The sequence below is a fragment of the Phaethon aethereus genome (assembly GCF_964289735.1).
Source record: "Phaethon aethereus genome assembly, chromosome: Z".
NCBI lineage: Eukaryota > Metazoa > Chordata > Aves > Phaethontiformes > Phaethontidae > Phaethon > Phaethon aethereus.
Genome location: NC_138577.1, coordinates 58534950 through 58678160, shown reverse-complemented (window position 1 = coordinate 58678160; position 143211 = coordinate 58534950). Strand labels below are relative to the sequence as shown.

Genomic DNA, 143211 nt, shown 5'->3' with positions numbered 1-143211 from the left:
CTCAGTGATGTAAAAGCTGGGAGAAAATGGTATCTGCTTTTCAATTTTATACATGTAATAGAACATAATTTCAAATGACTGACTTCATTATATATTGTTGCACAGTATTTCACAAAAGAATAAGTGTATTTAATTATTTGATCGACCTACACCTTTCCCATTTGGAGTGCTTCCCCTTTAGCAACAGAATCCAAAAGCAGCTGTCCCAGTTTCAGCTCTGGATATGCTTTCTCTAATGCATCTCATTACCTCTTGAACCAAGACACAATATGAAGTATCAGCAATTTAGGCAGGTCAATTCTCTCGAGATATGCTCAAAATAATTGTGTGCTACTGAACATGTCACAGAGGTACAGAAATTAATTTTTTATATATTTTTCTTTACTTTACTTTTATTTTTATTCCCAAGTGAAGAATCACATCAAACTAGAATTAAAGCAGAAAACAGCACAAGTAGTTAATGATATATCATTATCAGGTATTGTTACTTACTAAAAAATGAACAAATATAAACACAAGTTTGGAAAACTTAAGAAGCTTTGAGCTGTGGAAAAATGGGTAAGGAAATCAAACAAACTAAAGCTTAGCAACCCACAGTTATCACACCCTTTGATTTGCAATATAAGCTGCATTCTGCCCAATAGCAACATCATACAACAGAGATGTCCAGCTTTCCTGTCCTTGTGAGCAGCATACCAAAATCTTCACAACAAACACAACAGACTCCAGCTGCAGGGCAGTTTCAGTGGCAAGTCATAGAATCATAGAATGCTTTGGGTTCAAAGAGACATTTAAAGATCATCTAGTCAAACCCCCCTGCAGTGAGAAGGGACTTCTTCAACTAGATCAGGTTGCTCAGAGCCCCATCCAACCTGACCTGGAATGTTTCCAAGGATGCGGCATCCACCACCTCTCCGGGCAACCTGTGTCAATGTTGCACCACCCTCATTCTGAAAAATGTCTTCCTTATAGCTCATCTAAATCAAATCTATCCTCTTTTAGTTTAAAATCATTACCCCTTGTCCTATGGCAACTAGCCCTGCTAAAACGTCTGTCCCCATCTTTCTTCTAAGCCCCTCTTAAGTACTGAAAGGCTGCAATAAGGTCTCCACAGAGCCTTCTCTTCTGCAGGCTCAACAACCTCAACTCTCTCAGCCTGTCCTCACAGGAGTGGTGTTCATCCCCCTCATAATTTTTGTGGTCCTTCTCTGGACCTGTTCCAACAGATCCATGTCTTTCCTGGATGAGCTGATGGCTCCAGAGCTGGATGCAGTACTCCAGGTGGGGTCTCGCCAGAGCAGAGTAGAGGGGAAGAATCACCTCCCTTGACCTGCTGGCCATGCTGCTTTTGATACAGCCCAGGAAATGGTTGGCCTTCTGGGCTGCAAGTGCACATTGCCTGCTCATGTCCAGCTTTTTGTCCACCAGTACTCCCAAGTCCTTCTCAGTAGGGCTGCTCTCAAGCCCTTCACTTCCCAGCCTTTATTGATACTGGGGGTTGCCCCGGCCCAGGTGCAGGACCCTGCGCTTGGCCTTTCTGAGCCTCATGAGGTTCACACAGGCCCATTCCAGGAGCTTGTCCAGGTCCCTCTGGATGGCATCCCATCCCTCAGGTGTGTGAACTGCACCTTTCAGTTTGGTGTCATCTGCAAGCTTGCTGAGGATGCACTTGATCCCCCTATCTCATTGATGAAGATATTAAACAGTACTGGTCCCAATATGGACCCCTGATGGACACCACTTATCACCAGTCTCCATCTGGATGCTGACCACTGCTCTCTGGATGTGACCATTCAACCAATTTCTCATCCACTGAACAGTCCACCTATCAAATCCATTCCCCTCTGATTTAGAGACAAGGATGTTGTGGGGAACCATGTCAAAGGCCTTACAGAAGTCCATATACATGACATCCAGTCATTTTTCTATACAGGCTTGGACTTGTATTACCTCACAACCACTCAGCACTGGCACCGGATTAATGTGAAAACTCTTCAGCAACTTCAGGTAGCTGGAGAATCTGAGTCCATGTGCAGGCAGAAAAACTTCAGAAATACACTTCCTGTGTAGTTAGAAACAGAAACACAAGGCTATAGAAATCACCAAACTAAAACATACTCTGAAGAAAGCTGAGAAAAGCTAGACCTTCAGAACAGACATTTGTCTAATATATTATTGTTGTTATTAATTGGTGTTATTCATAACAATGACAACACTTATTCATTTTTGTTAATATCATTAATAATTAAGATCAATAACAGCAACAAAAATAACAAAAAATTTAGAGGAAGGAAAATTCCACACTTTTCTGGGTGGAATTTCATTACCCTCTCCATAAAGAAGACTTTTTTCTTAGTCTTCTAACATTTCTTTTTTGCTAATTAAGCTGATTACTTCCTGTATTTTCCTTAACAATGCAAAGCATTGTCTCTTAGCATCCTCTCAATATGGGAAAGCTGATAGAAGCAATGGGTGTTAGCCTGTGTAGTCTTGAAGATTATATTGATATTTACAGGAAAAGAAAAAAAAAGGTTCTTCTCTCTTTCTTTTCCTTCACAATGGCATTATTGCAGTGGGCCTTTTTCTCCCCAGAAGAAAGAGGCATAGCATGGTACTGCATGACTCACCATCAAAAACATCCTTTTGTGATAATGCATTAGGATGGTGAGGATAGGAGAGCAAAGAGTTCAAGAGGATGAACTCTTTCCTTAGCATGAGGAAAGCTTAGCTCAGTTACAATTTTTGTAGGTTTTTTTTTTAATTAAAAGATGTTTATATAATAAATGTGGGTGAAATGTCAGGTTGCACTTTTATTCTTTGTAGTACAACACTGGTATTCAGTTTGGCAAAAGTAATTTTGTGCTCCTTGCAGTGTTAACGATTCACTTAGCCTGGTATTCCCTTGCAGCATGCAAACAAGAAAGCACACCAAAAAAGATCATCTCAGCTCTCAAATTCTGCACAAGCTAAAGCTACATACAGAAAAATAATAATAAAAAAAAAGGAGTTATGGGGTATTCCATCATGTAATTATTAGGTTACTAATGTATTAATTTAATGAAAAAATGTATCCGTTTAATGAGAAAATGTAGCCTATTATGAACAGATCTGCTATGGACCTTCCATATGGGCCTGTTTGGAAGCAGATTTCCCACTGGGTGACTGAAGAGTAGCTACCTAGTGAAATTTTATCATGCAATATAAAATGCATGAAATAAAAAACAACTATATTATGTAGACACAGCTCAAAGCAATTCTGAAGAGAGCAATTCCAGACAATTTGCTTTCATATTGGTTTTATCCTATTAGCATTAGCACATATGAGCTTGTTTTACCATTCCAGATTAGGGACTCATTTATAATACCTTTCTTTCTGCTGCACTGATCTTTACCTCTTATTTGAAAAAAAGAAGAGGAAAGTAACATTGAAAATATACCCTGGAGCAACCTACTCCTAAAGTAAGCTTCAGCATTGCCAAAGGAAATTACTGGGTGGTTGATATCTCAAAGCATGATAGTAGAGCTCTTTCTTGTAAGTATTTTTTTACTGTTATTATGTATTTATGAAATCTAAAAAAATGGAAAATTTTAAGTAAGAAAACCATACTAAAAATGTAGGGACCGAGGTAGTATATTTGTAAAGAACCAGGAGTAATTGTCTACCGACATGATGAATTTAGATGGACAAGTAAACTTTAGACTGGGGATGTGTCAATATCATTGCTTATATAAAGTATCAAAGATAAAGAATTTCTAATAGGTATAAATAAAATCTTTACCAAAAAAAGTAAAACCAGAATGTGTAAAAAAAGTTGTTACTGAAAGTATAAGACCCGCAGTCGAAGAGATTGTTAACATAAGTGGAAATCTCTCACTAAGTCCCCAGTGATGGAATCACTGGAGCTCTTCTGATGTTCTGTCACCGCCTTCCAGCCAGGCGTGCTTACCAGGGGAACACACCTCAGTTGAGCTACAGCGAGCATTACTTCTCCTTGAACAGGGAAAGAGGATAGCTGCCCCAGCAGGCCTCCATGTCCTTCTCAAACTCTGATAACAGGGAAGAGGAGAAGATCATGGGATCTGTTAAGATGATACATCTCAAGGAAGCACATCTACTGATTCGTAAATAACAGCTCATCAACATCGCTTATGGGGATTTCTCTGCTGCTGACTAGGAAGCAGTTGTTCACAGACCCAGAAATGGGAGGTAAAAGTCACACTTGAAAAATGGCTGTAAGATCCAAAAAGGGAAAATATTAAATGATAAATATTTAGTTAATCCTCTAGGAAAATTTACTTTCTATATACAGTTTTGAGCATTTTTTAAGGTGTAAACAGAGGAATAAAAGCCTAGTGCAAGCTAATTGTTGGCGGTACAACCCCACTGAGGTCAGCAGCAAAACTTCCACCTGTTTCTAAGTTTGTTTCTGTGGACAAACTTTATGAGATGTGCATCAGAAGGTGATTACAGAGGAAGAAATAAAAAGTAGCTCCACTGCAGCCAAAAGAATTACATATGTTTACTAGTGTGTTAAATCAATTCAAAATCAGCTCAGGAGAGTCTTCCCATGACACAGCAGCAATTTTGCTATGCTTTGCTGCCATCCAGGGACGTGCTTCTCACAAGTGAGTACTAGCGAGTCTTTTTGCTCCTTGGTACTATACCAAGGGTTGTTCAGAAAAGATTGTGTCAGGGCACAAAGCAAAATGATTAGAAGATAAATTTCCTGGAAAAAATGACATTTCAATCCAGGAACACAGGAAATGTTCCAGCTCTAGGAGCTTAAGCACTTATTTTTTAGCAAATCTCTATTTGGCACATACTACTTTCAGATGTGACGGCAAGATGGGGAGATAAAGTAAGATTTCAAATGTGAATTAAGTCTCAAGGCTTGTACATAGGTTAACCAAACCTGTTCATTTGCTTTCATATCAGCACTTGGGCAAATACTCATGCAAGTGAACAACAGCTCTTAAACGTAGTATTTCAGCAACCAGACTAGCAAAATTTTTCTCTACAAGAATTTTAATCAATACAGCCTATTTCTTAGCAAGTTTCTGGGTTGTAAATTTTCTTAGCAAAGATTAACCTTCATATTAATTTTTTAAAATGGCAGCGTGAGGAGATGAACATGTCCTACCTTGTCTAGAACTAGGTTTGGTGATATGTATACTTCTGGTGAGATTCAACACTTTTGAAAGTCATGATCTCTTTACGATGCCTCATTATAGAACTAGGTGACTCAATTTAAATGCTCATATTTCAAAACCTTGACCTTCAATTTTGCAGAAATTAAACTACCTTTTTCCCCTAAGCATCTATTTTTTATTTAGTGTTCCATGCTACAATGTCAGCAGCTGATAGAAAGCTATAGATTATATTTCTATTGGGGTGAATCTTGAAATACTCATTCAAATCTTTCTACAGCAAAGTGTTGTCCTATACTAAAGGGATTTTAACTTCAGTAGGGACACAGTAAGGATACAGAATCTAAGGATCCTAGAATTAATGGCATCCATAAATGTCATTAAACACATTGTGACCTGTCTTGAAATTTCTTTCACATATATGTCCATTCTTTCCATTCAAAAAGGCTCTATAACCCAAAAAATTATCCTTTGAACATCAAACTCTTCATGTTTTACATTCAGCTTTGGAACACTCCATTTGCTATGTCTTAGTATAAAAAGAAAGAATTACACTGTTTGGTTGAGGCTAAATTAATGTCTACTATGAATTTCTATTTTAGCATCTGTAATTAATCACAATAGCAGTAAACTAATTTTTACCCACCCATGCCTCTGGCTTTGTCTATTTGGTGTCACAGGTCTGTAAGGCTGGCAATGGGGCAGAACAGTTACAAGCAGGACACTCACTCATTTAGGCCCCAGCCTGGATTTACATTGGATTAAGCTATTTGTGAAACTGCATTGAAGAGCTTTGAGCTTTGTCCTATTTTGATCAATAGATTCTCATCCATGCAGGTCCCAACCCTTCAGAGGAAAACCTCTAACTTCAGCTGAGCAGTCATACTCTTGTCTCTTTCCCATTAATAGATGCTTGAACCCCTCCAAATAAAGAAGATATTAAATCTATAATGGACTTCCACTGTCATGCAGTGAAGTTTTCAAGAGTTATTCAAAGACTGGAAGACTTAAAAATGGGACAGATTGTTTCATTTCCCTCTACCCCCTCCCATGGGAGAGGCAATCTCTCAGGCATCCTCTGAAGTGTTCATCCAAATGGGAACTTCTGACAGAAACAGACAGAAAAATACGTAGCCTCTGAAGCCCAGCAGGGACAAGATGAGAGCTAAGTTCTTCATAGCACTATTTGGGATCATACGGTACTGAGCATCTCCGAAAGTAGATACACTGGTTTTGTTCTGAAAAGTAGATGATGGCAGTTTTAATGTATAACATGTGCATAAAGGATGTCCAGAACTGGACTGCTAAATGTGCTTTTGAAGAAAAAGTGTAGGAAGGCAAAGGTCTTCCAAATTTCCCAGAGTTTGAATTTTGCACTAGAGCATAAAAAATTCCCGGGTTGTTCCATTAGACATCATCCAGATGTAAACAGTAAGCATATAAGCAATCCAGTGTTTTTCTAAGGTGAAAGATCCCCTTAGATATTATCTCCAACACTAAGCACTCATGGTACAGAATAAAACTGATGGAAAGTTGTTTTTATTCTTCTGTGATATCCTCCTAGTCCTTTGGACTTCCTGTGCCAAAGACATAGCATCATCATTATATTAAATATTGAATGACTTTCAAAAGATTTTTTATTTAAAATATTACAATAACCTAATTACTATTATTTATAGTGGTAGCTTAAGACCGAGAGCATGTTAGACAACTTGCATAGTCACAAACAGACATAACACCCAATCCTGGCATTGTTGAAAACTGAATGACAGAAAGATTTAGGATTTCAGCAATGCTGAAATAGATAGGATATTACAGGATTATTACAGGATTAATTAAATAAATTACAGGATACACAAAGCAATGGCAAAACCATGACACTGCCCTCACTTGGAGGATTACAAAAATGTCTAAGAAGATAAGGTAGAGAGAAATCCCCAGGCGGGTTTTGAGGATGATAATTAGTCTGACATAACAGAGAACAAAACCAAATGACATGAAAATTAACGAAATTTACTATACACTCTGGGACTAGACATACAAATGAAGAAAAGGAGGAAGCAAAGGAGAAAGTAGGAGAACTCCCAAGATACTCAAGTGCTAGGACTATTTAATTTGGGCACTAGCCTCACATACAGTCAGTCATTGATTTTCCACTGACTATAAATCATTCACGATGGTTCCAGGCTTCAGAAGCACTGGCAATAGAAAATTAGAGAGAAGATTTGAACTGTCGGAATCTCATCTTTGTAGTCTCAGCACTCTCATCAGATAATCATAGAGTAAGATCTTCAGCCTTATTCTGGTACTCCTCTACCACAAGCAAAGGTTCTGAAAGCTTCATCTCCAGGAACAGGAAGATTCTGACCATTGGTACAGGCAGAAGACAGGCATAATGTTACTTCTGAAGGATCTCTGCAATTTGGAGGGTGCACTAAGAGGACTCAGAGCTGTATGGCCATAGATACAAGGAATGCCATAGTCAGTGTCACGGCTCTGCAAAATTTCCAGGCCATGCAGCCTCTCATAGGGCTGCCTACCAAAAATGCTGTCATTTAGATTCCCAATAAAGTTTAACTCATACTATATATGTCTCTATCTCTTAGAGAAGCTCAGAACCAAAGGACCTGGAAGTCCTTGTTAACCCAGACCATGACTGTAAACTTTGTAAGTGAAGAAAGGGATCTCACCATATTTTTCACAAGACCACTTAGAATAGTGCAGTCTTCAGTACAGTTATGCACAAATACATAACCATAGCAATAGTTAGTTTCCTTTTCCAGCTCTAATTGAAACAGAGACTGGAGCAAATTTAATTGCAGAACTCATTTGGACATTCAAAATCCAATATGAATAATAATATAATACACATACAGAATTCTGCAATAAAATGAAGGAATAAAGCAAAAAACATGCCTTTGCAGCTATGAGCTCATCTAACAACAACGTCTACATATTTTAGGATCTTGTTTCTTAACTGAGGGGATCAGAGTGTAGTTTTCTTTCATCTACATCTGGCTTGAAGAATTGGTTAAATGAGAGAACCTTGTTGCTATTTGATAAATCTCAAACACACAGACACTCTGAAGTATTTAATATTCAGTGCTTTCAGAGCCTAAATTGGCACATGGTTTGACCTACTATACAGGTTTTATTTACATAATTAATTAGCTATGAATTTAGAGAATCAGCTCAACAGTTACTGTTGTGCAATTTATAAAAAACATTACGTTTATACTTTAATGGTAATGAAACAATAGAGGAGAAAGCACAAAAATAGCTTTTTCTAAGAAGAGCAGCAAGCACTAACCAGGTTAACTGCCTGCAACAAGATCTTTTGATGCTCTACTCCACATAGATAATTTTTACAACTGATACTTTGCAACGTTTTTTTACACAATTGGGAGCAAGGACATTCAGTTTAGATGATGAAACGTATGAGAATGTTGATGCCTGTTCAATATGGGAAACAAAAGAAGTCTGTTAATAAAAATATTGCAAACAATAAAATACACAGCTGCACCACTCAAATATTTCTGGTTCAGTTAGAAATAAACTGCCATTTTTTGTGATTTATGCAATTTTTGTGATTTATGCAAAACCACAACATTAGAGGACCTTGAAGCACCTACAAGGACTTCTACGGATGTCTTTATTACACAGTTCCCAGCCCTTTATGACTCCTCCAGAGAACAGCAAGGCCTCAGATTGCTTAGACTCTCTGACGAATGTCAAGTGACCCTACAGTGACTACACAGAGTCACAATTTATTTTGGAGACTACCTCTTCTGCCTTTCACAGACAGAATACTTACAAACAAATTTAAAATAGGAGACAATTCAAAACTAGAAAAACATGTCAGGCACAGAATTGTAGTACAGACTTTCAGATAGCATTTGACAATGAGGTCAAGATAGGTCCAATTAAAAAAAAAAAAAGGAATGAACCATTCTTACTTCCTAAATTTAACTGATACACAAGCCAGCAAAAGAACTTTTCCCACTTATCCTGTAGCAGCAGTAATGCAGAACCTCTTTTTTGAAAGAGAAGGGCAAAAGGAGCTTCTTCAACATCTCTTTTCACAACTGCTATTATTCTTTTCTCCAAGAACTTAATATTCTTTGGGAATATTCAGCTAACTGTATTTCTTTACAAAATTATAAAATCACAAGCTGAGTAACTGGAATATTAGACTTTCCAGAGAATGTTGAGATAGCTGTGAAAAAGAAGTGTACTGGAAAGCTGTATCTGAGCAGGAGCCACTTCTACTGTGTTCAGCCTCTTTTTACAACTGTAATCTCTCTTCTACACATGTAATCATCAGGATTGAATATGAATTCAGCCTGAGTGGACTCGTGATCACTTCCAACAACTTTCTTTTGCAAGCTCTCTGAATTCCAATAGCCAGATTGTGACCTGAAAGCAGTAGTGCACTTAAGGAACTGTGACACCAAAAAACTAACAGAACAAACAGAAAACGTCAGAGCTTTGAGCCAGTGACAACAAATTACGGCCTCCAGCTGTCTAAGCTGGGAGCCTCCAAGTTCTTCCAGGCTGCACGTTACCTTTTTCAATATGACTAAGTCCCATGTCACTGATTTGGTGTCACATATTTTGAATGTTAAGCAGTGCTGGTTACAAGGGCTGCCAGTCAGTAAATACAATTTATCAAGATAAAGCTACTTTTTTAGAAATATGTATTTTTTAGAATAGGATGAAGAAGCTTGTGAGTTGAGACAAAGACAGGGAGATTGCTTACCAGTTACCACCAAGGGCAAAACAGACTTGACCTTACAAAAATTATTTTAATTTATTGCCAACTAAAATAGATTTGAGTATTCAGAAACAAAGACAAAAAAAATTAAAGCAACCCACTAGCCTTTACCCAGGCTAAACTTGACACCTTCATTCCCAGCTCCTCTACCTCCTCCCCATGAGCAGCACGAGAATATGGGGAATGAGGGTTGTGATCAGTCTGTAACAGCTCCTCTCTGCCACTCCTTCCACCTCACACTTTTCCCCTTCTCCAGCATGGGGTCCCTCCCATAAGATAAAATTTTTCAAGAACTGCGCTAGTGTCGGTACTCTCCATGGAGTACAGTCCCTCAGGAACAGACTGCTTCAGTGCCAGATCCTCTCCACAGGCTGCAATCCTTCAGGATACACCTGCTCTGGCATGGTGTGTGGGTAGTGTGGGGTGTGGGGTCTGCTGTGGTGTGGGGTCCTCCATGGGTTGCAGCATGGATATCTGCTCCACTGCGGTCTTCCAGGGGCTGCAGGGGAAGCTCTGCTTAGGACCTCAGGCACATCCTCCCCCTCCTCCTGTCCCAACCTTGGTGTTCACACTGCTGCTTCTCACACCTTTGTTTTCCCTTTCTTTCTCCACTTTTGTGACATTTTTGACTCCTCTTAAATATGCTTTCTCCGAGGCACCACCATCTTGGCGGAGGGACTCAGCTGTGCCCTGTGGTGGGTCCACTGGAGCCAGCTGGAACCAGTGGTGTCTGGCACAGGGCAGCCCTGGCCTCTCCTCATGGAGGTCTCCCTGCATCCACCCTCTGAAGACACATTATCCCAATACAACACCACTCATTAATGTGCATGCAATAGAAGTTACATAAGCCATATAAAAAATTATATACATACTATTCTTGTGAAAAAGGAAAAATACCAAATAAGTCTATTTAATATATTTCAAGATTTCAGGCGGGCTTTCCAATCCACTGAGACACCACAAAAATTATGAATCTCCTAGGGACAACATGAGAGAGGAACTGAGGATGCAGTGTCTGTGGATACCACTGGAATAAGCCTGGGCCTGCTAGATGTGGCAATCTGGGTGACAGAATAGCACTAATATTCTCAGATGTTTGTAAACAGTCTACAGAGTTGAGCCTCTGTCTGCATATTAGCACAGATGACTTGAATTATGACTATCCTGTGCTTTACGTTTTCTTGCTTTTGAGTTACTGCAGTGGTGTGCATTTTCAGCCTAACAAATCATAATGCTGGATTCATTCATTCTGATCACCCTTGTCTAAAATTTTTAGCAGCTTCTGTGTGTGCTAGATGGTGATACCTAGCGTGCAATACATAGTGCATGAGAATGATGGAAATGGTGGTACATTTTCGTGTTTGCCAGGTTTCCTTGGCATCTCTGCAAAGAACCAGTAGTTCTACCCTGGCACTGTTCCAACTTCAAAAATCTTGAAATATTATCAAAAAACAAAATGTTTACATATAGGTATCGGTTACCTGTGCAGTTCATGCATTTATTTTATGAAAAGGGCCATATTCTGTAGCTGGACAATTTTTGATAGAATTCTGACTCCAGTGTCTGGTTGAGAGATAACACAAATCTTAGCTGTCAGTATAATAAAAGCAAGTGATATTTTACAGTTATTACTATTGCCTGATTCTTACTAAAATAAGTGCTGTTAAAGATTAAATCTAACTAGTAGAGGTAGTGACTCCAGGTGGAAGTCAGGACCTGTTGTTTAAAAGAATTGTCTAAGAAGAGTACAGGTACTGTTACTATCTGCCCCTCTACTCCACTCTTCTGCCCTTCTACTCTTGCTCTCGTGAGACCCCACCTGGAGCTCTGGAGCCCTCAGCACAGGAAAGACATGGAGCTGTTGGAGCAGGTCCAGAGGAGGGCCACAAAAATGATCAGAGGGATGGAACACCTCTCCTCTGAGGACAGGCTGAGAGAGTTGGGGTTGTTGAGCCTGCAGAAGAGAAGGCTTCAGGAAGACCCTATTGCAGCCTTCCAGTACTTAAAGGAGGCTTATAAGAAAAATGGGGGACAGACTTTTTAGCAGAGGCTCTTGCAATAGGACGAGGGGTAATGGTTTTAAACTAAAAGAGGGTAGATTTAAATGAGCTATAAGGAAGACATTTTTCACAGTGAGGGTGGTGAAACACTGGCACAGGTTACCCAGAAAGGTGGTAGATGGAAACATTCCAGGTCAGGCTGGACGGGGCTCTGAGCAATGTTATCTAGTTGAATATGTCCCTGATCACTGCAGGGGGGTTGGACTAGGTGACTTTTAGAGGTCCCTTCCAACCCAAACTGTTCCATGACCCTATGATGATGATGCTAGTGTCCAGTATCTCAGCTGAGCCTCAGTAATGCCAGGCTTACCCCTGAAGGATGTTTGCTGACTGCAGAACTGATCTCCCAGATCACAAACCTGCAGATAGAGTGTGTGGTTAATTTGCTTTTACTATTCATATAAGGTAGAGGGGAGGGAAAGAAATCTTTTTCACCTGACTTTTGACAAAAAGGGGAAACACATACAAAAAAAGCTCTGAAAGTACATATAAGAGTTGATGTTTCAAAAGTTTCAACACTAACAGTTGAGTTGAAAGGAAACTCATTAATTATACTTTTAAAAACATTAGCCCACCTCTGGAATTTTCTGGAGAAAAGAAGTCTCCATATCAAACAAAAAGTTCAGTGTTCAAATGCATAGCACTAGAGCTTAATGGATGATGTGCAGACCAATAGTTTATCAGTTTGTAGCCAGGTTAATTAAACTACAATTTTATAGGGCCTTCTGTTGCTTAAGTCCTAAAAGAGGTATGCATTGCTTCAAAAAATAACAAACTTTCTGTTATATTGTCTACGAAGACTGCATTTTTGCCTTTCACTTCATATGCTACTATATGTATTTTAAAAAATTATTTCCCACTAAATAGCATTTTCATAATATCACCTACCTTTAAAGAACTAAAATAACATATGAAGAAATCAACTGAGTAGTAAAACATACATAAAGATTTATGTCTTCTTTATCAAGGCAGTTAGCTGCAGGATGAATAGTAATGCTTATAGTTAAGAACTACAAGAGAAAAACACAAGTTGAGATGTATAAGGTGAACATATGTTTTGAAAAATAACTCACTTCAGATTAATGTATTATACTGAACTGACAATTTAGGGAATCAATCAATCATACAAAGAAATACAAGTTTTTCGTTTTCACATGCAACTTGAATAATTTTCAGAGGATCAGTAATATTAGCTTTACTTACATCTTCTGCATCTTCAAATACATAAGCAGAGAGAGGAAAATGACTTACAAACATTTGGCTTTAAAGCAGGAGGAGGTTGTTCAGGAGGTGTTGGAGGTCTTATCCTATTTGTTCTTAGCAGTTGTGCATTAAAAATAAAGCAAAATACATAAACTTGCAGAGAAACAGAAGAAATGGAAAACTGGTTCAATATACAGGAATTCTATGCAGCATTTTAATTAATTCATATTAGTAACAGAAAATAAATATTTGTTTACAAAAACATATGACCAAGGACCTCTTTCTGTGGGCAAGGTGAATCAAAATAGTCAGCAGGTAATGCTTGAGAGTTAAAGAAAGCTGGAGCATCCAAAAACGGGGCCAGGGGGAGTTGCGGATGGTGGTGGGCAGCCTGGCTGCCTAGATATGCAAGGCACAAGAGAAAAAAGCACCAGGGTAATCGTCCGCATCACCTCGACAGTATCCGGCGCCATTCGGCTGAGGATGTCGGCGAGGGTCTCTCACGACAGGAACACGCCATCCTCTTCCCGCAGCGGCCGGGCCCAGAGGCCCGAGGTGCGGTGGGAGTGGGGTGCCGGGGCAGGGGTCCCCACGCCGCTTCGCTCCCGTACTGCGGGGACAGGCGCCCCGGGCGCAACCGAGTCCGTCCGTTGCCAGGCAACGGCGCCCAGCGCTTCCCGACAGCCTTCGCGGAGGATCCGGTATCCTACGGTAACGGTAACTCTTTCCCGTCCCGTTTTCACGCACTTGCCGCCTTCAACCAATCAGAGGCGCGCGTCTCGGGCTGCCTGACAACAAGCCCCGCCCCGCAGGCCCTGCAGACCCCGCGCCCCCTCGCGGCGCAGCGGGTCCTGGAGCCTGAAATGGAGGGTTGCACCAGGCGGCGGCATGGGCAGCACCGGGAAACTACGAGCACGGCGACGCTGGGCTGAGCCGTCCGCCGTCGTCGTCTGACGTAAGGGGCTGCGTGTAAGGGCTGGTGAAGAAGTGCGTGTTGGGTACCCAGAGGGAGCAGAGCAGAACCTGCCCATGCCGGTTGAGGACAGAGATTCTGGAGAGCAGAGAGGGTTCTGCAGGGCCCAGCTCCTCACTCCCTCGCTTGCAGGCTGGCCTGCCTTCCCTTGGCAGGTGAGGCACTGTGTAGCTTTGAGGGTCTAGGACTAAACACAGATCTAGGAACGTGCTTGTGGAGACCGCTTGCCTGGGACAGAATACTACTGTTTACCATGAGAATTAAATGCATATGTTAATCCAACAAAAAACAGTTCCATAAAATTACTTGTGGAGACTATTTTTCAAGAACAGCCATATTTGCAGGTTTCTGAAAACTGAAAAAAGCTTTACCTCTTCTCTTTCATCTTGAACCTCTCAGTGTATCTAATGTGGGCTATCAGAAGTGTGTTGAAGATGGCATTTGTGTGGCCAAATACTGCAGCCTTGCCTTTTGCTTTGAGATGGAGGAAAATGCTTAACCCCACATCTGGAAGGCAGAACCCCCATGGAGCTCTGAAATTCCAAGGACTTGGAAAAGGCGTACCAATCAAGAAAACAGCATTGAACAGAAGGACATGCACTGCATAGATATGTTTTGCCTGTTAATTGCCATCAGTTCAGGCCTTGGGCATTTCTGACAGTGTCCAGACAGGCTGTGTTTCAAATGCTGCATGGCATATAGAATCAAGATGCAGCATATGATTCCACTGGGTGAATAATTGATATAAAAACAGTGATATAAAACGTGAGAAGAAGAGAAGTAAAATCAAAGAAACACAGCTGACACTTTTTGTCAGCACATCAGTAAGAAAGTGAAAGGCAGTAAGGCTGGGAGTGGAATTAGCTTTCTCCCACATGGAGAGAGGTGGAAATAGCCTGAGGTCTCCTAAAAGTAGGGTGATGAGTATACAGCCAGCCTCATGCTTCCTTATGGTCAGGATGGAATTCAGAGCACGTGTGGTTTGATTTTTCTCTGACAGAGTGACGATAAAAGCACTTTGAAGGATTTGCAGATGGATAAGACTTCACTTCAGGGTGTCCCTCGCAAGAAGAAGAGTAGTAGTCTGGCCAGGATTTAGGGGAATTGCTTGCTAAGACTGTGCACTGGCCATTAATTCCCTCAAATACATGACTCTCTGGAGAGCTGAATATTCTGAGGTAGATTTCCCATCTTTAATACAGATGATACTTCTAATGGTTTTAGTCTCTTAAGTGTACTTTTCTCCCACATAATTTTGTCACTCCCATCCTTGGATGGATTAAATACATTTAGGTATGTATTTAAGAATGTAACACCCCCCTGTGGGAGGGAAGCACCCCTAGGTTCCTTCTTAAGACAAGAGACAGAAAGGCACAAATAGAGCAAAGCTACTCATCCAAAACAGTTAAAAGATGTGTTAAAAGATCAAGCAAGGTTCTCAACAAAGTACTTCAACTTCCTGTTTCAGTGCTTTAACCATTTACATTTTCTTGTCCCAGGGAGAACAACATGATGAACAGAACAACAGACATAGCACAAAGATGCTGTGTATGGTATAGAGAATGGGGAGGATATTTTAGAGGCTTAGCAAAAACTTTGGCATATTCACTTAAAATGCGCATATTTCCACCCTGGGTAACACTGCTCCCTAGAGAGGTAATAAAAACCAGAGTGGTTACTTTAAGAAGACAGTGAAGAATTTCCTTCCAAATCACCATTCAGGTAGGACTAGCCAGACCTGAAGAGTGGTGATAAAAATAAGAATAAATAACTGTCACATACAGTGAGGCGGATATATATTTGTACTGCTGACTGAAATAATTCTGGAATGAGATGCCCATAGCTTGTACCCAGGTTAGCTGTTCTAAAGACCTCAAGCAAGCTTTGCTCCTTTTTGCATTGTGAGCATCAGCTTCTAAAGCACATGGGCAACATCTAGTGTTAGCTGAGGGATGCTGCATATTCCAGCACCTTTGTGAGGCTAAACATTTGAATAACTCATAATCGATGACTATAAAACAGTTTCTATGAAAACCAGGTCTTCTTATCTCATGTCAAGATGACATATCCCAGAGGTCAGGCAGGCATTACCACAAGAGGCACACATCATGTATTTGCTTGCTTTTTCTCAATGCCCAAATGCTGTTAGCAGTCACTTCTGTTGGTATCCTGTTTACATTTAGTAATAAATAGTCAGGAGCCTTGGGAAAGAAGGTTAAAGGAACAGCATCAACTCAGAAGTAATGTGTTTTAGATGAACAAGTTTCTTACCCACATGAGTAATGCTATGTTGGGCTAGCTAAAATTAATAGCAAAGGTCCCCCCATCGTTTAACTTTCAAACCCTAGAAAGTCTATACATGAAGGCAAATGGAGTTTCTTTCTTCAGTATCAGTCTGTGGTCATGGCCACAGTCTAAAAAGCCAGAAATATGCTAGTCCTGCCCGAGAGGAGGAGAATTACTGCCCTGCAGAACAAGACTATTACTGAACAGGAGTGGATGGATAGCTTGATTAAGTACAAGGAACATGAGAAAGCAGGGACTGCATAGTGCATGCTCAGAGCTTCAAGGAGGGAATGAAGAGATCATAGGGGATGATGTGCGTGCTTCAGACATGCTCTTTAGAATGATGGAGAATGGGAGGAGGCTGTGTTACAGAGGAGGTCATTCCAAAGTCACCTGACACCGGCATGCAGAGGTCAGCACAACTCAGACCCTCCTACTACTGCAGGTGCCTTTACCCCATTCGGTGAGGTACCAGTCAGCCAATTTTCTCCCCCTTTCCTCCCTCATTGTCTGTGACCCAGCTTCTCTAATGACCACCTTCCACAGTGTGACAGCAAGGTTCTAGGACCAGCAAATGCCTACAAACTTTCTGATGAGGGTTAGCACTGGCCGGATCATAATCAAGCTGTGGCTGAGAGGGTTGTTTATTTCTTTTACTGTGTGGGTCCAGCCTTCCCCTGGTGCTCCCAAACAATCAGTTGTCTAAGCTGGTGAGAATATTTCCCTTGCCCTCTGTGGGGACCAAGTACTAAGACTTGGGGAGATATTTGGGACCCCAAAGCTTTTATCCAGGCCTCAATACTAGAGTAAAATCTCTGCTCTCAGCCACACATTATACTGACAGTGTTCATCTGCTGAACCCCAACAGTCTGGTCAGGCCAAACACCATATTCACTAGTTTTACATCACAGCTCTGTACACAATTAGGAGAATAACATGATCTTTACCCTGCCTGTTTGCTTCCAAGAGAAAAATCGGTGGGGAGGGAGAAGCCAGGATGTGCTTAGCTGGTAGTAGTTCCCCAGGCAATGAAATGTGTTGTTATGGCCTGAGACAAACCGGACCTGAAGGCAAGATACACAGATACCTGCCTCCAACAGGCACATCCCATATGCTGCTCATGTGGTTCCTGGAGACCAAGCCAGCAATTGCTTGCATGGCAAACTATACCTGTATGAGGTACTGGGGAAAATCCCTCAGCTTTTTTGACAGGATCAGAACTCACTCCCTGTCCCTGGAGAGATTTATCCCTGTGTCTGTGGTGGGAGCTAACTAGCAGCCACAATGCCAGCAAGCCATAGATGGTTCGCAAGCTATGAGTAAGCTACAGACAGAGATCCTGCGATGCTGTCATCAGCGTACTGTTTCACACCAGCTTGATGCAGCCCATTTGGCTCAGTGCAAGGTGCTGGTGGCTACACCTGCATCAGGAGGTCAGACAAGCTAATAGCTTCACGTGTCATGCTAGTCATCTTTACAGCATCGCTTTGTGCAATTTGTCTTTATATGTGGGATTTCTAAAGACAGGGATACAGTTTTGTGTCTTGATTTTAGCACAAGGGACTTGGTTTCAGTAAAGGAAACTTTAAAGTGTGTTGTACATATTTTGTGCCCTGGACTGTGCTCTTGCTATGAGACAAATACAGGCTACCAACAAAAAAAAAAATCACTTGTCTTTCTGTCATTCTGCTTAGAGAATGTCCTGTGCAGTAGGTACTGTAAGGGTATATAGATGGTAAGAGCGTCTGCCTCATTAAGGTTGTCTGATCAAGGATGTTTTAGGTGCAAAAAGGATAATAAATAAAGGGAGAAGTGATAAGCAAGAACACATAAAGACACAAACCTGGTAGAAAACAGATAAAAGAGACAATGCCAAGGATTAAAAGTCTCTAGTTAGTAATTGATGGACAATTGAAAGAAACTCCCAGACACAGCTTTGGAGATGGCCACCTGGACTTTGTAACTGATAAGAAAGGTAAAAAAAGAGGAATGTAAGGATTTGAGATATTTGAGGGGGGTCTGAGGGACTATGCAAATTTTACAAAGGGATGTTTAGTGGAAGGAGATTGAGGAGGAACAAAGGCAGATAATAGAGAGAAAGTGGTATAAAAGGGGCCAGTTGCACGTAAAACGTTGCTGGTCTATACGCTTGTCTGATTGCACCCTGTGCCTGATCACTGAAGTTGGTCCTATCTTCTTATTCAATCTTCTCTTAACTACAGTGGGTGAGGGTCTTGGCCACCAGCCACCGGGACTGGAACAGTCCCAAAAAACAGTAGCTGAGGAATTGAGGAGAATGAAGTAGATGAAGCACTCAGCTCCAGTGTCTGGAGTGGGACTCAAGTCACAGGCACATGTGCCTGGCACCAGTTGCTGTGAGGTGGAAGTGTCTGGAGTGGGACTCAAGTCACAGGCACATGTGCCTGGCACCAGTTGCTGTGAGGTGGAAGAGGGTCTGTATCTTCTACAAAGTTGCTGTGTGCAAGGGTACAAACACCAAGCTGTACCAGCCAGCGATTAGGAGGCACTGGGTCTGGGCAGGGCTACCAAGTAGGCAGAGGGTCTGTGCTGGTAACTGAGGGGACCTGTGAGTGTGGGGTACCTGTGAGATGAGCATGTGAGTTCCGGAGTTAGCTGGATGATTTGGTGAGTAGGAGACCCGGTGAAGCATGTAAAAGGGTTCAGGATTTGGGTGAGGGTGGTGGATGGATAGAGAGGTGGGCCATGCCAGTACAAGCCACAACTGTTATGTGTGCCTATGAATTGAGGCGGGGGGTGTAGGGAGTGCACGTGTGTTCAATAACTTCCATCTTTACCAGCTGAAGAGGAGGAGGGGACTTGGTTGTCTGTGCTTATGTTTTATGTCAGTCCTGTGTGTGAGTGCTGTTGAAGGCAGCACTTCGTCTATGGCAGTGCATACGACTGGACGTGTCAGTGTCCTCTGTGTGTGTGTATGTGTGTGTGTGTGTGTCTGTCTGTCTCTGGGATACGTGCTCAGCTTTGCTACTGGTTCAACCTGCAAATGCGAAAGCAGCAGCTGCGTCCATCAGTCTGGGACACAGACTGATGGATTTCTGGGACAGAGGCTGATGGAGCCTCTAACCAGGCTCCAGCTGCCAGGCATGAGGAATCCCCAGGATCTGGAACTGCTAGAGGTAGTGGCCGCTTATAATACCGCTTAACTTGTGTCTGTGCATTTCAAGCCTAAATTCTAACTCACCTCTTGATTTCCCAATTTGAAGGCTGCCTCATCATACCAGAGGATATAAAATTCACTGAAACTTCCTTTATCCTTAATTTGCTAGTCCACCAGTCTGGATTGAACCCTAATTCTTTTGCATACCAGAGGTTATGAAGTAACAGATTCCCCAGAGAAGTCTGGCAGAATGCGTGCAGCAAGACAGAGGTACTACAGAGACTTCTAATGCACTATGTTTTTCCACATAAGAAAAACTGTCTCTAAACACCTCTGGTTTTACAGCATGCCTACTCCGAATTAAAAAAAACAGAACTAATGCAGCAAAAATTTCAGTCCCCAGATTGCAAGCCTGAAGAAATTTCAAAACAAATTTGAGTTTTAATGAAATTCAGGTGCAAGAAATTCCAGGTAAGATCTTGAATACATTACCAGAGGAAGTCACTAAGACTAAACAGATAACAAATTCAGTAAAAAATTGGATATTTGAGCAATATTCAGCTTGTTACTAGCAGCCACCACTGAAATTTTGGAAAGGGTATTTTTGTCATTTTTTAAGCTGTAAACTAATCCCTGTACTGTAGTTCAACATTGACACCTGGTTTCCTGGGCAAATTATTGTGTGTTTGTTCACAGTGGTACACCTAAATGTTTCCTGGATTATCAGTGTCCATTCCTGCTCTCTGGGCACTGAACTGTTGAGACAGAAGTTGTCAGCTCTTCTGTAAACTGCTTTATTTGACTAATTTCCTTTCTGGCTATTGAGTTCTTGGACTAACCACAAGTGACATTTTCATAATTCTCAATACAACTGATTTTCTTCAAATCAGAGTCTTACCACGTAAAACAACTCCAGCATTACAGCTTTACCTCCCAAGCAGATAATGGGCTACTGCACCCACAGTAATCAGTAAATAAAAAATGCTGTGAATCAGCTGAGTGGAGTACTTTTGTTCCATTTAAACTCCCAAACATCCAGGCAATTCAAGCATCAAGCTTGAAAAACCTTAAGCAAGCTTGAAGAGGCTCTCCTGCTAGCCCATGACCCTTCAGCAAAATATGAATGGATCCTAGGCCACGTTTGGTGATCTCTGATGGCAAAGACTTCATCTTTTCATGTATCATTGTGAATATAAGGAAACTTCACCAGACGGACACTGGTCCTAAGCCATTGTCTAGAGAACAAGGTCCTTTGCAAAACACTATTTTCATGATTATATTCTAATGCCATAGGCAGCACAAATCTACTGGTAAGCAATGTCAGCTGCAGAAGAGGTGCACAAACACTGCAGAAAAGAAATAGGGCTGCATGGCATTTAAGAAGCTAACATTTCAGCATAATTCTAATGTGGGGAAAACAGCCAGTGTGCATGCACATCTTACAGGAGCCTGGATATGGGTTGTCTACGTAGTAACAGAAATGTCAAAGTTCTTCTGAATGGGTGGGGTGTTTGCACAGTAGCAAAGTGCTTGAAAACATTAAAGTCCCAAAACAGATGGCTGTTTTATGTGGCCTACTAAGTACAGATGTGTAACTGCTGTACTTACGTATCTTTTTACCTTTCATGACAGCGTAGGAGCCTGATGCTGAAGATTCTTGTGCTTGTAGCATTTCTGCTCCAACTCTTTTAATAGCCTTTGTCTGTTTGAGCCACTTAGGTGTGAGTTTATATCCTTGAAGCTACACTGGCAAATAATTACCTAGTATGTTACAAAAGTCCAGCACAAAACAGTTCCACATGGAACCGAGGCCTGGCACCCACCATCAGAAGGTCTCAGAAAATTGCCCGCCCACAGGCAAAGACTTCATACTTACTTCTAGCATTCCACTATGTTCAAATCAGACGTACAAAATGCATTTCCTCTGATGGTTTCAAAAGCCATGTACCAAATGGACAATCACAATAACATAAGGTCTGAATGCGTGCAGCAGCATATATTGCAATGCAACTTGAAAAGACAGGGGACAATTTGCTTCTATTGCTAATTTGAACACAATCAAAATACCTGATTTCTACCATTTCTTCAGAAGGGGTCACTCCTTCCATTGAACTCTACGCAAATGTTTATAAGATTATAATGAATCCTCACTAAATTAAGGAGGGGCTTTAACAAAATCAAAGTTTTAATTTCTAGAAAGTAGAAGAAAGAGATGGACTCTCTATGGTTTTTTTGATCTGAAGTGTTCAGTGCAGCTTTGTTAAGATGTCCTATTAATTTCCCCATTAATCTCAGGATCAGAGCTGCTTTGTCTCTCTGTCTATCCTACCTGGTGTAACTTACAAAGGGAGCACCAGCTCCCAGTCCTCAAGGACTCTGGCTCCACCAGCAGCTAATCAGACCAGCCTCAACCTGGCCCATTGTGCCGCACGGAGAAGACATACAGTAGGCAAAACCATCATGGACAGGGTTGATATTCCCAGTGTACATTGTGTCATGTGCACTAACCCTGGATGATAACTACTGCGATTATGCAAGGTTTGAATCATTCAGAGGGCTGATCATCAGTATGGTATGCATCTTTTAAGATACTCTGCCACCACTTAATAACCTCAGAAAATTCCCAGGAATGTTTACATGTTGAATCCAGTGACTATCAAATACACAGTACAGAAACGGCTGCAGGAAGGCAGCCTTCCAGCCGCTGACACAGATACCCCTGGCAGATGCTGGTAATCAGTTCTTAAGCTCTCAAGTCATGCTCACCCATTGCTTGAGAAACATTTAGATATATTCTATGTACCCTAAACAGAGACAAACTCTCTCACCCCTGTTAACTTCTCAGTTGGTGCTAGACTGCACCTGGAGGAGCTGTGGCTTCAAATCTCCTCCAGCAGAGAGCAAGCTGAAAATAGGTCTTGCCCAGTATTTTAACCCCAGAGCTACCTGACAGCAAAAAGGCATTAGCTCTGCTCCTTGTTTTGTGGGGATGCCAGAGGCAGTTCCTACACTGTGTGTACATGTAGAAAGCAGGTCCCTTGACCTTCTCCTGGCACTGCCTAAAACCGCACAAATTAATTCAGAGCCAGGGTGAGGGGGTGAAGAGAGGAGGAAGAATTGAGACAATGCAGAAATAATAACATTTGTCATGAAACAAAGGCAAAATACTGTTTCTTGTCTTCAGCTGCATAAACTTATAGTGACTTGAAGGGAGAATGTTAAAATAAACAAAATAGAAGTCATAATGCACAAAGACCTGTAGTCATTTGTCACAAGCATCAGAGAGTGACCTGTGGCATCAAAGTATTTGTCATCCTGGCTATTCAATTATTTATGCATCTACAGACAAATGATATCAAGATATATAAATTACTTTCACATTTTGGACTGTAGAAGGGAATAAACTCCACAGGGGTTTTGTGACCTGCAGGATTAAGTGACTTGAGATACAACTTCTATAATCAGAGGTAGTTTAGCCACAGTCAAACAGACCATTTGTGGTGCGGAGGTTTTCTGAACTGTTTGATGCCCAGTTCCCTGGACACCAATAGGAAATAGCTGGTTGCCTGAGCACTGGAAAGACTAGCTCTTGGATAAGGTATAGATGAACGCTGCTGGAAATACCTATATGGAAAGACACACACCTGAGAAAGATTCAGGGTACCAACAGCAGGACCCTCTGCATAGACCATAGATATCTTCAGAGCAGTCTTCAGAGTATAAATGCCAGATGGCTGTTACTATCCTGAAGCACAGGAAACACCCAGCAACACTGCGTGCTTCTAATTTTATTCCATTTAACACACTCAGTCTAGCTGTAGCCTGTTTGCAAGCAGGAGTGCTAAAATATTGTGATAGAGACTTTTTCCAGCCTTTACTGATATGTATTGTTGTGTCGATAAGGACAAACCTGCAACATAGCAGGACTGTGATCTTGAAAGGTAAATTAATTTCAGCATGAGACCTGACCTGAATAAACCTCATGTGCTCTCATTGGTAGTTACAGGATAGCAGTCTGGATGAAGCAGAGTAGAAGGGTAGAAAATACTGGGACCAGTACTATTATAGTATCTTCATCAATGACATAGACAGTGGGATCGAGTGCAAGTTTGCAGATGACACCAAGCTGAGTGGTGTGGATGACGTGCCTGAGGGATGGGATGACACCCAGAGGAACCTGGACAAGCTTCAGGAATGGGCCCGTGTGAACCTCATGAGGTGCAACAAGGCCAAGTGCAGGGTCCTGCACCTGGGTCAGGGCAACCCCCAGTATGAATACAGGCTGGGGGATGAAGGGGTCGAGAGCAGCCCTGCCATGAAGGACTTGGGGGCACTGATGGATGAAAAGCTGGACATGAGCAGGCAATGTGCGCTTGCAGCCCAGAAGGCCAGCTGTACCCTGGGCTGCATCAAAAGAAGTATGGCCAGCAGGTCAAGGGAGGTGATTCTGCCCCTCTACCCTGCTCTCATGAGACCCCACCTGGAGTACTGCGTCCAGCTCTCAGTTGAGGGCCAAACCCCTCAGCACAGGAAGGACACAGACCTCTATTGGAGAGGGTCCAGAGGAGGGCCACAAAAATGATCAGAGGGATGGAACACCTCTCCTGTGAAGAAAGGCTGAGACAGTTGGGGTTGTTCAGCCTGGAGAAGAGAAGGCTCCAGGAAGACCTTATTGCAGCCTTGCAGTACTTTAAGGGGGCTTCTAAGAAAGATGAGGACAGACTTTTTAGTAGGGCCTGTTGCCATAGTACAACAGGGAATGGTTTTAAACTAAAAGAGGGTAGATTTAGACTAAAGCTAATGAATAATTTTTTCATAATGAGGGTGGTGAAACACTGGAAGAGGTTGCCCAGAGAGGTGGTAGATGCCTCATCCCTGGAAACAGCCTGGTCAGGCTGGACAGGGCTCCAAGCAACCTTATCTAGTTGAAATGTCCCTGCTTATTGCCAGGGGTTGGACTAGATGACCTTAAAAGATCCCTTCCAAACCAAAGGTTCTACGATTCTATGATTCAATGAAAATGGTAATTAGGTTCACCACAGATATAACAAGATCACCTTTTCTTATATTACTTTTCATGGCTTAGATTTTATTTTTTGTGATGAAGGGTAAATGATATGTTTTGTCCACATTTTCTAGACAACAAGCCACTGGAGAAATACATCTTCTAAAGCACATTCCTTGGTTATCTAAGAGATTTCAATCTGATTTCTACACACTGACTGTGTCTCACAGTTTTTTAAATAGCTGATCAAAAGGGGCCATAACAACCCACTGAACTATACCAGCTTGTTATTTTACTTATGGATTAATTGCAGCTTCAAGTCTACTGGGAAAAGAACAGACGAGCTACAAGACCGTCCTGGTGTTTGAAGAGAAATTTGTCTGCTCTTTCAGTGCCTTCTCTTTTTTCCCCAGTGAAAGAGCATTGTATTTTCACCTGAAGCCTTGTTGCAGGGGATACAAAGGAGCACAAAGAAAAAAAGAAACAAAATGCTTAGATTTCTTAATTTCTGTTTATTTACCTGCCTTCTGTAACTCCTGCACTTTTTTGCCTCTGTTTGAGAAGCATAATATTGCTACATGAATGGTTAAAAACAGAAAAAAAACCCCTCTTCCCAAAGTTTCAAAGTGAAAAGAAAGAAATGTGAATCACCGAGCAAGGTTTTTTGCATCACTCTGTGTTCTTTTATGGTACTGTACCTTTAAGATAACAAAACAAGGTCCTTAAGGTGTGTCAGAGGTTACAGTGTGGTCATCCGTACAGTTTATGCATCTGCTTTCACATTGTTATAATTATTGCTTAGGAAGGATGTGTACATTTTTAGACCCTATCTGAAGAACAAGGATTTTTTTTTTTCTTTCAGTAATTTTATTTTTCACATCCTAATCTGAAAGAGTTTGAACGTAAAAGAGCACTGGATCACCAGCTCACTAAGGGGTGTTCACAGTTCACAGAAAAGCTGTGTCAGATAAGAGCACATTATTGTATATGAAAGTACATTACTGTGTACGAAAGCAGACTGAGTGAAGTCATGCCTCCTGCAGCGCTTCACAAGAAATCCCAATTGCTAACCAAATATTGTATCAGAAAATAAAGCTTCAATGCTCTAAAAGTGACCATCAGCAGAAAGGAAAAACTGTGAAATTGCAGGAGGTAGCTGTTGGAAGGTTAATGAAATTCAAAATAAATGGTGTCTAATGCCTGGTCCATTTAATCAGCAAGTAGGAATAAAGTGCAAGTGCTGACTCTTTCAGAAAACAGGAATTTATAGGCAAGCCCTTTTCCCAAGGAGGACGTTTGTCTGCCTTTTTTCCTAGAAATATACATAAATATGAAGTTTTATAATAATTAAAAAGCATATATGTCATAACACAGTAGTCTATTAGCCAAGCTTAGTCAAGCAACAAATACTCACACGAATTCAAATACACTGCTGAACCTCAGTGAAGGTTATAACCTATATTCTCCAACATTATAATTTAATCCAGTGGGTGCGTGGAATGATATTATCAAACCAGTGCATTTTGAAATGGGTAGGTTTTTAACTTCTGCTAATAACTTTGCAAATATCAGCCTCCCAACAGAAAAGGAGAAATCTTGACCACAAGAAACCCATGGCAAGAGTCCCAATCATCTTAAAACAGATCTGTTCTCAGGGAACACTGGGGAGATGATTTATGAAAACAATTTCAACAAGGAGGGGAACAGCAAAGTGCACAGGCAAATTAGTAAGTACAAAGGAAAGAGAATGGAAAAGGGAGACCAGGATGTTCAGGTATAACAAAGAATGCTTTGTTATAGCACTTAGAGGATGTGGGGGCACCTAGCTCAGGAGACAACAGGAGATTTCAACCCCTGCCCTGAAGAAAGTAGTACCTGAACCTTCACGGTGATTTCTGAATCAAGTCTGCTACTCAATCCAAGCCTGACGGAATCTCAATTGCAAGGCAACAAAAGCTACCTCAGCTGCTTGGGAGGGACAGTGAAGTCTTACAGGCACATGATGGGAATGCTTGCTTTGCTGATGCCCTGTGGCCCAGAGGAAGGCAGTACCTGAGCAGACCTTGGCCATTAGGATGGATCCTTGGGCTCTTCCAATTCTGGCAAACATTTCTTGTTCTGGAACTCAGGAAAAAACAACTGGACCCAAACCTAGCGCTCTCCAGTGGTTACTATAAACAGCTGAGTAGCATATGCAGATGGAGTAAGGCTCTGTTCTCCATACCAGTCACAGTTTCAACCCTTTGGTGTCCCATGACCAGCAATGACTGGTCTGGAAGAAAAAGTGAGGGGTAGGAACCAGTAGTTTAGTTCATAGGTTTCAAACCAAGCCCATGAGACTCTCAAAAACACCTTGAAAGAATTTGATTACTCTGCAGAAAGACTCCCATGTTACAGTCTCTGTAAACACACAATACATCACAGTTTAAGGACATCTCTATTTCCCTGACACAGTCAGGCACTTGGAAAAAAAATGAGTTACACCACCAGAACTGAGTTATCCATAGTGCTACTTCAGGTGTCTGTTATTCCTGAGTGTTTTATGATTACTCTTCCCTCATACTAACCTGAGAAAAACGTTGGTGGCTGTTTCTCTTGAATCAGCTCCACTCACAGAGGTGAAGCTCAGGAACAACCATGGAGGAGGGAACAAAGGGAAAACTCAGCCTTGGGGATATTTTACACAGCAGCCTTTGTCTTGTAATGGAGAAAAGAAATGGAAGGTCTGCCTCACCCCTTCTCCCAGTGCTTCCAGAGCCCTTTGGATCTGTGCCACACCTCATCATGCACTTCTGAAGGACAGAGGACTTGGGGTGGAGAAGCAATACCAATACATAGGCTAGCAAGTGGGAGAACACAGTCTGATGTAACATTTTTGATGCACTAGTAAACACACAAGTATGTGCTCAGTTTGTTAGTCTGCAGCGCATCTTTGTAACTAGAGTATCCCCTATCTGATCTGCTCCCCTCAGGTCATATTCAGGCCAAGGGAAATAGCTCCAGACCCACCGGGTCTATGGCAGTTTATACCAGTGAAAGATCAACCAGAGAGACAGGGAAGAGCACACCACCAGCCTGGCTGCTGTGTGGAAGCCAGAATCCATTTGCAACTCTGAGGTCCCTGAGGTCTTGTATTCCCTGTAAGAAGAAATATACAATGACATGGTGCCATCTCCTACCCTGGTGCATACCGTTCCCCACAGAGCACAAATATTGCTGCAAACTGCAATATTTAGGATTTCCTTTCTCAGTTTTCCTCAGTAAACTGAGGCTTTGTTCAGGTTCAGCCATTCTGTAGTGGGAGTGAAATTTGAGACCAAGAAATGAAAATCTTGCTAGGAAAGCTGGAACCGTTTGCTCCTCCCCCTCCAATGTGCAGTAGAAGGATGAGAAAAAGAGGTACCTTTATAGGCAATGAAAAAAGTAGCAACACACATGTACATGCATAGGAAGGGAAACGTGAAGGTTTGTTGTCTCACTGGTGTAGATGACTGCTGCGTTTCCAAGGTACCAGGCTCAGCACATTGGCTCCAAGCCCCCCGAAGGATGAATCTTATGAGACCGCCCCAAGTAATGAAACCCTTCTAAGTGGAGGCAGGGATATGTTGCTTACAAAATGAGTCACTGTAATCACAAGAGGATGTCCTGTACAAACACAGAAAACTATACATCACCATTTCCAAGCTTCCTACATCCAACAGTCAACAGCATGTCCATTTTAAGTAGAGAGCGAAGGACTTACTTAAACCAATTTGGAAAGTCTGAGAATTTCCATTGAAATTGGTAGAAAACTTCCAAGGATTTCCTAGAATGAATTCTAATTGTGCAGAAAAGGAAAAGAAAGCCCTTTCTGCCCAAAAGTGAATGCAGCTGTAAAATAACAATATATTTGTGCTTAGAAAGAGAGGGAAAATCAGCATCTGGGCTTTTCAAACCACCTCTTGAGAACTTCTTATTCTGGAAGCATCCAACAGTATGATGGTGAAGCTCCCCAGGAATTTTTTTTTTCCTTAAATATATATTAGTTTGTGCTTAGGAGACTTGTCTGGCCATTGGAGGTTCAGGTGTACTCATCTTACAACAGGACCAAACAGACAGCAGAAACATTCTGTGCACAAGTCTTTACTGTTTTATTCTATTGTAGAAGGTGTTGTCACGAACCTTTATATGTAATCTGGAGCCCTAACAAGTGAGAATTAAAAGAATTACCAGTAGAGACATAAAATACCAACCTCTCTTTCCCAGCTGTGCTCCTATTACTAAAATATCCTGTTCTAATAAACAAGTTAATGGTGTGTAAATCTTCTTACAAGGCACTGGAGGTGAAAAAAAATGTAGTTAGTTGGGCTCATATAGCTAAACAACAGCTATGTTATAGCAACATTATAATCTCCCCAAAGCATTATGGGATAACATGAAATCATTCTTCTGCAAGAGAAGGATAAGTAACACTTTCATTAAAGTATCTTCTCCTGTATTGGGCAGGTCAAACCAGTTAATAGTGTTAATGATCCAGATTCAGGAAAAGGAGAAAGTTTAGGAACACACCAAAGAACAGGTGTCCCACTCAGTCTTCTATTTTTTCACATAAGTTTCTTTTTTGCTTTTTAAGGCGAGAGCCCTGCAGCTTGGCTCCCCCTGTGTTTCAATGCAGCCTTATCATATGCAAAGTCAAAGTCAGTAGCGAGAGGAAAAGAGAATAGGAGAACTGGTGAGCACTGCTGGTATCTGCGCGAGCATGACTAGACCGTCCATGGCCCCGGGGCTGGGGTTCAACTGTGATGTAGCCGTTAATGATGCGGATCCGGGGAGGAGGGCCAGTAGCACTGCAAGGCAAGAGAAGAGCGTCAGTCCAGACCCAGCCCAGAACTGCCCAGTGCCCACTGAGTAGTAGGTAGTCAGCCTCCGTGCCCCACTGTCAGTCTTAATGGGCTCCTGAGAATGGTCTCTCATACTGGTTCCATGCTCACTAAGGGACTGTGCCTCCTAATGGCAGAGCACTGCCTTGTCCCTTCCTCATACGTGTGGGCACCTCCCATGCCAGCCCACATGGATGAGGGCATTGCTCAGCTGAACTACAAAGCAGTCTTATGGGGGAACAGGGAAGAGATTGAGGAGGGTGGAGACAGCACTGAAACACTTGCCCTGTACTCAGGTCTACCCAGCCAGCCTGCCCATTGCTCCCACAGAGTCAGTCAGCTGTGTAAGACAACCCTATTCCTAGCACCCTCCAGCCAGCCTTTCAGCTAAGCAGAAAATACCTAAGAATAAAACAACCTTTATTGCAGAGAAGTGTCACTGCAATGACATGTGCTAAGCACAGCAAGAGTGAGGCACCTGCTTTCAGCTGAATCCATCTTCCTCAGCCACGTTTCTGTATGTGCATCTTAGTGTGGACCAAACTTGTTCCTATACTGCATGTTCCCTTCCACAGGTCAGGAATTACAAAGGATTTACATGACATGCTTTAAGGAGAGGAAGAGCCACTTCCAGAAATGCAACCTAGAGTCACTGGTAAAAGATCACTGTATCCCAGAGTATCTCCCAGTCGTAGTGAGGACTCTGAGGTGGTGATGAACAAGAACGGAGCCAGAGCCTACATAATGCTGAACTCCCATTATGGCAACAGGTGATGGAGGAGAGGAATTTGTATGCTCCAGGCTGCTAACACCAACTGTCCTGAATTTGGGGAGCTCCCACAGCATAGCAGATCAAGAGTCAGAAGCATCAGATACTACACAGGTGTTGTTCTCTTTGCATGAAAGCCATGCTTGACCCCACAGCTGTAAGGCTGACATACACTCCAGGACCTCATGGCGCTGTGTGGAACCAGAAGACAAATTTGGACACAATCAAAAGCAAATCTACCCGCCCAATACAAAAGCAGAGTAATTTCTCCTGCACCCAGTCCCCAGCTGCTGTGGACCATTCTTGCCTTATTTTGGCCATCTGCATTAAGCAAAAAATGCTTTGGGAAATTGTGGGCAATTAATATTCTTTTTAAAAACACTTACCCTTCCATACCTAAAGGACCCCACAAAACATTTTAACAGTAACTGGAAAGAAGCCAGCTGTCAGGACATCAAAGAAATACAGCTGACAGCTGATGCATACAGGAGCACAAACCAAAGCCAATTCTGCCAAGCCCAGTACAAGACTGCATTAAATCCGTTAAGCCACACCTTTCACATTTCCAGGCTCACAGGAGGAAAGCTGTGAATGGCCCACACATAATAAACCTGACAGCTTTACCTGTGCCTGGGCACTTCGAGGAGTACTTATAGCAAGGGCTGAGACTCCCAGCGAGACATGCCCTGCACACCTGTGAGCTTGAGCTCAAAGGCTGTATTTCCGTGGGGACGCATCGCGGCTGTGCCACGAGGTGGGGCTGTCAGCTCAGCTCACGCCTGCTCAGGCAGCCCACAGCGGCACGGATCACTTGCATACGCGGGTGTCAGGGCAGAGAGGGTGGTGGTTCCTCCTGCTTTACAAAGACTAAACCCAGAGCACGGGGCTATGAGTGAATGACAGCTGCCTTTCTAGCACTCCCGCATTTCCCTCTGCAGTAAGGGCGCAGCAATCTCCCAGGCAGCAATACGCATCACTTGTCTTTCCCAGCACTGTCATGTAACAGCTCCGTCTCCAGACATTCAAGCTCTCGGTTACTAAGGACTGACCCGTAAAAAGATGTCACCTAGCACCTAGGTAAGTTTCTAGCAGAAAGGATGACTTAATTAGTAGCATAAGAAAGGAAACACTACAAAAGAAGAAAAAGAAAGGAGGCATTTGCTGCTCCCATATTTATGCAGTAGTTTCCTAAGCTGTCATCATTAGCTTTGCTTTTACCTCACTGTTGCCTCACTAGGCAGCCTAGTATGTTGCCCTAATATACCTCCAATTTAGTCACAGTAGCATAGCCTCCCATCTTCCCTTTTCTTCTGAAAGCACTGATGCTGCAAGTGCATGTGTATCTCACATCAGGATGCCCACTGACTCCCCTGAGCTTCATGGGAACAACTGCGTGTGAAAAACTGAACGTGCCAGTGTGCAGGCAGGCTTGAGATCATAAAGACTCCAAATCACCCCTCAGCATTTCAACTAGACAGACTGTCAACAGAAGCTCCAAAAACACATTCACAAACAGCTGGTATCAACTACAGTAATAGAAAGTAAATGATACACTAAAAGACAAAATCAAAGGTGATCAATATAAGGATTTGTTGTACTGGTGAATCTTGACTGTGTATAGGTCTGTCAGTGGGTATGCAAACCTCCATGTGTATTTGTCTCCCTTTCTCTCCAAACTACTTACACTTAGGTTGGAAGGAGGAGCAGAAAGAGGGCAGAAAACTACTCTAGTAGAGCAAAAGTCTGACAGTGGCTGAATCCTTGGAACAGAGCAACAGCTGCAGTACCTGCTTGCAGCCAGCTGGAACAATGTATTACTCAAAGCAGTGGTACAGCTGGGACCCAGGGACATGATCAAGAAGCATAGGAGAACCCTGATACACTCAGTACCTTGGGGAGCAGAAAGAAATATTCTTCAGAGGTAAAAAAAAAAGATGTAGAGGCTTCATTTCAAGATCTTCAGGCTTTTCTCCATCATCCTGACCTAAATTTGGTCAAACCTAAATTTGGTTATTTATAGTATTTATAGTATCACAAAAATAAAATGCTTTCAACCTGAGTATGGCAGAGATACAAACAAAGACACAAAGTACAAAAGAGAGCAGACTCAGGTCTGTGTGTTATCTGACAGGAGGGAAACATTAAGGTACACATTCAGCCATAGGGATAAGTATAGCTAGTGAAAGAGAAGTTGTTTTTTGCAGGCTGCTGTAGCTCTTATAGGTGAATAAGCTCTTCTGGATGAAAACTAGGGGATATGTGTGAACCTTTGCCCCACAACACACTCCATTTTTTAATATTAACTCCACCATCCATTAGGTTGTCATCAACCTTTCCAGATCTCCACTAATGCCATGGGTCTCACGTGCTTTTTAAGACTGGAAAAATACAGAAACTGGAAATAGTTCATAAATATTGTCCAAATGCAAGGACCACATCTGCCAGATATGACAGTTTCCACATATGGAGCAGCTCTTGGGTAAAGGTCCAAGGCTCTGACCTGGACTATCTACCACTGGACCCAGCCTTCTGTGATAAAGAGGACTACCATATGCTCAGAATCTCTCAAGCCCAAATGCAAAATGGTCTAGACAAGGCTTCCACTTGTATTATGCCCAATTTTCCACAAATGTAACCATGCGGAAGAAGCAATTTTGTCACTAAAAGCGCAAGCAGCCTTGAGTAAATGTTTCAGCAAGAATCATGGTGGTCAGATCCTGCCCTCAGCATGTATCTAGCCCCTGCAGAAGTTTGGCATACTGGATAAATCAGCCTGAGTTAAAGTCCAGTTTGCATGACAAACCCTCCTCCCTCCCCAGCCATTAGCTACCTTTCTTCAAGGCGAACCCAGAGGTCGTTAAACTGTCGCAGCCTTTGCTTCTTCTGCTGCTTCTTCTTTTTCTTTTTGTACTTCCTGTTTACCTTCTCCAGCACGTCAATGCTGTCGGGGAGCAGCAGGTGAGGCAGGAGCTCTTCTTCCTCCTCATTCCGGGGATGCAATGGCAGTGGGGGCTCCTGGGACGCGACATAGGGGCTATGTGCCGGTGATGATGAAAACATTAACAAGGTTTTGCGGGGTTTTCTGCTGGAAGGAGGGAATACAGATAATATTTGAAAGGGCTTTGAGGCAGAATCCTGGTGCAGATACTATCAAGGCGTATATAAAACAGGTGTTTCTCCTTGACATATTGCCTGGATGCTTATTTCTCTGCCTTATATTCCTGTCCCCTCTTCCTTAAGTCAATATTCTGACCAAAATAGTTCTCCTTAATGAAAAAAGCTTTGGAAAAGAGATAACCTGGAATGGAGGAGAGAATGCAGTCTGGCTCAGGGTGGAATAACTCTGGGGAATGGAATAACTGGGGAATAATTTTGCCTATCTAGAAAGAGACAAAAAAGGAATCGCCCTCAAAGTCAGAGGAGGCCAAACCATACTCCCCTAGTCTGACATACTGCAGAACACAGACCAGATTATTCCTTTCAGAAATGCCTGCCCAGAGCCAAGTAGTTTGGGGGACAAGGAGAAGGGGCAGGGACAGGACAACTAAGACACACTAGCTGAAGAAGCCAGTCAGTCCTAGATCAAAAACTCTCACTGGTGGAGAGGTAAGAAATAAGGTAGTCCACAGACTGTGGCCATGGCTTCAGAAATGCATCTTTCTAATTATCATCTTTGAAGAGAATGGCTCAATATAGGATTAAGTAAACCTTTGGACCATCTAGTTGTAGCAACTGGAAGCAACTAGCTGTCGCAGTACCAAGTTCACCATCATTTCATTTTCTCTTTCATGAAGCCAGATGTTACAGAGCAGTGAATGTATAACCTTTATAAAACATCAGGTCAGGGGACATGTCTGACACATAAGAGACCAGAGCTCAACTCACTGTTGTGGCATTGACTTCTAGTGTAAGCATTTACTGTCTCTATGCTGATCTGCAAAAGGAGATGACACTGTCCTGCCACTCAGATAAGCACACCAAGTGTGGTGGTTTTAAAGGGTTGTATCAGAGAAGCATGAGGGTCCACATGGAGGGGAGGAGGCTGAGCAATCACAGCTCTCCCACAACACAGCAGTGAACTTCGCACATGTTTATAGCAAGTACTGAGGGAGTAAGAAGTCAGGCCTTCATCTTCCTGGCTGCACAGATCCTGTATTAGGCTGGCAGCATTATGTGGAACTTCAAAGCAGCTCTACCAAGTGAGATACTGCAGTGTGACTATGTGCATGCACAAACTCTCTCACAAGGCAAATCGTGGAAGCCCAAAGGACCACTCAGTTGAGGCCCCAGAAAAAGCTAAGCTTACCCAGCTTTGTGAGAAGGTGATATATTAAAGAAGCCAACAGTCAGCTCCACTCTGATTACTCAAGCTCTGTTTCATTATATTTAGAGCAAGCAACATCTCATCTATACTCCAAGGCAGGAAGTCTGCAGTTTCCTGTACACTCATGGCTTTTCTGGCCCACACTTCTCATTGTTTGGAACAACGAAATTCACCCTCTTTACTTATTCATGAGCATCTTAGACAAACTCACAAACTCAATCCATTCTGTGGATACACTGAGCACTGATCTGATTGATCTTTATGACTACTTCATAAAGAGAAGGGATGCTGCAGTCTTCTGTAACAAGACAAAACTGGAGACTGGCTTGGCCTGAAATTCAGAAAGGTAACAAAACCACAGACCACTGTGCAGAAACCTGGCTTCAATCAGCGAAACCTTCCCAGAACTATAGTGTGTTTCCTTTCTGCCTTGCAATGGCATCAAAAGGAGGAGGTCCAGAAGGTGATGTTTCAACGTGGCTGCAGTTTTCAAGCTAGCCCATCACCGTAGGCACATCTCTCTGATGGACAATAAAGAGGGAGAAGGAGAAATGAGGTTGTTGACTGGAAGATGAAGAGAGTAGACGGAAAATTAAAAGAATTTGATCTTCTTATTTCCTGCAAGAAAAATCACAGACAGATCATGTGGTGAACTTTACGTGACAGAGGCTGGCTATCAATCTCTTTCAAAATCCTTGTTTGTCACACTCTCATTTTATTACCTCTGAAGTGTCATGACCGTTTGGCTCCCCTCCACAATATCTTCAATATCACCTACTCTTTGACTCCACCTTACAGAGTGACCCTACCCTAGTTGTGTCCAGTGACCTGATTTGATCTCTTGGAAGATTCTCTGCTTAAGGTTCCCTTTTCCCCAATTTCTCTTCACTGTGTCTGTTCCTTAATTGTGAAAGTCACAGAGTAGGCACCAGCCCTCCCTTGTAGATTAGAGTGCCTTGCTGCCTGCAGCCTCCCCTACCAAACTCACGGCCATACCATGCTGGAGCTTAGCATTGCTACAGGCACAGCCAGGATGACCTCCACTGGCATGGCCAGCCATTTATTCCGATACCTGCAGCCTCAGAACACTGTTAACAACAGACACTCGTATACATAACCTCCTTTGCAACACTTCCAGGGGACTCACTAAGCAACCACAGGAAAAAGCACAGAGATACAAAAGCATGTCCTTCTTCCCCAAGGCCAGCTCCCTCTCCCAGCACAGCAGCTAAGGGGAGGAGTCAGGAAGCACCTTAATTATGGCTGTGATTATGTGATGAATATTGTACAATATATATATGCATTCTAAAATCAGGAACAACAGCTGAAGCCCGAAATAAGACAGCAGGAGCTTGATTGAACTTGTGGTACTATTTATAAACTGTACTTGCACTGCTGCATGGTTGGAGCACCTCTTTTTTTTTTTCTTGCCTTCCTTGTGCTGGTGACACCGTGAAGAAGGAGCCCTCCCTGCAGGTGAAATTGTGTGACTGCACACAGCAGTTTGCCTGTTACAGAAAAACATGCATAATGATCCCGCATCCTTCTGTGTTCCTACAGACAAATATCTACAAGATACCTCAGAAGGCACTTTCTGTTTAGCCAGAGCACAGGAAGCAGCAGACTTTGCTGCCACTGCACAACGTCATGTTGCAGGGAAAGGAGACAATAGCAGACTTCCTCATCCTCTTGTTTTAGGACAGCTCAGCTAATATCCCCTACTGTATCCAACAGCAGAACAGCCATTTGAATGCTCTTTCTCAGTTCAGCCACTTGCCATTTTTTTCCTCCCTCAATTTGGTCCTGTGAAATAGTCCACGGATACTGACTGGACTGTGTGCAGCATTGCTATCTAGGACACTAGCTGGATATGGCTCTACATTTACATGGGCTGGACTGGGTTTATTTACACAGACTGCCCTGGTATTTGCTCCTCGAACAAGCCCATGATAGCAATCAGGTGAAACCCTCCATCCAACCTCCAGGACTCAGACATACTCATGCCACAGGTCTTTGCCTCAAATGCTCTTCTCCTTCAGAACTCACATTTTTCTTGAAACTTGTTTCCAAGTCATCCAGAGATGTCAGCACCTTTTCTCAAAGAAAATACTAAAGTGCCATCATTTTTAGCTTCTTCACTCAGCTTTAAAACCAAGACTCCAGGAAAGATGTTCTGTCCAGTAATCCTAATGAAAGGTTTGAGATGTAACTAATGCCAGACTGAGGGCTTTCAAAGGTACAAGAGTTACTGGCTGGACAATGAACTCTCAGGATGTGGTCAAAGAACTGGATATTCAGCTACCCTGAGTATCATTGATACCTATCTTCCTGATGAGTGAAAAATCTAGCCCTCCTTTCCACAGCTGTCTGCCCTTGATTTCCTTACACCTACACCTTTACAGTGCAATATTCTCAAGTACGTATTAAGCTCTCTTTCTTTAAGCTTTAGGAAGCTGCTATGGCTGTTTTTAGGAATACCTAAGCAAAGAATGTCCTGACAGAAAAAAAACTAACAAAAACATCAGTGCAGGCAGGTTTTTGATTATCCCTGTAAACACTGATACACTGGACTGTCTAGCATGACTTAAGTGTTACAGGATTATTAAGTCTTGTGCATAAGCGCATGGAGCTTCTCCATGTCATATTACCTGCCCATTGGTGGCAAAAGGGCTAGGGAATGTACTCATGGGGATAAGTGTTGGCTCAGTCTGTTTCAGTGCAGTTAATGATGTATGTCCATGTCAAGAATCATAGCAAAAACATGACCTGCCAGAGTTTGAATGTCATGGTCTGAAAAAGGCAGCAAAAGTGGTGCAAAGAGAAACGTGAAACAACCAGAGTATGAGAAAAACATCTGTTATTATTTTGCACCACATCTGTGGAGACCCTGGCGCAGATCAAGACTCTGCGCTGTGCCTCCTGCACAAAAGGTGATAGTCCTGCCCAAGAGTCCCATATCAGAAATGTTGGGGAGGAGGAACAGAGATGTAAGCAGTGAGGGACAGCATACCTAGCACAGAGGATAAAAGGGAAACAGCACCATAATTGGGATCAAATGTTTTTGTCCACTGTGGTCTTTTAGCAGTGACTATAAAGAAGAGTGGGGATATCTGAAAGACACAAGAGCACATGTTTGGCAAGAGTCTGGAGAAGGGGGAGGCAAGGATGGCAGAGCCTAAGCTGGTGGCACGAAGTCCAGAAAGGGGTGAGTCAAGAGCACATGAAAGTCTCGGCAGAGTGTGGAGGAGAAGATTATTTGGCATTTTGTAGTTACTGAAACCATGGAGATGGATAAAGACAACCAGTGAGAGATAAAAAGAGGCAGCAAGGGTATATCCTGAAGGACAGCTGCAAGATGAAGCAGAAAAGCAAGTACTTTGGCTTAAAAATGCAGAAGAGAGCAGGGGACAGGAGAGCAATCAGTCATCATGGGGACAGTTTGTAAAGAGGCTGGGTGGACTCTGGTCAGTCAGATTCCAGGCTGAGAGAGAGTAATCAGAAAGAATCAAAAATAGCAGTGTAAGAGAAGGGTAGTGTTAAAAAGCAGGGCAGTCAAACACTTAAAAGGGAGGAAGGAGGAGTCTGGAAGCCTATGTGGTATGAGACAGCATCCAGATGTGATGAACCAAGCACGCATATTCTGTGGCTGTTAAGAGTTAAAAATTGACATGGGGGGAAATATTTTTATTTTACTAAAAAAACCCAAAACAATTCCCACCCCCAAAAAAAACCCACCAGAAAAACAAACTCAAACCAAATAAAATCCTGTTTCCATACTGGCTTATGGAAGAGAAAAACAATCTGCTGGGGAGGAGAGAGCGAGCAAAGCTCACTGCTAGGTGTAGATCCAGCTGCCACTACCTCTTCATGACTGTTTACAAACCCACCCTCCCAATGGCTGCTCAGCTAGATAAAAGCATGCATTACTTGTTGATGGCTTGTCCAGCTGGAGTGTGTTCTACCTCGTACCCTTCTCTCCTCAAAACATCAATCACTGTGTTGTTGCCCATGAAGTGACCTGCAGTTAAGAGAAAATGACATCAGAACTCAATGAGCACAGAGAAAGAGAGAGAAGAACAACAAAGTCCTTTCTCATCACAGGAGGTGTGCCACACTCAGGGCAGGCAGTGCTTTATCACTCCCCACCAGCATGCACCAGAAACACAGGATCTCTAACGAATGATTGCTGAACTTTCCCAAGGTCACTTCAATTACCATGTTCAGCCTTTCTAAAATGCAGACGAGATTGAAATTACTGTGGTCCCACAGGTTGTTGCATTACCAGGCCACTGTGGATTTCTTGGGACAATAAGAGATGAAGTTGGGAGACACCTGTTCAGGAGCAGCACCGAGTCTACAACTGGTGGTGGTGCAAACCAGGTCAGAATCTGGCCACAATGTGTACATCATTTTAACATTGTCTGGCATCATAAACACACTATCTGAGATGTTGGTCAACATCATTAACAATTTTTAAATTATTAAGAATCATTCAACTGCAGATAATGGAAAATAGCTCTGAAAGCCAATGACTTAGAAAACCCCTTTCATTCCTTCAGTATAAACCACCAGGGACAGAAACTCCACTTCAGTTGTGCTGACAAAAGTTTTGGAAGGACTTGGCTAGCTGTGCTCTAATTCTTTGATTTATGTCTCCACTCCATTTTCAGACAGATGTGGTGGCTGGTCAGCCCATAATTTGGCATCATAGTGAATAAATGACTACTCAAAGGGTGCAGAAATTATTCCTGAAGGACTGTATGTTCTGCATGCTGACTGATTTCCACCATCACTTTAACACGTCATCAGACAAGGCTGCTGAGAAGCAGATGGACAACAGAGGCCTTGCACAGTCCCTCACAGATCTAGCTTTCTTGGAAAGATTTGTTCATTTAACAGCCTACATTAATTAAAATTAGGCTTGAGCAAATGACTTATTAGAGTGCACCGTTGCCTGTCAGTGTAAGCACTGCTAAAACTGATAAATAACTTAAGAAAAATTGTTTTCTGCTAATATTCTTCATAAATACACAGAAATAAAACCCACCAGAATTATTCTAGTAGCCAGGAAAAGCAAGGAGATAGAAAGGGAAGTCCAACAGTAATGAGATTAACCAGGGACTAAACCCAGGGGATTTATAATTTTTCACTCCAAAATGGATTCAATGAATTGGAGCACAAAATTGCAGTTCCTCATATCACAACAGCAAAGGGCTCAAACTACCAGCTTAAGGTGTGACAGTTGGATAGTATCATTTGAGCAGAGACATTTTTCAAGACGAAGTTTCTCCAAGAGCCTAAGAACACAAACAGATCAAGCTCAAATGAAACTTCTCAACCAAACACTGCAATGCACACCCATTGGGTACCATATTTTCTCACCTAATAACAGAATTTTCCCCCAACTTCTCAGCCTAACTTTTGCCTTCAGAAAGAGTAAAGCTTCACCTTTATGTAGACCTAACCTAATACTGTTGGTATCTATTGCTTGCCAATAGTTCAGCAGCAGGTGCAGTTAACTGAGAATTTCCTCATGTCAGCAAAAAGACCTGATGCAGCAGGGAACAGGAATGACTGTAATGAAACATTGTAATTGAGTAAAATTAGCCACTGGAAGGCCAACATTAGGTATAGAAGGTGCCAGACCTAGCTGCTACCTCTCACCTTTAATGCAGAGGAGAGGTGTGTGTGCAAAGGGAGAAGAAGAGGGGATTCACTCTAGTAGAGAAAGGGGCACTTCCAAAGGGTGATCCACCCCTTGTAAGTGTGAGTGAGGTATCATAACTTAGACTTTTATAGAAGCACCTCTCTAAGATAGGGTCAGTGTGTGTAGCAAGTTCAGACTAGGAATCCATCTCATGCAGGCAATGCTAGATGAGCTGAGTCCCATCCTCAGCTGTGAAAAGCAGTGTCGAGGCTCTGAACTCATATTGTCCTAATCCAAGTCCTTCAGGAGGAAAGAGACAAGATATAAAGATAAGCAATCTGTAGGGCCGTCTATAGTGTTAAAATAATTTTCCTTATGTCAGTTTAAGATCTTGCAGTTTCACGCATTTCAAGAGTGAGCTACTGAATAGCTGCTCACATCACACCACCAAACGCACTGCCACCCCCGCCATGGATCTTCAGTTACCCTTGCTCAGAGCAGTGATTTAGACTGGTATGTAGGAAATTACAGTAGCACATGGATGAATCCCATTGCAATTAGTCAACCTCCTTGAATGATTTCCTGAAGCTGGGCCTTAATCTTCTTTTTAATTTGATGGAGAGATAAGAATATCTTTTCTTTCACTGTCAGATGTACAGGCCTTCACAGGGAGCCTTTGCTCATTGTTGCGAATGCAATGAGTTATGTCTGCATGTGAAAGAAAAATGGTGTGTTAATGTTGTGCAAAAGAGAACAGACCAAATAAATAGCTATGTGTAAAACAGATGCATACAAATACAAACAGGCATGTGATATTAGATTGTTCACAACATGTGATCAATCAGGTGCCGCTCAGGCTAGGTACATAAAAGGATTAGAAGATGTCAGCATTTGCTATCCAAAAGGTAGGCCATGCATGCACCATGAGACAGAGGTGGTCTGGGGCCCAGAGAACCTACAGGCTCAACCTGAGCTAGGTTCAAAATGAAAAGAAGACAGATGGGTGAGGTCCCCCCCCAGGAGCCTCTCAGGATTCAGCACTTTTGCCTCTTTTCTGGGAACTGTCACAGAAAGAACTCGGTGGTGTGTGAGAGACCTGATGACCAAAAGCAACAGTAAGAAACATAAGAATGAGTCACTCTCCAATGTTTAAGATCAAGCAGCTATGCTGTAAGGGAGACAGCGCAAAGTCACGTGACAGGAGTAGGCCTCTTTCACCTGTTTTCTATTTTAGGCTAACACACTTGAATGCCCCCAAAAGAAAAGCCCTGGGCCCTGTCCCATCAGAAAGCCTGCTCTTTTCTTTCTGTACACAGCCCTGCATTATCCTCACACCACTAGGTGAAGAGATGCCTCTGAGAGGTCAATTTACTCTGACAGGGGGCGGGAGCCATGAATCTCTATTCTTCTGTGTTCAAGCTCAAAGAGAAACTAAGAAGCTGTTGTGTGCACCAGCTCAGCCATGCACTCTACTGGAGAGTAAATAAGACCCCAGCCTTTAATCTGCACTGAAAGGAGATGGCATGCAGGGACTGCACAGGCAATACGCTCAACCAACTATGCTGTTTGACTAACGTGCACTTGCAGAGCAGTCCACGCATTCGGACATGCATTGAGCACTCCTGACCTTCCTCTGTAGCAACACCCAATCTTGCAGAACACAGGCTACTACTGTTGCCATGAAATCCACATCTCCTGCTTGCAGCTTTTGCTGCCAGTGCACACAGGTGTTTTCATCTAGGTAACTGTGCTAGGGCTGTGGGTTTCAGCAGAGGCTCCTGAATCCAAATTTGCACCTTTGCAAGGCTGAAAATTTTCTGCATCTACTGAAATGAACAAGGAAATACTGCACAACAGAAGTTCTGTTTCTGTTCCTGAATTTTTGTTTTTCATATAAAGCAAGATTGTAAGACTGAAGAAAACTATGTTCGTTCCTGAATTTCAACAAAATCAATGATTCCAAGCTGAAACATGAATTTTCTTGACCTTTTCTGAAAGTCATGTAAAAGGAAACCCCCAAGCCCACCTAATTCTTTATGTTTGCTCTGCTTTCCTTAGTAGAAAGACACCACTTCCATCTGCCCCAGAAACATGCCAGGACCTCATCATCTACAAATATGCCAAGACAATGAATCACTAGACATACATGTAAAGAAACAAAACTGTTAGGAAACATGATCTGCACTGCTGACCTCCAAGAAGTGGTGGGAACACGTATAGCATATGATCATAAGAGCGTAACTACAAAATGGCACAAATAATTCTAGCCACTGGGGACATCATGAAGCAGGTTGTTTATCTCTGACAGGGCTGGGAGTACTCAGGTGGGCTTTTGGTGCCACAGACTGTATGGGTCACTGAAATAAATATTTTCAAGAACGTTTTAGATGTACAGATCTTACAATCATTTAGAAACTTCCTGAAAGTCCCCATGTCAATGATCATCTGCTACCTTTCTTGTTAGACTGCTTCCAAGAATTATATAGATAAATTCATATAACATGCTCCAGAAGGGTGAACAGGACATTTGTAAGTCACTGGAGTAGAGTTACTGGCCTGTAAAATGGCATGACATAAGGCTACTGACTATGCTACCCATAAACAAAAAAAGAAAAAGTTCAGCAAAAATTATCACTTAACTGTGAGGCACAAAGGACAGCTCATCCCTATGTGCCTGCCTCCCATGGCAGGGTTCTTCTCCTATCCTTTCAGTAATCAAAGTATCCTCCAATAGCAGTCTGTGAGCCAATAAACCCATGGAGAAGGGTTCAAAACTGCCAGTAATCCCTCAAAGGATGGAAACACAAGCAAAGGAGAATTCCTGATGGCCTGGAGAGCAGGGACATGCATGGCCCAAGTCAGTCCCACGATATCTGCAGTGAAGAGTTGAAAGTTCAGCATGTGTCAGATCCAGCCAATGACCTAGAGAATGCAGAGTACTGTCTTAAATAATTTCATCGGATGGAAATCAAACTGCAAAACAAATATCCTACTCCTCCTACACATCCAGATCACTTTAGTGTTCAGCAGCCCATGAGGTAGACAAAGTGATCCTTACTGACATCAAGTACCTGACAAAGCTAAAATGAGTTCCTGGAAGACACAGCTCTTAGGACACTATGACTAAGGATGGAGACACAGAAAGTACTCATGTGGTACCCCCACCCACAGTGTCCCCACAGGCAAGAACCCTAGGGGTATTGTAAGTCAACTTAAAGATTCCCTGAATTCACATTAAGTGCAGGAGTATAAGGATGTTGCATTACAATACTCCCGCATGCATGTAGGTCAAATCCCCTGCAAATGGCCCTCCCATGCCCTCCAATCTTTTTGAGACTGCAGACTTCCAAACGTAACCCCTCCTGTGATTACCTGTAAGATGAAATATAAATGAAATATTACTCTATAAACGCTGAACTTGAGGTTTTACTCCACTGAAGCCAGGACAAATGTTTGTCTTCAAAAAAACACGTTATTTCCTTCAAATCTCCTTTTAGTATAAAATCTTACTGGATCATACTGCACCACTCTCAAACCAAAGGCGACGATCTGGTGGGCAGGACTATGGAAGAGTCTATTTTCACTAGACATGGACAGACTTAAAGAAAGTGCCTCAAACCTGCATTCACTCAGGAGGAAACAAAAAATAACTTTCCATTTCTTTAAAAGTGATGTGCTTTGCTAACTCACCTATATGGAATTACTATGATTCATTTTCCACATTTGTTTGTAACAGAATCACGTAAACATAAAATCCTTCTCAAAACAGTTGATGATGATGTCCTTGCACAACCTGGGAAAAATTCCCGAATACCACAGAAAAGAACCATATAAAGTTACAATTTGCATGAGCCAAAATGAAGGAAGGCATTTTTCTTGTGAAAGACAAAAAGACAGTCTTATCTAACAGATTCTGTCAAAAACTGGGTCTCTTAAATGTATGACCTGAGTATTTTTGGTCCCAGGGATTCCCATTTTTACCTTTGGGCCAGGTCAAACCTCCTGATAACTACACAAATTGAAGCTAGAAAAAGGTCTTCCACTGATTATAAGGTCAAATTTATAGCAAAGTTAATGTACAGAAAAAGTTTACAACCCCATATCGCTTATTTTGCAAAAATTAAGTTAAAAGAAACAGCTTCTGTTCAGGTTGCCTTAGCCATCGGGGCTCCATCTGCACTGACATTTACTGAGAGTTTTCCACCGTTGAAACCCTAGGCTCATTAGGCAAGGAGACCCTCATGTAGGTGACTGTGCTAGCAGCTGTTGTTAGGTTACCAGTAAGGGAAGGAAATACCAGTGCTATGTCTGAGCTGCAGTATCCATGGCCATCTCTGCTGCTGGACCTGCTCCCATTCCAAATCACTGCTTCCTTTCCAGAAAAAAGGCATTAAAGGACTTAAAATCCCACTAGCTTAAAACATACATTGCAACATGAAAGTTTTCCTACTGTAGCTACCTGATAAAGGTAGCAATGGGTAAACCCCAGCACTGTTAAGAAGATGATGGCCACCAAACTGAGCAGAAACAGCATGCGGTTGTTTGACCTGGCTGATTTTGACAGTTGCACTAATACGTTAGAACAGAGGTTTCTGCCTCTAATGCAGAAATGCAAAGCTCTTCTCATTTCATGTGTCAGAGATGTCAGGAGGAGTGCCCTTCATGTGAACCCTGGGGCTTTGGATGTGGGTACTGCCCGTACACATTATCTATCCCCTTCGGGGGTTGTTGTTCTAATAAACCCTGTCATTAGCATTCTGCAGACTCAAAGAGGCTTCTAAGGAAAACAGTCTCAAAGCTGCTGGCTTGTATCTGGCATTCTCAGATTACAGAGGTACAGGCACACCTTCAGGGACTCAGCCTTTCCTCCCACCCAAAGAGGCTAAAATGATGCTGCATTCCAGAGACAGAAGCAGCAAGCAAACGATCAGCCAGCCCTTTGTACACAGGGAGAAGTGAGGTGGCCCCAAAAGGCTCATTTAACCTATTTTATCATTATGTTCTCTTCCTGCCTCCTCCTCCCTATTTTTGTCCTCTTCCAGGATCTGCCAAGATTCATCTTCTTGTGGATTTTTCATGAACTTCCTCATTACACATTTCAAACCCTTTATATAAGGCATAGATAAATTTACATTCCCTGTGCACACCCACATCTCCAGTCCCAAATGTGCTTATGGCCAGTTCAAAGTTTGCATGCTGGGTTCTGAATTCCCACTGAATTTCAAGGGCATATTGATATCTCATTTACCTGGGTAACTTTCATATCCCCCTTGCAGGTTTTTGTTTGATTTTGTTTTACAGGTATAAACAGCTACACAAGATGGACAGAGACATCCTGGGCTTAGCACTGTTGGTTATTTTAACAAACACGGGTGACAGGTCCTTTCTCCAATCTTTTTTTTTCCAGAAGGAATAAATCTTATTCCTCTTGCATCATTTCCCATCCAAAAATGCCAGACGAACAGCAAGTTTCAAGAAGTAACAGCGTAACAGCTCTACGTGCAAACACCCCCACCTAACACACCATTCAGGACAAAGACTCATCACAATTCCAGAATTCCAGTTTCCCCTGGAAATATGTGTTTGTGGTTTGTTTTTTTTTTTCTTTTTATGACGTAATGGGCAAAAGAAAAGGCATCTGATATGCCTGTGAATCCAATGCACTTGGCACCTAAGGCTGACAAGTAACTGACCAGTCCTCCACATCCCAAGGACTTCTTCGAAACCTAGAGAAGTCAGAGGGAGCCATTTGGTGGATTATGGCAGATGCTGGGGTAACCATAGGTGGTAGCATGTTCTCCCTTTTCCTTGTCCAGGTGGATAAGACGATAGGTTACACACCCATCTTCCACTCAGACAGGGTCAATTATGCTTCCACAACGATGTCCAAATCCTTCTTCTGCATGTTGTTGGACCACACGTCAACCATCCAAGAGTTAATTTTAGTTTAGTGAGTATCAGTTGACTTAGCTGCCGGGAGGAAGACAACTAAGATCTGGAACTCTTAGCTGGATTGCTAACTCTGATATTCATTTATCAGTCTGCTCATAACAATTCTTCTTTCTGCGAGGTCTTACAGGGGGTGGGGGAGTAAAGACTGGGAAAAAAAAAAGCCAGTCCCTGCAGGTTTGAATCCATACAGTCTGAATAATGCTAAATAAACACATTCATTATTTCCTTTAGTAATTAGAAGAAATGGTAGCTGAAGAAGTTTACACCATCATCCTTCTTTTCTCAGTGTTAGTGGTGGCATGCCAACATCCACTATACTTTAAAGCCTCAGAATGATGCTTTTTTTCAGGAGCAGCAAAGAAAAAAGATCTCTTAGAGAAAAAGGAATTTGCCAGTGTTTACAAGATTAAGAGGACCAACTTCTAAAGTTGTCACATCAGCCAGCATCTCTGAGTGAAGTCAGCCATTTCATCCACAGGAATATAAGGCATCTTAGATCCCTCTGTACTTCCTGTTCATGAACCAGCATTTCTAGAGTTTCTCAGCTGTTCAAAGAGGCAGGAGAGACTGGAGGGAATTTATACTTGGCACCTAGAAACTGGCTTCACCTGAGGACTTGCCTGTAATCATAAAGTCAGGATCTCATGCCACTAAGTACGCTTCCTCCTGCATAAAAAAAAAACCCAAAAACAAACAGACTTTTCTTTTTTCCCCCCCTCTTTCATTCTTTAGCCCCTTCAACAGAAACCATAAGCTAAAGCAAACAAGCCACACTCATCCTGGAATAAAAGTGACCATGCAGAAGGAAAGCCCATCTAGTGTAGAATCTGGTGAGAAACATTGAAGGGAAACAACGAATGCTTCTACTGACAACTCATCAGTAAAGTGTAGACTAGATAAATGTCATCCCAGTGCTAAAGCGGGCAGGAGACCTGATGACAAAGAGTATGGAAAAGGCCAAGGTACTCAGTGTCATTGCCACCTTCTTTACTGGTAAAACCAGCCTTCAGGAATTCAGGTTCCTATGACTAGAGGGAAAGTCCAGGCCAACGAAGGTTCACCCTGAGTGGAGAAGGATCAGGTTAAGGAACATTCAAACAGACCAGACATGTACAAGTTCAGATAGGATACACCCAGAGGAACTGTGGGAGCTTGTCAATGTCACTGCGAGGCCACTATTGATTATCTTTAAAAGGTCATGGCAACTGGGGAACGTCCCTGAGGACTGGAAGAAAGCAAGTATCACTCCCATCTTCAGAAAGGGTGAGAAGGATCCAGGAAACTACAAACTGGTCAGCCACACCTCTATTCCTGGGGAAGGAGATGGAACAAATTATCCTGCAAACCATTTCCAAATGTGTTAGGGACAAGCAGATGATTGGAAGTGATCGGTATGGATTTATGATGAGGGAATCTTGTCTCACAGAGTTCAGCAAACTAAGTCCTGCACCTGGGCAGGAACAGCTCCATGCACCAGGGTAGGCTGGGCACCAACTGGCTGAAAAGCAGCTTGGCAGAAAAGGATGTGGCATGCTGGTTGTCATCAAGTTGACCTTGAGCCAGCAACATGCCCTTGTGGCAAAGAAGGCCAATGACCTCCTGGGCTGTGTTAGGAGAAGTGTTGCCAGCAGATGGAGAGAGGTGATCCTTCCTTTCTCCTCAGCCCTGGTGACATACATCTGGGTCCAGCGTCTAGCTCTGGGCTCCCAGTTCAAAAGTCATGTGGACATACTGGATAGAGTCCAGCAAAGGGCCACAAAGATGATCAACAATTAGAACATGTGTCATACAAAGAGAGGCTAAGAGAGCTGGGACTGTTCAGCCTGGAGAAGAGAAGGCTCATGGTGGTATAATCAATGTATAGATACATGATAGGACATTGTAAAATAGATGTAGCAGAACTTTTCTCAGTGGTGCTCTATAAAAGGACAAGAGGCAATGAACACAAATTGATATACAGGAAATCCCACTTCAACATAAGAAAAAGCTTCTTTACTGAGTGGTTAAACACTAGAATATGTTGCCCAGAGATGTTCTGGAGTCTCCATCCTTGCAGATACTTAGAACTTGACCAGACTCAGTCCTAGGAAAACTGCTCTATATGATCCTGCTCTGAGCAGGGGGGTGGACCAGATGATCTCCAGAGGTGCCTGTCAGCCTCAACTATCCTGTGATTTTCTGAAGGTTTAGCCAGCAGTACCCTTGTAATACCTGTACAAGTGGTAAACTCTCCACAGCACAGTAGGAAAATGCAGCCCTCTCTACGTCAGTGTGCACCTCAGACAAACCAGAAACCTATAGTGTTATCTAGTTGGCGGTCTGTGGAATCACATGCGCTGTAACTTACTTTGGCTTAGCATTCAGATCCTGAACACTCTGCTTACAGAGAAATTAAAAATGCATATAGAAGGAAAACTGCTTGTGAAAGATTATAACTGGCTTTGCTTCACGTGTTCTTCCACTGGCAACGGGAAGTAGATCTGGCTTGTAACTCTAGTGCTGCCATATAAAAAGATCTGTCCACAATTAAGATAAAATCCTTACTGAATCTAGTGGAATGCCACTGGCATGACCATCTCTTTCTGCCCATACCTTCCTCTAATTCACTCAAGCAAAGCTTTTTTGATAGTTTCAGCAAAATCTGGGTTTTTTTTCCTCTCTACTTTTGTGCAAGCTTAAATTACTTCCAAACAAAAATAGTTCCAGAAATGACCTCTGACTGTGAAATGTTTTCAACAGAATATAGGGGGACTTTGTCTGTTCTTTTAAAACGTAGTAAAAGCATAAAATATACCGAATCCAATGATCAAATCTATTACAGTCCAAATTACCATATGGAATTAATTCCTTGTAAGAAATGAACATCTATAGCCATGCAGCTGTATTAAGACCTGGAAAGAGACTGGAGCTTTTTTTGCACAATGTATTTTCTGATTTTCCCCCATTTAAGTAAAAACACAAAATAGTTTAAATAACAAGAGGGAGTGTTTCTAATACTGCAGTCACCCACAAAACATGACCTCGTATCGATATAATTGAGGCTAAAATTGAGGTTTTTTCAGTGTTGTTTGGTTAAAGGAAAAAATGGAAGTTTCCTTACAAAAAGCCTAGCCCTTTTAAAAATAAAAAACACAGGGTGAAAAAATTTGGAAAGAAACAACTAAAAGTCTTCTCCCCCTTCTAACCTGGAGACCGTTTGATATCCTACTACCATTTTAACACAACCTCCTCCTGCAGTTTATCAGCCACTACTGGGAGATACTTTTTTCACTGGCGGCCAGAAGAGGGAAAACCACAATGCAGTGATGATTTAGCCCCATTCCTATAGCCTTTCTTTTCTCCTCTTCTTCTACAGCTCATTCTAACCTGCCTTGTGTGAGCACTTTCCTGGAACCCTTTTCCAGTGATTAACAACAGTACAATACTCAAGTAATGCTCAAAACTGAACACAAGACATTTGCTAATCTTCACTGCTTGCTGGCATTAAAATAAATCTTCCACATAATTATCTGTCACATACAGCAGTCTGGATAAGCAAAAGGCTAAATTAACTTGATGGAAAACAATAAAAAACTGCACTCATAATGCGCACTCAGAAATCCTGAGAACTGTGTGGAAATGGATCTGTTTTCTGCATTATATCCTGTGATGTTACTTCTCGTTTAGACATTTAATGTGAAACAAATTTTAAAAAAAAAAAAGAAACCTCTATGCAGTCAAACCAAGGGGATAATGCGGAATTGTGCTGCTAAAAGTGGGAAACTGACACTGTCCTTTGAGCAAAGCCATTTGAAAGAGCAGATGAGAACAGAGGCTGGACTGGCATCAAAGCCAGAGCGTAGAGACAATTTCAAAGCTGATCTAGAGTCCCTAGAGAAGACAGGGAACCTGTTTGGATTCAAAAGTGTGATGGAAAAGCACAAGAAGAGCATGCCTGGTGCTTGGACATCAAGCCATGTGCACATAGGCCACAGATCCTATATAAGGGTGCTTATATAGGCCTAAGGCTCCAGGCAGTGCTGCAGTGTAGCAGTGCGGGGTAAATCTAACTCTGCTCTATGGGAAAAGGCAACAAGGGGACAAAGAAGGGGGCAAAGAGGAAGGAGGAAAACAAGAATCCAGAAAGCCTGGGAAAGGTTTTAGGACTGTAATAAAGGTTGAGAAAAACAGAGATTGGGAAGAACAGGGATATGTCCTGGTCCTGCAGTGCTTCTGGGCTCTGAGGCAGAGCTGTGCACACTAATGACAATGAAGTCTGGGGAAGAAGAGCAGGAAGAGAAAGAAATTGATGGGAGGGGACACAAATGACACAAAAGCATCTTAAAGACATGTGATTTGTCCAGTGCAGCTGCTGGCATGCAAGGTGTGTGTGCAAGGAGAGAAAGAGGGTCTCTCAAGGGATCCTGCTCCTGGGACAGGACAGACTCAGCATGACACTGGCATCCACATCCATCCGTTGTGCATGGGCTGCTCACCACTCAGTTGTGACCCACTCACTGGAACCCCAACACCTGTGACTAGCCTTGTGGCAGAAGATTAGCTACCTGTAGCTGATGCAACTAGCACTAAGGGCTGACATATGAGCAGGTCAGGAACATCCGTTCAGCAGGGACAACTGTGATCAGAACAACATCAGCAATGGAGTACAGCAAAGCCCTGATCTTAGCCTACAGACAGACATGACCAAAATCTACATAACCTGCATCTGCTTCGCTGTCCTTTGTGACAGTTGCACAGAGCAGTGATACTGCAGGAAGATAGCACATTACAATCTTCATGCATGCCTGAACAGACATTATCAGGCACCTTCCGTTATACCCCCCTGCCCTCACACACAGGACCTTTGCTATAAATTTTTAACCACAACTCCCTGCTGCAGGCGAGGTTCTCACAGACTTCCAATACTAACGCTTTGAGAGTGCTTAAGTAAATATTTTCCTTGCTTTGTCTAGATCTTCCATCCTCAATAAAGCAGTAGACACTGAACCAGAAAACGTCACATGGATCCTGACACCAGTTTCAGTTCTCCCCCTTTGCCAAAGCGATACGGTTCGCAGTGAAGGGGATGCAATACTTCTCTGGGAATTAGCACCTGTCTTTTCAAATGCCAGTCCTCACTTCTTCCCTTCCCTGGAGCTAGACCAAAGGACGGGAGCCATGGCAAACCAATCCTGTTTACACCCTCCAGCCAGCCCTAGGCTGAAGGGTGGGTGTTAACTTCCCGGAGTTCAATGTGCTGCTGGATGTGGCTATAGATTCCTGCTGTCTGCTAAGAGGCAGAAAATGGAGTAGGTTTTCCCCAAATGGGCCCAATGCTCTGCTCCAAAATAGTGGCAGACAAAATTTCCTTGTAGTTGTGGAAATGCAGTGAAAGACCTCCTGCCTTGGTTGGCAAGACCACAGACACATATGTCTAAAAGCTGTCCTTTTTTGTACACACTGTAGTTTGTTCCATATCTTTGGCTATGCATATACCAAATAAGTCTGTAACTAATAAATACTGCAATCAATGCATATACAGTGAATTCTTGTATACTGAAGAAAAACAGTCTCCTACACTGAAGAAGTTTTCCTACTAAGGTGCAACTATCAGGGAAAAGCTCTGTTCTGTGTCCGCCATGGTAAAAGTACTGACCCTTCTTTAAACTGAGGCAAGCATTTGTAAAAATCTTCTAATGGATGTGGAAAGAATGTGTTCAGATTGAAGGGCCCGTCAACCACATACCAGCTCCAAATGCAAAGAAGAAACTCTTGTCTGGGTACTCTTCCAGCAGGTCCTTCACCCTTCTGCCCATTCGCTCATTTCGCTTGTAGATGAGCTCCTGACGGAAGTAGCTGTCTATCTCTTGGGCCGTAATGCGTTCATGCGCCGGAAGTGTAGCATTAATGAAATTTGGGACCTAAGGTAGGAAAAAAAAAAAATTCTTCATGAAAGGGGTATTTATTTCACAGGCAGTCATCATGCACAGGCATTTTGTTCCATCATTAAATGTGGCAATTGCCTTGTCTCTCAAGGCACATCCAGTAGGAAAAAAACAGAGAAAGCTAAGAAATGAATCAGCAAACTTCTAATAATGCATAATGCTTCATTTCTCTTAACATACCATTTCATAAGGCAGCCAGATGAATTTTTCTTGGTGCAAAGTCAACAAATATTCTCAGTTTGACACATTGTAGATCCCAAATACTGATTGCTCAGCTGAAGAAAGTAAATATTTGCCCCTGGCTATCTTTAGCTACATACCTCTTCCTTAAATTGCCATGGGTATGACATAACTATAATGATAATTACACTCTTCTAAAAGAGTTTGACGGGTATCAGAGCCCTCAGGCTGGCAACAAATAACTGTGCGGTTTGAACTAGTTAACAAAAACATCCCCAAACTTTCCAAAAGAAAGAGGGACAGACTTTGTCAGGAAAGTATTACCACCTCCAGTCCCCCTGTCCTCAAAGTATCTTTCAAAATACTGGCTTCCTCCCCTGGGGCCCCAGGCCAGCTATGGCTGCACGCTATCCTGACCCCTTGCTAGTAGAGAGAAACATGGGTCTAAAGTTGCAGCCATCCTGGCTTCTTGACAAGCAGCTTTGAGCATTGCAGCTATGGGGACTGCTAAGGAAAGGCCCTGCAAGCAGTGGGTTCTGGGGAGGAGAGCCACTAAGCCAGGTTGCATTCTTCCATTGCAAGGTTGCAGCAGCTGAAGAGGCTCTGGAGTACTCAGAGACTATTACCGAGTTTCCAAAGGGTTCTTAGCCCACACTGGGTCATCCACTGGGCAAGCATTGGGTCAAATACAATTTACAGAGAAGTTCTGCTTAAAAACATAAGCTGACAGTGTTGCAGGCTATTACTACTCAGCTCCATTGTGAGGGGGAGTGCCCTGCAGTGTAGCCTCTCATCTAAGTAAAGGGCATTTGCTGCCTTGGATACATACATGTCTCGGCAAGACCTGTTCTCTCCAAGGACCTCAAGGCAATGCCAGCTGTCTGCAGTCTGTAACACCTCAGCAGAATAGTGATGCAACACCTGTATGCTCTTACAGTGGCCTCCTTTGAGAAGCCCTTTGAAATCTATGAATGAAGTGCACCGTGTAAGAGCTAAGCGGTGTTAATGACCAGGTTGCCTGCACCTGCAGGCTGAAGGGTGTGCAGGACAGGAAGGTAACAGCACTCGCACAAAGCTCAGTGCTGGAGAAGCAAGGGATGGTATGACAGTAATCCCAGCTCTGCACTATATGTATCAAAAGGCCATAGGAAAATGGTTATTCAGCATGGAAAGCCCAGGTACCGACACCCAGTGGTTCAGCACTGCAAGGCTAGAGCCCATGATTTCATTGACGTGCATGAATTGCCAGGCAGCACCTCACAAACAAGAATAGAGAGGCCTGATGTCCCAGTCTGAGGTTAGCTAATCTAACAGCCCAAACAGGCCAAATTGGTCCCTGCTGGGCATTTTTTTGTGGTTTAAAGTTCAGAGCATTGCATTCCACTGTGCTGCTTAGGAAACCGACTCTATAAACCAAGTCTGTAAGGTGCCAGAAGGTTTTCTTTCCTTAACATTCAGTCTAAATCTATCTTTTCTTTGTTTCACTCCATTTCTCTTCTTCTGGCCTTGGCCACAATACACAATCATACTGATAGAGGACATTAAAAAGCTTGCAACTTGCCCAGCCTTACGCAAGCATCCAAGTCACAAGTGTGTTTTCCCTACTGCTACTTGCACAAAAGAGCCTTCTGCTGCTCTCTGCTGGGTCTAAGTTTGCTCATACCTAAGCTGGTGTAATTCCACAGGATCCTTAAGAAAATAAAGGATTAACTCATAGTGCTTTGATGCTAAAGCAAACACAGCACTTGTCCAAAAGGGAAAGCCAGGTGTGCCTTCGCTGCTTGCGTGCAGCAAGACAGGGTTGAGGTGGTGCAGACTCCTGGGACAGGAGGCGCAGGAAAGCAGACACGCCAGGGAGCCAGCGACGTGCCCTTGGCCCTCGCCTGCAAAGGGCTTGCCTGAGGAGAGATGAGCGTGAGTGAGACAGGGGTTAGCGCTATGGGGACATGTGCATAGTACAAGGGCTGCAGTGGCAAGACTCACTTGAGAAGTGTCATGGTTGAAGATGATGGAGCTGAGGTCCCCACAGTTGTAATGCTTGATAAGGTCTTCTGTCGTATAGGGGATCTGGAAGCTGCCTGCTCGGAGGCTCTCCTGCTGCAAGAGAGTCTGATTCAAAGCAAAGACCACCTGAAGGAGGGGGAGAAGGAGGAAAAGACAGAGTTCCTGGTGAGTTCTTATCTTGGCCCTTGAGAAGGTCACAGACATACAGCCACCTGTCGAGGTGTGTCTGAAAAGCTGCTCCTGCTCCAAGCATGCCAGTCCACTCATCGCCAACCCACGCCTCCTCCAGGTCTGCAGATAGTCAATCCTCAGGTCCCACAGGCCTGCTCATAGGGAACTGACTCACCATCCGTAACTCCAGGATGTTTTGCCCATGACATGTTTAATACAGAAGATACAAAGGGGCAGACTGTAACAGGGGCAATCTTGCTCTCCTAAACAAGAGTTTGCCTGACCACCATAGAGCCCTAGGGCCTGATGGGCTCCTATCGCCACAGCTCCTCAGCCACCTACCTAAATTAAGCATGGCTTCTCCTTGCTTGCCCTTTCTCCCACATCCGCAAGGAATATTAACGCTGTTGTTTCCTGCTTCGCGTCTCCTTCTCCCCCACAACCCATTTATTTTAGGCAGGAATGGCTCTCTGGAGCAGGCTGGGGAAGGATGGCAGCTGCTGGGAGACACAGGTGGTCACCCTCCCCACAGGGGAAGTCTGAGGGCCGCAACCCCACAGCAGCCCAGCATTTTACCCCGACTGACTGCCTCCACAGGCCCGGGGCCGCCACCACACACACTCCTTCCTCCTTCTCCTCCTCAGCGTTCACCTGGGAATACAAACACTCCCATTCACTTCGCCTCAAGCTGAACCAGCGTGGCTGCCACAGCTCCTACCCCCAGGGAGCCTCTCTCTTGACCGGAAAGGGAGAAGATCAGCAGAGGTCTCCTCCAGGTGTTGCTGCTTCCCCACCTCCAGCACAGCATGGGTCTCCCAGGGAGGTGGCCTCAGGGCCTGACCCAGAGAGAACTGCCACTCCAGCTGCCTCCCGCCGGGGGCAATATACACCCCATGAGGATGACTGCCACTTAAAAGGCACAGGAGAGCAGTTTGGAGCAACACTTGACAGGGGCCTCTGGAGCCAAATAGACAATGCAGCACCTCTGTACCTCTGCCTCGCTGCTCCAAGCTGCTGCAGCAGGCAGCCACCGAGCCCTGTAAAGGCAGGGAGCCAAGGAAGAACTTGAGGCAGAAGCTCCTCAAGCTCAGCATGGGATGCCTGTGGGCAGACTGGTGGGGCACGGAACTGGTTACTGACCCGTGCAGACAGCAGCTCTCCATCAGCATGTGGCAAGTAAAACAGCCATCTCTCCTGAACACAGTGCTTACTCAAGCTACCGCTGCTTTGCACACCAAGACTAGAGAACTCTAGCAAGCCTTCCTACTACCTACTGGCTTTTTTTTTTTATTTCTAGAAGAGTAAACTGAGAAATATTGCTGAACACATTTCATTGCTGAAATGCTGAACACATTTCAAAAGTTACTCTCGGGAGGGTTATTTTCTAAGCTCTGGTGCCTCTCTGCAGCCTGATGAGGGCTCTGTGTAATTAACTCCTCCTGGATATTTGCCTCAAACACCATCAAAATGAGCACTCTGGAACTGCAGGTATTCACCAACATCATGAAACCCATACATGAATAAGTGTACTGTTAATGTACTTGAGATTATGTGAACCAAATCTTGGGATTACAGGACAGGGCAGATGTAGGAGCAAACAGGTCCAAATTGCCCTCCCCTGGCACAACAGTCTGTCTCCTACAGAAAGGTGCAGGTCCCACTAAGCTTCAAATCATGCTGTTCCCACTAAGGCTACAGCTGGCCATCTGGGTCCAAACCACTGTTTATTTAACCAAACATGAAAACATATAACTTACCATTAGTTCTGGAAGAGTGTTCATGTATAGCAACATTCACTCCCACCTCATGTTTTTAAAAGGGACAAGAATTCACTTTGTTGGTACAAACTGCACCTGATTAAAAGAATATCTGCAGGTCGATACTCAGGAACATTACATCAAACTAACTAGTGGCCATCTTGCAAAGGACATCTGTTTAATTTGGAAGTAAATTAAACAAAAACAAATTGAAACCATTTTATGTCTGAACAAAAGTTTGCACAGAGGCTGGTGTTTATTGCACTCCAAAGCCACCATTTTCCATTTGTTTGGCTTCACTTTCCATAGAGAAAAGCCCTAATAGATGTTAATGACCAGATGAGATTCACGGAATGACAAGCCAAATCCATGCTGAAAATATGGGGTTTCTACAGCCAGGACTGCTAGGTCATGCCAGGAAAATCTCGTACGTACAATCAGTCCAGCCAAAAGAACTTCCATGGGAATGGCTTATTTTGTAAGTTATTTGACTACCATAGCAGCATAGAATCATAGCACCTTTGCATTGGAAGGGACCTTTTAAGGTCATTTAGTCCAACACACCCACAATGACCAAGAACATCTTCAACTAGATCACGTTGCTCAGAGCCATGTCCAACCTGACCTTCAATGTTTCCAGGGATGGGGTGTCTCCCACCTCTCTGCGCAACCTGTGCCAGTGTTTCACCACCCTCGTTCTGAAAAATTTCTTCCTTATAGCTTGTCTAAATCTATACACTTTTAGTCTAAAACCATTACCCGTTGTCATATTACAAGAGGCTCTGCTAAAAAGTCTGTCCCCATCTTTCTTAGAAGCCACCTTCAAGTACTGGAAGGCTGCAAGAAGGTTTCCCCAGAGTCTTCTCTTCTGCAGGCTGAACAACCACAACTCTCTTGGCCTGTCCCCAGCGAAGAGGTGTTCCAGCCCTCTGATCATTTTTGTGGCCCTCCTCTAGACCCACTCCAACAGGACCATGTCTTTCCTGTCTTGAGGGCTCCAGAGCTGGATGCCGTACTCCAGGTTGTGTTTTACCAGAGCAGAGGGGAAGAATCACCTCCTTCGACCTGCTGGCCATGCTTCTTTTGATGCAGCCCAGGGTACGGTTGGCCTTCTGGGTTGCAAGCGCACGTTGCCTGCTCATGTCCAGTTTTTCATCCACCAGTAGCCCAAGTCCTCCTCAGCAGGGCTCTTGATCCCTTCATCCCCCAGCTTGTAATGATACCAGGGGTTGACCCAACCCAGGTGCAGGACCCTGCACTTGGCCTTTTTGAGCCTCATGATGTTCACACGGGCCCATTCCTCAAGCTTGCATTTTTTCATTCCTTGAGCATCCTCTTGGACAATTTACCATTAAAACAATATGTCCCTTCCTAGACCCTGCAGCCTCTGAAACAATGACCAGGCAGTCCCAGTCCACAGAGCAGCAATAAGACCTGTGATGGTCTCCTGAGCTGTTCAGGTAGCTCTGCCTCAATGTAGAGTAAGCACATCAAAGAGGCTCTGCAATCTTTATTGTTTGATTTTCATCCAAATACAAACCAGTGGAGGGCAACCGGCTTCTGTGGAGAAAACACCAGCTGCTGGGCCAGATGTGAGAACAAAGCAAATCTTCCTTTCTCTGCAGCACTCCTGCTGTCGCTTGCTCTGCATGCTATCCTCTCCTCCATGCACATCTCTTCCCTCCTCCCTTGCAGTGTGCTTCACGTGAAACAGACACAGCCTCTCTTCCAAACAGACCTGGCCTGGACCGTAGCAGCCAGGTTGAGCCACAGGGGCATCTTCCTTGCTCATGTCCACCCACTGGGCATAAGAAGCTAGCACACAGTAAACTGCAAATAGCTAAATAAATCTGTCTCAAGAGCATGGTTTAAAACCACAATGTCTACCTGCAGTTATGGAGGATTACCACACACATTTACACAGCAATAGAGGCAACATAGCCCCTCATCCCTTCATATTTCTAACCAGCAATAAACTGGTATGACACAAAGCTGTCCTGATGAGGCAGCTTTGGCAGCTCTCTGGTCTTTGCTAGGAGTATGTCTTTCTGGTGTGGAGGTGGCAGAGTTGATACTGGACACATGAAGAAATCTCAGGATGACAGCAGCTGAAGGGCTTGGCCCAGCTGGTGAAGCATAAAACACCTTTCACAATGAGGTGGTTCATGTTTCAACTCAAAGAACAAACCAAGTGTCCAAGCTCACTGCCCAAGACTCCTATACCCCATCCTGATCACAACTGCCTGGGGATGGAGCATCCAGCAGGCTGACATTGACCTCACAGCCCAGTCTGCGTGATACTGCATGGGCTGTTCTTCTTTGGCACGGAGAATTACAAAGGGCTGCGCCCTGCCAGGTCAGACTTCCCCATGAGCAATGTTTTTCCCCATTTGGATCTAGACCTGCATGCTGTCACTATGCATAGTACCTGAGAGAGAAGTCACATAAGAACTACCTGAAGCCCACCCAGAGAGGGGACTTTCAACTTGGCATTGTGAGGGACAGAGGTGGTCTCAGCTCATTTGATGACCATAGCAGCAGCCCAAGTCCCTCTACACCATTCTCAACCACAGCCCAAACACTGGGAGCAAGAAAAGTTAAGACAAATGGGTAGAAATCAAAAGAGCATCAATGTCCTTGACAGTTAGCCCTCCCTAATGAGTAACAGTAACCTATGTCACCAGGCTTTGCACAGCTGGAGAGCAGGAGACACTATTGCCAAACATACTCTCCACATCAGCTGATCTGAACAGAATGGTGGCAGCTACTGGAGGGTGATCATGGCACACCTACTGAACAACTACACAGGATTACGATTTGGCGTCAGTGTGTGTGTAGAGCCTCTCAAAGGAATGTGATAGCTTCTCTCATACCTTCTTGGGGTGAGTGTAACTCCCTGGCAGAAAGACAAGATCTGTGGAGTTAAAGAGGGAGATGCTGTTTGCATTACCATGTGTTACTTAAAGCTGTGCCCCAGTGAGAAGGTTATCTTCAGTAAATAGTAATGGATAAACACTGTCAGGATCTTAAGAGAAGGAAGATTCCTGAACCTACTGTTCTTAAAGGATTTAATTTGCTAAGGTGGGTCTTGCTCAGAGGTTGATAACTCTTATCTGTCATTATTTCTCAAAGAAAACATTAGACTAGGTGCAAAGTGATACTCAAGGAAGACCACAGCCTGCAGATTAGGTCCCAGTCTTGTTTACCAGATGTGAAAAGCTGAAGAAAATCAACAGAGCATGAGAAGCAGGGACCAGATCAGCATTTCATCTGCAACTGCTGTATTTTCTTGGCCCAAATACTGCTTCCCTTCCTAGCTCCTCATTCAATCCTGCAGTCCTTTCATTTCTAGTAAGTCCAAGGAGTTAGGAAAACAACAGAAAAGAGGGAAAGACTGAAGAGAAATTACCAGGTTTGCTTAGAAATCAAAACGAAGAATTTCTGCTGAGCTGAGCTCCTCCAACAGGCAATACAAAATATATGCATCTGTCTCCCAGGTATCTCTTGCACTGCACTGTGTTTTACTAATTCCAAAATCTTTCCTGAGATGGAATCCACAGAAATCACTTCACATTCATCCTCCTTGCAAAACTATTCTTCCTTACTTCACACCTCCCCCCTCCAGCAACTCTACTCTACTCTGCTCCATTAAGTGTATTCATACGAGCATCACAGCATCTCCTGAAAAGATTTATCCAGAGAACAAAAGTAACAAGTTTATTAGAAAGGGATTTTTTTCCTCCCATCTCCCATTTCTACTGTGATCTCTGTCTTCCCCCAACCCTCTCCCTTTTTGTACTGTGGAAAAAATCGATTAAGCTCTCTAGTATACATATTGCTGCAAGACTCATTCTCTTCCTGGAGATTTCTTCAGCTGTCAGGAGACACTTGTCCCCTTTGCTAGCATTGTTGGAGTGGCCTGCTAGGCTCAAGGGGTGGGGAAAAGGGGGTTAGAGCCCAGCAGATGCCTTTTTTGTCAAAGACAAAAGACCCCCTGCCATCCTCTCCACTTTTCAGCACTTTCATCCACATTGGATCAAAGTGCTATTCTGCATATGAAAGGAACCTGGCATTATGCGCCTCAAATTAGCCTATCGCCATCCCGCTAGCCTCCAAGTCTTCCCAACAAAAGCGCTCACATCTGTTCCATCATTTGCCTCATCTTCTGGTTTTTTTTCTCTCCGTTCTCACTTTTTGAGGCCATTCAACCCCTTGAATTATAGTCTGGGGGAGCATCTTCCTTGCTCTGGGATCGTTCAGCCGGACAATTTGCTTTTAATTGTTTTAAGGAATCATGGGCTGCTTTTGGGCCCTTCCCAGCGAATAACTGCATCTATTATGGCTTCCATTCAACTTCTTCAGCCAATTCTTTCTCTCTTCCTTCCCCTTCTCAAAACAGTGTTTCTCTCCTTGCTCTTCACCTGGAGACCATTGCTCCTCTGGGCCAGCAAACACTACTGCCTCAAATCAAAGCAAGCCTCAAATCAAAGGCATCATGACTATGAAAGTCAATAATCCTTCTTTGTCATGGTAATGCTCCAGCAGGCCAAGTGCTGAGAAGAAAGCGGGATTCCTTACTCCAATGTGACGCAGCTCCTTAGGTGTCTGTTGACCATGCCTCAGCTGCCTTTGAGGCAGAAAGTTGGGACTGGCCTTCTGAAAACCTGGAAACCTGAACCCACCTGCCATGAGGAGCCCTGCAAACACAAGCATGCACACACAAGCATGCACACACAGGCAGAAGAAGTCTAATTTTGGCAGGAGCTAAGGATACCAATAGGAGATTTAACCCACCATGTGCAACCTTCAGAGGAGCCCAAGTCACTTTCAGGACTGTTGCCCCAGAAGAGATGCTCCATGTGGCCCCTACAAGAAGTTTTTTAAAGAGCAGCAAAAAAGGAAGCAAATTCCCATCCATGGACCACTTTTGTGAGAAAGATTGGATTCAGTTGACTAGAAGAGACAGGTTATCTGAGGGACTCATTCAGAGGGCAAGAGACGAACAGTACAAGTCACTGAAACAAAAGGAAATGGAAACTATTCTAGGTTACCTATGAGCTACAAGTTTGTTATGGGCTTGGGGTTTTTTATGGCTTTTGTTCTCAAAAGTCAGTATGGCAAGCAGAGGGAACACCTCTTCTCTAGCACTATTATCCAAGGTGCTTAGAGACGGCACTCTCTTTGCCTCAAATCAGACACACAGATGCTGGCAGAGGTAATGGCAGTGAAGAATTTGGTCTTTGGTCTGCTGACAACAAACTCACCCTGGCACATCTGGTGCCAGATCCTTGCAGTGTGCCTTTCCAAAAACGAACAAAAAGACACTCTGAAGTTTTTGGGTGTTAACTGAGATTTATATGGGAATACGCAAGCCAACCCTTCTCCAGCTAGGAGCTGTAGAAACAAGGGACTTCCCATAATTTATCAGGCACTTTTGAAGCAGTGAGTCATCTCCTCTTGATGCAGGAGGATGGCAGATAGTGCTGAATCAGAGGAACACTGCTTACAGTACTGCTGGAAGAAGTGCAATTCATTGGCTTGTTAACAGAGTGCATTAATACACTTAATATTAATTAATATTAATTAATACACTCAGCCTTTTGTCTGAGTAATTTACACCAATTTACAGGCTTCTATGTTTCCACTGACATAGGAGAAATAAACATCCCACTATGTGCTGAATGTGGAATAAGGCCAGCAGTGGAATAGATTGTCCCTTTTTCACAGGACACCCCCACGACCTTGCTGGGATTTACTCCCATCTTTCTACAGGGCTAACAGTGTGTCTATGAACCTGCTGCTGCACCTCACCCCTGAGAGTTCTCCACCTAAGTGCTCACTGGGGTTCCTCCTTGTGCTGCAGGAATGCCTCAAGTTTTTGTGAGGTTCATCTTTGTGCTGAAAATCTTCACTCTGTGCTGGAACAATTTCCTGGTGATTCATGTTTGCATGTTACTAGAGAAGGATTACACTTTTTTAATTCCATCTTTGCTAAGGAATTTGTAAACAGTAGCAAAGTTTGGGTTTAAAACCTTCACAAATCAAACATTCATCATGTACATTTTTACCTCATCAAACAGAACTAGGGACTAGTCCTTTGCATAAATTTCAGGTGTCCACGGGCTGACCCAAAGTTCAAAGCAAAAAACCAGACTTTCAACACATTACACTTAGAACACCAGCCTGTCTCCCACTCAGCATTTCTTTATTTAGCAATGTCCAGCTTGTTTTGTATTAGCATTGCCATGTAGGTCCTAAACTCAGGTCAAGATCAGACTTGGCAACAATTAACCAAATGAAAAAGAATTACTAGCAATCCAGATTTCTCTTAGGGTATGCCCACTGTCCAATTTACAGGACTGTTTAACCAGTATGTTAGTAGTCAGGGTTTCTTTCTTTTGCATAATTATTTATTTTACAAGACACTTGACACAAACATCTCAAAATTGTATGAAAAGAATAACACAGTTGCAAAGCAAAAAATCTGGAACTAGGGCTGAGACTGGCTATACTTTTAAAATTCAACACTTGAAATTATTGTTTTGTTTTGTTTTAAAAAAAACCACCTTCTACTAAACTAGGAGTTGCTTTAGTCTACCTTCTCTTTCTTTTTTTCCACTGGATACTCTTAAATTTAGTGGAATCAACTGAAATACTAAGGTTAATAGAGGGCACTTTTTTTTTAAACTTTTAAACAACTTTACAGGAAAACTCCCTTAGAAAGGAAACAATTTGGCTTTCCAAACTGTAGAAATTATGTAAAAATTGTAGAAATTATGAAGACGTCACTGTGTCTGCAACTGTAAGGAGTAAGCTAGTAACACAGCCAAAGCCCAACCTATCTCCACAGCTTCAAGGACAACATTTAGCAGTACTTTTTATCTTCCTAAAACACAATCAATGAAACTAAACAAACTTGGTATTGATGACCTGGGATTTGGCCTCCAGTTTTCTTTCACTCAACCACAGATGCTCTTTGGAGTGCTGCTAGTTGAAAGAAAAAGTCTTACAGGTCCCCTCTTGCCTGCATTGATTTATTTTTTCATTTGTCCCTTCTAGCACAGGCTGTGCATAGTTTAGGACTAAACTTGACAGAGGTTTGGAATATTGCTAGAAGTGGCAGGTCTTAGAAGTGCAGAATACTGAAACAACTCTCACCAGTTCTTGTGCACCTTTTCTGGTGGAATGGCATAATTCAGAAAATAAATTTTTCATTGGCTTAAGTGCTTCCCACTCTTTCAGTAAAATTGATGACCATTACTTGCATAATTCACGTAAGCATGAGCAAATCAAGACTATAAAGTTAACAGAGTAAACAATCTAGCCTTGCAGTGTGACAAACAAGCTCAGAGAGTTTTCATATGCCTTCCGGTAACCATGCAACGAGATACTTTGGATTTTCTTGAAGTTCTGCCAGCTGGGAAAGCATGTTCTGTATAAAACACTCAGCACTGATAAACATTTTTCCACTGAACAGAACGATTAGGCCAGGACTCTGGCTGCTGCTAGAAACAGAACAACAACTTTGAACCAGTGTCTACCTGAAAAGCAACTTGGAGCATCTTTAAGAGAAGCTTCTGGCTTCCAAATGGAGAAGAGCAAAATGACCTTTTCAAGGTAGAGGGGTGAAAGGGAGAGTTTATATTAGTGGTAGACTTGCCAAGAAAAACCTCAAGAAAAACCGCTGAAATGGTCCTAGCTGGTTTCAGGCAGATCAGAGGCTGGAAGTTCTCAGTGCAAGTGCTTTCCAAGAGCAATACCTGACAAAATTTTCACATAGTGAAACACAGGCCTAAAGCTGTGCTCTTCATAGTAACTGTGAACTGAGCCACATAGAAAAAATAGTGTATTCCAAGGTTGGGTGGGAATTTACAAGCCACCAGCTGTGCTATGCAAACCCGCTGAGAGGGTGTTCTTGGAATGAACCAGCTGGTTCCACTGCCAGACGGCACCTCCCCTCACCTCCCTGGCTGTCCACATTAGGACATGACTAGTGGTTCCACTTTAGCCAACACACCAAGCTGCCTTTGTGGAAAAATCTAAAATACTCTGATTTTCAGACCCATGAAAACCCACCTGCTGCCAATGCAATCAGGGAATGGCTGGGCATTTGGCACTTCTGAAAGATAGGCTGTTTATTGTTAAAAAGTATCTGGGTTTTTTGTGTTGGATTGGGGTTTTTTTTCCTCTCAGTTTTGTCCTTGAAAGGGATTGCTGCATGCCAACAAGGACCTCTAAGGAATTTTAAGTGACTGTCTAAATTAAACTGATTTGCAAGAAATCTCACAGATAAGTTAAGCTGTTGCTCTCAAAATATGGAAGATTTTAACCTGTGGACTTCTGTGCCAGTTTCAATGCATCCAGAAGAAAGGATTCTTATTTCCCCTGCTAATCCCAAGACTTATCTGCTGTACAACAGGCCTTTATTATTTTCCTTCTCTTGCTGGCTACATGTCAAAAAAAAGATGTTATATCTCCAAAAAGTAACCACGGTCCATCAAAATATTAAGTCAAAAGGATGTTAGCTCAAATTGGATCCCAGTAGCTTTGTAATAGGCATCTACCAACACTGTCACTTGGAATAGATCAGAACAAAAAGCGTCACAGAAAAATTATCCGAAGATTCTGTCAAGAGAAAGCCCTGGAGTATCCCTGAACTCATACCCTTCAGACCAACTGAACGGAGATTTCTTAATCACCTCAGTGAACAGGGTAGACAGCAGACCCAACAAAGAGCTAACCTAGTCTTCTGTAGCCCTTTTGAGCCCTAGATATTCAAATCACTTTGCTAAAGGCCAGGGCAGGTCACGTTCCCCACAGCAGTTCCAGCACATGGTAACACACACTCACTGTCAGGGTAAGTGTCCTGAATAAACATTTCCTCAAGGACCCCTGAGACAAGCAGAGGTATCTGCCAAGAGCTCATCATTTTCACAAAGTCACCAGGATTACGAAAGTCTGACTGTTAAGATTAAAATAGCCTAAGATAAGTAGGAAGGCTCTGGGGTGTGATGAAATGTAGTAAAATAAGAACAAAGCATGGCAAGATTTATCTCATGGGCATGTTATACTTTAGCCTTGGAAGGGAACACCTGGGTAGTTTTCCTGGGCTAGGGAGGGCAATGCTTTTTCGGAAGTTACATACAAAAGCTGCAGTGCAACTGGTCGCAACTCAACCAGCAACTCCATGTATGGAAAAATGCAAGAATATATTGGCTTAAGCTCTGTAAAACTTTCAACACCAAAGCAAAAAGGACAACAGAGATTTCCTGTTCAAAACATGTCGTACTTATTATGTTGTTAAACACACTTGGTGTTGCAAAGCAAATTCACATCAAAAAATTCACATCATTTCATTAGGGAACCTTACATGGAAAAATCTGTTTATGACAGATAAAACAAGGCCCTCAGAACAGCATTTCAAACTCTCGTATAAATCCAAAAAACTTGAAATGAAGTCAAACGTCCAGAACCTGATGAGCAATTTGGAATTAATGCAAAAAGGAAATTTAAGTTTCCCAAGAGGTTTCAGAAGCCCCTGGGAAGTTTTGCACATCAACCCCACTGTGATCTCTGTGAGCCCAGTGGAAATCTATAAACTACTGTGGGTACACACGTGAATTCCAAGGATAGAGGATATTAAAGACTTTTGTCATGTGCATGCACACTACTGTTCAAAAAATTCAGTCCTAACCAGTTACAGTCTTCCAGCTGAGCCGGGCTGCAAATTAAGTGTAACACTCTCACCAGTATCTCAATTCTTTGTTTCTACTCTCCTTCTTGCACTCAGAAATAGGATTTCACACTATATGAGCACATTGAGCTGGTTCTGATACCGGCTGAAGCCCCTCCTCCTACTGCACAAACCTGAGCTTTACGTCCATTCTCATCCTTTACCCTTCCAGGCACCCTCTTCCAGACTTAGTCTTCCCCTTCTGCTTTTTTGTGTGCGACCTGCTGGCACTCAACTTGATTACGTGACTATCCAAGTAAGCCCCAGCGTCAGTGAATGTGCCCTTGGTGGGCTGGAGACCTGACAAACTCAGCCAGAACTCACTCAATTCAACACTCCCAGTTTTTTGCTTCTTTGAAGGTGGGGAAGAGAAGGGTAAAATCCATTCCTGATGGTCACGTGCTCAGTGCTAGACCTCATATGCTAACTGACATGACATTTGCTTTTTATAATCAGGCTGTTCATACCCCCAAGACTCAACGGCAATAGGTGCCAATGTTTCAAGTATCAAATTCGAGTTGCAATGGTGATGTATCAGATCCTTCTAACGTGACAGTATTGATGCTCTGCCAGGTGACAAGAAGCACTGAGGAAGGAAGTGCATCCACACCCATCCTTAAATGGTGAGAGTGAGATCCAAGGGAGACAACTCACTCCCTTGGTATGTCCTCTGGTCAGCATCAAAGCTTAGTACCAAACCCAGAACACCAAACTTTTGCAGCATCTACTGCACAATCCCTTCCAGGAGACCTTTCAGATGAAGCGGACAGCACTGCTACCTGACAAGTCTAATGCTACCTGCTTGTCTAACATGCACACCAGGAAACTCTGAGTTTACAAACATAAAAACAGCAGCACCACTGGCTAAGAGGTGCAAACCTGAGTCATACAGCAGGCTCACAGCTAGTGTCTCCAATTGCATATACATTCCTAAACATTTCAAATCAAGTAAAATAAAACTTGACGGCTGTACACCCTGGCAAATAACTCCCTTGTTCCTTATCCTTGTCTATGGAAACTGACAAGTCATCCCATCCCTGGGACACAGGACTTCTCACAGGTTCTCTTTTTACAAGAAAGATAATAAAATAAATGTAAATCCAAATCACAATTCCCTTCTGCTCCCTCTGCTAAAGACATCCAGCCTCTGCTGGGAATATAAGACCCCTCTGCAGAGGCCCTTAAAAATATTATTAGCACCTTTATTTTGCATCCAGGAAGGAACATACAGACATTTTTACTTATGCTCCAGTTAATCCAGCCCCACGTTTCCAGTTTACTCAGCGATCACATAATTCTTCTCCAGAGGCCATCAAAGTTTTGTCAGCACAATCTTTTATCTTGAATGGCCTCATGATACTCAAAAGCCACTGGGCCAACCCTCAGTACATTGTGTCAAGGATGTACTTGGTGCAGTGAAGTGTTTATTTGAATTGTGGTCAGACAGACCAGTCATCCAAGGACCTCAGATGATGGCCCATGAAGTGACTGCACATTTTAGAAGCCATCATCAAAAACCAGACCCAATCAATCATGAAATAAAAATAATTAACACTTTAAGCCTAGCATAATTTTTTTCTGCTGATGGAACCGTTGCAACAGCAGCACTGTACAAGACAGCCTGCAATTCTCCACTAACAGAAAAGGCTAATTCAATTTCAGTTTAAAATAGCTAAAAAACACTGTTTGATATAAAAGCTGCCATATTTAACCTTTTGCTACATTTCAAAATGGTTTTAATCAAAACCTTCTGCTTAACAATTTCCAAGGACATGCTTTTATCATGTTAAAGGCTACTACATTTGCCTAGTCCCTTTTTCTTAGATCTCACTTGTTCTCCATGAATGTTCAAAAAAGCTGGCTAGCAGTTTATGGTATCCTGTGATAGTTCCTTTAGAAGCCATGGTCTGTAGCAGCACTAGTTTTTAACTAAGCTTGCTTCAGCCTTTCTGCCATACTCAGATACTCCAAAGCCTTCTTTGATGAGCTTCTCTCTTTATTTTCCCTTCCTACCTCCACAGCTTTTGCTCCCCCTGCTCCAAAATGGTGCAATTAATTTTTCTCCGTCACAAGAGATTTTGCACCAGTGCAGATCTCCTGGTGGAGAGTTCTCAAAAAATATGGCCACCAAAAAAATATATTTTAAAAAAATTCTTGCTTCTACCCACTCCATTTTCTTATCACACTCATTGGACTGCATGGCTTTATCTACCCTAGAAGCAAATTCTTCATTTAAGAAGTCAAGTAAAAAGTGCTGGATTCAAATAAGCATAAATCTGTACAGTCAATTTCCTTCATTTGGAAGGGAACATTAGCAACAAAGCATCAGCTGCAAGAATAACTGTTTTGGTTAAACCCAGAAAGTCCTCTGAAACTTTCCCCTGGTTTTGAGTGGCAGCTAGACATTCACAGGCTACCCAAGGGGGCAGAAGTGGGCAGTAGAAGGGAAGACCCAAGTCTGCTTCTGTAAAGTTTTTTTACAGTCTTTTAAATCCCTAGTTGCTGACACACGTAAATACCTCTGCTTTTGTCAACAGGACCTTCATCCTTAGTCCTGTTCTCTTTAGGAACCCTGTAATGGAGAATGAGGTGTCTTTCAAAGGTGTTGGCCAACACTACAGCTAACACACAGAAGAAGCCTTTGCAGAAAGCACACAGTCTAGAGGGGGAAAAAAAACCCCAAACAGCCCAAATGCTACAGTCAGGTTCCCTTTTCACAAAGAGTGACTGGACAGATGCACCAAGCCTGCTGAAACAGCTCACCAGGAACTACCAGGAACTTAGACCATCAGCTGGCTGCTGGCACCAATGGTTCTCACTGCAAAGGTCCTCCTCCTCCTCTACAAATGTGAAATATCACAACCTCAAACACACTACTACAGCTGTTTAGGATAGACAAAACACTTGCTGCTCTTCTTTCCATACAGCAATGCATGCCAAACACAGAGTTTACTAGAACGCAGGTACCATCCTGTGCTACTAGCCACGGCTGTACCACGGCTTGGGGAGTCCGTAGTCACACACAGCTTTTGATCTGTGCAGCACTGCAGAAAGTCAAATCCTGTGATCCACGATCACTGCACAAACTAGTAGAGCTGAGTGCACTGAAACATGACAACCTTTCCACATCTCGTTTTATTCTTGATCTGTTCTAACACTACTTAATGAGTATTTCCTATCCAGCAAAAGCTTATGGGATTTACTACATTAACAGAATGAATGTGTAATTACAATTCATTTGCAACTTTTCTGACAAATTTCGGTCTCTAGTCTATCACATCTCTTGAGCTTTCAAAAAAAAAAGGCACTGAAATCAAAGGACTTTTCACACTTACAAACAGGCAATATGTTTAAGCAAGTTAATTCATAAGGTCTTCCTAAGACAGAGGCTCTCACTGCAAACTGAATATGTCTTTCTGTAATAGGCTAAGGAGCTCAAAATAACACAATTGATTGTGAACCCCTGGCATCCTATCTCAGTACATGAAGATTTATTATGGCAAATATATTTTTGGCATTTGTTATTGTTTTTAATGCTATGGTCAAAAAAGTCCTCAGAACTTCTTTGGAAGCAGCAATATTTCACAACAATTTCAGTAAAATGAAAGAATAATCTCAGATGGATCAAATGAAAATATGGGACGAAAAAATCAAAATCAATACACAAATAAACATGAGAAATTATTGGGAAGGTAGCCATACTATCACACAGGATCTGTGGGTGGCAGAGATTTATTCTGCTGTGACAGAAACAAATTCAAAGTCCAGAGGAAAAAAAGAAGACTGTTCAGAGGTTTGGAAACCTAAGCTACAAGAAAGGATGAAGAAACTGGCTTTATCAATTTAGAAAAAACAAGCCCGAGGAAGGACACAGGAGTCACCACAGTTCACCCGGCCTACAAAGGTGGTTAACAAAGGAAAAGGCCATCCAGTTGTGGTCCACAGCTTGGGCATGACAAGAAGACATCAGTTCATCTTGCAACAGCAAGTTTTTTAGGTACAGGGGGAAGCCAAGATAGGAAGGAATGAAGCAGGGATGGATTCTCCAGGATACGGTCTCCACCACTGGATTTAAGACACCATTAGCCTCATTTCCCAGGCATCATCCTGGTGTATTTCTCCTGCTTTGGTACAAGATGGTGAATTACGTTTCTGCAGCTTCAGCAAGTCCTTTTAGCTGTCATAAGCAAATGCTCACATGCTACAAGTAACTTCTTCTTCAAGTAAGAAGACAGTAACTGGAGCCAGAGAGACACACTGCTGTTAGGGAAGGCTGAGAGAAAAGCCTGGATGCAGAGCACACTCGGTCCTCCTGCCACCAAGCTCTCACCACACCTGTGGGCCACTCAAATAGTTTTCTTGATAGCCATGAGGTTAAGGCTCCTGGCTGCCTCCTGTCTTTAGGGCCCAATGCACAGGGGATGCCTTGATGTGGACCGCGAATGTTTTCTACTGTACATTTCTGTGTTGCAATGTACGTGTGATAGTTTTTCAGCCTTTGACCTCTAAACCATCATCTGCTTACCATCCTCCTCAGGCTATATTCTTAAGGAAAGGATGCTCAAAAAATGGCTTATTTCAGACAGTAGACTAAGTAAAATACTAGGTATTACCTGTGTCCAGCTAACCAAAGGTAAAAAGGAAGCAAGCTCTATTTTTATAAACTGTATTAGAAAGCACATACAAGAACAAGCAAGGTGCCTTAAATTAGCATTTCCTACTATAGGAGTATCAACTGAATCGTTCAAGTCCGTCTCAGTTTTAAACTGACATAATACTTGTGGATTTTTTCTTTTCAAAATGTTTGCTGCCTTATTTTCCCAGTTATCTCTGCCACATTCCCCATCTTCTAGGCCTAGCTACTTTGCCCAGAACTTTCTTGTTTCAAGTAATACCAGAATACTGGATCTTTCCAGTACTGCAAAACCAAGCACTGAAATGAAGCCAACAGTCATACTAACTGACAGGTTGCTCCAATCTCTAGTCTTTTTTTGTGTATTTGTGTATTTAAAAAGTTCCACATGCTGCTGTAATACGAAACTGAAATTGGCTAAGAACCGAATATTGTATGCATGGTAATTAATTAAGAGCTATCTATTATGGGGGAAATAAATGCAGGCAGGCAGAAAGTCATTGTCCACTTTCCGAGAGGTCAGGCTATGGAAAAAATACCATTTACCATTTCTGTGGTAAATACCTTAAACTTGGTAAACCCACAAGGTCTGAAATGTTTCTGTTTGTTACATAACAGTTTAATCTTGGAGATTGTCTACATAGAGGTGGTTAGCACTTTCTCTGGATCATGACACCTGATCACAATGATATCCACATCATTTGAGTGCAGTACCCACAGAAGCAAGCAATCTGCAAACCAACGCAGTCTGGAATTTTAATAACTGCCAACTGCAGGCAATTAATTGGTCCTTCAATTTCATTAAAATAATGAAATAAATCACTTTATTTATAAACCTACTTAACTATTAAGTGTCATTGTTAAATTAGCTGTTAATTTAGTTACTGAAGAGAAACCATTCATGCATACTCACAGAGCTCACAGGCCACTCAACTTGTTCCTCTAGCACTGACAGATTCACAACGTATTTCTAGCAACCAGAAAAGGTTGCTGAAGCCAAGGGACTGCATAGGTCTCTGCCAAACTTGGATCCCATCCATAAGTCTTTACAGCTGAGGAAAAGAGGTGAAAAATGCAAGTCTCACAAGAAAAGTTAAACCTGCCAAAACAGCAAGCAAACAGGTGCTCTGGAAAATGCTGGGCAGAGGGAATTCAATGCTATTAGAGTTGCAGAACAAACCCAGGAAGTCAGCTCAAGGCATATCCAGCCAGCTCTCTAAAAGTCATCCTGAGGTTTTTCAAAACTGGTTCTCCAAAGTCAACCTATGATTAAGTTTCTGTGTATAAAGAGACTGCATTTCAAAAATCCTGTGCAAGTCAAATCATTGGGAGTCATTACCTATAAAACAAAATTTTACTTTTACAAACATAGTGGGATAACAATTTTAAAATGAGTCATTTTGGAGCTACCAAAAGGATTTTCAGCTAAGTCAAACTCTCCAGTTCTTATAAAATTGAGATTACAGCCATACACTGCAATTCAAAACAGATCTTTCAACAGTCTGGAAAATTCTAATGAAAAAAGAAACCTTTCCCCACACACTTTTACTTGTAACATTAAAAGCTATAGCTGAGAAAATATGATTACTTGGCCTGGGACTATGAACAATCCAGTGAGGAGCAAGAATAAACATCAGCTACCAGAACTGTGCTGAAGGACCATTTAAGCTACAAAACTCAAGGACATGGCTCATCTTCTCCAATTCAGGATCCCTCATGTTTTATTTCCTGTAAGAACATTGCTACATCCTAACAAAAAGTGTGAATTCTATGTGCAAAAGGTTCAAATTTCCCTTGATCTGAGTTACACCAAGCCCACATTTTCAAGAAGCCAAAAAAAGCCCAAACCACCCAGGACCACTGGAAGATGTTTGTTTGCAGCTGTCTTTGTCTATCGTGCTGTCTCTGCTGTAAGCATGATCCATGGAAAAGACACTCGGCAAAGCACCTGGAAAGCAATCCATGACCTTCACCTCTGCTCTAGGCCAAAAAGTGTGCTGATGCTTTTCCTTTGCATCCTTGTAACATAGCAACACATTTGAGCGCGAAGCGAAACCAACAAGAAGCAAAGAGTTTTCTAACCCCAGGAAATATGAGCAGATACATTGCACTTTCCTAACAGCTGGAAAAATCACTTGTTCACAGCTCCATCTGCAGTGACGCTGATGATGTGTCTGTCACAACACAGGCAAAGTAACTGTGAGAAGATTCAGACCTAACATCCTCTTACAAACTGTGTCACTGAAAAGAACAAGGGCACTTTAAGTAGCTCTTTCAAAATCCCATACTATTCAGATTTTGGTCTACCACAGAGAGCCCTAATGAGCAAAGATTCTTAGATGCAGACAGAAGACGTAGGAGTCCAAATCCCATTAAGACTAATAGGACTTGTTCTTCTAAACCACTTAACACTTTCCAAAATCTGCTTCAGCCAACACATATTTGCTTATCTGGCAATCATCACATCCAGGAGGAAAGGGTGTGTTTTGCTTTCACACTGCAAGAAGCCGATAGGAAAATGTACAGGAATTTCAGAAGCACATACTATTTACTTCTCAGGTGACTTCTGCACTGATTTGCCAGCTGGCATTCAGCACACGTTGTCACATGCTCCTCTCTTCAGCTTTGCATCTGCTACAGCATCAGGCATCACTCCCTGCACTAAGCACAAGCCCATCAACATGGCCCATAGGCTGGAACTAAAAGTTACCATGACCCAGTGTCACTCATTTAACCATGGGAGACAAAGCACTTGGGAACATTAAGTTCAAGCCATATAGAAGCACCTGCCAGAACCTCCCCCAACTTTCACAATCTGAAGGGACTTACCCTCCTGCTATTTTTCAACATGCCCATTTGTGACAGAACTGTGAAATACTGTTCCAGTCTCCAAAATAATTCAATTTGCCCTGATCAGAGCCCCAAATATAGAGAAATCCTGAAACATCACCTACCTGCCCCGCCCTAGAAATATGTTAGAGTCACTCTGCTGCAGCACTATGCTCTGAAGTAATTATGTTTTAGAATATAATCTTCTCAAACATGACAATCTAATTTCTGCTAATGGAACAGAGATCTATTAAGAGGCAAAACACAATAAATACATGCTACAGCTGGGTCTCTGCAATGCTAGGCCACTGTCAATCCTAATAAAATCTGTGCTAAAATTAAACCAACATAAATTAACAAAATTCACCTTCACTAAACCATTTATCGGGAAAACATTTTTTAAAACAGAAAAGATCACAAACAAGATCAGCATCACCTGAGGTTAACAGACACATTAACAGAGTAGTGGAGAGAGTAAGAAAAACAACCTTATTCTGGTATTTCCTAGGCAATTATTTGGTTGTTGCTTACAGATTTTTTACCCATCTGCAAAAGCACATCTGTTGTAATCCTGATGCATGTTTTCTACTTTTCGCCATTCCAAAAAGACATTCTTTGCTCCTGAAAGAAAACATTTGAAATCATAGCTTCACTGCATGTGAAAAATCTAGACTTACTGGGAGGGGGGCTAAATCTGCCTTCTTTCAAAGCAGTCAGGCTACCTGACAAGTCTCATCAGCTGGCTTTCCAGTAACAACCCCACTTCCACCTCTCTAAAAGGCTACTGAAATACTCAGGAAACTGGATTCTCAAGCTTGGAAAGGATCAGCTTCTCAGCAGTCCTTAAAAAAATTGAACCTAGAGTGTGACTAAAGCATGTGGACAAGCTATACCTGTTTTGAAAGCCAACAGCAGAAGCAGCATGCTACCACCCCCGCTGTTCCTGTGAACTCTTTTGCTATTGCTATTTCCAAGTACTGGAACAGTGTATTCATTGCAACATCTTCATAACAGCTTTGCACAGTACCATTAATCCTGATGTTATACAAGGAACAGAAGGCACAAGAGAGGCAGGAAGGCAGTGGCAGGACTGGGAGTTAAAGCCAGGTCCTCCTATTACAAGGTTTCAGCCTGGAGATACCAGCTTTTTTCCCCTCACATACCATGCCATTGCATCCTTCAAAGGAAAAGAATGCTTTTGCCAAAAAAACCCTCAAATAATAGTACTAGAAATTGCCTCTTGCAAGCCATCATCAAGGCTACATTTGACAGGTGTTTTTTTTCAAACTGACTCCTTGACATTTTTATAAAAACTGTTGGTAGAAAAGAGTCCAGCTCAAATCCTCAGAGCAAACCTAGTCAAAGCCCTCTGCAGAACTGCCAATGAGGAATTACGGTGCTGCCACAGAGCTGGCCCAGAAAACAGGCACGGGTGAGATGTGGAGGGCACTACACCACACTGATATCCTGAACAAAATATATGGAGGTCCACAGGAGCATGATAGCATCTGCTTCCCCTCTAGCACACAGGACCTCTTGGCAGAAGCTTGCTTCCGGCCACCACTTGCAAATAAGACTCTCCATATCCTTCTCACAATTACCAAAGCCTGCCTCTACTCGAGCCTTTTTCTTGCAAGCTCTGCTTGATGTCCTTGTATACACATCCTCTGGCCTCAGCCTCCTTTCATTTTTATCTGGTGGCAACTCTCTGATATGTGTCAGAACTAATCACTGTGAGGAGACAAACACAGAGAGAGGTAAGGGAGAAAAGACCACACAACCAGGTGTCCTGACACCTACAGTATATGTTTGGAACATCTGATCCCTCCTCTCCCACTCAACATAACCCAGTCATACAAAAGCATAGATGCTCTGTGGTCTTCTCTTTTCAAGGGAAGATGCATTTTGCATAGGTAGGACACTTGCAAAACATGCTACACTGCAGCGTGGGGCCCAGGACAGCCTAGATTGTATGTCAACAATTAAGCTGGATATATCAACATGCTGTTCCTCTGAACCTATTACAGTGAGCTAATTATCCAATAGCATTTGTTACCCTCCAATTCACATGGGACTGCATCTCATTCAAGTTTCCCTCCCATCTAAACCAGCACAAGACACTAGACAGGCCTCACCTGGATGCACCAGCTGTGCTATCAGCTCACCTGCTGATGGGAGTTCAAAGCCTACTTGCTGCTCTTATGCAACCACATTGCATCCCAGCTGCCTAGTGAAATGCTACACTGCTTGCCTGCAGCAGACAAAGTAAAAGCAAGAAAACAGTGACCTTAAAGGATATTAAAATGTCTTCCATGTTTGGTAAGAGGCCAACACTTATTTAATCCAGCTGACCTGATTCACATGCTTTGACCTGTTTGAACAGGTAACACTTTATCAGCAGGTCCAGAACAGCAGCCACAAAAATCACATTACAAGGAAGACAGCTGAATGGAAACTCTTCTCTCGCAGATGCAGTCCCAAACCAGCCCCTTTTCCTGGGCTGGTTTCTCACTTCTAGTGAAGTTTTCCACTTCCAGTTTGAACAAATAATGGAGACAACTGACGAAGGGTTCAGTCTGTTACAAACCTCGTTCTCCTGCAGAAGATGTGATGATCTACTTTAACGGTACAACACTGATCAGAGTATATATGGCTCTTCCTCTCATCCCTTCTTCCTTCCTTGCTCCTGACCACGTTTTCTTGTATGCATTTTCTACCATGCTGTCTCTGTCACCACTGGACCCTTCTCTGGTTTGTAAGCCACTGAAGTGTGTCTCTTTAAGGAGACAAAAGAGCAGCAACAGGCCTGGATGGTTGCAAGGTTTTCTGAGTAATCCAATCCCTAGAGTTGGGAATGGCAAACCAGCAAGAACTCCAAAGCTGTAACTGCTAGACTATCCAGCAACCTAGTGGTACACTGCATGCCACAGTTGCTGGTCTTCTCTCTGTGACCTCCTCTCAGAAGTTCTCCTCTGGCTAAAATATCCAGAACATGTTTTGTACCTCCAAACCCAGAGTGCCTTTAATATGTGGCTCTGGAAACGTTACCAGTTCCTGACTTGCTAATGTAGGCTAGCTTCCTCTAGTTCTCATTAGGCAGTGAAACAAAGCAACTCTTTCATCTCTGTGCCTGCCTGGTCAGCACCTTCTCTGTGCTATCCAAATGCAGCAGATTAGCTGTAACACATTCACTATCCCTCAGCAATAACGTATCTCTAGCTCAGTAAGTCTATGCTTTGTGAAGCATAGTGTGAAAGTGTGAAAGAAAAACTATGCCTCTGATAACCAGAAACTGGGACATCACATAGGGGGAAGTACATTTACTCATGTTGCGTTTTTTTATGCTCATTCCTTAAGTATCCCATGGGTGAAATCTACCTGGAACCATGACTCCTAATTTTTATAGTTAAGCAGTGAATGCAAAGCTGTCATTAAAGAGTCAGGCTGAGCTGGGATAGTGGGAACTGCTATGTTCACTCTTTGTCCAGGAATTTCATGTTTCACCGCTCCCTGGAAAGAACGTAAGTGAATAAAATTTGCCTTGTTGCACAATTTGCAGTTGTAAACACTCCTAGCCCAGGAGAGGGGAACTGATCTGCAAAGCAGAACAGGAGCATCCCCTGCCAATTCCAATTACATGGAGTGCAGAACTGCATGTCAAGTTCAGCAGAGTCCACAGAGTAGCAGGCCACAAATCAGGGACAGCCAGACAGGTTGTTTCAGCAGAAAAGAAGAGAATGAAAAGGTGAGAAAGACTTCCACCAACTACATGGTAAGAGGACTCTCTGCTGTCACAGGCCACACTGCTAATAACTATGATGCAATGCTAGGCAGTCTTTGGTACACTTCTCCAGCCAGCTTGCTGTACAGCATTATAATCTTGCACTCAAATACAAATTATAATGGGCTACCCCTGTTCCGTTTCTGCTGTATGCCCCATCCCTGTCTCTCAACACCACAATCAGACTGCTTCTTCCTAACACAACCCTCTCTTGATGCACTGAATCTACAAAGCCCTGCCTAGCTATACAAATTATCACAGGGAGCCATTGGCTAGCAAAGCCACCTGGTGTCCCCACTATCTCACTAGGACAAGTTGTGAGGCTCTCCACAGGGTCCCTCAAAAGACCTGGGCATCTGAAACCTTAAGGGATATATCAAGAAAGAGTGATCACCAAGCACCTCTCTCATAAGCTGCACCCTGTGTCTTTAATTCGGCAGTTAAACACTGCGCTCTCTAGTTGCCTCTCCATTTGCCAGATGATGCACAGCACAAGTGACTCACCTCTACAACATTTCAGTGGCAGAGCCTGGTGTAAGCCTAATTCGGCAGGTTTACAGACTGCTTGAAAAACAGATAAAAACAGTATAAGCAGATATGCACAAAGTGTAAACACTTAAGAGCAACCAGGCCTCTACAGGACATGCTAAGTGACTGCCACTGGCATAGCCTGGAGAGGTAGAGGGGAAAGCAGTGATGCCAGAACTAGGAGCTGGTCTCTTGTGCCATTTTCCTTGCACACTCTCTCACTTACTCGCTGACTCTGCAATCCCTCTGAGGCTTAGCAGTGTCTGTCCTTAAGGAATTTGACTTCGGCCTTTGTCACTTCTGCACCAACCATTTCACAACCCGTCTTCCCATGGCTGCTCAAGCTGTGCAGTTTTGAAGCCTAACCTAGCAGTCCCTTCGCTGTTTGACTCATGCTGGGACAGAGCTGTTTCCTGCCACAGTTCTCTCACTCCTGAATAAATAAGATGGCATGTCACTGAAAATAAGATCATCTTCCTGGTAGGAGCTAAGGCTGAGAAATGGATTGGCTTCAGGCACCACTATCTGAGACCTAAAGACTTTACCTGATTTTCATTCCTGTGAGTATTAGTAACAAGATAGTACCTTAATTTTCCCCTGACACTCTTACTAGAAATCATAGCAGAGATAAGGGACAACTGCTTCTACTCAAATTAGTCTTAGGCAAGTGCAGTTTCTGCTCTCGTTAAAAGTAAATGCAGCACAGCTTTCAGAAGGATGCTTTCCCAACAATATTAACCCTAAGCTATGAAAGCCCATCAATAAAATCCTCTGATGGAACCCCCTATGGCCAAGATAAAGTTCTTGTTATCAGCTAACTAATCTGCAATTACTCTCCTCTAGGGACTGAAGTGGATGAAGGAAAACATCTTGGCCAGGGCAAATGCAATTAGAAACAGAGCAAGTTATCTACAGGATGTTTGAAAGCCCCACATAATACTTACAATACCTATGGTGAAGACTCATACATTGGTGGGTGTCCAGGTTTCCATTACATGACCTGTGGCTAGACCCTGGATGATAAATTGACTAGTTTCTAGGGGAGCCAGCCTGGATTAAGAAGCAGTGGAAACAGAAAACAAACTGGAGTTCAAGCAGACCAGCGGTGCTGAAGCACACCCTCACACTCTGGCAGTGTAGAGGCAGACATCAGCAGAGATGCTGGGGCTGAAGAGGATCTTATGCAATCAGGTGTGAGATCGCAGCTCCAAAGCAGATGTTCCTACTAATTCAGCAGTGCTGCAGCTCTGCCTGGAATGGGTGACATGATAATGAAGGAATGAAGGGAGGGAGGGAGGAAAGAAAGTGCTCCTTATCAAAAGCCTACAGACAGGTTCTGAACAGAAACACTGTGCTGTCCCCTGGGACAAAAAGGCAATGTGGACAAACTCTGGCTCATTGTAGAAGTCCCTGAGAAAGGTAGGTGAGCACTTAAACCAGCACCAGAGCAATTGCCTTGTTCCCAGCCTTGCAATAAGTTATGTTTTTGCTCCCTCTATCAGGCAGAAGTTCATAGATGTCTGTGCAGCTCCCACCTCTGCAGACTCTGGAAAGCTCTTTCATTCTCTGTGGGTAGCATTGTCTATGTACAGCACAAGTCCTGGTGAACCCATTTCATCTGCTTATATCCTGCCCTCCATTTCTCAGCTGGAGGAAAGAGCATTCCTTTTTACCTCATGAGGGGCCATCAGTGAGTGGAAACCTAAGCCTTATTCCACCCCTCCCCACATCCTCTTGACGCCTCCCTGCAGCTCTGGCTGTGCAACCTGCAGAGCGTGCAGATGTATGAATTCGGCCAGGAACGCAGTCCTGCCTGGAGGGAATTTTCTATGTGGTGTGTCATAAGGTTGTGGGAGACAGGCAGTCGGACTGGCAGGAATCTGAGGTTCCTTCTCAGTCATCTCCTGGCGGGTAGGACCACCACCTGGTACATGCATGCTGTGGGCAGGAGCACAGCAGGGAGACCTGCTGCCCCCAGCTCTGCACCCGTCTACTGGACATCACACGTGCTTGCACCCGATGCTGGAGGACAAAACCCCCAACAGACACCGGCTCCCAGGAGGCCTGTGGTGCTCCAGCACAGAGCTGAAGCGTCTTGTAAAGCTGATGCCTGTCAGCCACCGGTCCTGGAAAGTTTGCTTAATGGTTGCTTTTTTTTTTAAACATGAAGCCTGCCAGAGGCCAAAGTGCTTGCTTGCTTTAAGTCAGTCCTCAGGCACTCCACCGGTTTGCATTAGACCTGTCAAACTGTCTTGGGAATAAATGTGTCTGTGTATTCCAGGAAAAAAGAAATAAAGGGAAAAAACCATGAAATTCTGGCCAAGTGTTGCTATTAAACTGGAAAAAGGAGCCAGGCGGGAATGCAGTTAAAAGTCAGTTCTAGCTCTGCCCCCTTGTGCTTACTCCAAAAAAGGGCATGAGGCCAGTATTTGGGGGCAAAAAAGGGGAAAAAAAAAAACCAACCTACTCTGCTCACCCTTTGGAAGAGGAACAGGACTGAATTTCCCAATTCGTGTGTAGTTCAGAGGCAGAGGGGAAAGTAACAGCAGCAGGATGCCAGGCCAGCCAGACCTGACTGAGAGTTTCTAGGAAACCAAGCCCTGGATGTGGGACGAAGTGCAGAACGACAGCCCAAGGCAGAAACTGGGAGTTAACTCAAATCCCCATCCCTTTGCCCCTCCCTTTCTCCTGCTGCAGATACACCTTGGCGGCTGGTGCTGTGCATACTGCAAAATAACATTTCATTTAGCTTCTGCATCAGCCACAAAGTCTGCCCTCGTCCTTATTTATGTTAAGATGGGGATAGAGGAAGAAGAAGAAAACGCAAGCTAAGGGAAAGTAGAACTGAGTGTAGAGCATTTTTCTTCATGCTATGTCTAAGGCTCTTGACCACATAAGCTGGAGAAGGAATGAAGTTTTAAGGACAGCGGGGAAAAGTTGATTGACCTGAAAGAGCAGGAAGGTCACTTGCAACAGTTTCCTAACGAGCTGAGATCATTTGGGCTGTTTCTAGCACATTCAGTCCCCGTTCAAAACTCAGGCACTATATGCATGGGTACCCACATAAAGACTAAAAAGTGTGACTTGAGTGTGAAAAACCTGTATATTTATAATAAAATCAAGGAATCAATGCTGATTTGCAACACTGAGCATTTGAACAAGTAAGCAGTTTTCAGCCTGTAAACCAGTGTGACTAAGGTATGTGACTACAGAACTAGTACTCTACAATGTTACACTACACAAATGTGTATAACATGCTTGATACAGTGAACTGATGCTTTCCCTGGGTGGGACACATCTCAGGAAGGCAGTGTACAGGGAGGGATAAAAAGTGAAGGTCAGCCCCATCACCTGCACCAAGGAGCCACTGTAAACTCAGTGTACACCAGCTATGTTTTCCAGGGAGAGGTACTCTCCATGAGGCCAATGAGTCTCATGTTTGTATAAAGAGATCTAACATGAGAATTTATTCCTGGGATTTTTCCCATTTCTTCTAAATGGACTGAAGCAGAAATCCACTGATGTCTGCAGGAGATCCTTTCCTGACTTACACAAGCTTTGTATCAAGAAACAGCAGCTGACTTCCCACAATATCCTTTAAGACAAGACTATCAGTACCTTTGCAATTTTCAGTCTACCTGCTTCACCCTTGGCCAACGTGGTCTGCATGCAGAGGGAGCTCTTTGCCAGGCTCTGAGCTTCACCAAGGCTAGTCACAGAGGAGGAAAAGGAAAATGGCACCACAGGCTAGGGCAGTTTCCCTGTAAAAATTTATAACGGTTCTGAAGCAGCTCACCTTCTCTCTGGCTACACAGGACACTCCAAGGGCTGCCTAAGAGCTGCAAGACACCTTTTTCACAGTCTTTCCTAAACCAAGCCTATTCTGGCTTGAGGGACACATTGTGGATTCAACACTCTGGCTTTACATCACAAGATCTCCCATCACACATGATGGCACTGGAAAAAGAAAAAATGCCTTCTCTCAAGGAATTCCCCCAGCAAGCCCACGACTTCTGGAAGTTATGAAAACATTACACTCCAGCAGCCACAGACAGTGAGATGCTATGCAGGAGACCCAGCTTCCCTAACCGACAACAGGGAATGGATATGTTTAAGACAGGTCTTCAAAACACCGTAGTGGCCTTGAAATGCTACCAGCCTGAAAACTGCCTGAGCAAGGCAATGCATTTGGCCTGGTTCCAAATACTCACTGAACATGGGGAGGACAGAAGAGATATACCCACCTATTCAGGATGCTACCTGTAACAGTGGCACCACAATGACATTTTGGAAACACTTTTGCAATAGCAGTAATGAGCTCCAACTCTTGCTTTGGCCAGCTGGCCAGGATTCAGTGCAGACTGAAGAATCCAGCCTGGAAATTTTAGCTCTCCATGTCAAACTGGACTAGCCTAAAACAACAACCAAATTTTAGGCAAAGGAAACTGGATTATCCCAGAGGATTCATTACAATGCTACTGTGCAGACATGCTGTAGCTTTCCCAGACAGTATGAACAAGAGGAGTGACTTCTGGTCACTCACTTACACTTCTGATACTTACCAGCATCACTGATGCCTCAGTTTCCCAACTGTATGCATCACAGGCTCCCTGCCACTGTTGCTGTCCCAGTAACTACCATGAAACACTGCTCTGGGCACCGACACAAGCCATCTTCACAGGAGCACCCAGGAAAGTGTCTTGCATTCCAGGATAGTCTCGGACTAAAGGGACCTGGCAACACAAGTTCTCTTTAAACTGCTATTCATCTGCCTGGTGCTGCCCGCCCTTGACACCACAAACCAATGGCAAGCCGACAGACCCAACAGCAAGGGCTGTCGCCACGTACCAGAATTGCAGCCCTCCACTTCACAACACAGGGAATGGCAAGGGTTCTTGTGAACACCAGGGGAGCAGCGCCATGCTGTACGCTCGCAGGGCAGGGCGCTCAGTGCCCGACTGCCGTGCGTCCCCGCAGGAGGCACGCCTTGGGGACCACCTCCTGCCCTGCACGAGGCTGTCCCTGCCCTTTACAGTCTCCTAGAACAGATGTAAACCATGGAGGTTAAGGCAGAGGTTTAGTGAGGTGAAGGAGGCATTGAACTCTAACAGCTCGCCCCTAACTAGCCTGAGCAGGAATGTGGCTTCTAGGCAGCACTATGGCTTTATGGTCCCACTTCATTTCTTGTTAAGCAGGGAAACAGAGAAGAGCTGGCACCTGCTCCTTATGGATCTTCCTCCGCAGGTATTGCAGCACTGAATGCAGCCCTCCAAGTCTTTGGTCCCTCTCCCAAGTAGACATCAATTTGGCTGATGTCTGAGGGCATTTGGAACTGACCAGCAAAGGCCTCCAATGACCTCAAGCATACAACAGACCCCTCTGCTTGGTAGTGTCATTTCAGTGCTCCTAAAAGCTCACCCCATTTGCAGAGGATATGCAGCAGAAAGCAAACAGCTTTGACCTGCTGCTGCTCCCCAACTCCTGCCCAGCCCCATGCTAAAGTCACAATATCTCTGTTTTGGAGTAATTTCTTGTCCTATGTCTCATTGTCAAAAAAAAAAAAAAAAAAAGTCTGGTTTCAGATCAGCATAAAGACAGACACATTGGCACTGACAACAAACTTATGAAGCTTCAGCCTGATCTACAGAAAAGATCTTGAAGAAAAAAAGAATCTGGAAGCTGCTTGAAACTGCTTGTCTAGCCCTAATTGCAGATGTCTAAATGCCCCAAATTGGTATTGCATAAGACAGAACAAAATGCAAAATGTACATCGATCCCATGCATGAATCAGCAGCCCTTGAATACTACCTAGCAATCTTTTCTGTTTCAGCGAGCTATTTGGTGGCGATTGAAAGCCTGAATGATGGCAATTCCACCAAGTCCTAAGGAAATTTGTTCAACTGGCTAATTGCCTTCACTAGAAATACTGATTCTGATAACTTGTATCCTCAGCAGCTAGGCCACTAGACTTGGGGCTTTTGCTGCATTGTCCCTCTTCCTCAGACAGATACCCAAGAATGCCCACGAATACTTGGAGTTTCACCACAAACAACTTCGTAGATCATGTTTCTTTACTCTCCTATTGCACAGGCATGCTCTTCAGGTCCCAAATTAATTGTGTATCTCTTTTCCGACCTTGCTCCAATTCTTCAGCTCTCTCTGAAGTGCTGACACCAGGACTAAGCAGTGTTCCTGCGCTGGGGTCCCCAACACATTTCTCCCCTGCCTCCTACCATTTACCTGAGGACTGCAATCTCCCTCTCAGCAGCAGTACTGGGACTGATAGTCATGCTAGCTAGCTATCTTCCAAGCCCTTTGCACCATCAATATATTCCAGATAAGGCCTCCAGCCTTGCTAGCTTGACCTCCATGCTTTGCTCCTAGAGGAACAGTCTTGCATTTAATGGCACTAGATGAGCCCAACTTTCCCGGTGACTCAGCTCTGCTCCCACAGCTGACCCGTTGTTTACCTCCCCTCCATCTGCAGGTTCTCCATGTTTGTGCAAACAATTACTGACAAAGCCACTCTGTAATGCAGGGCCAGGAACCTTCAATACTTCTTCACAAGCATCTTCTAGCTTCCCTCCTCCCTAGTGGAGGATGACTCTCCATCTGCAGCCATTTTATGGGAATGACCACTTCCCCTGGGCTGTTTACAATAAGCCACTTGAATTTTGTCTAAGTGCGTACTCCTATCACTAGGAATCACAGAATCACTAGGTTGGAAAGGACCTTCAAGATCATCAAGTCCAACCATTAATCCAGCGCCACCATGTCCCCTAAACCATGTCCTGAAGTGCCACATCCACACGTTTTTTGAACGCTTCCAGAGATGGCGACTCCACCACCTCCCTGGGCAGCCTCTTCCAATGCCTGACCACTCTCTCAGTGAAGAAATTTTTCCTAATATCCAATCTAAACCTCCCCTGGCACAACTTGAGGCCATTTCCTCTTGTCCTATCACTAGTTACTTGGGAGAAGAGACCTCGTCGCCACAACCCCCTTTCAGGTACTTGTAGAGAGCAATAAGGTCTCCTCTCAGCCTCCTCTTCTCCAGACTAAACAACCCCAGTTCCCTCAGCCGCTCCTCATAAGACTTGTGCTCCAGACCCCTCACCAGCTTCGTTGCCCTTCTCTGGACACGCTCCAGCACCTCAACATCCTTCTTGTAGTGAGGGGCCCAAAACTGAACACAGTATTCAAGGTGCGGCCTCACCAGTGCCAAGTATAGGGGCATGAAGTCAGAAGCTTTCAAATCTATGTATAATTATGTCAACATGATGACTTTTATCACCAAAAATCACACTCTTATCAGGAAGTGGGATCACGTTTGTCTGACAAGGCCATTTTCCCGTTCAAGGGAAATTGGCTAGCATCATCCTGCTTTCTCTCAGCTCTTTAACAGCTGCGCTGCCTATCAGCCTTTTTATGCTTTGAGCAAACTGAAGTTTGTGTAGCCTGACAAGCTACCCACTCATCAACCCAGAATAACGCTGATACAGTAGGTTTTTTCCACTCCCCTGAAGTTTCCCAAGTGCCTATATTAAGGATTCAAAGAGCTCCTTGGCTTAGTCTCTAAATATTCTGGACTGTAAGTTAACCATTGTTAATGTTTTGTAGATTTAAAAACACTGACATTTAACATTTTTCCTAATTACTGGAAGTAATTTCTTACTGGAGCAGAAAATATTCCCTCATGACCAAGCTATGAATACGTGTTCTTCTCCTTTCCAAACACCAAGAAATAGTTATTGGTTATTTCTGCCTTTTCTATTTCATAAGCAACATTTTTGCAACCCTGTTCAGTACAGAGCCTGTACCACTGCTAGGATTTCATGAATCCCCGATACATTTAAAGAAGCCCTTCTTATTGTTCTGAACCTGCTGCCCAAAGGCTCTTCATTGGTACCCTTCAGTTCTCTCATCGATTTCCTTGCAGATTACTTGTCCATGTCACTTCCTCTGTTTTTCCAGTCGTATTTTGGGGTTTTTTTGCTGCTTTCATCTCCTCTGTTAACCAAAACTTTTTTTTTAACTAAAGAATTCATCTTTGTAAATGCAGAATTGTGGTTTCTGAGGGATCTAATACAGGATTTTTGAACAACTCCCAATTATCATTCACATTTTTATGCCTAAGTTTTTCCTCCCACTTTATTTGGCCTATAATTATTTTCAGTTTGGGGAAATGGGGCCCTCTTAAAGCACCAAGCATACATATTATTGTTTGGGACTATATATTCCTTTTTCACATATCAAATTAAGTTCATTCACAATTACTTGTCCCTAAGCAAACAGTTCAGTGATTAATTAATTTTTATTAACCTGGACGAAGTCTGAAATTGCATTACTCCAAGCCAGCTGTGATTCCTTCTAGATAGAGTGCTATTCACCTATGTGTTTTAGGCAAATAGGTTTCTTCCAGTGCTGCACAAACAAACCTGAAATACCAAAATGGAAGTATAATTTTTCTCTTTCTTCTCCTTTAGCAGATTTTCAAGGAGCCGCTCACCCAGCCATTGTGCAATACTGTTAACAAGTACTTGTGCCACACTGATAACAAGTACTTCCATCCCTGTCTTGTTGTTGATCAGCTACCACCTTGAGCTTTCCATGCCTTCTTCTTTTGACTGACCAACGGCTTCACAGCAAATAAAAAGATACATGGTGTTTCCCTCTCTTCTTTCTCCATTTCATCCTTCCTAGAAAGCATGGCTGTAGATACTTTATTTTTAAACATTCCAAACATGCAACTCATCCCACCAGACTCTAGCTATAACAATAGCCCATTTATCTTAATAAACAGGCCTTATAAATTCACACAGGGATGAAACTTGTGATCAAATTACCCTAGCCTAACAAGTTACTGTACAGTGGCTGAGCAGCAGAGACTGTGCAGGAGCCCAGACTTAGGCCACACTGTGGGAATAGCTTCAGCAGTAACGCCTCCATCAGCAGCTCCCAAATGCTCATCACATGCCTGCATTTTGCAGGGTCAAGCCTTTGTGCAGGCACTTGGGAAACTGGAAATGCAGTGTCCTGTGCAAATGAGGAACTGAAAATGCTCTGTGCTCAAGCTGTCACAGAGGATGGACTGGTGAGCCAGCAGCCAGACTATGAGGAACGGATCTGCTTAGTTACCTCTCACTAACGCAAGACTGAAAGGTACACTACATGTCTACCAGGTACCCACCATGGTCTCAAGGAGAGTATAGATATACCTCACCTCAGAATGTCTGCAGCTGCTTGAGTACAGAAATCTCAGCCCTAAAAATCCCCAGAGACTATTTTATCTATTTTTACAGGACTTCAGTTCCTCTCTCAACAAGCTACAGAGGGATTTGGTATGTTCGCATTTTGGCAGAAAACCTGAAAGTCCATGGGCAGGAATTTCATCAGGCAAACATCGAAGTCAGGGGCATGGGGTATCACAAAGCTGAGGTTAATCAATACACACAGGTGGCCAAATTGCTGCACATTGCCAGCAGAATGGATTGCTTTGGCAAGAATAAGGTAAAGAGCTTCAAAACTGAGCTCATAACACCAGCAGCAAACCTCAGTCTGTCTGGTGCTGGCTAAAGGCATGTCTTCCCTGCTGGGACAGCCCTGGTGAAGTGTGCTAGCAACCACAGTGTCAAGCCTTCCCAAAGCTGCATAGCCCTGAGATGTTTAACAAAAGACCTGGGAGAGTTAGTTTTGTGCTGACTCTGTTCAACCGTGGAAAGCTAAGCTGCTTTAGCCTTCTTTACCATTGGATTCTGACATAACTTACCTGTCCTTCTGGGTGCATGGCAGAGAGGTAAAACTGTGGGAAGACACCAGTGGATTTTGAGCACCTGAGTGATTTAGCCATCTCCCCATTGCAAAACAAGTAGAAGAGAAGCCCAAAGCAGTAACAAAACCTGCTTTTCACCCTCATCTATTTCTTGAGGTGTACCAAGGAGCCAGGCCTCAACAGTTTGAAAGGTTTGCAGGTGGAGAGGCAGGGAGATGCTTAGGACAATGTCCAGATGAAAGGTCAAATTTTCTCAGCAGTTAAAAATTTCAAGTAGTTAATCCAGGACCCCCAGCAAAGGTAAAGCTTTTACTTGAATCAACTGAAAATTTGGTCTACACTGCATCAGAAGAATTCAAGGCTCCAGCATCAGTAGCAGGGTCCTTAAAAACACTCCACACTGAGACACATCCAGCAGCACATCACTGCAGAGCTGCAGCTCTCCTGCTAGTTCAGAGCTTCTATTGTTATTTATATAATTGGTTCCCACAAGAAATCCAAACACTTCCTCTAAGCTTGCAGGAAGCTCTTCAAAATGCAAGAAGATACCAGAAAAGCAAAGTCAGGGAGCTGCATTGATGCAGTCCCATGTCGCCTTGCCTCAAGCATAAGTGAAAATAGGCTTCAGCCATGCTCAGAGCAGGCCCCCTACTCAGCCAAGTGGAGCACACCATGAAACCCATCTCCTTGGTGGGGCTAGGATGGCTCGTCCTGCGTGACATCCCAGTAAGCCAACAAGTGCCACTTCTGAAAGGTGAAGGGGGCTAACCATACATGGGATGCTCTCCCCATGAGCCACACATCTCAGTGGGATCTCTCACTACAGCTATTGCAAGAGGCCAATGTGAGGATACCTCACCACCAGACATACTCAGCAAAGGCATCCAGCACCTCAGCTTTTACCTTTGGGAGAGAGGAACATCCATGGGATGATACTTGCTGTCTGGATCAAGTGGCACTTGGTAGCACCAATTTGTTTGCAGCAAAATCAGACAGATTTGATGCATAGTTGCAAACCCAGCTGATTTGAGCTTTGACAGCCTGATGGTCCATAAAGATGTATAAATATTTTTCTCACAGGGTACTCTTTGGGGGACATGAGGGGAGTGGCACATGCTGATAAGTTATAAGTAATTCACACAGAAATTAAGGGTTTGAGTAGATAATATGAAAATCAGACTCTAGCACTGAGTCCACTGATGATGCAGCTTCTGTGCAAAAAGAACCATGCACTGAACGCAAAATAGTTCAACACAAACACACATAAAAGCTGCCATTAAGAAAAAAAAATTCCTAAAATGTTCTTGTAATGCATTTACCAGACTTCATGTTAGTCAAGTCTGAAACAGTGTATCTTTTTAACCAAAATTTAATCTGAGTTCTGGCCAAAACTAGCAATGGTGCTAATCTTGTTAGAGCAGGGTAAAGAGACTGAGAAATGCACAAGGCCAGCTACCTAAATCTTCCCTTACACAGTTATATGACGGGACTGTGATCACAGTAAATTGCAGACTAAACGCTGTTACACATTTGGTTTTAACTGGCAGGGCTGTTCTTAAGTTGCATGGGTCAATCCCTTCATAAACCTCTCCCTGGTTTCAGACTACACAGCCAACTGCTCCCCACGCGCTTGTCTGCTTATGTTTGACCTCTGCATGCTGAAAAAAAGATAAGCCTCATGAAAAGGAAGGAAATGTGGACATCTGTGTGCTCCAGCAGGGACACTGTCAAGCTTAGGTTGGCTGACCTGGTCCTTATCAAATTCCAAGCCCACCTCCTGTTCCCAGCAAGCCAATGGAACTAGAAAGCTTTTATGTCTGAGCATCAACTTTTACTGCCACTTGTCTAAGATGAAGCCTCCAAGCATCCACCCACACAGACTGCATGCTTCAAGAGACTGGACAGATGCACCATGACCTGGAGCATAACCTGGACTGCAGGTGCTGCACACAGGACCATCACACATGCCCGGATCAGGCTTTGGAAGGAAAAAGGCTGCTGCACCCCGAGGAGCACCATCTCACCTGGCAACTGGGTGGGAAAAGTTGCTGCTTTCTGAGGGCACAGCACACCCAGGAGTGATGGCAACACTCAGAGGCCCAGCCTGCCCTGTATTTTTATTCTGAAAGTGAGTAGAAAGAGCAGGAGGAAGGAGAGCCTGGCACCAGGCAAGGCCCACATAGGACACCAAGCCAGGCCCCCCAAGTGGATGCACACACTCTGTCCCCATTGCTGCTGCTAGCATAGCTCAGCATCTCCAGGGGGAGGTCATGCTTGTTGTTTCAGCTGCTCACTTGAGCCACCCTTCTGGGAAATGCAGCCTCAGTTTCATTTTGGGAAGTACCTTCCCGCATCTGCCCAGTGAGGCAGAAGTCCAGCACCCTATCTCCAACAGCAGCAGAGCACCCACAGACCAGCTCTTCCCCTGGCACCTGCCCTGAATTCAATCTGTCAGGGTCTGACTGATGTCTTGAGCCAGAGATGGCACCTGGGACATGAACGAGACTCTGTGGTGTGACTGTCCGTCATCCGTCTAATCCCTTTGAAACTGTTCACGCATCTTGGCGTCACAGCATCCTTCATCCAGGCATGCTGGAAATGGATCATGTCTTGTGAGGATGTGCATGTACCTGCTAAGCCTGTTGCCTAATAATAATTTTATTGAGGGACCTCATCTTTCCTCTATTACCAAAAACAGTGAAGACTTGCTTCTGCTGCTCCCCTTCTGCATTAGGCCAGATAGACATATTAAAACTGTGTTTCAGCCTCCTCATCCTACTTGCAGTCAACATTTCTAACTAGCTAATAAAAGCCTTCATGAAGATTATAGGAAATATTTACAGGATTATAGAAAATTGCAGGTCAACAAGGATAATGGAAACCATACCCTTTCCAAAAGTCCTGATTGCTTTTTGTGAGCTTTCAAGTTTACTTGGTAAAGGCAATAGCATCAGTGAACAGACTTCCGAATGGAGTGTATGGCAGTAGGAATCTGGAGAAATACGAAACCAACACATCACATACTGAAGACATGGGAAATAGAAATGGTAATTAGTAGACATGAAAATGTAAATGCAGATGAGAAACAACTGTCTAAACTACTGAAGACGTCTGCAGAGGAACTTCTTTATCATACAGCATTCAACATAAATGTCAACAACCCAGAGGGGGAAAAAAAACCCCACAACAAACCTGAACTCTATCATTAATGGATTTTGCAGATAAAACAAAGGTCAGGGAACAAAATAATTGGGGAAAGAGAGCAGAGCTGCTGTGTAATACTGTGGTGGTCCATTTCCCCCAACCCCCACATTGCTCGATAAGCCTTGGCCTTGGAGCAGAGAGTTTGGTGATTTAAGAGTCCCTTGACTGTACCAAGCACTCTTGTGTAGATGTCATCCCCATACAGCCTTGGAACATATCTTATCTAACCATGATTCAGGTGGATCAGTACTAGCATCACTAGGATGTAGAGAATTCTAGCAATTATCAACAAATGATTCGTGGCAAGAATGCAAATTTACTGATGCCTAAAGCCAATCATCTCCCAGTCCTATAAATAGTGGTCCCAAGTGAGACCCTTTGAGCTCTCCTGGGCCACAGTGGGCTGCGACCAGCACCTCCCTCTGAGTGGATTGCCTCTCAGAGTCCGTGAAGCCTCAAGTTCACGATCAACTCGGAGGCTCGGCTGTTCACACGATGAGCGGTACAAAGCATTCGATGTGAGTATTCGACTGAATTCGAGGGGGATATCTAAAGGTACCTTTGTACATATCTACCTCTTCTCTATATATCTCTTTATGTGTCTGATCTTGATATGTTGCTATGATTTGATATTGTGATTTATCTCAATATCATTAACCTTAGTAGGTTTTAGGTTAATTATGTTACGAAGTTTCATGTGATTTGATATTGTGATTTATCTCAATAGTGTTAGTGAATTTGGTTGCTGTTACTTTGTATCAAATCGCTGCCATCCTAAAATTACACCAAACACTACACCAGAATCCCAGATAATCTACCCCTTTAGCCATAAACTGTTGACCAAGTCTGGGACTAGGAGTGGATTCAGCCACACCTAGACTCCTCTCTGAGAAGGAGTTTAGAAAGCAAGTGGGTCCACTCTGAACCTCGTGACTCAATGGAAGGGCATTCCTTTACTTTCCTTACCTAAACTTATTCATAAACCGTTGACCAAGTCTGGGATTACAGGTGGATTTCGATCCACTATGAACCTCATGACTCAACAGTGAGGGTCCCTCTTACTTTCTCTCCTCAACATACATATAAGCCACATTAACCCGATTCGATCCACAAGTAAATCATTCCAATCTAGTTGTAACTTGGTCTTTCTTTGTATACCTTTTCATGTTAAATAAGTAATACTTAAGAGTGAACTTTGCCATCGAATTCTCTTAAGTCGTACCTTTTTACAAATTTATATTAAAATCATTTGCTTTCTGATATCTTTGACAGTGATTCTTTAAGTGGTCTAAACCATTCATTCGCAAAAAATGGGAAACTCTTGTTAAAATGAAGATTGTCTGCTGGCTTGCCCATTTGTCTTGTCCACAGAGTAGACAGAGACTGGACCACAACAACAAGAGTAACGCTCTCTTTCCTGGGAAGCAGTGAGAGTAAAAAGGACTTTGAATCCCCCAAGCATGAGCTCTCAGAAAATCACTGTACCTGAAAAAGCCGCAGACAAATCTAGATACATAAACAAAGAAAGATGAGGACAGTGACAACACCACTGCGCAAAGCACATGTGTGACTGCCACAACACAAGACAGATGCTGCTAGGCCTGGTGAGAGCAGAGGGAACAGTTAACACATAGAAAACATGCCCCGCTGGGAAAGGCTCAACAAGTTTCCTTTTAAAAGACAAACTGATTATAGTTACACTACTGGCACAAGGTAAAGAAAGCTGGTAGCAGAGGCTCTTTGGTGGAATACAAACCCTCACAAAAATCAAACAGCAGAAAGCTGAAACTGGACTTCTGGGTATTCTCAATCTGAATGTGTCAGGGTTTGCTGAAGAAAGCTAAAAATTAGTCTCTGGAACCACTACCATGAGACAGAAACCCTGTCACTGGGATGCACAAACCAAGTGGGATCCCCATGGACCTGGCAATCTAGTCTGGGCCAAAAAGGAACCATCTTACAGCTGCACTGGAGGGTGACAGCAGTGCAGTCTACTTAGATCAGAAAGGAAGTTGTCTTCTACAACTCTGCAGGCATGTGCCTTTATGTTGTCCAGGTGGGTTGCAACCTTGCTGTCCAAGGGAAAAGCTGGCAGCTAGAGTCCCACACTTTGGGTTTAGCAATGGGCAGTAAGTAGTGAGCCCTCAGGATCAGGCATCAGATGGAGCCACAGCATGAGGGCCACCATGACTGATCACCGTAAGTCTGCACCAAGACCTGAGAACATGCAGACCAAAGCTTAGCACAAAGGCATCTGACAGCCTGACCAGCGTATGAGCCAAACCTACATCCTCTCCTTGCTCCACACTCCTCACTGTTGGTTGAGTTGCTCCAAAAAGCATCCAGCCCAGAGCTTCTGTGTGCTCCCTTGAGTGGGCTCTGATGCCCAGGGCTCCCTCTCAGACTGCTGACAGGGCTATGCTCCTCTGCAGCAACAGGACTGTTACCCAAAGCTAGAGGATCTCAAGAGTCATGGAGTGTGTCTGCCAATCAGCCCACAAGCCTCGTGCTGACTTGTCAGAGGAAAATGGAATAACCCAGTCATGAGCACTCTCAGAGTGGTGGACACAACTCACTGCCCAGCCCTCACTAACTGAGAAAAGAGGAAAGTGGCATGCTCGCATTGTAACACTGGGGTCCATGGGAGCTGCAAGGAGAGATGAAGCCACATTTACCCTCTGACATCTTCTGTTTCTACCGTGTAATGTGCTGAGAAAAGGGCACTTTTAATGGGAAAAATCCACCTAGTTGACAGGTGCGCAGACTGCAAATGCAAGGAGATTATAATGGCACACGTAACCAGTGCAAACCAGTGCCACATCTAATCCATAGTTTGGGATTTCAAAGCCCTGCCACAGAGTCCATGCTGTCTGAAACAAAGTCTCCACCCTTCTGAATGCAGAGACAGCAGATCAGCAGCTGAATTCCTCCTTTTACTCTCACCGAGGGAAGAATCCTGAAGTCCCCAGGTAGTTAATAAGATCTTAATTAAACTCTAATTATGACAATAGAAATGCGAAGTCTTAGCTATTTTAGTTCCCACCAGTCAGCCCATTCCCCATCCCTGATGTCTAGACATGGAGGCTGCAGGTGTGTCTACACACAAACTGAAAACAAAAACAAATTTAGGTCACAGACTCCAGCAGCCAAAGATGCAAATAGAATCAATTCAGTTGTTTCAGCTCCAGTTCATGTGCAGAAAACCCTGATGTTCCCATCACCTGAGGAGGAAGGGCTGTTCCTGATGCATACATCTTGAAGTTACATCCTCAGGGCAGAAGATGCAATCAGGTTACCGCAAGTAGTGTCCGGTCCAACTTGTTCAGCAGTAAGTGCTCTGCTCCTCTGTCAGCTCTTTCATCAAGCAACTGCTCTCCACTTTGCTCCAAGTTCGGATCTGAGCTACTTGCAGAGCTCCTACCACATGCCTCCCCTTGCTTTTTCTTTCTCTGAGGTTCTCTGTTACTGCTGTTGTCAAAAGTGAACCTGAACCAGGGTCTCATGAATGGAAACACTGCCAGATATGACCTCATCACCCCGGAAACTAAAGGCAAATCGATCAGCTCAATGTGGCAAAAGCGCCCTTTGTTTGAAATGAGAAGACTAAGCACAATTCACTCCAATTTCCTACCATATCTTTTGGGCCTAATTTCAAGCCACCACTGCTGTTTCTCTAACCTCCTTTGAAAGGGAAAAAACCAAACCAACCAGCTACCCCCTCCACACGTAACAAGGCAGTGGTGTCTTGGCTTCCTTCTTTCCCCACAGATTTGGACTGCTTCTAATTAATATTTTTTTTACCACGGTCTATCAAGGGTGGCCCTTTCACCCAAGTGGGTACATCATTAAGCAGGAAAAATGATGTTGCTGTTAAATCAGGAGGGTTTATTTACTAAGCAGGTGTCTGCAGACCTCAGAGTTGTGTTAGTGGTCCAGAACTTGGAAGAGCTGGGAACCCTTTAGAGGAAAGCAGGAATCTCTCAGCACTTTGTTGCTTGCAGGGGTTGCTCTGAGTAGAAACATGAACAATTCATGTCCTAATTAATGCCAAATTCTCAATCCTAGAAGCATTTGCTTTATTTTCTATCTGTAACTAACTGCATGAGGAAGTGGCTGAAAGATGCATAAGACAAGACTTTCAAATGCTCAGTCCCAGAGCTGAACCAGGATTTCAGGAACAGTCAGTCCTTAGTGACTCCGTGCTTTCTGCTGCCAACCAAGCAGCTTTGAAGACTACAGTTGAAGATGTAGCTATGTATTCGGATGCTCAGGTAGGAACAGAATGCTGTGGCAAGGTCTGGACACAGAAAAGCCACACGAGGAACACAATTCTCAAATCAGTAACAGCTAACAGGTAGGGTCTTCCATCAAGTGCCCCAAGCTTGGAAAAGCCAAACTGGCCAGGGTCATGGCTAGGAAGTCTTGATGGCTGCACAGTGTTTACACGCTTAAGCCTTGGTTCCACGCAGAGGGCAGACACAAGCCCACACTTCTTATGTTCCAGCTTAAACTGGTCTGCGAGAACACAGCCTGGACACCACCTGAGTGTGCCAGAGCACAGCCTGTTTACAAGTGCATGGCATGGTACGGGCCAAGGCCAGCTCATTTTCTAAGTCAATACCAAACCAATATTCATGACACTATAGCTGGAGCCAACAGCAAAGCTGCATGGGCTTTAGGCTGGAGCACTAATGCCTCCAATCCAGCAAACATGTAAGCACATGCATAACTTGAAAGGAACAGTTGGGAGGTCTGAGGGACTGACTGCAGTGCTGGAAGTCAGCAGTGGTAGATTGTGCAGAGCTACAAAGCCTTTTATCTACTAGCGGCCCAGATTCTGCTGGGAATGAGACCTGCATGCTTATAGGGTATCACAACAGGAGAGGCACTACCCATGAAAGAAGGTGGAGTGGGAGAAAAAAGTATTTAAGACAAACTAGGATAGAAACAGCATGAACCAGGAAAATAAACACTCTGGACCTGGCATGGAGACAGACTAATCTTTCCATACTCCCTAAAGTTGCATAGATCTTGGAACAACAGAGGGGGAGTAAAGTATTTCACAGATTGTGTACACATCACTGTGTACCATACAGAAATTATACTTTTATGGCCTGGCTACGTGGGCAGCCAGCCTGAGTTGAGCAAGAACAGAGAGATTTGGCAGGTAAAAGAAGAGACTCATAAAACAAAAGAGGCAACTGGAACAAATACAGCCAAAGAAAAAGAATCGCATGACAGGCAGTGTTAGCTGTTTTGTGTGGTGTTTGTTGTTTATTTTATTTTTTTCCTCTCTCTCCTCACAAGGAGAAGAAGTAATTCTCTAGCTTGGGTTTGTCAGCACTTTGCAGTTACTGAGCATTGTACAACTCCATGGAGATAATCAATGATAAACTGTTCCAGACCTTCACCTGCAATAACATACCCACACCAACCAGGCCTGTCCAATAGTATGGAGCAAAAGAGAGACCTAGCTACTAACGATGTATTGCTTGTAATTGGACTAGGTGTCTTCACCAGGTGGTACAACCATGTTGTAAGTGAAAGAAAGAGCAAACCCTATGCAGAAACATAAACTGAGAGCACTAAACTTGCTTCTCTGCCAATTAAATCATCTCTCTGTGACTCTGCTGCAACAGAAAGGTATTTCTTGCACAACATTAGACCATTCCTTACAGTTTTGTGTCCCCATTTTCCCCAGCAGCAGTTTAAGTCGTCCCTGTGTGTTCGCTCACTTGAAAGGCAGACACAGAAGTGGTCTGATGCTGGGGCTTCCCAGACAGCAGCACTATACCAAAGGAAATAATTTTCAAAGAGACTATTTCAAATCCTTTGCTTGGTTTATATTAAACACAGAATTAACTCAACTTGCCTGAACAAACTGAGCTCTGAAATCAAAGATTTACAGAATTGCCAACCATGAGAGTTCACAAGTCAGGTTCTGAAACAACTATGAAATTGGCTTAGACACATAAAAACCATCTGCCTGTGGTTCTCCTTTTCCTGAAGCTGCCTGTACTGGAAATCTAGTAGTGGGTAGAAGTGAGGGTCTGAACTTGCGGTGCAGTAGCTGCCCCAGGCCTGCTCCCAAAAGGGACAGCCTGCTCCTTCCCCCTGGAAGTGAGCAGGCGTAAGGGGAGCAGCAGCTTGCATGATGCGCATCTCCACCCACTGTGGGGTCATCATGGGCTGTGATTTTCACAACTAAAGCTAAGTTTCTTCTGCAGTTCTGGTTACCCGGACACCCTCAGCTGGGCTCTTGCAATAAATGTCACGAGGCTGGGGAAGCTCTGTGTCCCGAGCCCACACAGCCTCCCAGTTCACGTGGTATTTATTCCACCTGCAAAACAGCACAGCAACAGTGGCTCTTCAGAGAAAGCTGCATGAAGGCCTTAAGTAAGTGCCAACTGTTGCATGAGTTTAACAGCAACATGGTTTACAACCTGTATTTTTCTGCCTCCCTACCACTTTCTTACAAGGCAGCAGAGAAAGCACATGCCCCCCACTTTCTATCATGCTAAACCAGAGGGGCAGCGCCAGAAAAAGAAAAACACAGGCAATAAGGTTAACAAAGCCTTAACCAGATAAAAGGTGGAGGAGATGGGACTTCCCAGCCCATTCCTAGGGTGGCTGCAAGCAAGCAGCAATAGCACAAGGATTCAAAGGACAGTTAAGCAAAACACTGGAGAGGCAAATGAGGCCACCCAGCTCCAAACAGCAGAAGAGAGGAGTGCAGATGCCCTGCCTGCAGTTAAGGACAGCACAAGTGATGCAGCCTGGGCTGCCATACTACTCCCTGCACCGTGGACCCCCACCAAGACTGGCTGGGGCAGCAGCACATCTCACATCTGCCCCAAGCTGCTGTCCCTGCCCTTGCCGGGCTGCATCTTCCCTGCTGCTCCTTCCCTTCCAGCACAGGACACTGCATCAGTGACAGGACAGGCTTCAGGATGCAGGGGAAAGGGTCAGGCATCAGCTGAAACTCCCCAGCACCATGATCAAAAGTCCCCCCACCTTGGGCTACCAGGGCAGGCTACAACAGCAGGTCTCACCTATTCCTAAGAAAACACCACTCCCTCTCCCCAAACTAGCACCTCCCTGCAGCAAAGGTACCCCAGCCCAAAAAGCAACCTTATGCCTGCACTGGGCAGGCAGAGACAGTGACAGATGCTGCTCCCTGGTGTATCTCATTCAGAGAGGAGAGCTCATGACCACCCCATCCAACACATGGACAACACAGAGGTCGTTCTTCTGGCCTGGTGTGACACTGCACAAACGGTGTTAAACTCTAGCTTGGTTGCAAACGCAAAGGCACTTACACAGGGCCCTGCACTAGGCAGTGGATCTCCCTGCAGGAAGCTGTGCTGACCTTCACTTGGTCTCAAAGGATGGGAAAAAAAAAACCCCACATCAAAACCAAAAAACACTTTTCCCAATGTAGAGAATGGGCCCCGGTTTGTGAGGGCACTGAGAGGTCCACTGGGATACTTCTCCAACCAGCGGTTACCTCTCAGCTTTACTCACAGTGCCCCTGCTCCCCTCCAGGTGATCACACCTTTCTTCTTAACTAGCTATTACAAAAGCAAGTTTAGACACCAAGCCTGCCCTGGGCTCCTGCAGGGAAGCCCCACCAGGGTCAGAGAGCAGACATCCAACAGTCCAGTGTCTCTTAGCGTGGAGGCTGCCTACAGAAGAGGAGAGGGGTCTCCCCAGGCCAGGTCTAAATGAATTTAGGACATGGCCTGAAGTCCTACAGCTAGCAAACTCTCCCGAGGGCACAGGCAGAGGCACGGGCTGCCAGAAGCACATGTGAGTCTCTGGGTAGGAGAGCACTTACGCCATGCTCCAGCCCGTGCTCTTGCTGCTGGGATATCCAACCCGAGCAGCCAGCCTGGCACCCTGCACACCACTCCGTCTCACCTGGGAGAAGTTCAGCCCATTGAGCGGGTGGCACTGCTCCTCCACCTTCTCCACAGCACCTGTTTGCTTTCTCAGCCGCTCCGCTTCCTGGGCCAGGTACAGATCCAGGACGGGCACACCTCGTGACTTGATGTCTACCTCTGTCAGAGAGTTCACCATCAGCATCACCCATACTGGTCTCTTTCGTTCCCAGTTGCCAGCAATGGCATTGAAGAGGTAGTCTGCATACAGCCCTTTGCCCCGCTGGTCTGGGGTCATCCAGGATGGCATCATGAGCTTGACGTACTCCAGGTGCCGCTTGAGCCGGCAGTAGATGTCACGGGGCAGCACGTCCTGGAGGTTCTTCCCCTGCGGCAGGAGCTGGCAGCTGGTGAGAGCTGAGATGGTGTAGGGGTCGGTGAGGTCCAGCTCAAAGTACACGATGTGGCTCTGCTGGAAGGCCTTCTTGGAGTTCTCTGGGATGAAATCCCAGACACGTGTGTATGGGACATGGATGGTGCCAAAGAAGTAAGATGGGGGATCTCTCTTGATGGTCCACAGGAAGGAGTTCAGCTCACTTTGCTGGGGGAGAGGGAGACACAGCTCAGTAAATACAGACACTCATGCTGGGCCACTGCAGTACAGGGCTTAAGGAAAACATGGAACCAAGCCATCAGGTCACCTGGCTCAGCACCTTGCCAGCACGGACTTTTCCTAAAGCTTTGCTCACACAGAGTCCCCTTTGACCATCCTTTTTCTGAGGTCTTCAGGTCAAAATTCAATTTTCATTAATTAAAAACACAAGAAGATTGGCCCTGGCTTTTCCCTCCTGAAACACTGGGTCTTCCCACCAGTAATGTCAACCTGGCTCATCCCCTGAGTAACTGCCAAAACCAGCAGCAAAGCAGGCCATGCTCCACGTAAAACGCTTATGCAGCTTCCACCTTTTATTGAGTCAAAAGCTGTCTGCTGAAGCAGAGTAGGCCAGCACAGTTTCAATCACCTTCTCCTTGATGCCTCTAACTTCAGCACAGCAAGGCACCTTTCATCAAAGAAACTACTGTGACACTTAGAGGGTGCCACAGCATCTTGGGACAACTTTCTGCTTTGAGTGAGACACCAAACAAATTGGTAACAGAAAACACAGCTGGCAGGTAGACTTCCTGGAGCAAGTAGAAATACAGTTTTACAGGGATGTTGCACATGGCAGACAGACACACAGTAAAGATCCCTCATAGCCCAGTTCTCCTCTTTCTTAAGAAGGAGAGAAGCACATGCAAAACCTTGGAAAATAAGGGAAGAAATTCTGCAGGCCAAACTCGGCCTGTGGTTCCAGGGCATACTCTTTTAAACACAGGAGAAGAAAAAGCTTCTTTATTTAGATTGGCTTTTAAAATATCTCAAAAACCACAGCCATCAGGAAGTCAGAATCAGACTTTAAGTTTGTTCTGCTGCAAAGTGTGCCTGACAGCATCCCCAGGAATACCAGAGTGCAGGGCTGTACTCAAGCCCTGAGCAGTCCCACAGGACACGAGACCAGATGGGGCAAAACGGATCCTGCTTGGATCCTGTGAAGTCATTTTATACCACTTTACACCACATGACCTCCATCACCTACAGCATGCACCCTGCTCTTGCAGTGGTCCTTACTGGAGCGATGGACACAAACAGCTTCTGTCTGTACAGACAGGAAGAGGTAGCCTTTGCATGTCTAAGTAGGAGGACAGGCTTCCAGATGCACTCCAACATCTGGAGTCATCTTTAGCCAGCAGATAACTCTAGCCTCAGCTCTCAGGCTGTGTGCATGTGTGCTGATCTAAGAAGCCTGCCTGACTGCCAAATGCAGAACAGGCTGTTTGGAGGAATTTATGGGAAGCACATTGCCTATAAATTTCTGATACTAAAGACCCAGGGTCAGAAAGGTTAGTCTTAAAGACTGCTCTGCAATGGCTCATCCTGAACAGCCTTCTCCAGCAGCTATGTCAAACCCAGGCCACAGATAAGGTAGCACTTCAGCAAAGTGCTACCACCAGTCCAGCTTACCAACACAGACCAACAAACCAAGTATACTCCAAAGAGCACTTCAGATACTTCTGCAGAACATCAAGAGTCTGAAGGATAAGTCAGACCTTGGTAACACTAGGCTACAACTAGAGATCCTACAGGAGAGTCCTGGAATGCGCTCCTGAATTACAGACCATAAAAACTCTGCTGAAGACCATGAGAAGAAGGGAGAACCAAGTCTTGGTCTTGCAGTATCAAGAGGTAAAGAAGATAGAAGGCAACAGATGAGTACAAATGGACCATAGATGCAGGAAGAACATAGGAAAATGAATACACAAAGTAAAACAAGAGGGAAAACAAGACAGGATTCCCTCCTGTCATCAGTCAAGAGGGAAAAATGGAAGGACACACCACTGTGGTGAGAAATGAACTGGAAGTGGCCATCAGCCTGCAAGGAGGAAGGACCAAAAGTGCTGCTTTCTATCTACAAGCAAGCAAAACAACTGAAGATGAACCTGGGACAAGCACAAGGTCGGGAGGTCAACACTCCTTCACTTCACACAAGTCTGATCATGTATGTGGCAGGGCACAAGAAGAGCCAACACGGCAAGGAATCATAAGGAACAAGTGGTAACCAGACAACTTAAAACTTCAATTCAGCTCCTGAATAGACCCAGCCAGAAGGCTCAAGCCCATATGGATGGTACCAGGCTTTAACACAGATCATCAAGTGCTGCTCCAGACTACTGCACATAGCCCAGCTAGAAAGGTGTTTGGCATTGCACTCCCACTTCTTTTGTTCTGCAAATCCCCCCAGCTTTCACAATCAGATACTGGAAGCAGAGTAATGCTGCCAGCTGTTAGTGGTACCGCTGAAGACATCACACAGGCCATCAGACACAGAGTAAATAAAGTCTTCCTTTAAAGAGCGGGGAGCACAGGCAAAAGAAAGCAGGCCAAGATCTAGCAGAACTTTTCACATAGTCCTAGAGACCGACACCTTACAAACCGGAGTGGCTGGGCACTCTTGCTGGCACTTCCCTGCCAACAGGAGATGTCATGAACTTGGAAACCCACCCCAAGCACCATTCAGACCTCCCTTCTCAGAATTGCTTGGAGCCAGCATGCAGGGCTGGAGAGCAGGCCTCAGTTTCCCACCATTGATGGGAAACCTCCCCAGACCCTGCAGAACCAGTTTCCAGGCACCAGCAGTTGGGTATCATCTCCAGGTGATGCCACAATGGGAGCTCACAAAGCTCACTTTCCCTCCAAAAGGCAGCATTACAGCTGCTCGGGACATCCTAGTGCCTCACACTCCTTTGGCATCTTGTTTTTCTTCCGAAGGCAGAGACTGGAGCCCCAGTTCTGCTCTGCCTCCATGCCAGACCCCTGCAAACAGCCTGGTGCTGCTTTGCATGAGAGGGGATAGGGCAAAGTCCTCGGTGTGCCTGAGCAGGTCTGTGCTTCCTCTGCTGTACCTTCTGGCACTCTCACATCCCTGTGCACCTCCTGGAGCTCATGCATGTTTCACTGTAGCTTCAGAGAGAGAAAAGCGAGGGTATAATCTCTCCCCAAACCCATAAAAGGGGAGCCGTTAAACAACGCTCTAGGTGGCTGTGAGATAGCACAGGAGCAGCGCCGAGGCTTGTTCAGCATCGCAGGATATGCCATCACTGGCAGCGCCTCTCTCTCACCTCGCTTCCCTGAGAGCATGTCGTAGATGAAGGTGCTGGAAACCCAATTTTCCTTTGCAGTAGGATCCTTCTACACAGCTGTTACATCAGAACGGGGTGCTTTAAAACCAACATAATTACAGTCAAAGCAGTGTCCTGGAGGCTTAAGAGAGATGGGTTGTATGGCGTAAAAAAAAAAAGTCAGGCTCCTGTACAGATCAAGATGTGATTTTCTGTCTCCACTCTCCAATACTCAATGCATTCCTCGTGATGGGAAAAACTAGGAGAAAAGGGGAAAATCGGAGGGGCAGCCTAAGGAAGAGAGAGGCAGTTCTGCATGAGAACACAGGTCTCCCAATTTGTTGCCACACCAAGATCTGAGGCAGCGTCACACCAGCCATACCATACCTCCTCTGTGCCTCACATTTAACTCCCCACTATGTAGTCCCAGATCAAGGTATTTCTGAATGCTCAGCACTATGGCACAGTGCCTTCTCCCCTACCTCACCTCCCCGGGTGAACAATAGCTGGCTGTGAACTGATTCAGGGTATCAGCCCAGCCAAAAAATTTCTTGGAAGAAAAAAGGAGAAAGAGAAAGGCTTCTCCCCAGCCAGCAGGGGAATGAAGGAGAAGGAAAAGGAGCTGCTCAAGCTGACACTGTCACAGAGACAATGCACCGAGACCTATGGGATCCACTCCCTGCCATGCAACTGGGAAAGCTTCCCTTCCCAGCCGGGGCTGCACAGGGGACAAATGCCACTGCTCAACATGAGATGCAATGGCAGCACATAAGGCCAGACAACACTTCCTCAAAATGAGGGGACAACAGTGTCAGGCATTGCAGAAATCCTGAAAAGCATGGTGCATGTCAAGGGTTTTTCCTCAGGAGCTGAGGGAAGGTCTAGGCAAGAACAAAAAAACCTTGAAGAAAGGGAGAGTGAAGTATTGCAGATCACTAGCTGAAACCAGAGTAATGCCAGTCCCATATACCAACATCTCCCCTCTAATCACATAGCTGGTTGTCCACAGGTGGCACTGGAAACTCCCCATGACCTCCTGCCTTCCTTCTATCTGCTTCAGCAGAACACAGGCTCTGACTGAAAGGTATTTTCATTGTCTTTCCAATAGGTTTCTTTTTTTAAGATTTAAAAAAACCCCAAGCCCCAGATTCTATTCGTTTTAGCTACCCACAGCAGCTTGCTTTTGCAGCAGAGCTTATAGGTCCACCCTAGGATGACACCTGTAGTCTTCCAAAAAGAAGAAAGTGTCATCTTTCTTTGAGAAGATAGCCCAAATGGACCCAAATTATGTACTGACTGTCAAGAGTAAAATTATGGTAAACATCCAGAAAACAATGCAGCAAAAACCAGGAGGAACAAAGAATACACCTAGTGGCAGCACTCTGAACATCTAGAAGAGCATGTGAGTTTAAAAAGCAAAAAAATTCAAGAGGGAAGGTTGTGGTGATAGGGGGAACAGAGGCTCAGAGGGGAAGGAAAACTGCTGTCCACAGACTGAGGAACTGGATACGAACTCCAGACGTGGGAACCCTACACTGTGCTTCTGCTTCCTTCTACATCGCTTCTGCTTCCTTCCATCTTCTGTCTCATCTATGTAGACTACACATTTTCCAGCACAAGCTGCAAAACTTACTGTGCAGGCAGGTGCCATCTGTGTCTTCAGTGTCTTTCATGACCCTTAACCCTCATATTCACCACTTGGCCCCAGAGCCACATCTTCCAAACTTTAGCCCAGGATTGCACTGTTTCTCAATCCACAATATTCTCTTAAACTTTTTTTTGCTTGCTACAGAAGCCAGAACATGTGGCATGCAATATTTCACCCGGGCAGGCAGCCTTAAATACTCCTTATATGGTTTTCTCCCTCCCTCTTTCCTATCCTGGTGTCATATCTTATGTTCATTTATGCCTAATGGAGGCAAAGACTGTCGCCGTGTAAAGTGCCCCATGCATCTACAGTAATGCATACAGAAATGCTAGGCACATTTTTAATAGTCATTCTCTTGTTATTTTGCCCACCTGCATTACTGACCCTCTCAAGCTCACCTTAAGACTGTAAGCAGAACTTGCCTGGGGATAAACTCTGCACTGGCTACAATTACTAAAAGAACACACATTCAGTCTCAATTTGCCTGAAATGAAAATAAAAATCAAATTTTTAACTAAAAAGCCAAGAGTTGAGAGCAGACAGATTACTTGCTCTGCTGAAGTCCATATATGAGGAAAGGTAGCCATTTAAATTTTTCGGCCCCCTATCAGGAACAACACATCGTCAAATACTAACCAGCTCCAACCACAAGAATTCTGCTGTTAATCCATAGATTCTGGCTTTAAATTTACCAACACATTCCAATGTTAAGCAAAAAGAAAGCATCACCAGACCACACTACTTAGTAACTGGAATATAACCCAAAGGATTCCAGCATACTTTATATCAGATTAACTGTTTTCAAAGCCTTTCTTTTTTCCTATTAAAAAAAGAATGATGGGGCACATTATTGGTTGCAGCTTTTACTAAAATTTGCGGTGATGATGAGAAAGTCCTCTGAAGTATTCTATGTTAATTCCTTAAAATAGCAGCTTCTCTCTTTCAGGCACTGGTTGACATACTTCTTTCATGACAGCTTTAGGCAACCTGACAAAAAGAAAGGTACACCTGTAATCTAGAGAGGTAAGAAAAGAGATCCTGTACAGAATTAAGACAAAAACAAGCAAAAAAAAGCCTTCCCTGATGATGCTGGGAGAAGGAGGAATATTTTTTTCCCAAGGGGTTGGTGTAAATATTCATAAAGATACACTCAACAGCTTTGCAAATAAGGTAGACGGTACCATTCCTAGACAGTGTGGTTACCACCACTGCCCTAAAGACCCTAGGAAACAGCCTGCCAATACCAGAACTACAGGTGGTCTCACATTTTAATGATAGACTAATCAGCAGATAATGAGATACCATTAACACATTTCACCTCCAGTTTTGCTGGTAACTGGCAGAAGACCAGTCAATGGCTCCCGAGGAAAACTCCCTCCATGTCCCTCAGTGAGTTACCGGTTTCCCCAAGTACCACTTCTGCTGCTCAGGCTCTCCACGGCTGTCCCCTTCCTTCTTGGCCCTCACTAGCTCCTTGCAGTAGATTTATGCCAGCCCACAGCTTTTGCACTCCATGCCCTCAAGGGGAAGGGGGCACCACACTCCAGAAGCTTGACCTGGCTTTATGGCAGTGTCACGGCTGGCCAGCTATAAATCCAGTTGACAAAATGGTTCCAGGTACAAGCAAATTGGTAAGGCACTCTCCCCAAGGCAGGGTTAAGCTCTGTCTAACCCAAGTTCAGGCACCCTCTTGTGAGGCCCATGTAGCTTGGCACATAGCTGAAGTGCCCTAAATCCTCGAAGAAGACACCTTGGTCTCTGCAGCTGCAGGGGGGGGCGGCATGCTCAGCTGGAGGCAGCAAGGCCCCTAGACCAGGGGCTACATGTAGGTACATGCACAGATGAGAGAGAGAAAAAAGGTCACAGAGCAGACCTTCTCCATAGTTACAAAGCTTTCTCACACCTACCCTGCAGTAAGACCACTGTTGCTTTGGCATCTCCCCAGTGCAGCAGGTCTACACTTACTTCTAAGGGCTTCCAGTTCCTTTAACAGCTGTACTGGAGGAGGTAACTCTGCCTGGGGCAGGAAATGAACACAAATGGCGAGACACATGTCCCAGGAGGGTCTCCTCTCTTGTGCACAGCACCTCCTGTCAGCCAAGGTCCAAGCAGATGCCAACAGACAGCACAGTCTGTTAACCCTAACAGGCACATTAATTACAAGGTAAGCTTGGGAAGGCTTTTCCTACATGATTTTTGGTACTTTTCTCTCAGAAACGTCAGCAAGAACTGCTTTTTCCTCAGTGTCTGATTTTTAATGGAAATGACACTCTGCTCGCAAGCTTCACACTGGCCAGACCATCACCTCTAACTTGCAGCAGGGACACTCTGCTGCACTTAACACCCACTAGAGCCAGGTCAGCCCATGCTGCTTCTGGTGACAACACTCAGGCTGATGAGGTTAGAGGACGAGCAAAACGCAACACAACTTAAAGCCGTGTTTCCACCTTAGCGGCACGGCCATTTGCGGGTCCAAACCTGCTCCACCACGCTCGGCGTCCAGCAGTAAGTCCAGAGGTTGCCACCAGCGAGGGATGCTGGCACCAAGTCACCCCAGGCGAGCCTGTCCTGTTGCGAGCGGCGCTGCTCGTCCCGCATAGCGCAGGCAAAAGGTCCTGCTGAGGCTCATCCCGTGGTCTTCCTTCTGCTCCACGCTCCTCCGTCAGCCCCCAGCGGTGGTCAGCCCCGAGAAACCACCCCCCCTCTCTCTCCCCGCCCCGCTCCCGCCACCGCCCGAGCCCCGCACCCGCCAGCGACCGGCAGCGAGCTGCGGCCAGGCCGGCCGCGCGCACGCCACCCTCTCGCCGCCGCCCCCCGAGAGGAGACCGCCGCACCGTGCCCCCCGGCCCCGCGCAATCCCGTGGGCCACCGGCAGCCGGTGCGGGGCGGCGCGGCGGGTGGCACAGCCCCCCCGCGCCGGCGCTTACCTTTCCGCGGAGCGGGCAGGCGCCGGCGGGACCGCGGCTCTGCCGCGCTGTGGCCAGCAGGAGGAGGGAGCCCTGCAGCAGGCAAAGCCAGCCGGGGTGCACCATCCCTGCTCGCTCCCAGACCTGGCACAATTTGGGGACGGCTTCCCTTTCTTCCCTTTTCTTTTTTTTTTTCCCCCTCCTATTTTTTCCCCTCTTCTCCTGCTTCCACAAATCCTTTTTTTCTTTTTTTTCTTTTAATTCCCCCGCTTTTGACTTTTTTTTTTCCCCCCCTCCCTGGTTGTGGGTTTTGGTTTTTTTTTTTGGCCGGTCGACCCAATCCTAGAGTCCTCCCAGGAGCTGCCCCGTCCCCTGGCCAAGCCCTCCAGCCGCTGCCCCCTCCTCTTAAAGGGTCCCGTGCCGGGCGGGGGGGGACGCGGGGGGAGGAAGGGGAGGGCGCGGGGCCCGCCGCACCGGGGGCGGGCGGTGGGGAGGCAGCGGGGGGGTCCTCCCGGGCCCGCGGACAGCGGCGGGACCGGCGTGCGCAGCGCATAGCGGGCAGACCCCGGCCTGGGCCCGGGGGGCCGGGGCGGCTGCGGCCCCCGCGCCGGCAGCCCCCGGCGCTGCCCGGCCTGCCCCCTGCCTCGCCGGGCCCTGCCCCTCCCAGCCTGGCCCTGCCCTGCCCTGCCTGCCCCTGCCTGCCCCTGCCTGCCCCTGCCCTGCCTGCCGGTCTCTGCCCAGCATGCAGCTCTCCTAAAGTGAATATAAAAGTGAATATTGTGATTCTTCCCAAGTGTCTTTGTTGTCCGTCAACTTCAGATTGAGGAACTACCGCTTTTGGCTTATTCTTGTTTTCTTGTTTCAGGACGCCTGGGCCAAAGATGTGTGTCCAGTATGCTTTGCACAAGCAGTGTGATCTATTTAAAATCTAAAATGCACTGAAGAACATAGCATCATCTTTAATTGTAAAATACAAACATACTGGCTGAGGAGACTGGCTTAAAACACCACAAAAGTACATCTTGCTATTAATCACAGCCTTAAAAATATTGAGCAAGGCCGGAAATACGACAGTTTTTAGTCCTGTGTGAATTTAAAAAATGAACTTTCATAGCTCTCATAATAGGATCTTCCTGACAATTTTAATGTGGCATGTGTTGTTCACATATAGTAAAACTGTTAGCACTTTTAGGGCTTAAGCTAAGAAAACATTTAAAGTCAGAATACCAGCTCTCCATTGCCCACCATGGTCTATGGTGCTATGGTATGGTACATTCCCTCCTGCGCCATCCCCAGTTGTTTTAACTATACTTCCAAACACAGAAGCCGCCAAAACCTGTTGAAGCCATAAATAAAAAGACAATAGAGGTCAAATGAAGGGGAAAATGTTATGCCACTCTCTGAACCAGCATCTGCTTGTTTAAGTAGCAGAATAAGGTGTTGCACTTAATGCAGACCTTTCTCCACAATGCATTTCTCCATCTTTTCTCAGCATTCAATAATAGTATTTTTGCCATTTCTACTTTAGCAGTCACTGTTATGGTCACTGTCCTGTGGGGATGCTTCTGCCTTTTTTTCTTCATAGCTAGTGGACCTGACCTACCCCTGTGCTGTAAACACTCGATGCACAAAGATAGTCTTAAAAGACTACTGTAATTTCTTTATAATGTTGACCATTCCTTCTGAAGCTGTGTGTGTGAAAATACCATGGACAAAGCAACAGGCAAGCTGCAGACCAACTGTTTCATGCTCTTTGCAGACTCAGATGGTCATTTTTTCTGTAGCTTTATTGTATTCTTACACTTAAACTCATCTGTTTAAATCCCAGAGGTCCAAATCTCTGTCCCTAAGGTTACATTTTGGTTTGTATTCACTGGCAAGCTTCTCACCAACTCAAAGAAAGAGAAGGTGCCATTCTTTACTTTTGCTAGGAGAACCTAGTTTTGTGGTGAATGTAACTGCCTCCAGAAGAAGGTAGCCAGAGCCCAAACACTTCATTGTCTTGCCTTCTTTTATGTGCATTATGTGCACTATATTTCTGAATACTGTGGATTTTGTTGAGGAGAATGATACTGGTTAACACGTGAAATGCATCTTCTTTTGTTACGTCTTGCCAACTATTTAGAAAAAAAGCATTATCTGACAAAGAATATGGCAATTATGCAATATATAGTACTTATAATCCCTAACTATTTTAATTATTGCTCCTTTTTTACAGCAGGTGAAAATACTACCTGCAATTTGCCGGCACTCCAGATAGTCCTATACATATGAGAGCAAGAAGTGAGGATGGGACACCTTTCCTCATCATCTTCTCAAAAAAAAAATTCCTGATTCAACACTGGAGGTTCAAATAGTGAGTTGGCCCACCAGTCAGAGACAGTTAAGCAGCTTTTCCAAACAAACATCACCTTAGCAGCAAGGTGTAAAACATAGCAAGAACATTTTTCTGCCCTGGAATGCCGTAAGCCAGACCCACATTTGGTTGTATGTATTTCTGGACATGGAAGCCAGATAGATCAAGCTATAGAGAGTAAGAATAAATCTTTAATGGCACAGAGATATGCTGCCAGACTGATGAGGTACCTTTTGTGCGATCATTTTTAGTTGCTTTTTGTTCTAAATTAGCAGAATACGTAACACTTTCTGAAACACGCAGCTCACAAGCATACAAGCAATGCAGATTAAGATGCTGCTTGGCTCTATTTCTGAATTGGTTAGAAATGCACTCTTTATGGTGAATTGCTAAGGGAAAATAGGGAATGAGAAAGGACAAAGGGAATGTTTTATAGAGACTTTCAAAGTAATTTATACTTTTAGTGCAATATTTCAGTTGAAAGCCACATCCTAGACCTATTAACAGAAACCTAAGAGATAAAACCAACATTTCTATTTAATAAAGTTCTGTCTGTGTAGTGGCTGCGATTTGTTTACCCCGGTCCCTTGCAAAATGTTTTCAATAGGACTTCAGCATGTGCTTACATCCATTGCACAGAAAGGGTAAACTGAAGCATGCGCTTAAATGCTTTTCTGCATCAGTCGCTTTATACCGCAGAGAGTCTGTGACCTGAGTTGTCTGGTTGGTAGGTAATTCAAGGTAACTGAAGGGACAGGCTCCACAGCTGTGTCTCTTACATGCAGAGCATAAGCAGCTAGTGTAAGCAGCTGTCATGCACAGGCAGCTGCTCACACTCACATCCCACGCTTTCAGGTGTGCCCAGAGGTGGGGCCAAGTAGTGACCTGGGCTGTGTGGAAAAAGTAGCTGCCTTTTTTTGTTTTGTCAGCTGATGTTTATTAGCTTGAGTCAGTTTCCCAGGCCATAGGAGCAATTATATGGAAACGGCTGAGAGTCTGTCAGAGGCGTAAGTCTCCTCAAGTGGGTGTTACTGCTGACAGACCTGCAGAGGATCACAGTCCAAAACTCCTGCTCATGCTAATTTAGATGGCATGCGTCCGCTTGCACATGCGGCACAGCACGCACATGGCGCACGCGCTCCTGACGGACCTCCAGCTTGTGCATGTGCCTTTGCTACCTAACCTTAACCCGCAATGGGAAAGAAAGCCACCTCACGCAGCCAAACGCATCCAGACTTGAGTGAAAAAAGCTGCCGCAAAAGAGATTTGCACAGGCTTCAGGACAAAATATATTCACACTCTGTTAACAGGAAGGTCGGCTGTGATCCATCCACTGTTAAACGTGATTCGGATGGTTTTGAATTCAACATAGATTTTAAACACCATGAAAATTAAGCATGAGGATTTCTCACCATTTAAAATTATGAAACCGATATCATAAAGCAGATAATAAAGAAGGCAAAGGAGCTTTCTTCATCAAGTTGAGAAAAAGTACTCTATCTGCATTTGAAAGAAAGTTTGCTTAGAACGATTGATGTGGACTTCAGAGATTCAGGAACACAGAGCCCCAATTATGCCTCGAGATAAAAAGGGTTAGTGAACTTTGTAGTATGTTACTGTATGAAAGTGTTAGGTCAGCTGGAAGGGAAATATGGGGAATATATTACAAAGTGAAGTGGTTACATGTAATTATCAAGCATAGTCAGCCAGAAGCCAAAAATAAAGAGTAAAGAGTGGAATTCTGTTCTCTAAACACATCTTAATAATAGTAATCTCAATTTGAATGGAGCGAGAAAACTAAACAAAAATAAATCTCTTGGGCATTGAAAGGAAGTGAAGAGAAAGTACATGACCAGAACAGGGAGCTCTGAATTGCGCTAGGCGCCAGCACTTCAGAAATAAAGGAGAACATCATTTGAAGCTAGGCTGGAAGGAGTTAAAGGACAGCTTACAAACCCCTTTCCTCAATCTGAAAGTATTCTTTATAAGAGTGCAATCAAAAACCAAACGTTTAAAAGGTGAGAAAAAAGTGCTAACCAAATAGTAAAAATAGTGTGAATTATTTGGCTATTAATTAATAAAGTTAGGAGAGAAAAAGCAGAGGGTTGTAAAAATAAATACGATTGATACATTATTTTGTTAAGCTCAGTAAATAGGGACCCCATATGTTATGCAGATAGAAAGTAGTGTTTATCTTGAGGTGTTTTAAAGGGATGACTGAGTTGCATTGTTATCATACTGCAGCTGGAGAAGCAGAAACAGACCACAGCTCTATGGTGAAGCTCAAGTAGTCTGAGTGAAATTAACTGATTTTCTCCACCAAAAGGGATGTTCCATCCCAGTCAGCCCATGGCTCACCCTCTCACCTGATCCTTTTGTGCTTCTCTGCCTTGAGCATGGCTGTGTCACGAAATCATGTGCTCGAGAGTAAGCATTGTTGACCAAACCTTCTCTGCAGGGCTGGAAGGGACACGTAAGTCCCCGAAGGCCAGTCTGTGTCTCTCTCAGGGAACTGTAGCCCCATCATTAATCTATATATGGCCTTCAACCCCCCTGGCTGCAAAACAGCTGCTTAGGTGTTGGAAAGGAGGGATGCAACAGTCCCTCTTCCCACTTCCTTCTCAAGCCCTTCGCTGGGTTGGAGGAAAGATGCAGGAGCAATCAGTCCTGGAAATCCAGGTGGACCCTGGTCCTGTGCGTGTAGGCTTGCATATCTGGTAAGCATCTGGAAAGTCTGAGCCCCCCAAGAGGGATCCATGATGTGTAAAACCTTCAGTTTATATAGGTAGATTTCTGATGTCTTCCAGGAAACATCAGGACAACTTCACTGTGGAACAACTGAAGAAAATCTAAAATGGGTAGAAATGCATTGAATTCAGTTTTTCTATTAAAGTAGCATTATTTTTTCCAGGATGTTTTTAGGGTAGAAAAGCTATCCTCATTTTTTAGAGGCTGTAATTAAAGATTTCCACAAAGAGCAGAGGAATTTTCCGAGATAAAACGTTTATTTTGTCCTGGTTTTCTAACTGGCTCTAAAAAAATTTTAGAAAAGCTGTCAGGGTTGAAGACACAGTGTAGGCAACACTCTAACTTGTTACAAGATGTTGTCTTAGCAGCGTGCAAGGTGCCTTTTTTTGTAAAACCAGATAAATACATGGTGAACACCTCCCTGCAGTTACTAAGGCAGAAACAGACCCACAGAGTGCATCATGGAAGTGAAGCTCCAGCACAAGGGAAACCACATAGTTTTGGTACCAGCTTCAGTGGGGTGGGACTTTTCCTCAGGCTGGTGGAGCTCAGGTCAGGCATTTGTGGCACCACAGAATTGCCGTGCATGTGCCAACCCATTCAGACCTGACTTCTGAGAAGCACTTGGATGTGTTCTTGCATGGCAGTAAGCCACTGGTGATCCTGCTGGGTTATTTGCTATACAGACGTGCACAGAAAATGACCGTCCCTGCCTCAAGGCGTTTAAAGCTCAGATCCTGTGAAGATTTACATAGACAGTTTGCTTCATGCACTGCAAAATGTCCCAGGAAAATTAAAGAAACAACATACTGAAAATGGTTCATACAATTTTCGATTAGCCTCGAGCTCTCTCAAGAGACACATAGCTGGATATAAGCCTGTCAGTGATTATCCTTTACACGATTGTAGAGATTCTTCTTTCTTTTCAGTCAATCAGTGCATCAGAGCTGAAATTAAATTTCTATTCTAACTCTATTTTCATTGGTAATTTTCTTTTAGTCAGCACTTGCTTTGCTTTCATTCAACTGGGAATACTGTTTCTCCCCACTAAATATTGAGGAAAATTACTTCAGTTTGTCATCAAAATTTTAAAAAAAACCAGTAAATGTGCTTTCTACTTGTTGCAAGAAATGGCACAATGGCTTGACAATTTTTAATGCTGATTTATTTGCTGAACGAGCATTTTGGTGTGGGGATAGGGGACTAATAACTGCCCTTTAGTCATGGCTATGGCACCTAGCTTTGCAGAACAGGTAGTCTCAAGTTGTTGGACGAACGTCTAACCCTTGTCGGGTACAGTCACCGTTTCTGTTGGGGATGCTGTGTAACTTTCTTAGCCAATTTGGATCTAATTTGCACTCTCCACACTGAGAGAGAGCTCTGTCCAGGAGTTCAGTGACCACAGGATTACTCCCTAAATCCTGTGTTAAAGACGTGCTACAAACAGAGGCCAAATAAAACTCCTTAGCATCCATTATGATGACATAAACCAATTTTTTTCATCATTGTGGTGTCTTTAAGTGAGTGAGTTGCCAGGGACATGAAAGCAGCAGGAGCATGTTGAAGATCCAGACCAAGAGGGTTCTTGGATGCATGGTTAACTTGAAGCAGATGGACAGTATCACAACTGAACCAGATCTCCACTTTGAGGCAGAGATCTAGTCAAACACTCTGTTGTGCAGAAAATAAACCCAAACCAGAACAGTCAAAGGAAGCTGAACCCTCCATTGCCCCATGTGGTTAATACTGAACACATGTAAAACCATTTAGGAGGGAAGCTCCTAGAGAGACAGTTCTTCCCAGAGGATATCTCCCCATTATAAGGAGGTGAAAGACTTGGTACCGAGCCATCCCTACCATGCTATTAGAAAGCCAGGACCCGGTACCAAACCATTAGCAAGCCAGCTCATTCTTCCCTGGACCCCAGGCCCATGCACTAAAGCTACTCCACCCTGTTTCTGTGCCCTGCAATGGTGGACAGGACTCCTACCTAGTTGCCATGACTATCTGCAACTATTTTAAACCAAAACCTCGTTTTTTAAACCTCAGAGGCATTTGCTAGGACAACCCATGAGCTTTCACACTTCATGGTGAGATTCTGGATGGAAAAGCCTAATTTTAACATATGAAGCGGAAGGACCTGTGGACTTCATCTAGCCTTCTTCAGCCAGACAGTGACACTTATCCCATAGCTGGAAAATGCAAGAAGGTCCAAAGCAGAACTTCCATGAGTCTCCCAGGCCTCTTGTCCTGGTTTCAGCTGGGATAAAGTTAATTTTCTTCCTAGTAGCTGGTATAGTGCTGCGTTTTGGATTTAGTATGAGACCAATGTTGATAACACACTGATGTTTTAGTTGTTGCTAAGTAGTACTTATATTAGTCAAGGACTTTTCAGCTTCTCATGCCCTGCCAGCGAGAAGCTGAGAGGGAGGATAGCTGGGACAGCTGACCTAAAGTGGCCAAAGGTGTATTGCATACTCTGTGATGTTATGCTTAATACGTAAACTGGGGAGAGTTAGACAGTGGCCCCATAGCTTGGCAACTGGCTGGGCATTGGTCAGCAGGTGATGAGCAATTGTATTGTGCATCAGTTATTTTGTGTATTATTATCATGATCATTACCCTTATCATTATTATTATCTCTTTTCTTGCTGTCCTATTAAACTGTCTTTATCTCAACCTACGAGTTATAACTTTTTTTTTTCCCGATTCTCCTCCCCATCCCACCGAGGCAGGGAGGAGTGAGTGAGTGGCTGCGTGGTGCTTAGCTGCTAGCTGGGGTTAAACCATGACACTATGACACCATCTCCACAGCTTAGTAGTGGAACTAGTTGCTACTCACTTATTGTCCCCAGGCCACGGGTTTGGCTTTTAGCAGTGACAGAAGCCCACCCCCAGGCTTATCTCACCTACTTTCTTGAAACTGCACATAAAGGGTCAGAGCTACTTTCCTGACCCAAACTGCACAAGATTGCAGCCCAAGTGCACACCCATCCACGGGCAAGATCTGCACAAGATACTGAGGGGGATTTTAAAGAGCACTCAACATTGACTCCAGTCTTTTTTCTCTGCAGATAAAGGGATTTGGGATCTATTGTTCTTTGCCCCTGCTCCTCTTCTGATCCATAAAGACACTCTGACCAGAGGATGGCATCATGATTTCTGTGGGTACATCCTAAAGGATAGGACCATATTTTTCTTGGGCTTGTCTCTTCCCCCTTATCCATCTTCTTGAGATTCAGGCCACTTTAGCGGGCTTCAGGCCTCGCTATGTGTCCCAATATCTGTCAGACATTATGAACTTCTGGGTCCTCCTACTCAATAGCTGCCAACATCACAGGCCAACAGCAGGACAATTTATAGACTTTACACAAAACATGCAGACTGGTACCAAGCGTTCAGTGCCATGGGAAGCCAGGTCTTACAGCTCTGCACAGAAGGCAGGAGAGCCATACACTCAAATAAAACCATGTGGGTTGAGCACAGGAAGCAATCTTGCCCAGTTCTACTAGAAGAAATAAGGGAGATACTAGGTTTTTCTGGACTCTTGAACTTCCTGGTCCTATATGACTGATTTAAAATGCCAGATAGTTCAGTATAGACCATTAAGAAAAGTTACAGACAGCATTTTAAATCCAATTGGAGAACATTTCTTTCCTCTGGCCTCTTCCTGAGTGTGGCTCTTTCCATTACCAAGAAATTTCTCAACAAAGCAAGAATGAGCAGTATCTAGATGTGTCATGCTCTCTCTGGACAGGTACAGCAACAAGATGGAGTGACATTCATGCAACCAAAATGGATAGAAATTTTTTTAATAGCAACAATAGAGAAACTGTGTTCTAAATTTAGCAAGGTTTTGGGGAGAAATTACATGAAAGACAATAGCATTTCCTAACTGCCTAAAAATTTAATTAAATATTTTCAGCTGAATACCAAGTCTTGTAGGATATACCCTAGTCATTCTTAAGGCAGAAGATGAGATAGACAAGGAAGTGAGGGCAGAAAAAGATTGCATAATTTCTCCAAATTTTTACCTGTGAATAACTCATTACAATTGAACATTTTCTGAATGAGAGTCCAGGCAAATGTAGCCTAGCAGAATTTCAGTTCCTTATGAGGAAAGGAGAAAGACCACAAGACCTGCATTTTGGGACTAGGGTGCAAGAGTTTTTCTGCATGTCACAAAACCTGTGGCACCAGAACATGGCTTTCCTCACCACCCCTTTTATCCCCTGACTGCCGTGCGCACTAGTTCAGCAGCCTTTCTGCATCTGCTGTGCCTCCAGTCTTTGCATTGCCTTGTTATCCTTCGCATCACCCACATGATTGCTTTCCTGGACCTAGCTGGCAAAGGGCAGTTTTCTGCCTGTTTGCACTTAGCACACCCCTAAGACACTCTGCTAACGAGGACTTCTTTCTCCCAACCTCTTGCTCCTTCATCCTGCCTGGCAGTGCTGCCAGAATGCCAGCTCAGACCTGGCAGGGCTTGTGAATTTGGGCTCAGTGCCTTGCACACTCAACAAATCACTGCTAGTCCCAGGCTGGCCGCATGGGGCCCCCTGAAGTGACTATTTACTGGTAGGGTTTAGCTGCAGACTGACTAAACCACAGTGGATGCTGGAGCATCAGTTATATATGGAAGGGGCTTTCCTTATCTATGCTTACATCAAGTCAACATTTCCATCTAAGATAATCGCTTTTAAAAAACATCATCACTTAAAGGATAGACCTCTGATAAGGGGTGGCAGGTAGGGCACAGAGGATGAGGCCTTGGAAAGGAAGCACAGAAGATGCCACCACTCTGGTTTTGATGGTGAATCCTAAGTTTGTCAGAACAGCAAAAGGTGTGTCCCCCCGCATACACCATGACAAATTCATCTGCAAGGTGGTAATGTTAAAAACACAAGGGCTAACTTAGCAGTAACGATTCCAGGGCTGTGCTAAAAATCATCCTGCAAGGAAACTCTCTCCACTCGCTCATCAGGAGCGGCTAATATGCCTGTAGTGGAGACCATAACAAGGCTCAGTTTTGCCAGGACCTGTTCTTCCTGTGCTGGCACAGGACAAGCTCCGGGAGGGTTCTAAAAATGGCCTGCAGGCTGTAACCCTAAACGCAGGGAGGAGATCGCACTTCCTCATGAAGCCTGCCCCTGGGCCCCCATAAATTACAGAGAGACCCTCAGTAAAGGCTGGAGGGCTGGCTATTTGTTTTTCCTGCGGAGCCTGGGCTGGTGTTGATTCATGACGCTTGCTTAGAAGTGTTCTTCCAGTGCAGTTGTGGGAGACAGCAGCAGTGTGTGGGCCCTTGCAGATATTAAAAGCACCACAGGACCTCTCCTAAGCAAACAGGGGTGTTAATCCTTGGCCAAACCCCAGCAGAGGAAATGGGATAATTTACACTGCACTTCCTGGGATTCTTGCTATCGTTCCTGGGGACACAATTACACCTTGTCACTTCCTGCCAGGGGCTCAAGTCCTCCTGGCTTTAATGCATCCCTCTGGCTCTCCAGCACCTACCCAGAGGTCAGTTTCTTGATGGACTCCAGCAAATTTCTATGGGCCTGTTCTCTCTGATACATTTCAAGAAAATTTGCAATCCAGGGATGGAGACTTAGTGTGGGTTTGCTCCTTGTCTGCTAATAGTAAGGCAGTGCCTGCACACCCCAGAGCAGGCTCTGGTCTCCAGAAGCATTTTCAAAATAACTTAGCCCACCCGTCTGTCCTCACATGCCTGTTCTGGCTTCTGAAGGCAGGTCTTGTTGCAGATAGTGAAAAGCTGAGACGATGAGTGTTTGCAAACTGCCTGATATGTCACAGCAGTCTAAACAGCTTTTGGGATTGGTCCCCTTGCTCTAACAAACACGGCACACCCTGTGAGAGAAATTGGATCATATTTTTACAGTTTGTGTTTTCATAAAAGTTGCAGGATGCAGCTCGACACATTAGTGTTCAAATGTGCTTGAAAGCTACACGTGTTTAGGGTCCTTGATACATAGTGGGATGAGTATGCTATTACATATAGTGTTGTGCTGAGATAACAAAGTTAGTTCAAAGGCTGGTGGGGCTGCAGAGCTCAATATTGCAGCATATGCAGCAACCAGGTTGTGTGGCGTGTCCACATGACGCTGTGCTGAAGCAGCTCTGCTACTTCTGGAGCTGCCTCTGTGATCCATGCTCTGCTTTGGTGGCCAGGGTAATGGAGCCATGCTGAGTGAGGATGAAAAGTGCCCCAAGGTAAAGCATTGCAATCAAAGATGCTGGTACCTCTATGGCAGACACCACTTTCACAAGGGTTATAATTCAGTTTTGGCAAAAGCAGAACCAAGAGTTTAGGAGTAAGACTTTTCTTACAGTGGGTGCTTTGCAGATCTAAGAGAGACAAGCTGCCCTCAAAACTGGGGAGCTTGACAGAAAGGTGTTTCCTTGGAGCATTAGAGTTGCATCCAAGACCTGTCTCTGTTTATATGATAATTTACAGTTGCTGTAGTAAACTTGCTAAAATATTAGCAAGAGAGAGAAAGTTCCGGTTACAGCCAATAGTAAGAAACATGCAGAAACTCTCTGTACTAGTTTTCTCTTATGTTCCAGTAAACAAGACCTGTTTAGTAACTGGCTAACTGGCTCAAAACCCTAGGCACCTAAACATCTGCCTTTTACCCTAGCTGTGCCACCAGACGTGATAGATCACATCTCCCTGCAAATATTGCCCTTGAAATCAATATTGCCAAATTACTGCCCCATCCAAATCTATATTGAAGTCTTTCTCACAAACAGACTAGCTCCAGCTTACATTAAGATGTCCTCTTAAACTGATTACACAAAAACGTGAGGGCAACTCAGTCTTTAGAAACTGTTTTTGCTTGGCTTAAATAAAACAAGAGTAAATCCAGGAAAGTAAATCCATTTAGTGTGACTTGAACACCCCTGTGTTCCTTCATACAGAAATTCCCGCTGCTGCATTCAGTAATCTGGCTAAATTATGCCTAGTCTGTCAGGTGAATTAGTTCCTGCCTCTAAAGCACATCACTCCTCCGCTCTGCAAGAAGATGTGCCAATGCTACTGGAAATCTAATGCCAATTGCACTTTCTCAGCTGCTTATGGAACGTTGTGCACTGGAGTAGTGGAGGGCATGTCTCCAGTTTTCCTGAGTCTTTTCCGAAAGGAACTGGAGAAAACTGCTGTTCTCTAAAGTCCTTGAGGACAGAAGGTTGCTCCTTTCTGCCTACCATCTCCCTTTCCATGATGACTGCTTCAAAGAGAGGATTGTGGATTTCTGGATGCTTTTTCGTTCACGTAAGACATTGTGCAGAGCTGCTGGTAGACTGCATCTTCACTTTCTCTGAAGCTGGATTTCACTACTGAGCAGAGAGCCTTTTACCATCCCTGGTCAGAATTCAGAGAACATATACTTACAGCAAAGACAGACCATTATTTTTTTTTCCCCAGAGACAGTCTGAAACTTCCTTCCCACCTACATGAGAAAACTCTGCCCTAATCTAAGCAGTACTTCAAGCAAACCTACCTAGGAAAAGGAGGTGACAGACTTGTTGGAGCTCACGTAGTTTTCACTGGAGGTAATTTCACTAGCATTTCATTTAGCAAGCACAAGGACTGAGAAGAAATTCCTCTGGTTTCAGGAATAAATATTTGGCAGTCATCTTCTGGCACTATCTCTGTCTGTGCTGTGTACATAGGAGCCCAGAGGCTCACAGTAGCTCACATGAGAAGATTGACTTTCAGTTGGTAAAAGCTAGGCAAGACAACTCTCTGCCTTGTGTCACTAAGTATTCCAGTGTCTTCCCAGCATTTCCTGAGGGGAATTGACATTTTTTAACAACAAAATTACTAGGTGATAACTATAATACCAAAAAGTTTCCCACCTCGTTAAAAACTATGGCTGCACTTCCACAAGCATGAATACCACAGGTAAGCGCAGCAGAGGTCAGTTGCCACAGAAGCCACTAGGGACATGCGACATCCATGCTACAGTGGTCAGCTCAGTGGTCAGAGGGCTTTTCCTGAGCCAAAGTCACCACACAGCTCCATGTGCACATTCGCATGCCTTCTAGCCATAAAGCCTCTGCTAATTCTGGGGCATGGTTATCTTAAAGGTAGTCTGTAAATAACAGCAGTGAGAACATAGGATCTCAGGTAGGGTTTCGCTACACAACTGGTTATGCACGGGCTAGATTGACCCTGGCACCACAGTCTCAAACTAGCTCTGCTGTGGCAGCAGAAGGGAGAAGAACCCTGCAAAATGACATTGGTATCTCATGTAATGTGTGCTCTGAGGCCAAATTCACTTTTGGATCACCTTCCCAAAGTCCATGTTTTCAGATGTTTTGCACTGCTCTTCTCAGTACCTGTGTTCTTCCTCAAATGTAGATTATTTTTCTGGAGAAGATCCCAAAAGCTCTCACAGAGCCAAGGTTGACTTCCACAGGCAGCAAACTGTCTCAGCAGTGATGTTGCTCTTCTTCATTTCCAGTGCTGCATGCTCAAAACAGTGAATAGGATTTAGACCAGACAGGCATTGGATAATTGCCCCTGTGTCTATCAGTACATCGAGAGAATCAATCATTCAACATTAGGGGATGTTTTTGGGTCTGGCCTCCAAAAATTAGCCCCAAATGAAGCACAGTGAGAGCCATCTCTGAGGCCTGGATTATAGTCTTCCACTTGTTTTCTCCACCTGATGGATGTTTTATCATTACTTATTCTTTAGATCAGTTAGAGGCATCATTTCAAAATTAATCCAGTCCATCACACTGCTGTTTTTTACCAACAGACTGCAAGAATCTGGAGCACATTTTCCCCACGCAGGGGAAGCAAAATGTTCTTGCTGGCTTTTCATTTTGTTTATACTGCAGAATTACAGTTCTGAAACAAAACTGAGAAATCTTTGCTTGTGTTTCACGTTTAATAGATTGTAACATGTTGTTACTGCTGCTGATTATGGGACATTTCCAGCTCTGTTTCTCTTCTACTTTTATGTGATTTATTAGATGTGAGCTGGGCACACTTTCAGCAATCTCACTTTCATAAGGTACCAGTCAAACTGTCCCCAGGCATAAAGGGGAGAAGCAAAAGGAAGATGTCTGAGAGTTTTCCTGGGAGAAAATGCTGAAGAGCATTGCTGCTTTGTTCCCAGGGACAGCATGGCAAAACCACCTCACACACTAAGTGGTATTGCCTAGTGCACTGGCCTATGAAGCTGTCTTAGATCTAGATGACCCTATATCAACTTCCCAGTCCCTCATTTTTCCATGGTTGTTAAACGTGGGTAGTTATTAATCATTGAACCATAGAACAGCTTGGGTTGGAAGGGATCTTTAATGGTCCAAACCCCCTGCAATAAGCAGGGACATCTTTAACTAGATCAGGTTGCTCGGATCCCTGTCCAACCTAACCTGGAATGTTTCCAGGGATGGGGCATCTACCACGTCTCTGGGAAACCTCTTCCAATGTTTCACCACCCTCATTATGAAAAAATTCTTCCTTAGATCTAGTCTAAATCTACCCTGTTTTAGTTTAAAATCATTACCCCTTGTCCTATTGCAACAGGCCCTACTAAGAAGTCTGTCCCCATCTTTCTTAGAAGCCCCCTATAAGAACTGGAAGGCTGCAAGAATGTCTTCCTGGAGCCTTCTCTTCTGCAGGCTCAACAATCCCAAGTCTCTCAGCCTTTCCTAACAGAAGACGTGTTCCATCCCTCTGATCATTTTTGTGGCCCTCCTCTGGACCCTCTTCAACGGCTCCATGTCTTTCCTGTACTGTGGGTTCCAGAGCTGGATGCAGTACTCCAGGTGGGGTCTCACCAGGGCAGAGTAGAGGGACAGAATCACTTCCCTCGGCCTGCTGGCCACGCTTCTTTTGATGCAGCCCAGGATATGGTTGGCCTTCTGCCCTGCAAGCAGATGTTGCTGGCTCATGTCCAGCTTTTCATCCACCAGTACCTCCAAGTCCTTTTCGGCAGGGCTGCTCTCAATCCCTTCATCCCCCAGCCTGTATTGATAGCAGGGATTGCCCCGATGCAGGTGTAGGACCCTGCACTTGGCCTTGTTCAACCTCATGAGTTTCACACGGGCCCTTTCCTCAAGTTTGTCCAGGACCTTCTGGGGGGGGGGGCCACAGATCTCCCATGTGCTTCCATATCTGTAACAGAGAGGAGCTGCACAAGAGTAAGCACTGCTACTAACACAGTATCATGGCTAAGGCATTTCACTCCCATGTGCCACTGAGCTGGTGGACTCTGCTCCCAGTACCTGGGTGGAGAGCATGCTCACATCAGACTGCTCTGAAAAGTTCTCCTCACTCAGTGTCACGGAATCACAGGCTGGCTGATGTTGGAAGGACATCTGGAGGTCATCTTGTCCAAAACCCCTGGTCCAGCAGAGTCACCTAGAGCCAGTTGCAGTAGGATTGTGTCCACATGGCTTTTAAATATGTCCAAGGAGGGAGATCCACCACCTCTCTGGGCAACCTGTGCCAATGCTCAGTCAGCCTCACAGTGAAAAAAAGTTTCCTGATGTTCAGAGGGAGCCTCCTGTGTTTCAGTTCGTGCCACTGCCTCTGGTTCTGTCACTCGGCACCACTGAAAAGAGATCAGCTCCAACTTATTTGCACCTTCCCTTCAGGTACTTATACACGTTGATGAGATCCATGCTTTTCTCCTCATTTACATTTTTCTGTTGGGTTTTTTGAGGCTGAAAGAGCTTTCTTCCAGATGACATGATACAAATAAAACAGCTTATGTACACTTACCTGAGCCACAGCCTTTGATGAGCAGATTTCTTTTCCCATGTAGGCATCTGTGATCTCATGCAAGGGATGCCAACAGATGAAGGGATTCATCTGCTAGGCCAGCCAGCTGTTGAATGACTGCTCTGCTCCTACCAGGATTAAAAGACAGTCTGCAAGGCACTTACACAGACAACACAGTCACACTGGGAAGTCTGAACTACTGTGCTAACAAGCTATCCTTGTGTTGCAGAGGGAAGATCATTAAAGGGGTGATGGCTCTGATTTTAAACTGTGTGGCAGATCCCCTCTGTCAGCTATAATAGCCACAGAGTCCCACAGGGCTTTTAAAACAAGCCTTCATCTCTCTCTGTCTCAGAAATGTTGGGGTTTTACCGATACTGCCTGTGCAGAAAGACTTTGTTCCCATTGCTCTGAGAGCAGCATAAGGAACTAGAGCATGACATGATCTCAGCAGAGGATTTGCTTTCTGGCTCTCCAGACGTGGCACATAAGATGCCTGTATAAAACTGTCACCTTCTAACTTGCTTCCTGCTGCCTGTATCATGTCTGGGTGATCACATCTGCCTGAAGACCTTGCAGTAACATGATGCTATCACTTCCCACGGTGATGCAGATGCAATGTAGAGGTAAGTGAGTGAGACCAATTTTTATTTTGTTCTCTCAGGAGACCAGCTACTGAAGTAAGGATATATGAATCCTTCACTAATTGGTGGAAGGGCAGAGATGAACCCCAGGTCCAGGCTGACTTTGCAGTACTAAGTGGTACAGTGGTTGTTATGACAGATAGACAGTCATAAACCATGCTGTGTCGCCTTGCACGTCACATTAAAAAACTAATAGTAAGAGTCTTCTTAATCATCATAATGCATGTATACACTTCCAAAGGTCACTAAAGAAGCAGGCAGAAGAGCAAGAGTATTTCTGATGAAGGCTGGAACAACTGCACATGCACATGACCCAGGGAAGTGGACAGTAGGAAGCAATACGGAGTGATGGTGACCGGTGTAAATGTGCTCAGGGATTAGCAACAGAGAAAATAGGACTCCAGCTTCAAACAACAAATTCTAGTATCACAGCTTTGTTTGACTTAATGCAATTTAAAAGCCAAAGCAGAAGACACCCAAAAGTGTTCAAGTCTCTGTTACAGAAACACACCCAAAACCCTCCCCAGTGTTCCTGCTGAGATCCCAAGGCAGTTTCATGACATATTTTGTTTATGCTTTTGGTGATGGTAATCACAGAAACAGTTATTTTTGCCAGGGACAGCTGTGTTCCTGCCTTTTCAAAAAGTGGACTTTCACTCTCCTGTCTGTATTCAACACCATAACTGCACCACGTAAGAAAAACAACTGCAAACACATGGACAGAGGAACAAAAATGTAGAGCTAAAAAGAAGGAGGAGTGAGGGGGAACAACTTTCACCGTGCTATGTAGCTTCTCTTTTCCTACTGGTTGGTTACCCAGCCCAGTCAAGTGCAAGTCAATCAACTAACATCTGATGTGTTTTGCAGATGGATCAGCAGCAATGCATATCTGACACACAGATGTTTCAACTTGGATTTGCTAGCTATCCAGCAATCAGACAAAATCCTGATGCTGATCATTCGCAGATGTTGCAAAAAGAAAGAAGTTGCTCCATCCACTCCAAATACATTTATACTTTTTACTCTTGGTCAGCCACAGCAGCAAATCTCCTATGGATAGCAAAGTAGGACTCTCAGCTAGGATGGTGGAGTTTTGCAGTGGGTGCTGTTGTAGGTGTTGCTCCTTTGAAAGGAAAGTCCCTGAAGCCATTTCTGAAGCATGGGGAACTTTATTTTTGCTGTTCAAAAGGGATCTTTGGCTATCGCCAGCACTGAGGGCTGTGTTTGAAATCAAAGAAGTCACAGCTGCTAAACTGGCTTCTTCATTCAGTGGGGAGGTTTAACCAGCCCATTGGAGTGCATGTCCAAGGGCCTGTGTAGTCCAGGGGCAGCTACACCCAGGGCTGCAGTTGGGCTGACACAATCCACCAGCCTGGCAGCACTACTAAAACCACTAAACTCTTTGGCTTAGCATTGACAATATCTGCACCATCAGTTCTGGTTCCTAAAAACCATGAGACAGGCCTGAAAATATCAGATAGAAAAACAAATAGAGGTGGAATTAGTTTTGTGTGTTTTTGAGTATTTGATGAATCCTCTTCTCACATTCTTCTTTGTGATCACAACTGTTATCAATGCCTTCTTTATGAAAACTGTGGTTGTCACTGAGGACTATGTGACTGGTGTACAAAGTCCTATTTACCTCCATGGGGGTTATCAAGTTCTGCACCACAAAATATCTGGAGGCAAGAAAACCTCATCAAAAGTATTTGCCTGTGGCAAGGAACAGTGATACTCACTAGCTGCGGGGAAGGAGTGATGGTGCATTGTCCCTCCTCACTTCACCTTGCACTTGGGCTGCTCAGCAACTGAGAAATTCAGTTGGCTGGCAAGACTTGGCCTTTGAACAACAAGTTTGGCAGTTGAGAGCCCCTCAGCTGTACCAAACACTCTTGCGCAGCTGAGGTGGAGAATGGCAGTGATGCTATCAGGAACGCAGTTGCCTGACCAGGGTGAGGAACAAGAACAAGACTAACTAATTATACGTCCTGACAACTCTTAACGACCAGTACCAGTGCTACTGGAGACTTGAGAAATTACCTGCCTGGGTTGTGGCCAGCATGGAAATTCACTGATGCCTAAAGTAAATCATCTCCCTACCCTATAAAAAGTGGTCCCAAGAGAGGCCCTTTGAGCTCTCCTAGACCACAGTGGGCTGCGACCACCATGTCCCTCTGAGTGGGACACCTCTCAGAGCTTGTGAACTCTTAAGTCTGCAGTAAGTTCAGAGGACTGTTGCTGAACACCAGCATGGGACCAGGGCTGAAACACCTACTCCTTGAGGCTCAACTCTCACCTGTTAAGAAATACAAAAGCATTCGATGTGAGTATTTCACTGGACTCAAGGGGAATTTTTAACAGGTGCCTTTCTGTGTACATATATATCTATCTATATATCTGTCTTTGCTTTGTATCTCTTCATATGTCTCTATATCTACGTCTGTGTGTGTATGCATAACTAGAGAATCTTAGTAAGTTTTAAGTTATTGTGTTGCTAAGCTTTATTAGGAAAATGTCACACTAACCCTATTTGATTTCCCTGATTCTGTATATCATTCCTCCTGATCCACACATAAATCATTCCAAACTAATTATGATTTAGTTTCTCTTTATATACTTTTCCCATGTTGAATAAGTAATAGAGTAGACCTTGCCATCAAATTCTGTTAAGTCACGCTTTTTAGAAATTTATTTTAAAATCATTTGCTTTCTAATATCTTTGGCAGTGATTCTTTAAGTGGCCAAAACCACTCATTTTTGACAGATGGTGACTATCTCAGGAGTGAAACAGCAATCCTCCTACACCATTTGCACTCTCCGAGTAGTGGTAGGCTGCTGGCCTTCCCCACACCCATAGCAGACTCAGAAAGATGTAAATTCAACTCTTGCCCTTCCTGGATTGCAAGGGTCAAAAGCAGGCAGTGTTGGTCCTCACTGAAATAACCAATGTGTCATTCAGAGAAGTGATCCATCTTGCCCTTTCTCCTTCAAACATGCAGTACATCCGTTTCAGACAGATACCTCTCAAAGACAAACCTGCCCTTCCTGATACAGCCAACCATAGCCAAAGGCCACCATCAGCTGAACTGAAGCTAATCTTCAGCCTTGAACAATCTGTACTCATGCTACATTCATTCATTCATGTAGAAATTAAACCATTTCGGAGAACTGTTGCATGATCTCTTTTTGGCAAGGACCATGTAACCTGATCTCTTTTTCCTGGATTTCTCAATAGCAATAGAACACTTGTTGACCATCAGACTTCACCTGTTCATCACAAAGATGTCCCAGAGGATAAGCTAAAGCACTCAGACTCCTTTCTTATGGAACATATTCAACCACGGTGATGAACAACCAGGTCTCCACCACTTGGTCCTTCACATGCAATTCCTACTTAAAGATTTCGATTTAGAGTCCGCTTTTCAAGTCTGGCCTGTGACAATGTACCCACAGAGATAAAGATCACAAAAAGGGAGTGAAGGCACATTGAACCAAAGTGAAATAGGAAGGAACTTAAAATAGGAGGGGATTTCTTAGTCCTCCTGGTTTCCATACACACCTATGATCTCAGAGCAGGAGATGAAAACACCAAACCCATGTTCACACTGTGTGGTGCTCTCACCTTGACAAACCTCAAAACAATGCATCCCTGCAAGACTGTCCCCACCAAGTCCTTACAGCCTCTGCCACTTCCACAGACCTCTGCAGAAGTCATATAGTGGTGTTTAGTGTCAGAGGGAGTATCACATCCACAATAAGAGTTAAAACACCATTTCCAAATTGTTGTACCTTATAGCAGGCAGATTGGTAGCATGAATGAGTCTGCAAGCATGGAGCTGTCATCCTAGAAGAGGGTGAGCACTCTTTAAACTATCATAGCTGAAAACCACAGGCTTTACCCTGCCTTGGCCCTTGTTTGCTGCAGAGGCAGGATTAAGAGCAATCCTTAAATATGCAGAGTAGCCAACAAGGGTTTTCGTGGTTCCAACAGGGAATCTGTTGGAAAAGGTCCACAAAAATGATGAGAGGGATGGAACATCTGTGAAGAAAGGCTGAGACAGTTGGGGTTATTCAGCCTGGAGAAGAGAAGGCTCCAGGGAGACCTTATTGCAGTCTTCCAGTACTTTAAGGGGGCTTATAAGAAAGATGGGGACAAACTTTTTGGCAGGGCCTGTCACAACAGGACAAGGGGTAATGGTTTTAAACTAAAAGAGGGTAGATTTAGACTAGATCTAAGGAAGAAATTTTTCACAACGAGGGTGGTGAAACACTGGAAGAGGTTGCCCAGAGAGGTGGTAGATGTCCCTTACCTGGAAACATTCCAGATCAGGTTGGACGTGGCTCTGAGCAACCTGCTCTACTTGAAAATGTCCCTTCTTATTGCAGGCAGGTTGGCCTAGATGAACTTTAGAGGTCCTTTACAGCCCAAAGATTCTGATTCTATGATTCTATGTGCTGAAAAGCTAGACATGGTTGCCAATGCTTTGCTGAGGTAGAGTTGAGAGCCTGACCCCATGGTACTGCAGTCTCACATCACTGAGTTCCTCATGATTCCTACAACCAACATAGGCTGCTAAACCCCACATGGGGAGGGTAAAGGAACAAGGGCAAGCAGTTATTTTGCATTGTTTAAGACACTGTCTGTACAGGGAAATTCTTTCCCAGAAGATTAAGGTGCTGCAGGTGGTAGCAGCTGCAGGAAGGAAGTGTGGGACGTGTCAGGGGCCTGGGCCCTTTGCAGTGCCATCAGCACACTGATGCACACTGATCAGTGGCAGGCAGTGCTGCCCTTACTACAGAAGAAGGATAAGAAAGATCCCTGAAATAATTTTGCAGTTATGAGAGAGGGTTACTGCATCTTTACAGCTGTGTCTAGCTCCCGCTTGCCCCCAGTGACACTGGGGATGAAGGACAATCAACTGGCCTGAAGATCGAGGAGGCAGTGGAGACATTGGCGCATGGGGAGAGCCACAGGGAGGCCTGACCAAGCACTCAGTGGAACAAGAGAGGCTTCACATGAAGGTGGAGTTTCATAGCCAGGCATCTTCACAGTCAAAGGAGACCATAAATCACTGCATTTGAAACAAGGCTTATTTGCCTCTTGAATGCAATACTTACAAATCAGTCCCTTCTGCTAAACCTGAATTTAAATTTCCAAGGGTCCCAGCCCATCCAGTCCTGGCAGAAGTCACATCTTAGGTTTTCCAGGGAATTCCAAGCACGGCCAACTGGGGAATAGGCAGGACTGTGTGGGGCTCCATCAAAAGATGTCATGTGGAGAAAAAGGGGCAGGGAAGGCTTTAGGCTGGGATTTCCAATTGTCTTTAAATTATGCAAATACTTACTGTGCAGAGGTACCAGAAGGCACAGCATAATTTACAGGTACAGCATGAAAATATTGCTAGTCTGACATAGCTTCATGTAGGCTTGCTGAGTGATGTTTCTGGTTCCAGGGAAGGGTACTTGGAGAAGGACAGCCCATAGGTGTCACCAGCCTCCCTTCCCCTCTGTTGTATCATATCCAGTATGTAGCGTTACTCACCAGCCAAGGGGGGAACACTTCCGAGGTGTATATTGTATTACTGTCAGCCTACTGCTCCTTTGATCACACAAGTCCTGCATGTCCTTTTCTGTGCAAGTCTAATACAGCATTTATGCTGCTGTTGCATTCTCTCTTCATCAAGTTTTCCCCAAAGTGGTGTCAGCAGTGAGCTGATTCCAGAGAAACCTTGTCTGTCAGACAGGGCACAGGTGCCACCCAAAGTCAGCAGTGGGAGGGAGTGTGTGCAACTCGTGCCATCATTTGCCATTATAAAGCATGTTGTTGAAACAGAGGGTCATGCACTCACTCAACCTTCCATTCGATACTGCTTGTGTCACCAGATGAGGAAGTTCCTGTGGCAAAAATCCTGGCCTGTGCATATGTGAGCAGCTCCTGGTGAGCCCCATGCAAGGCAGAGTGGAGCTCACTCTCCAGTGAGGCAACCTTCAGCAAACATCTTCATGCAAACAGCATCAAAGTCACATCTCAGGCAGGTCAGGAGAGGTAAGGGAGATGAATACCGTGCTCCCAGAGCAGGCAGCGTGAGCCAGCAAGGGCATATGGTCTGCATGGACTGGAGAGACACAGAGTTAATCACCTGAGTTAGGGCACAAGGGCTTTGTTAGCATACGTTTATAACCAGGCAACTGCTGAAAAGTGCATTTGCTTGCCACACTTCAGCATGCGGCTTCAGCACGCATGCAAAATTCAGCCTGTATTGGGCTGAATTAGGTCCTTGGCCCAAAAGCACTTGAAACCAGTACAAGTCTCTCCATTGCTCCTAATACCCTATACCATGTTTTTCAGAGCTGGTCCACCCCCCTTCAGCAGCATTTAGTAAATGATGTTCCTCACATAGGGGAAGGAGGAGTCAATATCCCCCTGTGCCCCCAGCAAATCCTCCAGGGACACATAGGAACAAACCCTTGTGAGACAAGTCCAGCTCTACTCTCCTTGGATCACAAGAAGAGGAGAAAAAAAATCTCAGCAGCTTATTGCATCTGGAACTAGAAGAGAGTTTTACTTCTTTCCTCCCAAAGTACTATTTCAAGGGCTATTTGTAAAGAAAGCTCTGTGGTTATAAATCTCCCGGGAGTCACTTGCACGCACAGCCTTCATGTTAATGTACCGTGACAATCTTTTCCCTTTCCTTTTAGCAAACAAAGGGTGAAGGTGTATAAAGTAGAGTTTCTGAGGTCACTGGCTCACAGGGCAGGGAGTATGACATATGCTTTGCATTGCTTTAAAATACAGCTCTGAAGCCTGTGGGGACATTCTTGTTCACTGCTGGAGTCCCTCCCACTACTCCCCTCTAATTCTTCTTACACTGCTTTGGGTGGGATGCTGAACACTAGTGCAAATCAGGAGCAACTTTGTTAGACCCAGCGAAACTATTTTCATGAACATGAAAGCTACGTAAACAAGAATGGCATCAAGCCACACAGTTCAAAAATAAACCACTTTGAGCAGAAAGACTGTTTATCCTCTTGAAAGAAAGCACACAAATTATTCAGACATGTTTTCACTTAAAATTCTATCTGAAGAGGCTTTGTGACACACAAACTGGTGTCATGGTTAAGCAGGAAATAATTTTAAATGTCACATCCCCACTTGACCTCCCCAGCCTTCTTACACCCTTGACTTCTTCTTACCTCTGCCTCCTCTCCCTCTTATATGTTATTTTCAGAAGAGCAATATATTTCCACTTCCTAGGGCTGGGAGCATTACATTTCTTCTCCAAATCAAGAATTTCTCCCAGCTCTTCTTTTTAAATAGGCACTTAAACCCTCTCAAAGTCAGGGATTAAGAACGGGAAGAACATTAAGGGGGTTTATGCTCACAGGAGTATGGGTTTGGACATTCCTAAGTAGGGCTACAAGTCTCAGTATTTTTGAGGAAAACCAGTCTTAGGTATAAAAATCCCTAAAGCTCTCATAATGGCCTGGCAGCACAGGAATTGGGACAATATTGCCTTCTTCCCATTAAGCAACAATTCACATCAAACAGTTGCAAAGGCAATTTTCCTATAGATGATTTTGGCTTCTTCCAGAAACAATAGTATTTCAGGCTGGAATTCCAAGGTAAGAAAATTTCAAAGGGTTTTTCTCCCACTTATACATTAAAAAGTCACAGACTGAAAGATTTACAGACCAGGAGGCTCTTCAGTTATCTGGGCTACTCAATGTGTGATGCTTGTTTCAGAGAGAATAAAAAACCCTCTTGGAGCCAAAGAAATTTAATGTGGTTTTTAATTTTCTTTTTCCTATCCAAACACCAAACAGCCTCTTTGGCATCAGAGGCCTGTTTTAGGCATGTGTAAGACCAGCAAGAATAGACAGCTGGATTAAAAAAAAGAAGCCTAACAGACCCTGAAAAACAGAGAGCAGGAGGATGAATGATCCATCTTTAAACAAGAGGACATTGATGAGGAAATCCAGCTTCAAGGTCCTGTTCAGGTGATGAACACCGAAGATGGCAAGAAGCCCACCCCTCACAGCTCACAGCAGAGCATCCTGGAAAGGGTTGCTCTCAAGTCCCTCTATTAACAGGACTGCATTTCACTTAAACAGAAGTTTGTTGGATACGATTGGGAGTGTACCTTCATGCCTCCGTGCTGTATTTGCCTTGCAGATCCAATTAGGATCCAAACCATATGTTGATCTGTTGTTCTGAAAATGTCTCGCGTCAATTTGGCGGGGCATTTAAGCATTTTTATGGCCCTGATGAATTCCTGGGTCTATGCCAACCAGATTAATTTGTGACTTTTTATAAAGAGCAAAACAGAGGGCTGCAGCTCTAATACAGCAAATAGCTCACCTAAAATAACTTCTGGAGGCAACATTTAAAATATTAGGAATTAATTGCTTTCTTGCTTATTATACAAAAGCTTTTAACAATACATGGAGGCAGGGAGGGAGGCTCTAAACATTACAAAGAGAGAAAGTTACAGTTTAGAAGGGGTTTTTCTAAGGCATTCATCATCATTCTCCCACAGAAATCACAGATGAAACTCCAACTGAATTAAATGGGGACAGACATACACCAGCAGCAAATAGTTTGTTAAAGTTTCTACCTACCTAGGAATCTGACAAAATGGCAGTGTGCTGCAGCAAAGCCTGACTCAATGTTTGGCTATGTGTATCATGGACCAGAAAACATGTATCTCATTAAACAGCAAAGAGAAATTGCTGCTTGGAAGGACACAGGGACTGCTGAGCAGTCTGAACCAATTTGTTTCATAACCAAAACTATGGCCACATCCAATATGCCAGGTGTTTGGACAGGGAACTCCAAAAGGTCTCTCCCCAGGCTTCAGAGCTCCCTGCTCCTCAGATGCTTTAGGCACTGAGGCAGATATTAGTGAAAAAATTATACTCTGTTTTATAAGGATGATCGATCAAGGTTTTTAGAAAACACCTTGGATAGAAACATAACAGAGAATCTCCCTACAAGCTCTTTTGCAAGCTCAATGGTTTCCCCTGCTATCATTCCTCCATAACACCCCGCATCTGTCTGTCACAGATGCAGGGTGTTTAATCTCCACTCTGCCACAGCAGGATGAATATTTTCTCCCCCAGGTCGAAAAGCCAGAAACAGTTCTTCCTGGCCCTTTTCATGTGCTCTTGCACCAGCGTGGTGGGGGACATAGCACACCAGAGTCTCACAGAAACTTCTATGCAGACAAACTGAATTCAGATCCTGACTCGTAATGGTGCCAGTGGGAACGGTTATTGCCTCCTGCCCGTGAACATCTTGCTGCAAAGATGCAAAGATGCCAGCTGAAGCCTGGAGGGAGTCTGACTGATGGCATTAGATTTGATAACAAGGTCTTGCCTGTGAATCAAACAGAAGTAAAAATCTCTATTCCCAGTAGATGGCACCACCCATTTCACTGATTTTTTTTGTGGTTAGTGTGACAGCAGCTCATGGGCAACTGTACGTGCAGAGCAACAGTTTAGTGGTCCTAGAAGCCATCAGCTCTGGCCTCTACCGGAGACTGGTGTGGGACCACAGCAAACCAGGATCAACACCGGGGTACCACACCTTTGAAAGAATGAAGAACCAGCTCTGAAAACAGCATAGCCATAAAGAAGATAAAGGCATGTAAGGGTAGCTGTCCTCCATGTACCACAGGGATGGCTGCATAGGAAGGGCTCTGTCCTGTGCTCTTCCAACCCACTCCTTGCCTGGGGGCACCGTGGGCTGCATTGCCCCGTCCATGGGACGATGAGATTACGGCCCCAAGCAGTGCAAGACAGCATGCTCCACAGCAGAATTTTCTTGCCTGCCAGCTGGTAGAGAAATGCGTGATGTCAGCAAGGCACCAGCAGCCCCATCTCTCAGTCCAGTGCGTGTCAGGGCTAACAGTTCTCGTCTTCCTTGGGGAGGTGTTGAGTTGATAGCCACAAACACACATAAAAACTGTAATGTCTATTTTCCATAAGGATTTAAAAATTCAGCAGAGTAATTGTATCAATTTATTCAGGAGACTGACAGTTGTCTAAACACACAGCAGGCTGAGAAAGATGGTTTTTCTTTTAGAGAATAAATTATTTCTTGTTAATTAATTACAGGGGAAATGGGAACATGCACTAGTGTTTAAGGAGAGAAAAGCCAGGCTAAGGGTAGCAGGAAGGCTGGCATTGTTAAGATGTGGTGTCCCAGGGGACTAGGGCACCATTTCCAGCTCAGACACACGTCCTGTGTGACCTTGAGCAATGCACGCAGCCTCTTGGAGGCTTATGTCAGTGCCATTTTACACCACAGGGGTCAGAGGTGGGGGTACATGACATGTCACAGACGGTCTGTGCATGTGCTGATTTGTACATGCTGTGTCTAATGCCTCCCAAACAATTGCAGCAGTCTGGCTTCCGATCCCCTTTTCCAAAGCAGGCCTGAAATTGTGAATGGCTGCAGCCCATCTCCTTAACAGTACTGGTCAAAACAAGCATATATTGGCTCTTCTCTTGATGCAAAACTCAGTTCAGAGTCTCTGTCTGCCTATTTAAAATGTTGCTCAGGAATATTTTTTGAGTCTAACAAGCCTATTTCATCAGCCAGTTTGATTTATGGAGGTGAAAATCTAATTGTAACTGCTCAGCAGTGGTAATTTGTGACCGAAGAATGATGTGGCACAGAGGGCAAGGCGGCCCCACTACAAGAAGGGGTTAAACTGGCTGAAAGCAGGAATGGCAGAGACGGAAGGACTCCTTGCAAGGGAGTGAAGTTTCCCTTGGTGATGAGATAAGAAACAGCCTCAGCGTTGTCTTGTAACCATCCTGGAAAAGGAGCGGTCCAGGGCCCAAGCTCAGGGAACTCATTTGGGCAGCAAGGCTGGGCTGGTGGATGGACCCACAGCTGGGCTGAGGTGCCCCATGCAACTGCTCTCGGAATTGATCCAGTGCAAGCGTATATATGGAATCTGCTTGTAAGGCATCTTTGCAGAGTCCATGTAGAACCACTTGTTTCCATAGAACTCTGCTCAGTGCCTTGTTCATTAAATTTTTCTTTTCTATTTAAGCACAAATGTGTGTTTAATTCACTTCAAGGGGTACCATAAAAATTTGCTAGCATCTATCATGATATTTTCTCTTCCAGTGAGTTATCTGACCCTGGCTTATCAGAAATAAAAGGCAAGATCATGAGGCTGATGCCAAGTTCTAGACATACGTACAAATCACACTACAAACAAATCACCTTCATTGACTGGGAAGGAATAGAGTTTACTTACCCATTCCCAAGTGGAAAGAGCTCACATCTCATGACAGTGTGCAGGACCGTTGATAACCTCTGTAAGTAGAGAGGAGTGTCTTATGAAGTCCAGCTCTTGTCTGACTTTCTCATCTTGCGCTCTAAGGAAATTGTAATAGGAGAATGAGAGTGGCATATGACATGAATTAGTTCCCTTTCCTATTTGTGGTGATCACCAGGCCTCCAACCACATGGTCAAGACTTGCCAATACCTCACTGGGCAGCAGAGATGATGTGTTTGCTCTATCTCCTTACCTGTTAAACACCCAGAAAAATTTCATCCAGCAATAGCATTTTCCTTAGAAGCTAGATTACAGCCGATTTTTTCAAAGAACTGTCTAATCTCATTTTAAAACCTTTGAGTACTGGTGAGTATCTAACCTGCTCTGCTGCACTATTCAATTACCCTCACAGCCAGGTGCCTGCTGAGACAAGCGCCTGCTCCCTGTTTGCTGAGGGAAGGCTCCTGGCTGCAGGTAGACTTCTGGCAGAAAAATCTCATTTCCAGGGGACAATGAGTCAATAACATACTTCAGAAAAATAACCTGGCTTCAGCTGCATCATTTTTACCAACATCTTTGGAGCAGTTACCAGGCTCCCCCACTTTGTTTCTGATGATGGAAGCTGTATTTGCATTGACAGCCTGCATTTGATTTTATGTAATATTTGCAGGATGTCTTCATTTCACTCTAAATCTCTCTGATGGATCCAGCAGTTAATTCTCTAATTTCATGGAGGCTTGCTGAATGTTTGCTGGAACTAAAACTGCAATTTATGCAGTCCTGGTTTCCCAGAAGGTGAAGCTGCTGTACTTTTTCCCCTGCCTTTCTACCAATCCACAAACAGTGTTTTCAGTCCCTGTCCTTCTAGGTTTGGATTTAACTCCACCCAGGGACTGGTGTCTTTTTCATCTACAGTAGCTTGCGCTAACTCCCATGGTTACTCAAACACCTTTTTATAGGTACCTCTTTCAACTGGCAAGGCAGAGTCCATTGCATAGGAGACACCATTGCTCTCAGTGGAAGACTGCCCACTTCGTCCAACTAGCAGCCCAGGATCAAAACCATCATTTGGATAAACGATGGCCTGAGCCCAGCTCTCTGCTAGAGGAACGTAATGACATGCATCAGCTCCCAGATCCTGCTTGATATTAGGGTATATTCTGTAAGGACAATGGCTCTTACTGCTGAGCCTTGATGGGAAAAGATGAGAGGTAGCAGGACAGTAAGAACTTTGGTGATAGCTGGGGACAAAATGGCATTGCTCCCAGCATCTCCTGCCTTCTAAGTTTGTACATCCTTTCTGCAGCAGCAAGCAGAGCCAGAGTTTTCCCAGACCTGCGTATCTCAAAAGGGAGATATAAGCCCCGTCTACATTATGGGAGGCCTGCAGTGACCTGTCATTTCTATCCTAGCACACCTCTGCCCCTTTGTGTCACAGCTGTGCAAAACCCATCTTCGCATACAGGCAGTAGTCATGCTGCCTTTCAGAGTGGTCTACCTTTTATGTCCAGGGGCCCTGCATTGCAATACTCACCTGAGGGTTTTCTGACCAGTGAACAGCCCTGTGTTAACTGCTGAAATTCAGCACGATGATTTTCTGCATGTTTGTTTCAATGGGCATTGCCATTTTTTGCTCCTCAGCTCATCCCTTGCTTTGTTCAGGTTATGTCACTGTTCACAGGCTTCATCCTAAGGGTTGGTTCCTTCCTCACTGCATTTGCATCTGCCCACAGAACAATTAACCTCATGCTATTTGCTTTTTCCTTCCCTGTCTGACGTAATTTTCTACTCAATGACAATTGATTTCTCACCTTCATACCTTTATACTTTTCTCTCTGACTTCAGAGTACCAACATTCCATCACCCCTTACCCTTCCTAGTGTTGAATCAGTAATGAAGTTCTGGGCCTGGGGTCAGCCCAGCCCCATCAGCACCAGATGAAGCCATACCTTCTCTGTAACTCCAAGCAGCTCTGAGTGGCCAAGCTTGCTCTCACTTAACAAAGGAGAAGAGGAAGTTCAGGATACTAACTGCCTTCCAACCCATGAAGTACAGCCGCGATGGTATGGAGCCACTGGGATTCCTGCAACAAGAAAAACTGGTCTGATGCTCCTTTCAGTTACACAAACTTCATAAGCATTAGCTCCAATGGGTTGAGCTGTGATTTACCTCAGGTGAGAGAAATGAGATGCTTATCAATGCCCATGACTTCATCTCTCCATTTCACATGAAACAGAATTTATATTGTGCCACAAGTCTCCCCTCTTCTCACTCTGCTTAATGGATGTGCATCAGATGGCAAGACAGAGCCAGTTCTTTGATTCCTTTTGATCATGTTTGATTACCTTCTCAGAAGATGAGAAGGTTACATGTACTCTGGAGAACAGGTCAGAACTGAGAATGAATGCAACCTGGCTTCAGTAAGAAGAGGTCACTTTTAGTAAAGAAATGGAATGTTTTATTTACTGGTTCTAGCATTTGCTGGGCCTTCTACCATGCAATGAGGATGCAGAGCGGAGATCAGACTTAATTCTTTCAAAAATGCTACAGCAACAAAATATCCAAGAGAAGGCGAAAACGGAAAAAAACCTCTCAAAAGAGTCAGTTCAACCTTGGGAGGGGACCTGCAACAGGAAAGCTGCCACAAGGAAAAGCAAAACCTTACCAGCATAAATAAATACCACAGACACACCCCCCTCAAAAAATAAAACAAGGTAAAGATAACAAAAAGATAACAAAAAAGCAGTCTAAATTGAGGTCGTCTTACTCATCAACTGGTAGCAAAGGAATCCAGCCCTCCAACTATTGTTTCTTGCATGGGGTAAGGTTCCAGCCAAAGTAGAGCCTAGCACCATGAAAGAGAAAAAAAAAAAGAAAAGAAGGAAAATATGGAAAAATTCTCTGTCAAGGAGTCTGCCATCTAAAAGCATAGGACCAGTGGAGGATTTTTATCTGTGTTTTGCAGACAAGAAACTAAAGCATCAAGCAACAATGTGGTTTGACCAAGATGATGCAGAGAAAACATCTACAGTTATGAAATAAGTCATTTAAATGTTGTCTCAAAATACTATTTTGAGATAAGGAGGTTTGTGAACCATGGAGTTATGCCAGTGGAGACCATGAGAATAACAAAATCCAGCCTACAACATGTCTTCCTAACACTTTTCAGCTAATGCAGATGTTAAGATCCCATTCTTTCCTAATGTCAAGATAGTGCAGGCTTATAGTGACACTTCCTTTCTCTGGAGAGGCTTTGAAATCACTGAGCCATCTGTCTCCTGCCATCTGTTGTTGCCTTGGAAATGAATTTGTCAGGTCAGTTGGAAACAGGTTTCAAATAAACCACTGCTCTGAAAGATAATGCACAACTGTGGTTGGTGGTGTCACCCTCCCATCGCAGTGCATCTGCCTCCCAGGAATTCCCAGCTGGCGCCTGCTGCTTCTCTGGGGAAAGCATTCTCCTTCTCCAGCAGGACTACGCCCTTCTCCCCTCATTGCACTGGGGTTGCCTGGTGCGTGGGCACACTTTGCATCCCGCCCACATGCACTTCTCTGTGGCCTTCTCCCCACTGTCCACCCGGAGACTACACACGAGCACATCTCATACTCCAACTCTGTGTGTGAAGGCCAGGCAGGTCCCTCCAGTTTTCCACCAGAGGAGAGGCAGACGTACTGTCAGTGCCAGAGCATGAGTCTGCAGCCAGGGAGTCCAGAGGACTGGCCAAGGGTGCTGTGCAATGGGGCACAGACCACTTCAGTGGCAACTGTCAGCCTGTGTGCAAAGTCACCTTTACTGTGAGCTGCCAGGGCACAGTCCTGTAGGGTATTTCTGGGGACTGAAGAGTCGAGCCCTCCAGTGGGACCAGCCATGTCCCTTCCTCCCCAGAATTACAAAGTCATTCTGCAAACCTTCCATCACTATTGCACTCAGCGGCTCCTCTCATGTTGTCTCTGTTCCCCAGGACTGCAAGCCTTCCCTGGGGAAGATGGAAAAGGGGTCATTGAATAGCACATGCTACTATTCCAGGCAAACACCTTGTCTGGTGCTTGGGCATTGGAGTGTCTCTAGCTTCTCGAGAAAAGAAAGGCACATGGAAAAGCAGGAATGGACATGGGACCTGCCTTTTGCTGCAGTGTATATAGCCCTGCACTTAGAGCTGAGTCACGGTGTCAGCTCTGCATATGAGGACAATCTCAGGATGGGTGTTCAGCCTCTGTGCGATGCTGTGGTATGCATTACATCTCTGTTTATCCATGTAAATAAGCAACAGCATATTTAGATAATGGGGGGCTCAGAGAAGACATGAAAATCTGCTTAGGAAGATGTGTAGGCTTGAACGGGCTCCCTCAAGGCTTCATGCTGTCTCAAAGCACTGCCAGCAGCACTCACGCTACCTCAGGTATTATGTGTACATAAGCTTGGAGTCAAGTTCTGCACACCCTTGCTGCATAAAACTACCTACACCACTCAGATTCACTTGTTGCTGAGTGGCAGGACCAATTCATGTCCTGCACGAGGACATGGCATAAGGAACGTGGAGTCTTTGCAAGCTAAGCCCTGAGAAAGATGCTCCTTTACCACATTTGTAGGACCACAGCAAATGTTTTTTCTGTATCCTTTGCAATGTTGACCTGTCCCATAGCTGTGGCACCTCTTCTCATATGGTGGTTAGGTTCACAAAAAAGGGTCTGCAGACAAGGAAACTTTTTTATTTCCTATGGGCGTAGATCAGACTACACAGGAAGTCCAAATGTGAAGGTATCTTTAGGAACAGTCCTAAGCAGACAGCAGTGGATAAACAGCCACCTCCTGGAAAATGAGTAACGGCTGGTCCTTTCTCACCAGTTGTACAGCTTCACTTTTTAACCCAACAAAAATCCAGTGCACGTGGGCTTCGCTACACTGGCTGTGAAGGAAGAGAAAGAGGAGCCACTCCCCATGCCAGTGCTCCACTTGTTCCTCACCACTTGCAGCAAGGAGACAGGAATCTTCCCTTAACTGTCTTTGCCTAGACACAGGATCTGAGCAGAAAAGGCAGTGCCACTGATCAAGGTGGGGACATACTACTGTTTTGCACAGAAATCAAGTCCTAGGCACAATTCCACCATGCCTCAAATGCAGAAGGGCCATCTGAGGTGATTATATAAAAATATTAACTGCGTATTTCCTGTAAGGGAGAGCAGAGTGGAGCAGACAATTTGGAGTGAATAATGTGAGCAGAATATTTTCTGGAGGGCCATATCACCTGACCTGCAGCTTGCTTCCCCAGCATTGGCAGGCAGGATTCCCAAGGGAGAGCCACTTTTCCACAGGGAGGTGTGGAAAGGAGACAGAGCAACTTAAAACTGCACTTCTGTGCCTTAATTTACACTTATAAATCAGAATGCCTCATTTCCCTCCCCCAAGCACACACTGAATAGATAAACTGGCTATGCGCAGAGCAGGAAGGGTTACTGAGCTGTGAATAGTGGAGAAAGACAGTGCTTGGCCAGGATCTCGCTGGGCGAGAGTAGCTGTGTCAGTTTGCTCCAGTGGAGAGCCTGGGCTACGTTTTTCAGAAATTGCAAGCAAGTTGGAAAACTAAAATCCTAGTCTGAAGATGACAGGGGCACCCAAGTCCTTGAAGCTGAGGCCCCAGAAATCCACACATGCTGGAGCTGCATGCCCACCTCCAGCCTTTGGTGGCAGCATCACCAGATGCAGGTCCCAGTGCCCTCAGCAGTGGCTACAGGCATAAGCAGAACCAAGTTGCTCAGAATTGCACAGTGTCTCCAGGTACCGGTGTGCACAGGTGCCAATAGCCCTTGGTGGGATGGAGATCAATTTTCAGACTTGTCACCTATATTATTTGAAGATGAGGTCAAAATCCCTGGCAGTGCCTTGTTCAGTATGGTCATCTCCAGCTCTGTGCAAGACAGGACCACTCAGGAAGATGATCTGCCCATCAGGCTGGAGATCAGAAACAGGCGTGTTGCTTTGTTATGTTTCCAAAGGGAAGGACCTAGGGTACTGGCAGAGGGGAAGGGGCTCACAGCAGAAAACCAGAGCAGCAAAAAGTGCCTGGGTACCTTTTGGGTCAGATTGTAATTCTACCCAGCACTCGCTGCTTGCTGGTTTGCACCCTCTGCTCCACATGCCATCCCCCAAGGATCCCTTATCTACATACCCTGCTCTCTCCATGAATTATGTGGGTGTTTGGCTCAGTGCTGAAGAGCCACAGGCCACTATCATCCCTCATTGTGTGACTTTGGAGCTTTTGGGAAAACAAACCCATTTCTCTTCTGAGGCAGGTGAAGTTAAACAGGTCCCACTAAGTAGAACAGGTTATGCTGCTGTTACCAAGAAGAAAGTGGGTATTTATAAAGCAAAATGGGAACAATACCCATCTGAAGCCATTTCATGATACAGATGAAGAGCTGCATTGCTCACTTATATATCCTGTGGGAGTGAGTGAAACAGCATCAGTTTTACACTCACTGCCAACACAGATGAGCACATCTCTGCCTCAAACTTTATTACCCATCTCATCCTTTTTAGGCAAAATAGTTTCCCCCCCCTGCAAAACATCCCCATTCTGTTACTGAATTGTTCTGTATCCTCTGTGACTTACCATGGCTCCTTTTCTTCAACACACATGCTTCCCTTCAGTCGCTTCCCTTTCTTACTCCCTTAGCAGTTGACAAACCCATATTTAATTTGCTATTGGCACAATATGCCAAATTTTCTTGATGCTTTGCTGCTTCCAAACAAATTACCTGCCTTGCTAAGTATCACTGAATGTCTTTCTTTTTACTGGGTCTGATCTTTTGTTTGTATACAAAAGAGATACTTTTTAGAACATCTTTACAAGCCATTCGGAGTGTGGAAAATCTTTCCAGAGAAAGGTTTAAGAAGCTCTTTTGGTTTATCTTACACAAGAGAAGACAGAGTGACTCAGTCCCAGTCACAGGCTATGTACTTTGGGACCAGACTTCCAGAATCTGAGGTCTTGTTTACAGGCACCCCCCCAGTCCCTCCCACCCAAAAACCCCAAACCACAAGCTCTCCTAGCCTCTCCCCCCAAGGCTGCAAATCAATAAGCTTGAACCTGAATTCAGAGAACAGGGCACAAATTTTTAACTGCTGTATTTAGTTACCGGGACAATGCCCCTGGCCTGTAGAAGAGCCTGTATGTCTTGAGGATTTTAAGACAAAGGTGGGTGTTTCAGAGGTGGCCCGGCTCAGGCAGAAGGTGAGGGCTTCCTATGGGATTTTCCAGGTGCACTTTTGTAGCCTGAGCTGCACAAGTAGGAGAGACAAAAGGATCAGTCCCTTACAGCAGCCTGGTGAAGGACATCTCTACACTTGCCTTCAATGGCGTTTGTTTCCCTGGCTATGGTCAGCCAGTGGTGCAAAGTCTGCTGTCCCTAGACTCAGAGCTTTCTATCCTATATCAGACAGTAAGCAAAAAGGCTATTTTCATTGACTACAGGTAGCTAAAGAGTCCCTCACCCAAAAGTGAAGGAGGCTGGCTGGCAGCGTCAGTAAGGCCAGAGCAAGTATCCCAGCTCTCAAAGAGTTACCCATCTGCAGTGACCAACTTCGGGAGGAATTTCAACTGAGACATGCTTTATGGTAGCTTTTTCTATGCCACAATTTGCAATGCCAATTGAAAGCCAGAGATGACAGCTATGTTGGGCTGAACAGCTCAGAGGTATAGTTGGATATAAAATGAGAACTAGTATTGATGTAAAAGGATATCTCAGCTGCATGGTCTTATATACTTACTGTGCTCTCACTCTCTCCCCAGATCTCTTTATTGTTGCCTTTATGGAGGAGCTGAATCAGAGCTCCATCTTCATTATTGTGTCTGGGCACTGACTGCTTTGATCATGTTGAAGTGTGGTATCGCACTAATGATCACTAAACCCCACCTTTGATGTTGGTTGTGAATGTGCTGCTTTGCCAGTGGAGAGAACGTAAATGCTTTTGTTTTCTGATTATTGTCTGTCATGTTTAGAAACAACAACATCGAGTCAGGGGAAGAAAGTATGAATACTTAATGGAATGAAAAATTCTGCTGCTGCCCAGCTGCCAGCATCGACTGTCAGACGGTTTCTGCAGAGGCAAGGCTGAATGCTTGGCTCTGTGCTGAATTGCAGTGAAAAGGCTCAACCAAGCTACATGCAGCATTGCCCCTGGGGAGCATGGCCAGCACACTGGTATGGAACACCACTGCAAAGGCAAAGCACAGCAATTCCACTGGGGAGGGACATACTCAGCTGGCTGCACCCTACTCTGAGGCACTAATGGGTGTGGAAAGAGGCAGGAGCTGTGGGTCTTAACCCCACTGCTCCCCAGCACGGCTATGCATTGCCTGGCCATGGTCCAGCTCTTTCCAAACTGTCTGTTTTGTTGTAATTTGTCTTGGCATTTACACTATGCTTAGCCCCATTGTATCCAACTGCTTTACAGTGCAAGAAAATCCACTCTGTGGCTAGGTCTGTCACCAGTGAAAAACAGCATTGTTATAAGAGCACTCACTGCTTCCATGTGCTTAAATAACCTTGATGGATGGAGCTCCAGAAGGTACAGCAGCACAGTCCTTGGGTTCTGCAGG

The 143211-nt window shown here is 44.3% G+C and overlaps 1 protein-coding gene across 1 annotated transcript; it reads right to left on the bottom strand.

Moving 5' to 3' along the window:
- Positions 1 to 29230: 29230 nt before the first annotated feature.
- TRABD2A (TraB domain containing 2A) lies at positions 29231 to 107265 on the bottom strand (the record flags this gene model as incomplete). Its single annotated transcript, XM_082013052.1, has 7 exons — positions 106825 to 107265; positions 98573 to 99133; positions 54224 to 54370; positions 51862 to 52036; positions 38465 to 38555; positions 33044 to 33298; positions 29231 to 29411 (listed from the first exon to the last, which is right to left on the bottom strand). The coding sequence occupies exons 1-7, from the start codon at positions 106927 to 106929 to the stop codon at positions 29231 to 29233; spliced, it is 1515 nt and encodes a 504-aa protein (XP_081869178.1). The 5' UTR covers positions 106930 to 107265.
- Positions 107266 to 143211: the final 35946 nt, after the last annotated feature.